We start from the raw sequence: 144,179 nt of genomic DNA, 5'->3' as shown, positions 1-144,179 counted from the left end.
TCTTCCTTAATTGACCCCCCCATAAAAGTAATGGAGCTGTGCCAGGCCTCCCATGTCTGACTCATCCAGCTGTAACTCATATAATTCACTGGCTTGTATGCAAAGCAGTAATTGTTTCAAAACATCTCCTGCCACGTCACTGCTGCGTCATGAAAAAAGAGTTGTTTGATGAAGGCATTGTCTATAGTTTTTTTGTCCTTCTCCCCCAGAATTGTCCCAGCCATATCTGCGGCAGCAGGAAGAATTAATTCCTCCACAATAGTATGGGGCTTGCCTGTCCTAGCCACTCGGTAGCTCACCATATAAGACGTTTCTAGCCCCTTCTTATTAATGGGGTCTGTTGCTTTTATACATGTCTTACTACTCAAGTCATCTGAATTCTCACTCAAAGAACTCCCGTTTGCTGATTTTTCAAATTGGCATGTTTCTAAATGTCTGCGCAAGAGTGAAGTTTTCATTGAGTTGTGAGATAGTACTTTTGCACATCTAACACACTGTGGCTGGCACTACTCCTAATATAAGTGAACGCCAAATCAATGTAGTTTTCACCATATTTGCGCCTCTTCAATGGTCCAACGTCCCTGTCTGTTGTTCGGTGCTTTCCCGGGTAAGGGGGCAGTAGCTCTTCAGCTGCATCAGATTCACAACTATCAGTGTCCATGCTAGCTGGGCTAACTACAAATGTAGAATTACTGATGCTAGCATTGGATGTGCTCGTGGAAGCAGAACAACTTGTCGTCGACAGATGCAGGTGTAGTACTGCTGGTAGTAGCAGTACTACCAGTAGAGCTGGTATGCGTCTCTATGTACACGGGCCTTCCTTTTTTTTTTTACGGACCGTTAGTGAAATTCTTACGGACGGTTAGTGGAATTCCCATGCGAGAGTAGCGGTTAATGTGATTGTATGTTAATTATTTGACTAGGCTACCTGTATTTGTGTAACGCTCTGGGCGTAGTGAGTGCGAAGTCAGGCGCAGGAAGCAGAGAGTACAGGGTAGTGCTTTTAATTGCACACACAGCGAACATAAGCCACCCCACGAAACACAGGGCTCACACAAAACAAATGCCCCAAACACAGTACGGAGAAAAGCCCACGAACGAAAACACGTCAACCTCAAACGTGCACCAGTAGCAACACAAAACAATCCTGCACAAAGAGCAGGCGGGCCTACTGGCTAACATAGCCCGACTAATCAGGCTACACACAAAACAGGGGAAACCAATAAACAGAAAGGGGAAAAGGGATCAGTGGCAGCTAGTAGGCCGGTGACGACGACCTCCGAGCTCCACCCGAGTCGTGACAATTTGACATTGTGTTGTTATTTTGCTGAACACGAGATGGTTTAATAACATTTTTGGCAGTGAAACGAGCCTACTCAGGCGAGGGGGGGAAAAAATTCTCCCTAAATGTATAGCCCCTGTTTGAAAATGTGAACAAAAATTATTAGTCTTTTTTTAATGTGAATCGCATTTGTCTTTGGCATACCCCCGACGGCATTGCGCATACCCCTGGGGTTGGGAATACCTGTTCTAATGATTAACCAATAAAAATGCACAAAATCACAGATTTGGCACATCATTGAGCACAAGTTATTTTTATTTTTTATTTAACTAGGCAAGTCAGTTAAGAACAAATTCTTAATTACAATGACGGCCAAACCCGGACGATGCTGGGCAAATTGATGGGACTCCCAATCACGGCTGGTAGTGATACAGCCTGGATAGACTAGACATCATGAAATATATAGAGACAAATTACAGACAGCAGCCTAATACAACAAAATACAACTCGATTGAACATGAAATATATTGAAATATGCCTATACGTCGCTTTTTTGTATCAATTACAAAGACATTGGCAACATTGTATTTGTATTAAACTTTGTTCGGAAGTTATTGGTGGTCACAGAGAGACAGAATCACACGGTTTATCCATGTTCTGAGCTGTTCTACAAGTGGTCTGAGGCAGGCGTTAGATTGCACTTGAAAATTTGCGTAATGTTAATAACGATGGTTTTAGGAAACCGCTCTGAGATTGAATGATGCGCCCTATGAAGGTTAGAACAATGAATAAAGTGTGAAGCGCTGAAGCCTGTCTACCTTTTGAATTGTTGAGCAATCATTGGGCATATAAAAGCACGAGTGGCGAAACCGAGTGGCGTAGACCATCACAGCCATGATACAAATGTCAAAACACACGGACTCAAGTATATTATTGCTTTTATACAACGGGTTACCAGCGTTGAAAAGCCAGATTCTTTCCTAAACAGTCAATTTTTTTCAACAAAACGTGATGCTCAAGGAGTATTTCTATCTGTTTTTAAAGCCCTTTCGTGGTGAAAAATAAGCCCCCCTAAACCCACCTGTGGTTACACCCCTGTCCAGTCATGTGAAATCCATAGATTAGGGCCTAATGTTTTTACTTCAATTGACTGATTTCCTTATTTCCTTTTTATATGGATCTGTAAGTCAGTTTGAAATTGTTGCGTTTTTCTATTTTTCAGTATACACTACTGTTCAAAAGTTTGGGGTCACTTAGAAATTCCCTTGTTTTTGAATGAGCAGCGCATTTTTTTTGTCTATTAAAATAACATCAAATTGATCAGAAATACAGTGTAGACATTGTTAATGTTGTAAATGACTATTGTAGCTGGAAACGGCAGATGTAAGAAAGAAATAAAAAATAAAAATGGAATATCTACATAGGCATACAGAGGCCCATTATCAGCAACCATCACTCCTGTGTTCCAATGGCTCATTGTGTTAGCTAATCCAAGTTCATCATTTTAAAAGGCTAATTGATCATTATAGAAAACCCTTTTGCATTTATGTTAGCACAGCTGAAAACCGTGGTCATGATTAAAGAAGCAATAAAACTGACCTTCTTTAGACTTTTTAGGTATCTGGAGCATCAGCATTTCTGGGTTCGATTACAGGCTAAAAATGTCTTGTAATAAAGAAAATGTAAAAAAAAGAACAAGGTTCCTTTTGACCCCCCTGTAGCTGTCATAGCGATGCAACTCTGGGATATTGTCTGGTGTTACATGCATTTTAGAACATCACGTTACGTGACGTTAAATATATTGAAATGTATTTATTTTTTCGTATGGGTATTGACAGGCTTAGAAAGGGTGTTCGCTATCAAGGCAGAGGGCACTTAATTTGCATCAGTATGACAAACGCCTTCAGTTGGGTGGAAATAGTTGCATTCATAGGCTATAGCGTAGCTCTAGTAATGCCACAGGTGGTTCTTCTAAGAGCCAGCCATTTAACTTTGCTGACCTAAACCGAGAGAGTGCTCCAGCACGACTCTCATAATCACAACATGTAGTCAGCCTCTGAGACCCCTCAGGATTTTGCTTCTTAAAACATTCTTTGAAAATGTAAGCAAAGGACACGTCTTAGTTTTGAAGTGACTTTGGGTTGAGTATTTTGTCATTTCGTACATTTTGAGTGCCTCTGTTGTTTACATTTGGGTACCACACCACTTTGACCAACGTGACAATTAACAGAAGTCATTTTGCATTTTGCAAGTCATTCTGTAACAAAAGAGGCCTCTTGCTTAGGTTGAAATGCAGACATTGCAGACACCGCACGAGAAAGCGTTATGCTAGCAGCAAGGGTCATGGGGTGAGGAAGGGCTGGAGGAAAGAGGGCACATTACCCAGCATTCCTCTGTTGGCCGTCCCATACGGAGTAGAGTGAAAGTTGCCCCTAGACACTGATCTTAGGGAAGTTAGGCATTTTCCCCACTAATGGTTAAGGCTAGAATTGGGCGAGGGTAAGCTGATCCTAGATCTGAACCGAGGGGAAACTTCACCCCATAGCCTCCCACACACACACACACACACACACACACACACACACACACCCGCAGTCGTGTCCCCAGAGACATCTGGTCTTCCTTAAGAGCCCTGTGCCAGTAGAAGTAGTGCCTTCAGTCAGAGGACTCCTTAACACAACATTGGAGCTATAGTCGCTGACATCTTTACTCTCTTCGAGTGAGTTTCTGTATTCTCTCGGATGTTACATGTAGCTTTATGTGTAGAAGTGCAACATTATGCTTATACTACAGTATAGTAGTAGTTGTTTTGGAAGAACTTTTAGATATTTATTTATTGCTGTACTGCATTTTGTATTGTAGAAGCGAGGGAGCATGGGAATTTAATGAACGCTTAATTCTGCATATGAAAGTGAAAGTAATTTAGGGTGATTTGGTTCCATTTGGAGAAGCGTTAGTGTAGAGTGTTGAATCTGACTGTTGTAAAGCCTTGCAAGCTCTCGAAACAAAGGCTGCATCCCAAATGGCACCTCAGTCCTTATGTAGTGAGCTACTTTTCACCGTAGTCCATAGGTCTCTGCTCAAGGGTAGTGCACTATTTTGGGAATACAGGTGTACGGTCTTAATTTGATCACCCTGTTGCAAGAGAACTTTCCCGCAATGCAGAAAATGTGAAACTTGTAGTATATTTGAGGTTTAAAAAGGCTTCTGAAGTTTGTAATTTTCACTTTGAAATTCCAGACTTGATTTTCGTGGAATATGTATCAACCCCTACAGAAATGTAAATGAATTCTAATCTACATAATTATGTACATTTCCTGTTGCTGCAGGATTATTTTTCTGCTGTAGCAATCTAGCTCAAATGTAGTTCCTAGTGTGCCATTTGTCAAACGAACAAAGTCTATTCTTAAAATTCTATTCCATTCTTAAAATTCTACAAAAATCTCAAACTGGAAACACTTATCTCCCTCACTAGCTTTAAGCACCAGCTGTCAGAGCAGCTCACAGATTACTGCACCTGTACATAGCCCATCTATAATTTAGCCCAAACAACTACCTCTCCCCCTACTGTTTTTATTTATTTATTTTGCACCCCATTATTTCTATCTCTACTTTGCACATTCTTCCACTGCAAAGCTACCATTCCAGTGTTTTACTTGCTATATTGTATTTACTTTGCCACCATGGCCTTTTTTTTGCCTTTACCTCCCTTATCTCACCTCATTTGCTCACATTGTATATAGACTTATTTTTCTACTGTATTATTGACTGTATGTTTGTTTTACTCCATGTCTAACTCTGTTGTTGTATGTGTCGAACTGCTTTGCTTTATCTTGGCCAGGTCGCAGTTGTAAATGAGAACTTGTTCTCAACTTGCCTACCTGGTTAAATAAAGGTGAAATAAAATAATTCTCTGTCCATTAGCTGTGCAGCCACGCCATTTGGTTCTGATTTAAGAGTGAAGCCAGACAAGCAGCAACCACATACAGTCTTGCAATCTGACTCCCATCTTAGAATTGAGCTGTCTAAAGTCTCCGGAGCTAATAAAGTTCAGTTTCTAGGGAATGTTACAAATGCTGCATGTGAAATAGAATATGAAGCCCAGGTTGTGTCCCAAATGGCACGCTATTCCCTGTCGGCCCTGATCAAAAGTAGTGCACATCAAGGGAATAGTGTTCCATTTGGGACGCATGACCAGTCATCAAATAACACACGTGGTATTAGGATCATCTGCAAGGTCTTTCATCGTAATGAAAAGCTAGTGGCTAACTGCTAACATAACAGTACACCAGGGAAAGAGTTAGTTCACCAACTGACTATGTTGTTACAAGGAAGCCCTACTATTAGCTATAGAGCCGGAGATGTATGTACCATAGAGGGGCTCAGCACTTTATTTCCTGGAGCCGATAGGATCTTTATTATACCACCACAAACGTCTGGTCTTTAACTCAATGGAAATACACTGAAGATATAGTGTTTGTGCTGTATGTCTGACTGCGTACAACTCATGTGGCCCCACAGTACACAAAGCATGCGTCCAAATGGCACCCTATTCACTATATAGTGCACAACTTTGAATAGTGGCCCATAAGACTGATGTCGTGTTCCTGTACATGGTTAACAGCCACCAGATCATCATTAACTCTTTGGAAACCCTCTCTCCTTCCGCTCTACTTCCCAGGCGTGCTGTACCTGCAGTACGGAGAGGAGACCAAGCAGATCCGGATGCCCAATGAGATCACCAGCGGCGACACCATCAGGGCTCTGTTTGTGAGTGCCTTCCCCCAGCAGCTCACCATGAAGATGCTGGAGTCTCCCAGTGTGGCCGTCTATGTCAAAGATGACATGAGGAACATGTACTACGAGCTTACTGACGTCAGGTAAATGTGTGTGTGTGTTATGTCTCTACTTTCCCACACTGGGTTAGCTAGAGCAGGTCATTTGGGGTTTTCTTCCCTATGTCTCAGTCTCACCCCTGTAAGGTCCCCAGGGTTACCCAGCAGCCTTCCTCTCTCCCCTCCTTATGCTCTTCCTGTCTAATGAGCTCAACACAGGAAGTGACCCTCTCTACTTCCCAGTCAACCCAATAGCTGTGTGGATAAAAGGCCTCGGGATGTGGAGCCCTACTGTAGTGGACGCTTTAGTTCCACCTACACCTAAACAAACCCAAACAACACGGTCCCAAATGACACCCTAGTCCTTATCTAGTGCACTACTTTGGGTTTGCCTATGGGCCCGGGTCAAACGTAGTGCGCTACATAGACATTAGGGTGCCATTTTGGGTCGTGAGCACAGTTTTAGAGCCTCTACTTTTTCAAATGTTGGACGTGATGGAAAGTGGAAAGTTCTTTTGTGGGCGACTTCCATGTGTTTTTACACATGTCCTTCCTGCTCAGTTAGCAGGACAAAAGGATTGGACAGGAACCCATAAAATGTCTTGTTTCTTCCAGAGCCACAGATTTAAAGTGAGTGAGAGAGCTGTATCAAAGGTGGCCACAGTCTGGCTGTCTTCTATGTGCAGAAACATGTGCTTGTGCAAAGAGACACTTAATATGCGTCCCAAATGGCACCATATTCCCTATTTGGTGCACTACTTTTGACCAGGGCACAAAGGAACTCTGATAAAAAGTAATACACTATGTAGGGAATAGGATGCCATTTGGGACACACTAAGTGTCTCTTTGCAGAGGCACATGTAGCATTAGCGTTAGCCTGCCTTTCTTTTAACACAGAGAGAAAAACAAACACCAGTGAGATTCTGTAAGACAACACTGACCCGGGTTTCATACCCTCAGTCATCCCCACACACAGTCACGTCACCAATCACCCACTTCCTGGTATTATGGGTGTGTTTATGGGAGACAACATTTCATAAAGTCCAACCATATAGACAGGGCATATTCAGGCCCCTTGAGTTTTTCCACATTTTTTTACGCTACAGCCTTATTCTAAAATGGATTCAATTACTATTTTATCTACACACATTACCCCATAACAACAAAGCGAAAACTGTTTTTTAGAAACTTTTGTGAATGTATAAGAAAAACAAAAACAGAAGTATAAGTATAATTTATAAAAGTATTCAGACCCTTCGTTACGAGACTCGAAATTGAGCTTGGGTGCATCCTGTTTCCATTGAGCATCCTTGAGATGTTTCTACAACCTGATTGGAGTCCATCTGTGGTAAATTCAATTGATTGGACATGATTTGGAAGGACGCACATTTTTCTATATAAGGTCCCACAGTTGACAGTGCATGTCAGAGCAAAAACCAAGCCATGAGGTCGAAGGAATTTTCTGAGACAGGATTGTGGAAGGGTACCAAAAAAATGTCTGCAGCATTGAAGGTCCCCAAGAACACAGAGGCCTCTTAAATGGAAGAAGTTTGGAACCACCAAGACTCTTCCTAGAGCTGGCCGCCAAACCAAACTGAACATTCGGGGGAGAAGGGCCTTGGTCAGGGAGGTGACCAAGAACCCGAAGGTCACTCTGACAGAGCTCCAGAGTTCCTCTGTGGAGACGGGATAAACTTCCAGAAGGACTTCCATCTATGCAGCACTCCACTAATCAGGCCTTTATGATAGAGTGGCCAGACAGAAGCCACTCCTCAGTAAAAGGCACATGACAGCGGCGCTTGGAGTTTGCCAAAAGGCACCTAAAGGACTCTGACCATGAGAAACAAGATTCTCTGGTATCATGAAACCAAGATTGAAAAATTTGGCCTGAATGTCATGCGTCACGTCTGTCGGAAACCTAGCACCATCTCTAAGATGAAGCATGGTGGTGGCAGCATCATGCTGTGGGGATGTTTTTCAGCTGCAGGGACTGGGAGATTAGTCAGGATTGATGGAAAGATGAATGGAGCAAAGTACAGAGATATGCTTGATGAAAACATGCTCCAGAGCGCTCAGGACCTCAGACTGGGGCAAATGTTCACCTTCTAACAGGACAAAAACCCTAAGCGCACAGCCGAGACAACGCAAGTGTGGCTTTGGGACAAGTCTCTGCATGTCCTTGAGTGGCCCAGCCAGAGCCCGAACTTGAACCCAATCGAACATCTCTGGAGAGACCTGAAAATAGCTGTGCAGCGATGCTCTCCATCCAACCTGACAGAGCTTGAGAGGATCTGCAGAGAAGAATGGGAGAAACTCCCCAAATACGGGTGTGCCAAGCTTATAGTGTCATACTCAAGGCTGTAATCACTGTCAAATGTGCTTCAACAAAGTACTGAGTAAAGGGTGTGCTTTTTCATCATGTGGTATTGAGTGTAGATTGATGGGGGGGGGGACTATTGAATCCATTTTAGAATAAGGCTGTAAAGTAACATGTGGAAAAAGTCAAGGGGTCTGAATACTTCCCGAATGCACAGTATATGGATTGCCCAGGAAATGATTTGACAATGCATACAGAAGCTGTTTAGTAACTATATTGTATATTTGAATTTCTGTAGGGTACAAGTTTTCGGCACACTGGGCTCAAATGGAAAAACAAGTGTTCTCTACCTTTAATGTTCTTGCGGTGGTGGGATGTTTACTTTATGACTAGCCGTCATCTTTTTTTATCAGGGCTGTAAAAGTTGTCACATGTTCGTTCCTCGCAGACTGGTACGGTAGAGCGCAGGAGTACTAGATGACTCACAACACATAATAGACAGAGAGAGCTTTACATAGGAGCTTTATTTATTTGAGGAAAACTATTTACCGTAACACTACTAGACAAGTTTTGGACTAATTGGACACTTTTGACACAGCACCGTGATGTCTCAGCCAGTGTATGGTCAGTACACCAGACCACGGACTGTGTATGACATAGCCTTGTCAGAGTACACACCAATGTCTCGGTATAGGAGTCTCGCAGCTAGAGGAGATAGACCGCTGTCCGATAGTGATATAATCTGGGCACCTCGTCAAACTTCGGCTGTTTCTCTCTCCAGGAATATCACGGATCACTCCTGCCTGAAGGTGTACCACAAGGACCCCGCACAAGCCTTCAGTCATGGCCCGAGACCCACCAACGGCGATGCCAGGGTGAGTACTTTACTTTCGGTTTTGTACACCAGCTTCAAATGGCTGAAAATACAATGTTTTTTGTTTGTGGAAAATACATTTCACAGCGGTGTAGATGATACAATGATTCTCTCCACTATATTTGCTTGTTTTGTCACATAAATTGAAATTAGGCCAACTATTAGAATTTTCGCAACCAGGAAATGGCGGAGCGATTTCTGCATAGTGCATCTTTAATTCCTGTCTGAGCAAAGGAATATAGTAATTCTAAGTCCATCCCTACTGTGGTGCTTTTGTAAAAAAAAAGGAAAGTACAGTATATACGATGGGTATTATTATGTGCAACATGCCAGCCATTCCCGCGGAAACAGCTCCAGTATGGAATAGGCCATTCTAGTCAGTCTAACGTATAAATAACACCGTCTATGGGGGCCCCACCTCTTCCTCCCATCTCCCCCTATCCTCCTCTACCCTCTTGTCTCCTACTTATCATCCCTCCCTCTCAGCATCTAGGTAGAGGAATGACCCCCCCCCCCCAACCTCCCCGTCTTCCTTAATCTGTTTATAGGGGTCTTCTATTCATGGGGGTCTTCTGTTCTCCGTGCCTAATTTTGGGGGGGGGGGGGGGGATCGAGGGAGCCTTGTGTGTGCTTTAGCGCAGTTCTCCTGAAATAATTGAACTACATTCATGGGGCTTGTCCTTGTCCATTCTTCTCCAAATCTCCTGCTATTCTCCCACAAGGCTGTTGCCTGCTCTGCTCATGTTGGTTTCCTGCTGATGTAACGGCAGGAAACCAACACGCAAAGACCTCATTCCTCGTGTGTTCTAACCCCAAATCCTTTCTGATCAACTGACCCCGATCCTACCTAGTCCTCTTGGATGCTTTATCTATCTAGCCAAGAGGCGTCTCCATGTGTACCTTTGCCCTGAGCCCTATTGGGTCCTGGTTAAAAGGTGGGCACCATATAGGGAATAGAGTGCCATTTGGGATGCAAAACGGGAGTATTATTGCAGTTAATTACAATCACAACGACCCTTTCAATGAGCCCAGCATCATGTATTGTGTCTTTGTAGAGAGACGGCAGTTTTGCTTTATGGGAAGTGGAGTGTGCGGTCAGATTCCGTAGTGTTTTGCTTTAGTAGTAGAGTAAAGTGTCTTTAAGTCTAAGGACTACTTTTGATTTATTCTCTCTCTTGTTTATGAAACTGTGCTTCAGTCTGCCTCTATTTCCTACTGTATAAGCATACACTGTGTAGTATAGTATTTTACTGAAATGAATCGAACGCGTAGGATACCAAGGAGAAACCACTAAAGCAACTACTGCATGCACGGCAGAACATTTAAGAAAGAACCATGGATTGCTCTACTGTTGATTTGTTTAACAGGAAGTAGACATAAGTTATGAACAGTGTTATAAAAAGTGAACACACACACCCACCCCCACACACACACACACACACACACACTGCATGAATACGCAACCCAGTTCTCATGAGCTGTCTTATCAGTTCTGTCATTGTTTAACCCTCAGGAGCAATTCACACACTCATTCTGTCTCTCTAGACTACTGGACTACTCCAGGAGATCTATGGGCATTGTCTTACACACACGCACGCACACACACACTCACGCACAGGTTGCACACACACATACGCACACCCACGCACAGGTTGCACACACAAACCCGCACAGGTTTGAGTTCATTGGTTCTGGCCGAGGCACCGGTGTGCGATTTGAGTTGAAATCGCCTGTCTCTTTAAAAGGCGGTGACCGCTTTAATGATGTTTGACTCCCACATTGTCCCTTTAACAGACCATATGAGTTAGGCTATGGATTTTGATCTCATCCAGTGATGGGCAAAAATGACCAAATACAATTATAAAATACAAATGCAAAATGCCATAAAGATCAACGTATCAAAATAAACCACAAAATACTTGTATTTGAAATACATATGTTAGTTACTTCCAAGAGTTAGATCATTTGAATTGCCCGAACAGCACCATTCTCAGTAATGGTTACAAAAAAAATACTTCTGATACAGGGGAAGAGCAGGGCCACAAAATGTCTACAACCTATAGTATTTTGAAAATGCAAAATACATTGGCGTGTAGTTCAGCCCCAGTGTAATTGAAAGAAAAAAAAATACTCAGTTATTCAAATACCTATTTCAAGTATAGTACATGTAACAGAAATATGACACTTGCAATAAGTTGTTCTGTGATTCAAACAACAGAGGTTAGATTCTTCAAAAATCAATGCCTTTATTTAATAAAAATTGCCATCCAAATTGTATTAGGTAGATGTTGTGAAATTGTTCGATTACATTTTACATATTGCTGCACTCTGGGAACTAGAAGCACAAGCATTTCGCTACACTTGCAATAGCATCTGCTAATAATGTGTATGTGACCAATAAAATTAGATTTTGATTTAAAAGTCCCAAAATGGATGTACCAATCCCAGATCACTCCTTTAAATACCTGCTCGTGAAGTGATACATCTATAATGTGTATACAGGGCATTTGGAAAGTATTCAGACCCCTTGACTATTTCCACATTTTGTTACGTTACAGCCTTCTAAAATGTATTAAATAAATGTTTTTCCTCATCAATCTACGCAGACATAATAACTAAGCAAAAACAGTTTTTTTGCATTTTTTTCCAAATGTATTAAAAATAAAAAACATACCTTATTTACATAAGTATTCAGACCCTTTGCTATAAGACTCAAAATTGAGCTCAGGTGCATCCTGTTTACATTGATCATCCTTGATGTTTCTACAACTTGATTGGAGTCCACCTGCGGTAAATTCAATTGATTGGGCATGATTTGGAAAGACACACACCTGTCTATATAAGGTCACACAGTTGACAAAAACTAAGTCATGAGGTCGAAGGAATTGTCCGTAGAGCTCTGAGACTGGATTGTGTCAAGGCACATATCTAGGGAAGGGTACCAAAAAATGTCTGGAGCATTGAAGGTCCCCAAGAATACAGTGGCCACCATCATTCTTAAATGGAAGAAGTTTGGAACCATCAATAATGTTCCTAGAGCTGGCCAAACTGAGCATCCAGGGAGAAGGGCCTTGGTCAGGGAGTTGATGATCAAGAACCTGATGGTCACTCTGACAGAGCTCCAGAGGTCCTCTGTGGAGATGGAAGAACCTTCCAGAAGGACAGCCATCTCTGCAGCACTCCACCCATCTGTCCTTTATGGTAGAATGGCCAGACAGAAGCCACTCCTCAGTAAAAGGCACATGACAGCCCACTTGGAGTTTGCCAAAAGCCACCTAAATGACTCTCAGACCATGAGAAACAAGATTCTTTGGTCTGATGAAACCAAGATTGGCCTGAATGCAAAGCGTCACATCTGGAGGAAACCTGGCACCATCCTTATGGTGAAACACGGTTGTGGCAGCATCATGCTGTGGGGGTGTTTTTTTTAGCGACAGGAACTGGGAGATTAGTCAGGATCGAGGGATAGATGAACAGAGCAACGTTCAGAGAGATCCTTGATGAAACCTGCTTCAGAGTGCTCAGGACCTCAGACTGGGGTGATGGTTCACCTTCCAACAGGACAACGACCCTAAGCACACAGCCAAGACAACATAGAAGTGGCTTCGGGACAAGTCTCTGAATGCCCTTGAGTGTCCCAGCCAGAGCCCGGACTTGAACCCGATCGAACATCTCTGGAGAGACCTGAAAATAGCTGTGCAGCGACGCTCCCCATGCAACCTGACAGAGCTTGAAAGAATCTGCAGAGAAGAATGGGAGTGTCATACCCAAGAAGACTGTAATCGATGACAAAGGTACTTCAACAAAGTACTGAGTAAAGTGTCTGAATACTTATGTAAATGTGTTAATTATGTTTTGGATATTTTATAAATTTGCATATTTCTAACAACCTGTTTTTGCTTTGTCATTATGGGGTATTGTTTGTAGGTTGATGCGGGGTGGCTGGCTGACAATACATTTTAGAATAAGGCTGTGATGTAACAAAAAGTTGAGGAGTCTGAATACTTTCCGAATGCACTGTAGTGTTCTGGATAAATGAAGTGGATATTTGTAGTGGCTGGTGTCCAAATACTTTCAGCTTGAATTTGACAAATTAATCAAATTCATTCAACATTGATCCATGCCAGTTCTGTACCATTACTGTATATACAGTATAATGACTGTACGCCTCTATGAATTAACTGTTGTTTCTATGCCATTGAGCCATTAGCTTATGGCAGGTTGCCCTTTTTAAATGCAGACTGTGCCAAGTCATGCATATTAATACTGAAGCACTCGCACTCTCTCTCTCACACACACACACACACACACACACACACACACACACACACACACACACACACACACACACACACACACACACACACACACACACAGGCAAGGTAAACAGTGGCTTTATTCCTGACAGATGTGAGGCTGAGAGTGCAGATGTTTTTCCAGGACATTTGCGAGACAAAAAAAAGAGCCTTTTCTTCTGCATCCTTGCGTTAGCAGCTTCTTTTCGCTGTGAAACCACAACCTGGCATACTAGGAAAAGGGCAAATACAGAACAATAACCAAATGAGTGGTGCACCTGTTCGAACAAAATGTTTTGATTGGAGTGGAAGAACACTGCTGTACGCCTCAGTAGGGCTAAGCAGTGTCCTGTCTTCTCTAAAGAAATGATCAGATACACACACTGCATTGATTATGTCTCTCCAAAGTAAAGTCGGTGAGAAATCATTTCTGCTATTTGTCTCCGTTTTGTTTTCCTCTAAGAGATTGCTTCCCAATGTTTTGGGGGTTAAATATAGGGTTTTGAGTCTTGTTGCAACAAACATACTGCCATGAGATCGAGTTGGAGATACTGACTAGACGCTAGATAAGTTAACATTGTTTTTTTTGTTTTTTTTACTCTGCCTGCTAACACACTGGATGATTCAGAATCCATTGAAGAGCTGGAATGATTCATTGACTCAAAGAAACATGTCGCTGGTTTCAGAGGATTAAATCACTGTTAAGGACAACCAACCCAACCCAATCAACAAAACAAAACAAATCCGAGTGGCCAATAGGTATCAACGATGGAACCAAACCATCCCCAAGCAAGAGGGCGCGTGTGGGGAGAGGTTTACTGATATGGATGTTGACTTGTTTAAATCCATCAATAAACGGCTTGCCAAACTTGATATCTTGGATATACTACGAGAGGACATCAATGCATTATGTGCCAGTCTAGAATTCAGCCAATGTCAGATTGATGATCTAAGGAAAGAGAACACTGCGCTGAAAGGTACTGTAGACTCTATTCATGGCAAGGTGGTGGTGGCGCAAAGGGAGAACAAACAACGTAAAGAAACCTTGCTTGATGCACAGTGTCGATCAATGCGGAACAATCTGTTTTCAGGGATACCGGAGAATGACAACAGGAGAGGCTGTGAGGACACTGTCCGAGACTTTATGTCAACTCAACTGGAACTGCCCACTGATGTTGTGCATATTGTCACTTTCCCCAGAGTCCATAGAATGGGTAAGGCCTCTGGGAATAGGGCATGAGTCTCCGTGGTGATGGATAAACTTTACATCAACGGGCAATTGTATCGGGACTCTAGAGTAACTCCCTGGCTATTTTAATTGAATGTTCAAATCTGAGTTTGTGTTCTAGTGTATCATGACAACTTCAACTATAACAGATACATGCTATATTGATCTCCACTTGATAAGGAAAGGGCTGCATATAGCTCAGGTGAATGTATGTAGCCTTCCTAATAAAATACATGAGGATTTTAACTTGGTCAACATAAGTAATATTCATATTTTGGCTTTGACCGAAACTCATTTAGATGCATCTGTAAATGATGGGCAAATGAACATTCATAGATATTGTCTACTTAGAATGGACAGGAATAGGAATGGGGAGGGTGTAGCACTGTACATTCAGAATCATATACCTTTTAAGAGGAGGGATGGCCTTAATTCTTGTGACTCCCAAACCCGCATGCGGGAGTGTAATCATTGCCTGAAACTAATTAGCATAACGCAACGGATATAAATATCCCTAGTAAATATTCCTATTCATGAAAATCACTAATGAAATATATTGAGACACAGCTTAGCCTTTTGTTAATCACCCTGTCATCTCAGATTTTCAAAATATGCTTTACAGCCAAAGCTAGACAAGCATTTGGGTAAGTTTATTGATAGCCTAGCATAGCATTATTCCTTGCTAGCAGTAGGCAACCTTGTCACAAATCAGAAAAGCAATCAAATTAAATCGTTTACCTTTGAACTTCGGATGTTTTCACTTATGAGACTCCCAGGTAGATAGCCAAAGTTCATTTTTTCCCAAAATATTATTTTTGTAGGCGAAATAGCTCCGTTTGTTCTTCACGTTTGGCTGAGAAATCGCCCGGAAATTGCAGTCATGAAGACGGCGAAAAATATTCCAAATTAGCTCCATAATATCGACAGAAACATGGCAAACGTTGTTTATAATCAATCCTCAAGGTGTTTTTCTAATATCTATTCGATAATATATCCGTCGGGACAATTCGTTTTTCAGTAGGACCGATTGGAGTAATGGCTACCTCTGTATTTTACGCGAGAATCTCTCTCGGCGCCACCATGTGACCACTTACGCAATGTGGCCGCCTACGGCTATTCTTCAACAGAAATGTGGAAAACTACGTCACAATGCTGTAGACACCTTGGGGAATACGTAGAAAGCGTAAGCTCGTTGATGGCACACTCACAGCTCAATAGGGACTCATTGGAACGCAGCGCTTTCAAAACCAGGGGCACTTCCGGATTGGATTTTTCTCAGGCTTTCGCCTGCAACATCAGTTCTGTTATACTCACAGACAATATCTTGACAGTTTTGGAAACGTTAGTGTTTTCTATCCAAAGCTGTCATTTATATGCATATTCTAGCATCTTGTCCTGACAAAATATCCTGTTTAAAACGGGAACGTTTTTTTTCTCCAAAAATGAAAATACTGCCCCTAGAGTCGCAACAGGTTTTAATGTATGTCAAATAGAGGCACTATGGGCTCAAGTAGATCTACCTCGCCAGGCACCCATATTGGTAGCATGTGTGTATAGACCTCCGAGCTCTAAGGTATCCTATCTGGATGACTTATGCACTGGGTTTGACCAGGCCACAGATGCAACAGACATGCATTTATCGTTATTTTAATATAAATTGGAAGGATCATAATCATTCAAATAGAACTAAATTGATTATGTGTGACTGGTTTGAAACAAATGGTTAACACATGCATTGATCTGATCTTCTGTAATATACCATTGCAATGCATAAAAGCCAGATCAATGCCAGTGGGCTGGACAGACCATAATATTGTGACCGTAACCACGAACACAAAGGTTCCAAAGAATCCCCCAAAGATTGTGTTCAAGATACATTTTACCTTTATTTAATTAGGCAAGTCAGTTAAAACCTCTTAGAGCTACCCCCTACTTTTTTCAATTTCCACCTGAAGACATACCCAAATCTAACTGCCTGTAGCTCTGGCCCAGAAGCAAGGATATGGATATTCTTGGTACCATTTGAAAGAAAACACTGAAGTTTGTGTAAATGTGAATTGAATGTAGGAGAATATAACACAATAGATCTGGTTTAGATAATACAATGAAAAAAACATATATATTTTTAATTATTGTTGTATCATCTTTAAAATGAACTAGATAAAACAAACATTCAGATAGGGACAATATGATGGGGACAATTTCAGTGAAAAATATAAGCGGGCAACTACTTGTGCAAAGTTTCAGAATGATAACTTCCAAAATGAGTGTGCTACATGACATTTATCATGAAGTCACCAGGTGTCCCACACAAGTAGCCCAAATGTACCCAAGTGGCCAAATTGGTGAAGGTATACATTTTGAAACAAATAACTTCAGTGGGGAGAACAAGTATTTGATACACTGCTGATTTTGCAGGTTTTCCTACTTACAAAGCATATAGTGGTCTGTAATTTTTATCATAGGTACACTTCAACTGTGAGAGACGGAATCTAAAACAAAAATCCAGAAAACCACATTGTATGATTTTTAAGTAATTAATTTGCATTTTGGGTTGTGGCTGGGTCTTCCAGCATGACAACAACCCGAAACACACAGCCAGGGCAACTAAGGGGTGGCTCCGTAAGAAGCATCTCAAGGTCCTGGAGAGGCTTAGCCAGTCTCCAGACCTGAACCTTTAGAGGGAGCTGAAAGTCCATATTGCCCAGCGACAGCCCCGAAACCTGAAGGATCTGGAGAAGGTCTGTATGGAGGAGTGGGCCAAAATTCAAGCTGCAGTGTGTGCAAAACCTGGTCAAGAACTACAGGAAACGTATGATCTCTGTAATTGCAAACAAAGGTATCTGTACCAAATATTAAGTTCTGCTTTTCTTATGTATCAAATACTTATGTCATGCAATAAAATGCAAATTAATTACTTATAAATCATACAGTGTGATTTTTGGATTTTTGTTTTAGATTCTGTCTCTCACAGTTGAAGTGTACCTATGATAAAAATTACAGAACTCTACATGCTTTATAAGTAGGAAAACCTGCAAAATTGGCAGTGTATCAAATTACATTTACATTACATTTAAGTCATTTAGCAGACGCTCTTATCCAGAGCGACTTACAAATTGGTGAATTCACCTTCTGACATCCAGTGGAACAGCCACTTTACAATAGTGCATCTAAATCATTAAGGGGGGGTGAGAAGGATTACTTATCCTATTCCTTGAAGAGGTGGGGTTTCAGGTGTCTCCGGAAGGTGGTGATTGACTCCGCTGTCCTGGCGTCGTGAGGGAGTTTGTTCCACCATTGGGGGGCCAGAGCAGCGAACAGTTTTGACTGGGCTGAGCGGGAACTGTACTTCCTCAATGGTAGGGAGGCGAGCAGGCCAGAGGTGGATGAACGCAGTGCCCTTACTTGTTCTCCCCACTGTATATACAAAATGGTATTCTATCACACCCCCCCACAAAAAAAATTGAGAAAAAAATATGGGGGAAAAATTATGAAGATTTTTTTTTTTATACATTTACAAAATAACATGGGTAACTATTTACACACTTTCGATATTTGGAAGACCCTCAGTCCTCTATCAAATGTATTTATATAGCCCTTCGTACATAAGCTAATATCTCAAAGTGCTGTACAGAAACCCAGCCTAAAACCACAAGCAAAAAGCAATGCAGGTGTAGAAACACGGTGGCTAGGAAAAACTCCCGAGAAAGGCCCAACCCTAGAGAGGAACCAGGCTATGAGGGGTGGCCAGTCCTCTTCTGGCTGTGCCGGGTGGCGATTATAACAGACCATGGCCGAGATTTTCAAACGTTCATAGATGACCAGCAGGGTCAAATAATAATAATCACAGTGGTTGTAGAGGGTGCAACAGGACAGCACCTCTAGAGTAAATATAAACAGTTTAGGGTTCCATCGCCGCAGGCAGAATAGTTGAAACTGGAACAGCAGCAAGGCCAGGTGGACTGGGAACAGCAAGGAGTCATCATGACAGGTAGTCCTGACGCATGGTCCTAGGGCTCAGGTCCTCCGAGAGAGAGCATACTTAAATTCACACAGGACACCGGATAAGACAGAAGAAGTAATCCAGATATAACAAACTGACCCTAGCCCCGACATATAAACTACTGCAGCGTAAATACTGGAGGCTGAGACGGGAGGGGTCAGGAGACACTGTGGCCCCGTCCGATGAGACCCCCGGACAGGGCCAAACAGGAAGGATATAACATCACCCACTTTGCCAAAGCTCTACACAATATTGTGCTGCTGAGGTATAATAAACATATATGAGTACAGGGAACATAATATTGAATATACACTGCTCAAAAAATAAAGGGAACACTTAAACAACTCAATGTAACTCCAAGTCAATCACACTTCTGTGATCAAATCAAATTGTCCACTTAGGAAGCAAAACTGAAAATAAATTCCACATGCAGTTGTGCAAATGGAATAGACAACAGGTGAAAATTATAGGCAATTAGCAAGAGTGGTTCTGCAGGTGGGGACCACAGACCACTTCTCAGTTCCTATGCTTTCTGGCTGATGTTTTGGTCACTTTTGAATGCTGGCGGTGCTTTCAGTCTAGTGGTAGCATGAGACGGAGTCTACAACCCACACAAGTGGCTCAGGTAGTGCAGCTCATCCAGGATGGAACATCAATGCGAGCTGTGGCAAGAAGGTTTGCTGTGTCGGTCAGCGTAGTGTCCAGAGTATGGAAACAAACCAGGAGACAGGCCAGTACATCAGGAGACGTGGAGGAGGCCGTAGGAGGGCAACAACCCAGCAGCAGGACCGCTACCTCCGCCTTTGTGCAAGGAGGAGCAGGAGGAGTACTGCCAGAGCCCTACAAAATGACCTCCAGCAGGCCACAAATGTGCATGTGTCTGCTCAAACGGTCAGAAACAGACTCCATGAGGGTGGTATGAGGGCCCGACGTCCACAGATGGGGGTTGTGCTTACAGCCCAACACCATGCAGGACGTTTGGCATTTGCCAGAGAACACCAAGATTGGCAAATTCGCCACTGGCGTCCTGTGCTCTTCACAGATGAAAGCAGGTTCACACTGCGCATATGTGACAGACGTGACAGTCTGGAGATGCCGTGGAGAATGTTCCGCTGCCTGCAACATCCTCCAGCATGACCGGTTTGGCGGTGGGTCAGTCAGGGTGTGGGGTGACATTTCTTTGGGGGGCCGCACATCACTCCATGTGCTCGCCAGAGGTAGCCTAAATGCCATTAGGTACCGAGATGAGATCCTCAGATGCCTTGTGAGACCATATGCTGGTGCAGTTGGACCTGGGATCCTCCTAATGCAAGACAATGCTAGACCTCATGTGGCTAGAGTGTGTCAGCAGTTCCTGCAAGAGGAAGGCATTGATGCTATGGACTGGCCCGCCCGTTCTCCAGACCTGAATCCAATTGAGCACATCTGGCACATCATGTCTCGCTCCATCCACCAACACCACGTTGCACCACAGACTGTCCAGGAGTTGGCGGATGCTTTAGTCCAGGTCTGGGAGGAGATCCCTCAGGGGACCATCCGCCACCTCATCAGGAGCATGCCCAGGCGTTGTAGGGAGGTCATACAGGCACGTGGAGGCCACACACACTACTGAGCCTCATTTTGACTTGTTTTAAGGACATTACATCAAAGTTGGATCAGCCTGTAGTGTGGTTTTCCACTTTAATTTTGACTCCAAATCCAGACCTCCATGGGTTGATAAATTTGATTTCCATTGATAATTTTTGTGTGATTTTGTTGTCAGCATATTCAACTATGTAAAGAAAAAAGTATTTAACCTCTTGCGTCGAGCAATCCCGTTTCCGGGAGCGTAATCATAGCCTCAAGTGCATTACCATAACGCAACGTTTCCTATTCATGAAAATCGCAAATGAAATAAATATATTGAAACACAAGCTTAGCCTTTTGTTAACAACACTGTCATCTCAGTCATCTTTTCAAAATATGCTTTTCAACCAAAGCTACACAAGCATTTGTGTAAGTGTAATGATAGCATAGCATTAAGCCTAGCATTCAGCAGGCAACATTTTCACAAAAACAAGAAAAGCATTCAAATAAAATCATTTACCTTTGAAGAACTTCGGATGTTTTCAATGACGAGACTCTGTTAGATAGCAAACATTCATTTTTTCCAAAAATATTATTTGTGTAGACAAAATAGCTCCATTTTTTGTTCATTACGTTTGGCTAAGAATAAAACCCGAAAATGCATTTAATGATTTGGCTGCTGTACAATGGGAGCTGATTTATCTAGAGGATGATTTATAGGGGGCGGTATTTCCCCTTTGGATGAATTGCGTGCCCATTGTGAATTGCATAAAAATCTGTCCTAAATTGCTAATATATGCATATTATTATTATTATTATTATTATTATTATATAGAAAACACTCTGAAGCTTCTAAAACCGTTTGAATTATGTCTGTGAGTATAACAGAACTCACAGGGCAGGCAATCTTCCAAACTAGTTTTGGAATCACTTCCTATGTCTTCCACTCGATATCCTCATTCAGTAGAACATTGAATGGTGCATATGCTGTGAACTTTGACCAGTTTCTTCGACCTGTAATATGTAATTTGGAAGTTTTGATGCGCAATTATTCTGGACCAGAAGTCATTTTTTGGGCATTTGAGCTGAAAGTGTTAGCAGATGCTACTACATGGTCACTAGAATTGAACATTATGAAACAAAATGATGTATTATGTAAGTATGACTCCTTCCACTACATTCTGATCGAAGACCATCAAAGGTAAGGGAATATTTATGTTGTAATTTTGTATTTCTGTTGACTCCAACATAGCGGAGAAATATTGTTACGTCTGAGCGCCGTCTCAGATTATTGCATGGTAAACTAATACCGTAACGTTAAAAAAAAATGTGACACAGCGGTTGCATTAAGAACCAGTGTATCTTTCTAACTATATGTAGAACATGTATCTTTAGTCAAAGTTTATGATGAGTATTTCTGTTATCTGGCGTAGCTTTCTATAATTTCTCCGGACATTTTGGAGAATTTTCTGAACATGGCGTCAATGTAAACCGAGATTTATGGATATAAAATGCATATTATCGAACAAAACATAAATGTACTGTGTAACATGTCATATTACTGTCATCTGATGATTTTGAAAACGTTAGTGAATGATTTTTCTTTTAATCCTGTGTTTGTGATTGTATCTTTTGTTCGACAAAATGGCTGCATATTGTCTGTGTTTTCGTGCTATGTTTTTGCCGTAAAACATTTAAAAAATCTGACACGCTGGCTAGATGAACAAGGTGTTGATCTTTCATTTGAGGTAATGGACTTGTTAATGTGTGGAGGTTAAATATTTCTAAGAATATTTTTGCTTTCCCTGCGCCACCGTTTGAGCTGAACGGGGGGGGGGTGTAGTTCCTGCTTGGGAACCTATAGGCACCACACGCTACAGAATTTTTTATTGATTTGCTCACTGAGGTAAGGGACCATCATGCCCCTATAAGAAAGAGTACAGTTGGGGCTCGTCCGTCTCCATGGATTGATGATGAACTGGGTGAGGCTTTTTCTCAAAGAAATATGACAAAAGTCTTAGCAGCCAAATCTGAACTAGAAATTGATTAACCGAACTATAGAACATTACGTAATTATGCAGTTAAATTGAATCGTAAGACAAAAACGTTATTTTACAACAACACTTTTATTGATTGTAAAAATGATTGTAAAAAGTTATGGAATACAGTTAAGGGCTCACTAACATATTGACCCGATAAATACTAAATAAATAAATAAATAATATTGATTCTTCATCTACCATAATACAGCACAACTTTCCTATGTATTATGCTTAAATGGTTTTAAAGTATTGTTTAAATATATATATATATATAGAAAGGTTTCTACTTTGCTCAGTTAAATTATTCCATTTCTCTAAATCATTTTGATTTAGAGAAATGGAATAATTTAACTGAGCAAAGTTCTTTTGCCTATTTCTCTTTTCTGTCTGAATAACAGATGGTGGACAATCTATTCCTAGTATTTACTGAATGTCTGTCTCTTACCAATGGAATACCATTGTGAATAGAGTTTGGCTGTTTTAAATGGTGTATATTATAAAATAAGCATATTGTATTCAATTGATTGATGACCAGCCAAGAGCATTTGCGCATGACTACAACAGAAGAACCACATCTCCACCTTAAAACAATCCTTGCCGCTTTGTTCTGTGCAATCTGCAGCCTCCTAATTTCACTTGCTGATGCCTTCCCCAGACCACAGAACAGTAATTCACCTGACTCTCAATTAATTAATGTGTTATTTGCTTAAGAATATATATATATATATTTTTTTTACATAGATTAGTTATTTGAGACGACCATGATAAGTTGTTGTCTAGATGCACTCCTAGTAGTTTGCTTTCTGCCACTTCCTCAATTTGTACTCCCCCCATACTTAATTGTATCCCATGCTGTGTTGGCCTTTTCCTAGTGGAACAGACTAACATAACTTCGGTTTTCTTGGTGTTTAAAACAAGTTTGTTCCCGGCAAACCCACTCCCTGATATTCTCCAAATCTCCTTGTAATGCCTGCTGTACCTGTTGAACTGAGGGTCTTGCTGTATAAATTGTAGTATCATCTGCAAATATAGTAGCTTGAGTTTCAGATAAGGCATAAGGAAAGTCGTTGGAATATATTAAATAATCCCAGTTCAAATTCCCTGTTTTAGGCCAATTAAGATTACCACATTACTTTAAGAATGTGAAATGACATAATTATAGTAGAGAATTAATTATTTCAGCTTTTATCACATTCCCAGTGGGTCAGAAGTTTGCATACACCTAATTAATATTTGGTAGCATTGCCTTTAAATTGGTTAACTTGGGTCAAACGTTTAGGGTAACCTTCCACAAGCTTCCCACAATAAATTGGGTGAATTTTGGCCCATTCCTCCTGACAGAGCTGGTGTAACTGAGTCAGGTTTGTAGGCCTCCTTGCTCGCACACGCTTTTTCAGTTCTGCCCACAAATTTTCTATAGGATTGAGGTCAGTGCTTTGTGATCTCCACTCCAATACCTTGACTGTCCTTAAGCCATTTTTCCACAACTTTGGAAGTATGCTTGGGGTCACTGTCCATTTGGAAGACTCATTTGCAACCAAGTTTTAACTTCATGACTGATGTCTTGAGATGTTGCTTCAATTATATCCACATACATTTTCCTCATTCATAATTCCATCTATTTTGTGAAGTGCACCGGTCCCTCCTGCAGCAAAGCACCCCACATGATGCTGCCACCCCCGTGCATCACTGGCCAACAGTTCTATTTTTGTTTCATCAGACCAGAGGACATTTCTCCAAAAAATACAATCTTTGTGGATATAGATACTTTTGTACCTGTTTCCTCCAGCATCTTCACAAGGTCCTTTGCTGTTGTTCTGGGATTGATTTGCACTTTTCGCACCAAAGTACATTCATCTCTAGGAGACAGAATGCATCTCCTTCCTGAGCAGTATGATGGACCAGTGTGGTCCCATGGTGTTTATACTTGCGTGCTATTGTTTGTACAGATGAACGTGGTACCTTGAAATTGCTCCCAAGGATTTACCAGTCTTGTGGAGGTCGACAATGTTTTTTTCTGAGGCCTTGGCAGACTTTTTGTGGGGTTGATCCCATGATGTCAAGCAAAGAGGTACTGAGTTTTAAGGTAGGCCTTGAAATACATCCACAGATACATCTCCAATTGACTCAAATTATGTCAATTATCCTATCAGAAGCTTCTAAAGCCATGACATCATTTTCTGCTATTTAAAGGCACTTTCAACTTAGTGTATGTAAACGTCTGACCCACTGGAATTGTGATACAGTGAGTTCTAAGTTAAATAATCTGTCTCAACAATTGTTGGAAAAATGACTTGGTGTCATATATTTATATATATATATATATTTTTTTTTTTTTTTGCATGTACAGCACTGACCTCAATCCTATAGAAAATTTGTGGGCAGAACTGAAAAAGCGTGTGGGCTCCCAATGGGCCTGGGCCCAGGGGCTTCAGCCCTGGAAAGCCCCTGCATTAACCTGGCCCTGAATGTAAAGAGTTAAATTAACACTCAGTGGTGTAAAATAACCCCAGTGTTGGTGTTAATAACCAAAGTTGAACCAAAACCACACCCATGAAAACCACACCCATATTTCCCAGCATGCTCTATTGCAGGTAGATTTTTTTTAAATAGTTTTTTTCTTCAATATCTATGTTTTTGCATGTACATTCATTGATTTAAATAATCTTATGTTTCTCAAATATAAATAATATACATTTTTTCTAAACTATTGCTGTTACTTGGACTTATTGTACTCGTTACTGAAATGGTTGTTCCACTTTTAGATGTTTAAGGTAGTCTTATATCTTCGTTTTCTCAACCCTGGCAGTCATTCTGAAAGCAGGTCGTGTGTGACAGAGAAAAGTCCAAACTCTGGATGGATTCCTGTAGGGGTTACACATTCAGGCCATTGTATTCGGGTAAAACTAGGCCCTCAAAAGCAGGCCTTGTGAAAAAAAAAACGATCTAAATCTTGAAGGGGGATTCTAAAGATTGTCAATGTAATATATACTGTATAAAATACCATGTGTTTGTGTTTCAGAAACGATTAAGTGTTTACTGAATGGTTCTTTCTAAAGGTGAACAGCAGTGGGGTGGGTGTGACAGCTGATGTGTGTAAGAGAGGTAAACAAAGACTCCGACTGGGCTGGATCCACAGCCAACAAAGACCAAACTCATTGGTTGATTAGTGAAAACACACTTTCTATAAATATGTTAAAGGAAATTCTGGCCGGGAATATTCTATCCAAAGGCCGTGGAACAACACGTAATAGAGAAAAATGGAAAGCACAAAGCTACGGAGTTCAAAAACTCACTTTCGAAGTCGACTATTTTCACACGTCTCTTATGGAAATGCTCGATGTTAAAGCTGTTTTGGTTTGATAGGATTATTACAAGGTGGACAAAGTACTACATATTATTCCTAAACAAAGGAAAAGCGCCAGGTAGTTGTACAAAGTCGAGCACACCTGTTCTATACTGTTTTGTGATGGCTTGTCAATCACAAACAGATGTTATACCTGACACTATGCACTCCTTCCGTCCTCTTGAAAGACCACATTGCATTTTCAATAGCGTGACCTTATAAGGCAGGAGGTCCAGGTTTGTCCGTAGACATATAAAACATTGCCTTTTTTTTAAATAAGTAAACCAACACATGTATGAAGATGTGAGGAGAACTAGCGGCGAAATGGGGGAACATTTGGTTTGAGTTTGGCTCATGTGGCCTTTTGGCTCCGAGACCTCTCTCTTTCCACTGCCTCCGTAAGGATCTCATTAGAAGGACAGTATGTCTAGGAGGGTCTCATAAAGTCAGCTCAATCCAGTTTCATATGAGTACTACATGAGGCTATTAGAGTTCCTGCACCAGGCTAGATACACACCCACATGAATCAGGAGTGCTGATGGAGAAGTTGTGAGACTTGTTGTATTTGTATTGGTCTCCACTGCAGTCCTTGGATGAGGTAATAGGGATTTTCATTGTTATGATGACAGTTTATGGGCAATATCTCTCTCTCTCACTCTCTCTCACTCACTCACTCACTCACTCTCTCACTCACTCACTCTCTCACTCACTCACTCACTCACTCACTCACTCACTCACTCACTCACTCACTCACAATGACTACCACCTTGGCAGGAGCACATTTGAACTGTCTTGACTCTTTATGGCCATAGGGAATCAAACAGTCACCATATGAAATCATTTAAATAGCGGGATTCATAATAAATTAAAGACGATAGGGGGACGAAAGTGGATTATTCAATTACGAACAACAAAACACGGCGAGTGAGATCACAATAGTAGTCAAGTCGAAGAAAACACTGTATACAAAACGGCTCCAATAGCCACCATTTCGGCCATGTGTACAAAACAGGACTTCGGGGAGCGTAATATTGGGATTGCTGGTATTGACACACTAAACAGGTAGTTGTGAACACTTTGATGCTTGTATACAAATAGCAGGGTCGCAACAGATGCGATATTTACATTGACGTTAGACCATACGTTTGCTTCCACCGAAGCAGGTGGCTGGCCACAAAAACCACTGAACCGCAGTAGAAGTAGTGCATTGGGAAGAAATGAACTCACTCTCACAACCTGGCAGTGAGTTAACCATGCATTCCTGTGTGTAAAGATCTCTGCATACTCTCTGCCCTCCACGTTTTGACTTTTAACTCCCGAAATCTGCTCCAGTCATGCCTCTCCTTTAACCCAGCTGTAGCTGAATGAAGTGATTTCATGGTTTGTCCGCAGGTACTCTGGGGTCCTTTGTGTGGTTCAGTGCAGTCACAGCTGCCTGTTTAAAAAGGCTGTGCCAGACGACGGAACCTGTTGCTAATTTACCAGATACTTCTTTCCTGCCTGTGGGCACATAGTTGATATCATTCTCTCTCTGTGTTTTCACACGTTGGTTGTTTTAAAAGGCACACTGTTATCAGCCACCAGTGGCAATTGAGCTCACAAGCTAGCACGAGCCTTAAAGAAACCCTCAAGGTAATCACTGAGCTTTAAAGTTCATGTGAATATCCTGCTTATGAGGAGAATTGTATCCCAAAAAAACTTGTTTTCATGTCAAATCATATTTTGTAAGCCTGAGGGTATAGGCAATTTGGGGTGTCTGTGAAATGTTAGTCAAATATTGATAGGGGGGAAAGTATCCCTGTGGCCTTAGCAGGATTGAAGATGTTTTCTCACTCTGAGAATGTGCTGATGCGACATTCTTTTTCTCTAGACCATGAAAACCAACTGTCCTGGCTGGCTTAGAGCGTAATAGGCTGCATCCCAAATGCCACCATATCCCTATTTATTCAACTACCTTTACCGGAGCCCTAGTGAATGACATAGGGAATAGGGTGCCATTTGGGATGCAGGCATGGTGTGTTTGGTGACCTCTCTCCAGAGATGCAGGGTTGACAACAGACCAGAGCTATAGACGCTCAGACGGAGGTGTCATGGCCCACTACCTGAGGGCTGTGACACTCGACAACGCTTGGTAAACATGGTCAACTAACGTAAGTGTAACATAGTAATAACGTGATTTGGTGTTTTTGGTTCCACTCTTCCTCCAGATGCACAGAGAGGTGATGTATGGCAGCAGAGATGGCCAGCACCCCCCAATGCGACAGCTCTCCATGGGCCCCCCTCAACACCACCCCATGCAGGGCTCCCTGTCCCCACCCACGGCCCACTCCCTGCCCCCCTCGCCCTCCCGGATCCCCTTCGGCCCGCGCCCGGGGGCCATGCCCGGCACTGCCACCATGCCACGGGAGCGCATTTCCAACGCCACCCCTCCCGCACGATCCGTGTCCCCCTGCCCCAGCGCCATCCTGGAGAGGCGGGACGTCAAGCCCGACGAGGACCTGAGTGCTATGAGTCCCAGCCTATTGAGGGGTGGAGAGGGGCTGTACGCTGACCCATACTTGCTCCTCAACGAGGGGAGGATGGGTCACGGCCTTGCCCATGGAGGGCACCCTCCTGCTGGGGACATTGTGGACCATGGCAGCCTGGCTGGATACCACCGTGTCTCCATCCGCTCCACAGGCTCCTACAGCGGGCCCAGCCCCACCGAGGCCATGGAACAACCGTCACTCTACCGCCAGAAGTCCAGGAAGTATGGAGACAGCCAGCTGCCTACACTGGGCTCCAAGACCCCACCCCCCTCACCCCACAGGATGGCAGAGGTGAGGATGATTGACATCCACGGGGCGCCACCCCCTCCCAGCGGCATTCCCCAAGAGCGCTCCTCGCCCGTTCGCCAGTCCTTCAGGAAGGAGGAAGTGGTGAAAAGCAGAAGCAACATGGCGTCTCCAGTTGTCCCGGACCTCCAGGGTGGTCACGGCCCTATCCCGCCAGCCAACGACCCACAGACACGGTAAGCCAACCCAGGGGACCTGAGGTGGGGCGGGGGCTCAGTGAAAGGGTCTGATACTGCATGGGGGCATAGATGAACTAACATTGCATCCTTGTACCACCCTAACAGTAACCGTGGGCTGCACTGTTTTAATCTTAGCTCAGAATGTCTCATCATCACCACTGCAGGGCAGAGACATCTCAGTTGTCTGCCCTGTCCCACAGATACACACACACACACACACTGCGTGTCTGGTCCGCCCTGTCAAGGTCATCACATTTAGCACAGTGGGCTATAACACTGTATTATGGTTATGAATATACGTATAGACTTTTATCTAGATCAATTTGGGCTGTGTGTGTGACCAGCTCTTTTGATATGAATAGCTTATCCCTAGTCCTAAAACCTTGGAGTGAAGAGTTGAAGAGGGCTGGTTTACTCAGTTGACTTAGTTGACTCTGTAAACCAGGCCAGCGCAGTAATGGAATAGCGCTTCAAGCCCCCTATCCAGACTATATATCAATAACTCTCTGTCTGTTAGCCCTGCATTCCGGCAGTCATCCCTGTGGCTATTTCAACCTGGCTCGTTCTGTTTCACTGAAGGACACAAGCACGAGAGGGCATGAGGGACATACTCCAGCCATACAATTATTTGTGGTTTCATTGGAATGCATTAGACCGGATGGCTATGGGGGTGAGGGGGCTATGTGTGTACTGCTTAGCTTAGGAAAACCAAAGCAAATATTGGCCAGGTTGGATAAGACCCGGGCTTCCTGAAAGCCGAATCAGGGGGAACAGATCACTCGGACCACCTGCATGAAACAAACACCACGGTTGTGTCCCAAATGGCACCCTACTATTCCCTTTAAAGTGCACAATCCTTTGACCAGGGCCCGCATAGGCAGATAGCCTGGTGGTTAGGAGCGTTGGGCCAGTATCCAAAAGGTCACTGGTTTGAATACCCAAGCCGACGAGGTGAAAAATCTGTCAATGGTCCCTTGAGCAAGGCACTTAACCCCAAGTCACTCTGGATAAGACTGTTTGCTAAATGACTCAAATGTAAGATGTATTTGGGACATTCCCATCTTAAATGGGTCTGGGGGTAAAGAAGTAAAGGAATTTCTGTGGAAAGGTACTTAATGTACAACAAACAGGGTAGCTTTGTTCACTTACTTTATACTCTATAACTACGGAGTGGCCTTCAAGCATGAGTTGTACTTACACGCACAAAGACTATTCCGTATAGGCACGGTGCTCTATAATGGCTATATAGGCACAAGAATCTTTTCTCTTTGGCTTTGCATTTCAGTGCCCCGGGGGAGACATCGCTAAGTGTCTGTTTCTCTACAGTACATTGCCTGGGCGCAATATACAGCACTATCAGGATCACAGTCATTTCTCTTGTCCTCATCTAGCCCCATCCAGCGCTCTCACCTCCCCTCCCCTCCCGTGCCATTTAGATATGTGATGACATGTGAAAAGACAGTGCTCCTCTATGTCTGAGCCTCACTGGTCAACGAGCAATCACCAAGCATAAGGATCCCTATTCAACCCTGTGCTTGGTTTTCTTCACATTGCCGATCCTGCCAGAGTAATATGAGAATTGATGAGTTTGTCTTCTCTTTCTCGTCCGGGCGCCCGACAACCAGTGACGCAGTCTATTGTTTTATCCACAATATGCCCACTAAGGTCCAACTCATCTCAACCTCTGGGCTAAATCTACTAGACAGCCCTGTCTTGTATTCAGAAATTCAGACTAGCCCACTCTTGTTTTTCTAGACTATTCCAGGCAAACTCCAGGAGGGCAAAACGGGCATTCTAAAGTGGTTGTATTTATTACACTGTGTAAGCTGGGATATAAAGTTTATTTTTGCCTGAATGGAGCCGTCACTACCTTTAGCACTGTATTTTGACAGCTTGGAACACTTACTTTTGGCCAGATATTGCTTTAAAAGTGCATTTAACTGTTGTTTATATAGCAGAAGCCCATATATTTGACAAATCAATTAACTTCTATTCTCACTATCCAGTACATGACTTACTCCTTGTGTTTTTCATTTTATATCGCTAATTTGATTTCTAAGCTACCACGTCTGGCATGGAAACGATGCAGGTAGTAGTTAGGAAGTAACTCCGAACTTAAAAAGTACTTATAACTTAAATGTCAAAAATACCACCACCTAGTATGCCCCATTTTTAAAAGCTTGATATTCTGATGTTTCCTGCAGAGAGCGAATGAAGGCTATGGAGCAACAGATTGCCAGCTTGACTGGTCTTGTTCAGCATGCACTTTTAACGTCCCCAAACACTAGTGGCACCAACGAGGCTCTCAGGTAAGCAAGAGGATGAAGTGAGGCAGCTTGGGACATTGACTTCTCCGAGATAAGCCCAGGCTGCCCCAGCCAAAGTGGAAAAAGATAATCGCAAATAAACTAGCTCTCACTTTTAGCCATCTGAGCCAGCCTAGCTAAACAGAACATTGTCAGGGGGAAATAGGGTGCACAAGGGGTCTGATATTATCTCCCTTTATTCTCCAAAATGGCTGCCTCTATAGGTTGATATGGCTGCAGTTGACCTTTGCATTTCAACCTACTCTGTGGAGATCTTGTGCTAACTGTGTTTGCTTGGGTTTACAATGAACCATCTCAATGAATGCACGATGAGTGGAATGAACATGGGATGATTTACTATGGGAAGAGACTGCTCCTAACAGCCATCATGTTAACATGTCCCTCTGTCAGTCTGCCCAACCATACGTATGGCTGTCTATACGGCTTTTACTAATATGTATCAACCCTAACTGAAGGACAGTGCCCAGGGTTTTTTATTGAATCTCTTATATCGTGATTCAACAGAATTCATAGGTCTCTTTCTCTCACTCTGTCTCCGTGTGTGTGTGTGTGTGCGTGTGTGTGTGCGTGTGTGTGCGTGTGTGTGCGTGTGTGTGCGTGTGTGTGCGTGTGTGTGTGTGTGCGTGTGTGTGCGTGTGTGTGCGTGTGTGCGCGTGTGTGCGTGTGTGTGCGTGCGTGCGTGTGTGTGTGTGTGCCTATAGCGAACGACCCATGAAGACATCAAGACAAGCGTCTCCGGTTCAGAGTGCACACAGTGCAGGTCAGGACCACTATTACCCTTCTGCATGTATCACATCATGAACTGTGTCCCTACATTGTGCCCTATTCCCTATATAGTGCCCTACTTTTCACTTGAGCCCTATGAGCTTTCCTATGGGGCCAGGTAAAAAATTGGTGCACTATATAGGGAATAGGTTGGCATTTGAGATGCAGCCCATGATCTACTTCACAATACAGTTTTCTGTTGCATATCCACGTTTTCCCCATGATGCATTGCACAGACAAGTCTCATGTTAATGTCACTCAACAGTCTGCCGTATTCTCTCCCCTACCACTCCACTAAAACTGTCAGTGAGTCAGTCACAGACCAGCTTACTTTACTCTTCGCCAAGTCCCCCATATTCCCCCTCAAATCTACTCTTCTCATACAAAAACAGCGAACCTAATATGTGCTGCTGAAAAACAAGAGCAGTGTATTATTTCTTCATCCCCGCCAAGATGATTCAATCTCGTCTGGCTAACAGTCTGCGCAGATGTGGGTTCGATAAAAGAAATGCAATCTGGAGGGCGGCGGAAGGAAAACAGAGCGGTATTTATCTGTCTGCTGCCGAAGCAGTTCCTTACATCTTAGCGATACACTTCTTCTTCTTCTTCTTACACCACGCTGAATCAATCTGCTATGTCACGTTGTGTGTGTGTGTGAGTGAATTTCAATCTCTTCAACACCAAAAAGACTGTTCATGTCTCACAGGATTTCCCTTCGTTTATCGTTCCCCCGCATCAAATGCATGAACAATTTACATATTTCTCTTGATTCCTCAGACTCTCTTGTTGTTACTTCATAATCTCCATCACAAAAACACCCTCTCAGTCTCCAAACAGTGGATTGTATCCTAAATGGCACCATATTCCCTAAAAAGTGCACTACTTTTAACCAGAGCCCAATGGGCCATTTGGTACGCAGACAGTAAAACACAGGAACTGCTTTCTTCCGAACCTGCACTTCAGGTCTGTGCTGCTGTCATCCACTATGAGAGGACTGTGGTGAATGTTGGAGGGGGATTACACAGTGACAATAGCAGTGTGTTCCTTAGCCCCACAGCAGGGCTGTACTATTCTGTATCCCAAATGGCACCCTATTCCCTTTATAGTGCACTAACTATATAGGGAATAGGGTGCCATTTGGGATGTAGATCTACTCTGTTTGGAGGGAGCTTAGAGTGCTCTTTCTCTCTCTCTCTCTCTCTCTCTCTCATTTCCTCGAAACATTCCACTCTTTTCATTGTTCCAACACTGGACAGGGACTTTTTCACTTCCGCTAAGGGACTTCAGTGGCTTACAACACCGCATTGGAACTTAAAGTGCCACTCCCACAACAAGCGCCCGAGAGACACTCTTCGACCTCTGTCGGTGTTCAAAGGTCATACTACCTCACTCTGAATGTGAGGAACAGCGTCATTTTATTCAACTTGAGTTACTGTCAGCGCAGGCTGCAGAGGGTATAGCATGTAAAGAGTCATTATCTTGTCAGTCTGACCTCCTCCGAGGCCAGAGGACATGACTGGCGGTTGTTTTCGACGGCGGGCGAACCCGTCTCCTGTCTCCCATTACTCACAGTGATTTGAAATGGTCTGCGTACCAAATGCCTCTTTACTCCCAATACAGTGGACTGTTTTTGACCAGAGCCCTAAAGTCCCTGGTCAAAAGTAATGCACTACATAGGGAATAAGGTGCCAATTTGGGATGTAGATATGGTGAGTTTGGCGGTCAGCCGTGTGCTTCTGTGGACAGGCGCAACAGGAAGCACAGAGATGTGTGAGGCGAGGGCTAGCCAGGCCAATGACTCACAGAGGTTACGTTTCAAATGACACCCTATTCCCTATATAGTGCACGACCTTTGACCAGGGCCCCTATGTATGACCTGCTTCCCTATGGGCCCTGGTCAAAAGGAGAGCACTACATAGGGAATAGGATGGTATTTGGGACGTAGACAAAGAGAAGGCAGAATGTGAAAAGGAGGAGCGAGAATCTTACTCCCTCCTTTCAATCGCAGAGGAGGAGAGGAATTACATTTTAACGTGCCTGTGCACTTTTGACTGTGTGATATTTCCTTTTCTGTTAATGAGGGAGTAATGTATTGCCTATTTCCTCAAGTCTGCAGTGTTGCTCAAGTTTCCGTCACATTGCGAAAGAGATTCCTGTGGATGCATACAGCATAGCCTACGTTATGAATAATTCAATGGTATGGGTTTAGATGCATTTTCACACACCGGTTATTGTTTTGATTCCATTGTTTTATATCAGTTTTCATAAAGCTGGATAGAGGGCTTATCTTTATGGAAAGTGAGCTGTCTATCCAACTCTGTTTTCTTGTGCAGTTTTGTTATCAACTTTGTAGAACTGACTAGCTTGTAGGGGTTTTAAATGTGGCTATTTGATTTGATGTCATTCAGGAGGTTCCCCTATCCTAGCACCCAAAAGTGCCGCACTCCCCTCTGAGAGTGGCTCCACCCCTGCACTACCAGGCTCTGCCCCCTTTCAGGCCAACCTGTTCCAGTTCAAGAAGAACGTCTCGGACCTTCGGGTGCAGCTCCATCAGATGAGACAACTGCAGGTAACACCCGTGATGCTCTCGGAGTGGGATTAAGTTTCTCCTAGACTCTGATCTTGGGTCCATTTTGCATTTTCCCCCACTAATGGTTAAGGTTAGGATTGGGATAGGGGAAGCTAATCCTAGATCTGTACCTAGGGGAAACTTCATTCCGGAGCCCCTATCTACTTTTATTGGCTATCAATTTGATCAGCTGTCAATCCACCCCCTCTATCTGGATTGGTTAAGAAACCAAACTCTTTCTTTCTCATTAATCAATGGAAGGGAATTATGCCACCAGATACAATCAAAGAATGGTGTTCGCTCCTTTTGTGTTCGCTTGATTTGTGTGTGTGTGTGTGTATACTTGTGTGTGTATACGTGTGTGTGTGTTACTTAGCTCCAGAACCAGGAGGCTCTATGTGTGCAGCTGAAGCGGGCTGAGCAGGAGATCAGCATAAAGTTGGTGGAGGCCATGAAACATCTGGACGACCCGGTCCAGAGACAGAGAGCCCTGGTGGAGGAGGACAGACGCGAGTACCTGGGCTTGGAGGAGAGAGTACTCAACCAGCTAGAGTAAGAGGGAGAGAGCGGGTCAACAACAAACACATCAACAACCATTGCGACCACTAGAATCTCATTTCATGACTACCACACAACAGCTTTCGAATGTCTTTTACTGGGTTATATTAAGTAGTGCAGATGATACTCTAAAACTAACAAAAAAGTGCTTGTTAGTACAAAAATGTTTCATGTTGTCCCTGTAGAACCCAAAGGGGTTTGAATTGGTGTTTTTGCCCTAGCACTACACAGCTGATTCCAAGTATCAGCTCATCATCAAGCTTTGATGATTTGAATCAGGTGTGTACTGCGAAGGCAAAAACAAAAATGTGCACCCCTTTGGGTCGCCAGGACCAGAATTGAGAAGCACTGCTGCAGGAGAACCCTTTTCTTTGGCTGTGGAGAACCTTTTTATATTGGTTATTTGAATAACCCTTTGTATAGCCATTTGTCTGTTTCTTCATTACACTGTGAAAAAAAGTCCCGGCTACTGGTTGCAGTGAAAATACGGTAAATATACAAAAAGTTACTTTATTTTTGGAGCCGGAATAAGGTATTATTGATGTAAGGGACAGTATGATGCTGTATTCTGATTACTTAGGAGTCAACCTCACTTGGGATTTGGACTCTTCTTTACAGTAATGTAACGTTAAAGCAAAATTCATTTGAAATTTACGGTAAAATACTGTACTTTTTTTTTTACAGCAGCTTACAGGTAAGGCTGCCGGTAAGATGCCATAAAAACAAGTTACGGGTTTTATAGTCTAGTGAATACAACCCAGGTGTTATTGGCAACTGCAAGTACACACCCTCCAAATTGCCCACAGGTTTGAACAGGCAGACCATGTCTGTCTCTCATTGGAGCCCAGCAGTCACTGAACAATAAGACCAGGCAGCCTGGGCAGGCAATTATTCACAGCATTCTCTTAATTTAATTCACTCATCGCAGCTTGCCAATTGGGAACATTAATTTAATCCTTTTAATTCTGTTGTTTAACACGCAAGGTCAGAGTACTGCCTGGGTAGACAGTGGTAAACATATTCCCTGATCTCCATCACGATAGGAGCATTGCCTGAACATTGGTCTTCTGGGGAATCAGACATGCGCAGGGCGTTGAGCGCTGGATTCAGCTCAGTGTTTTCCTTGGTGCTTTGCCAAGTCTTACTCAGCAAAGGCCTGCAGTAGTGTTTTAAATAAGGCTAGCTAATGAGCTCTGTTTGGCTGTGGGGGGACTGTGGTGTGAAAAGATGCAGCCTTCTTCTCCGGAGAGAAAACCCAATTTAATATGACCTGGGAGAGTGAGTCTGGGTCTCCTTAAAAAAAATACTTTGGGAAGAAATGAGGCGACAAATGACCAAGGTTGAAATAGGACTGTTTATCATTGTTAGCACTACTGTAACTAGGCCCTTTAAATCTAAGGAGCTGTAACATAAGTATGCTGCTAACATGGAGGATTTCAAACAAAGGACAGTGAAGGTGTTGTGTTTTGCGTTACTTTTCACAAATGTCAGCAGACCTATAGGGTTTTCCGTAGTTCTGAACACATGGTTTTCCTGCATTCCCATTCCTTGGCTCGAAACCAACTGGCCATAGGGCCATAAGCCAGATGGGTTGGTCCATCTTTAGCCCACTAAGGGGGCGGCGGGGGGGGGGGGGGGGGGTGTCAGTCTGTCCCTGGTCATTCCTATTTATTTCCAGTCCGTTCCGTTCACCAGTCATCATGAGCCTGCCAAGGAGTCTAGATCTGAACCAGCTGTCAGCACTCAGCCGGTGATTCTACTACCCTTGAGCAATGGAGAAAGATGAGAGCGAGTTGAGTGCCCATTAAGCTTCCTCAGATAGATGATCCCTGGGATATCTTGCATGTTTGTCAAGCCATCTTTAGAAGTGTATTCTAATGCTGCACCATTTCATCGACTCACCTTATAGACATTTACTTTCTAAAGTCCTGTATAAGTAATTTTAAGAAGAAAGAGATGCTCCCCCCCCACCGGCTCTTCAGTTGAATTTTTCCATAGTCATCATCAAGAGGCTCTTCGCATAAGAGGAACTCTCTTTTGACAGCAGCTGTACAAAGAAAAAAAAAACATACTCCTTCCAAGGGAATCCGGTCACAAAGAATCTAAATGTTTTATTCTCCTGCAGTTCAGAGCGCCACACAATGCTATCATCTACCCAACACATGTCCTCTTGGAGTTGACTGCTCAGAATACAGAGTACAGTGTTATCAAAACAATAGGGACTCTTACGTAGGAAAGTTGTTGCACAAATAAACCCAGATTCCATGTGGACACAGTTGAGGTTTTGGGAAGTAACCTAATCCAGTCGGAGCGGACTCCCACAGAGGAAGTGCAGTGTGGTCTGACTGAGAAAGTCCGCTTTTGGTCATTAAGGTGAAAGGGCCGACGTCCCTACGGCCCAGATGGTTTTTAGAATATGAACATTGTTGGATTTGATCTGTTTGCCCTCTCACTTTTCAGTTGTCATTCAGCTCAAACTGGAGCTCGCTGTGTACCAATAAGGTTCAAATGAGCATTGTCTGCCCTCTAGTGTTGGTGTGCAGTCAGTGTTTTCTGGTGACAATCTCAAGTCTGTTATGGTGATATGTCGGCATCACCAGTATGCCAGGGATTTGATGGTGCCGTCTCATCTCATTTGGTAGCTGCTTACATAGTAAGAGGGTGACAACCAATGGGTGGCAACCACTTGGGTGATGCATGGCAACCATTTGTGCCACAAACCTCACCACACATCAGCTCGTATAGTGGAGAGTTGAGGAGTGATATACCAATTAGGAGTGGTGTTTTGAATGTTTCCTGTGTGTGTGTGTGTGTGTGTGTGTGTGTGTGTGTGTGTGTGTGTGTGTGTGTGTGTGTGTGTGTGTGTGTGTGTGTGTGTGTGTAGGGAACTGGAGCATTACGTGGACACTCTGAAGAGGGAGACCAGCTCGGCGGGGGCTCACAGAGCTGTGACATTGAAGCATGTGGAAGAGGGGGCTGTTAGCCTCAGGAGAGTGGGAGAATCTCTGGCAGGACTCAGAGGTAAGACTGCCCGTACAGTTTAGTCTACTTTAAACAGACACAATATCTTAGATGATGTGCATTGCCATGGTTTCCATGTGCTATGGTTTTCAGTTACAGGTAAAGTAATAAGTAAGATAATATCATTTCTAACTGAGTAACACAATACTACAACTAGAAAAAGGTGCATTTTCTTTGTTGAATAGCAGTCGCATTCCACTAAAGCAGCTCATTAATACATTTGTCCTCCAATGAAGGGTGGTGGTAAAATTAAAATTTTACCACCAAAATATATATTTTTCTAGTATATATATATATATTTTGACATGTTTTCTCAGGAGAGTTCCCGCCACTGCAGACCAGGATGCGTTCTGTCCTGAGGGTGGAGGTGGAGGCAGTTAAGTTCCTCAAAGAGGAGCCCCACAAACTGGACAGCATGCTGAAGAGAGTCAAGTGCCTCACGGAGACACTCAGCAGCCTGAGGAGGTACAGGAACCCGGGTGGGACTGAGGGAGGGAGGGCTGGGGGGGGATGCTTGTGCATTTAAAAGCATTGTACTGGTGAAAGCTTTCCTCACACCAGTTCAGTCTTTTTAAATCCATGAGGAAGAGTGTACACTTTGAAAAAGAAGGGTGGAGAAATGGAATGTTGCCAGAACAAGACAAAAATAACAATTAAATAAAGGTCAGATCAAAGTAAATGAAGTGAATTAAAGTGAAAAGAAATGTAAAAAAAACTCGGTGGCCCGACGTCGTGGAGTGATGGGGAGCGGTTAAGAGAGAGTTGATGGAAAACAGAAGATTCCAGAGAAGTCAGACAATCGGGCATATGATAATAGTGTATGAGACGCTAACCGTTGAATACGCTGGCGTGAGGTTGGCTCCGCAACGCGACTCCCTGCAGCACCCCATTTCAATATAAATATAAACGTCATCAATTTTACACAGGGTGCACCATGCGGCCAAACTCATCTATATTACCTCGTCCTCTTAGTGAGCTTCTCTCCCCGCATGTCAGAGATGATTACACCCACTTTGGTGTTGGATTTGGGCCAAATCCACTTTGTGAGATTTATAGTATTTTCAGGCTAGACAAGCCAGGGCGGTAAAGTACTTCTATCAAACTCCAAAGTTCTGTATGCACTGTTCTGTGTTATGAGGTTAGGAGTTTTGAAGCATTCGTTCATGGCTCCATGGCATATGTCATCATAGGTATGTTTTACCTTAGTGAGATACCAATTGTTGCAGTTTGGATTTACTAGTGTTCGTGCTCAGTATACCTCCCCAAACTTTCTCCAAATTCTGGTGGGGGGGGGAATGTTCCAGGAGTGAACACATATTCCAGAATCCTGCTACCAGGATTTTGGGAAAGTAACCTTAATATTGTCTATCTGGCCCTCTCTGCCCTACAGATGTGCTACAACCCCAATAGAGAGCAGCCCGGCCACCAGCACCATGGTGGACCCAGACCGCCCAGCGGAGCCTCCAGCCTCCCCCTCGGCCCTGCCCGAGCCCCAGATCTCCTCCATCAGGTCTGAGGTGGTCATGCCCTCCTGCCCTATGGTCATCCACCACGTCCAGAGCTCTCCGGTCCACATTCAGCAGTCCCAGCAGTCTGCAGCCCTGCTGGTCCAGCCCAGTCCCCCAATAACCCCCACCCACAGCCAGGGCCGGGACTCCCCCAGCTCAGCCAAGGGCTCCACAGGCACCGCCTCGTCCTCCAACTCCAACCCCTCCAGCCAGGGGGGAAGCCCTGCCCAGCAGAAGAAGACCCCTGCTGCCACTGCTGCAGCCAACCAAGAGCTGCACACCCAGGCTCTGGTCAATAACGGCAGCAATGGGACAGGGAACTTCTTCATCGAGGAGATTCACACCAAGAGCAGCAAGAGCAAAAACAGGGCCATGTCTATAAAGGTAAGCCCTATGGAAGTTATAGTGCGTTTCAGTCTTCAATCTATCATCTGTGACATCTCATATCAGATTTCCCCTAAGGGGAAATGTCTGTTTCTCTTCCCTCCACTGCTCTCTCTCTCTCTCAATCTTCCCTCCTCTCTCTTGCCCTCCACAGGCAGCAGAGAAGGAGTGGGAGGAGCGGAGGCAGAACATGGGTCACTATGATGGAAGGGTGTTTGAGAGGATCCTGGATGAGGCCCAGGCCAACATGATGAAGGGCATCCCCTGTCGGGAGGTGCCGAGCGAGGGGGAGGCCTCTGCAGTGACCCCTGCTGCCCTGGAGGACCAAGTGGATGCCCCAAAGCCTGTGGCACCAACCACGGGTAGGGAGAGTTATTTTACGAAACTACCTGATACACTCAACATATTCCACTACTATAAAAAAAAATACTTTTGGAAATCTTTTTTTTGTTCTTCAGGAAAATAACCCTTTTTGTAATTTTCATGTAGGCCTTATTGTTGACCTTGTGTGTGTTTGTCTATTACAGAAGAGACTCCGCCTGAGGAGCCCAGCTCAGAGAAACCAGCCATAGCCAAGCCTGCTGGTCCTGGGAAACTCCCCAAGCCGGTACTAGAGAAGCCCACAGACAAAGTGGGCAATGTCAGCTTAGAAGTCAGCAAGTCTCCTCCCCCTCCTCCGCCCAGAAAGACCTTCTCCAGCTCTGGAATGACCACCACTCGGTCTGGAGAGGTGGTCTACACCAGCAGGAATGAGTCTGCCTCGGGACAGGTCAGTCCGTCATGTAGTCTAGCTGCAGGCTAGACTGCGGTCAACTAGCACTGGTCCAGGGCATCACGTGTGGCTTGCAAACACAGACTTCTGCATCAGCAAGCTGCACGTAACGTTCTGGACCAGAGCGAGTGGTAAACCACAGACATGGCTTCTACGTGACATGGGGAGAGGGGACAGTTTAAGGACAGTTTTACCAAGCAATTTAAAAGCAATATCATTTATATACCTTGGAATGGGCTATGTTGATCTGACTCTTGTGGTAAATAACAGTGATGCTAGTATTTGAGTCATTAAATGTCGCTATTAACCTGCTTCCCCCATTCCCATCTAAACCAGGAGGAAGAGGAGGCTGAGGTCCCTGCTGCCCAGCGCAAACCCACCAAGATCCCCCCAGAGACCACGCCTTGCACCCCTGCCCCCGTTGCTGCCTCAGCCATCCACGAGGAGGAGGAGGACGACGAAGAGGGGGAAAAAATCATGGCAGAGCTCCAGGTAAGACCCATACATCCAACAGCTGCTGCACATTTACTCCCACACACACATACTTCATACTATACTATACAGTACTATATTGATCAAATAGGACCACTGGGAAATACATCCACATCCACACTAATGACTGTTCTATTTCTCCTTCACTATGGGAGTGGGTCCTCTATCCCTTCCTTTCCTGGTGGTTGGGTTATCTTCACTTGGCAGAGGATGGATGCAGTCCTTTACAAAATCAGAATTAGCCATGGTCTTACCCCTAGAAAGTTTAACCATTCGGCCACCACAGCACTAGGTTAATAGTATACAAGCTGTATCAAACCAGCACCAGGCTCAGTGACTTTAGGAGAAGCATTTTCTCCACTTAACTGCCGGGTACTCTACAGTCGTGGCCAAAAGTTTTGAGAATTACACAAATATTAATTTTCACAAAGTCTGCTGCCTCAGTTTGTATGATGGCAATTTGCATATACTCCAGAATGTTATGAAGAGTGATCAGATGAATTGAAATTAATTGCAAAGTCCCTTTTTGCCATGCAAATGAACTGAATCCACAAAAAAAGCATTTCCACTACATTTCAGACCTGCTACAAAAGGACCAGCTGACATCATGTCAGTGATTCTCTTGTTAACACAGGTGTGAGTGTTAAGGCTGGAGATCACTCTGTCCTGCTGATTGAGTTCGAATAACAGACTGGAAGCTTCAAAAGGAGGGTGGTGCTTGGAATCATTGTTCTTCCTCTTTCAACCAAGGTTACCTGGAAGGAAACACGTGCCATCATTATTGCTTTGCACAAAAAGGGCTTCACAGGCAAGGATATTGCTGCCAGTAAGATTGCACCTAAATCAACCATTTATCGGCTCATCAAGAACTTCAAGGAGAGCGGTTCAATTGTTGTGAAGAAGGCTTCAGGGCGCCCAAGAAAATCCAGCAACCGCTAGGACCGTCTACTAAAGTTGATTCAGCTGCGGGATCGTGGCACCAACAGTATAGATCTTACTCAGGAATGACAGCAGGCAGGTGAGGCGAAGACATTTGGAGGATTGCCTGGTGTCAAGAAAGGCAGCAAAGAAGCCACTTCTCTCCAGGAAAAACTGCTGAGGACTGGGGTAAAGTAATTTTCTCTGAATCCCCTTTCCAATTGTTTGGGGCATCCGGAAAAAAGCTTGTCCGGAGAAGACCAGGTGAGCGCTACAATCAGTCCTGAGACCATTCATGTGTGGGGTTGCTTCTCAGCCAAGAGAGTGGGCTCACTCACAATTTTGCCTAAGAACATAGTCCTGAATAAAGAATGGTACCAACACATCTTCCGAGAGCAACTTCTCCCAACCATCCAGGAACAGTTTGGTGACGAACAATGCCTTTTCCAGCATGATGGAGCACCTTGCCATAAGGCAAAAGTGATAAGTGGCTCGGGGAACAAAACAATGATATTTTGGGTCCATGGCCAGGAAACTCCCTAGACCTTAATCCCATTGAGAACTTGTGGTCAATCCTCAAGAGGTGGGTGGACAAACAAAAACCCACAAATTCTGACAAACTCCAAGCATTGATTATGCAAGAATTGGCTGCCATCAGTCAGGATGTGACCCAGAAGTTAATTAACAGCATGCCAGGGCGGATTGCAGAGGTCTTGAAAATCAACTTCATGTAATTGTCAATAAAAGCCTTTGACACTTATGAAATGCTTGTAATTATACCTCAGTATTTCATAGTAACATCTGACAAAAATATCTAAAGACACTGAAGCAGCAAACTTTGTGGCAATTAATATTTGTGTCATTCTCAAAACTTTTGGCCACGACTGTAGGTGTTTCTAATAGACTATCACCTCACAAATGGCAGCTATAGTTACGCTCTGGCCCTCAGGGCCCTAAACCCTAATCACCTAAAATATCTTCACTCCCCAGGTCTTCCAGAAGTGCACAGTTAAGGATGTAGGGGTGAAAAGTAGTGTGCTAGAGACACACCCAACTCGAGTTGAGCCCCAGATCAGAGAGCTAAGACCCGGGGCCTTATTGCCCCTCAAAGAGAAAAAGGTAAAGGACGTGGTGCCGTTTAGCCGTCCTCCTAACTGCCTGCTTCTGCCCACTGTGTGACGTCAGCTAACGATTGATGGCTGTACCTTAACCACCTCTGTGCCTTTCACACCTCCCTGCTTCTGCCTCCATCAAGAGATCTGTACTGTAACAACTCCACTACCCAAAATCCCTTCTGATTCTGACTTGTTCTCTTTTCCCTTTTTGATTTCAATGGAACTCATGGCTTGGACTTGTTTTTCTCTGACTAAGTCTGCAGAAAATGTCTGGAAAAGTGTATTGTGTGTATCCAACAAATGAATGGTGTCTTGTTGCTATGGATTTCTGATTGCGTTATGTTTGTCTTGCTTGATCCAATCAATAAACTAATCCTTTATCTTGCATCCAGACCTAATCGAATGGTCTTGTCTGTTTCTTGGGAATAACTGCCCTTTATTTATTTGCTTATGGCTATTGAGGGGAACAAGGTTTTATTATTTGTTGCCTAGGTTACAGACTTGTTTTTGCAGACTTGGTTTACTTTAGGTCACTGGGACCAATTTCTTTACTTTACTTATTTCTTGGGAATGACACCTTACTATAGCTCTGAATCTCTATATGACTTTAACTCTTATCTTCTAATTAATGTTAATACCCAAACAGATGGCTAATGTGGTTGTTGTCCACAGGAGAACAGGGACCTATGGTGCATACGTTCCATATGGCACCCTATTCGCCTACTTTTGACCAGAGCCATATTGGTCCTGTTTGAAAAGTACACTCTTAGAAAATAAGGTTCTTTCTAGAACCTAAAAGGGTTCTTCGGCTGTCCCCATAGGAGCACCATTTAAATAACTATGTTTGGTTCCAGGTAGAACCCTATTTGTTTCCATGCACTGTAGAACCCTTTTCACAGAGGGTTCTACCTGGAACCAAAAGGGGTTCTACCTGGGACAGCTGGAGAACTATTTTAGAACCTTTTTTTTCTAAGAGTGCATGTAGTGCACTACAAAGGGAACGGGGTGCCATTTGTATGCACTCTTTATCTCATGCTCCTCTCTAACTCGCTCAGAAACCATGTCACAAGATATTGTACGTGGACTGTATGAGAGATAAAGTTATTCTGAGGGTCAGATATGATCTTTTCCTGGTAAACACAATGTTCAGCTCAAACACCAGCAATGCATTGGTCATGTTATTACTGCGTACACATTTTCAGACATACAACGTTGCATTCCACTCACCAAATGGGAATGATTGATTAAATGTTCTTTTAAACCAACAACAACAAAGTTGAGAATATATAGAAACATGCAACACTGAACGTATTATGTTAGCTAGTCTGTTGGTAGAATGGGTGTCAGTCTATACCTCAGATTAGAGTAACTAACAATTTGGAAACTAACAATTTGGGATTGGTAGATCTTTTTTTTTTGGACTTTTAAATCAATGATATATAGACTGCTTTGTTGTTGTTTAAATCCGAGATTGTCCCTTTAAAGGTTTTTACATAATAGCCATAACATACCATAACTATTCACTTGTGCCTGCATGTATGATCCTATAAGGTATCTAATATGTTATAAGCACGTATCTTGAAACTCAATCAAAGTAGGACTACTATGCTGTGTTGCATAGTAGAGAGAATCCAAGTTAGAATTCACCCATATAGTGCAATTGCACAATAATGCTGTCCCTTCACGAACTTTCCTAGCAGAGCTCTGAGAACACTCGTGAGGACAAAGATCCCAACGCGGATGAAAACGGGAACACCACCCCTCTTCGTCAGAGCCCTGGGGTACGAATACCATATTTTCACCGCTAAAACTTCATAGTCAAAATCTCAGGGCATTTACTATGCTAACATTCATCTTGACATGCAAAGTTCCATACGTGCCTTGGAATGTTTACAAATGTCATGTTGTATGGTTATATGGGCCTTATGAAGTCATGTTATATGGTTATATGGGCCTATGAAGTCCTGTTGTATGGTTATGTGGGCCTTATGAAGTCCTGTTGTATGGTTATGTGGGCCTTATGAAGTCCTGTTGTATGGTTATGTGGGCCTTATGAAGGCATGTTGTATGGTTTTATGGGCCTTATGAAGTCATGTTGTATGGTTTTATGGGCCTTATGAAGGCATGTTGTATGGTTATGTGGGCCTTATGAAGTCCTGTTGTATGGTTATGTGGGCCTTATGAAGGCATGTTGTATGGTTTTATGGGCCTTATGAAGTCATGTTGTATGGTTTTATGGGCCTTATGAAGGCATGTTGTATGGTTTTATGGGCCTTATGAAGTCGTGTTGTATGGTTTTATGGGCCTTATGAAGGCATGTTGTATGGTTTTATGGACCTTATGAAGTCATGTATGGTTTTATGGGCCTATGAAGTCATGGTGTATGGTTATATGGGCCTTTATGAAGGCATGTTGTATGGTTATATGGGCCTTATGAAGTCGTGTTGTATGGTTATATGGGCCATATGAAGGCATGTTGTATGGTTATATGGGCCTTATGAAGTCATGTTGTATGGTTATATGGGCCATATGAAGTCATGTTTTATGGTTATGTGGGCCTTATGAAGTCATGTTGTATGGTTATGTGGGCCTTTTATGAAGGCATGTTGTATGGTTATATGGGCCTTATGAAGTCATGTTGTATGGTTATATGGGCCATATGAAGTCATGTTGTATGGTTTTGTGGGCCATATGAAGTCATGTTGTATGGTTATGTGGGCCTTATGAAGGCATGTTGTATGGTTTTATGGGCCTTATAAAGGCATGTTGTATGGTTATATGGGCCTTTATGAAGGCATGTTGTATGGTTATATGGGCCTTATGAAGTCATGTTGTATGGTTATGTGGGCCTTATGAAGGCATGTTGTATGGGCCGTATGAAGCCCAAATGCATGCCTTTACATGTCATGATATATTTTTTCTTATTGATAGGCCTGTCATGTGTTGTAGTTTTTAACATGTACTCTCTCATCCTTCCTTTGCTATTTGCAGGTGATATACTATGTAACTGGGCAGATCTCCAAAGAGCAGCCACCACCCCTGGCCCCAGTGGAGGAGGCTCCTGAATGCAGAGACAACCCAACACTGTCCCCCTCACAGGTGTCAAATGTGAATGCTAATGACAATTCTCCAAGACAGCAGCCACAGCAGCCGAAACCGAAACCCCAGCAGTTAGGGCCACCTATATCTCCCAAGCCTCTGTTCTTGAATTGCCCCAGCCCTCTGTCTCAGAAACAGGTGGTGAGCTCAGAGTCGTTGAAGACCAGCCCAGGAGTGGTAGATGGGGTTCTGGAAAGCCCAACGGCCAACACTGTAGATAAGCCTCAGATAAGCACAGTCAAGAGACTTGAGTCTCCAGTCTCCTCAGTCATCCAGGAGTCCAGCATTTCACTTAGAAAGAGTGTTGTGTTGCCCGCTGCATTGCCTAAAGTTTCTCCACCAATCACCATAACAGAGGCTCCTAAGGCAGTGGCGTCGCCCACAGAGAAGGCCCTTAGTGAGGCCACCAATCAACCCAGAGATCAGCCCAGACCCAAGTATGAGGAAGTGGAAGAGGAGGCCTTCCTGAGCCCTGACCTCCCTGGTGAGGAAGGCCCTCCGCCCCCAGACAACATCGCCTTCATGATCACCAACACCAAGGTCCAGGCCCTGTCCTGTGGGGAATACCAGGATCTGGTCAATGCCAAACGGGGAATCCAGACTGTGACTGTGGGTGGGGGGCCTGGGAACCGGGACATGACCCACACTACCCCGGGTGGCGACGGAGGCAGCTCGGTGGGGTCACAGGACGACAGCTTCAACAACAAGAAGCCGGTCATCATCATCTTTGACGAGCCCATGGACATCCGCTCGGCCTACAAGCGCCTGTCTACGGTGTTTGAGTGTGAGGAAGAGCTGGAGAGCATGCTGGCCGCGGAGCGCATAGACGAGGAGGATGAGGAGTTGGAGGAGACATGGGGGAGCAGCGGTGGACTGCAGGTAAAGGTCGGGCCCGAGGGGGGAGAGAGGGTGGCTGGTCCCACGGCCATCAAGGTCCCCAGCGACGCTCTTTGCTCTTCCAGTACTGACTTGTCGCACTCTTCCTCCTCGTCTGCGGAGCTCGCCGAGTCGTCCAGCGACGGCAAGCCAGACGGGAAGAAGAAGTTCAAGTTCAAGTTTCCCAAGAAGCAGCTGGCCGCTCTGTCGCAAGCCATCCGCACAGGCACCAAGACAGGCAAGAAGACGCTGCAAGTGGTGGTGTACGAGGACGAGGAGGAGTCGGACGGCACGGTCCGACAGCACAAGGAGGCCAAGAGGTTTGAGATCCAAAGCCGCTCCAAACAATCTGTTCTTCCAGCAGACATGACACCCAAGGCCCAGGCTCCAACTGTAGTAAGGCGGGAGCATTCAGATTCCCAAGGCAGGACGGACGAGATCCGGAAGAGCACCTACAAGACCCTGGACAGCCTGGAGCAGACCATCAAGCAGCTAGAGACCACCATCAGTGAGATGGGCCCCGCAAGGCCCCACCAGGAGGAACCAGTGAGGAGTGCAGCCAGCGTGGAGCCCCTGGCTGGGTGTGTCTCGAGTGGGGAGAGTGAAGGCCTGAAGAGGTCCTTATCACTCCCTTCTAAGAGTTCACTCCCAAAGGTCCCCCAGCCCAATAAGGCCTCCTCTCTGAGGAAGAAGACCAAACCTCAGCTCCTCCCCAGGCCAGCCACCCTACCCACCACCACCATCACCCCCAGCCAACAGGTCTCTTTCTAAGCTCTTGTCCGTCTGGAGGCTTTGGGTCCCCTTTTTACTCCTCCCTTCACTCCATCCTAACCACTTGGTTTACAAACCAACCACTCATGAATCACTTCCCAGGTGTTTTGGAAATGACAGAGCCCTTCTCTGTTGCTTTCTCCCTCCATGGTCCAATGTTATTGGGGAGTGGCATTTTCAGTGGGTCCGGTCCCCCTGTCTCTCATATCTCTACTTCGATTGGCTGCTCAAACTCTAACCGGGGTCTCAGCGAGTGGCAGACTTTTAATCAGACAATGACACTCAATGTTGATGACACTTTTGGTTTCTTGAATCTGTTGTCCTTGGACTGCATTAACTGTAGGGTTGTACGTTTTGGTATAGGCTACTACGGTACAGGCGGTGCATGTGCTCTTACTGGTGTTAAGCTTTTAACGGTTAGTGGTAATCTTGAACGAACAGGTTTGTGACCTGTCATTGCCTTGCTTCTATCAGTTTGTCATACCTCCAATATGGTGTTCTGTTTTTTTCTTTCTTTTATTTTCTTTCTTGTTTTGTTTCGTTTGGATCCTCTTGCAGAACGCAACCAGTGTCGCTTCCCCATCTAGTCGGATGCCAGTGCCCATGTCTGCGAAGTCCAGGCAGTCGCCAGGGACTACTACTGACAAAGCAGGAAAACAGCAAAAGCTACAGGACAGCGCTCAGAGGCAGTTCCGACAGGTAGTTTTACTATAGGACCTTACCAGGGACCATAGGGACTAGAGGGAACAAACTTGTATAGTGAACAGGGTGTAGAAAACGAGAGACCTGTGTTAAGGGACAAAATATAAAAACAACCAAAGCTGCGAGAGTTGAAGTGTTTTGTTTAAATGGGGTTGAGGTGGCCATTTTGGCTTCTGTTTATGTTCTCTCAATCTGCTCTGACTGAAAGGCATGTTTGACTCTTGACTGTTACCCTTATAACATCACCGTATGCTTCTGCATGGTCCACACTGCTCATGGCGGCTTTTAATGTGTTGGTTACGAGAAAGAGAAAAAAAGAAAAGAGAAAGAAAAATATTCCAGATGCATCCTGTCATCGACTGAGTTCTCCATCACCTCCCCAGTTTCCATCACAGCTGAGTTCCTAAACAGTGTTGCCAACCAACCTCAGGATGCTTTACTAAACCAATATTTCTCATTAGCCACACTCCCTACTTGCCCACAATGCACCTCTATTAAACCCACACAGTCTACCTGATACGCTCCTTTATTTTCACAACGCAACAGCTACTAAACCACACTTTATTACCCCTCCCTTCTAGCCTGCTGGAACTAGCCTGATCGCTGCGTTCGCCATTATATTCCAGTTAAACAGAATGGTGTGAATGCAGCAATCAGGCTGGTTCCACCAGGCTGCCTTTGGCCCTCCTCTGAAGGATGCTCTTCTACCACCCACCTCTCCCTATTGCATTTGCAGTACCACTCAGTGGAATATTTACCCTTACTTCTCCAGATATGCACTTTTATCTTTCTTACCCTCAAAAATATCCCCTCTTTTATCTAACCTACTCCTCTTTCCTCCCCAACCAAGATGTATCTCTGGTTTTTCCCTCGGTTTTTGTCTCCACCTCTCAGACAGCTTGACAATCACTCTTAACACACAGGCATCACCAAGCAGTGCCCCCTCCCCCATCTCAATCTTCCTTCATCCCTCCTTCCATCCTTTCAATCTTTTCTTTCTCCTTTTTAATTAACAGTGTGTTTCTCAGTTACCTCAAGTAACCCAGTAAAAATACATTCTGTAGCTAGTTTGAGCCTTTTTGTGTGTCTTTTAGTTCTCTTAGTAGCAATGTTTGTTTTTGTGATTGTCTCTTGTCTATAACTTCAAGTCAATGTTGTCTTGCCTTTTTTTATATTTACATTTGTTACTTTAATAACCAGTTCCCATTTTGACAACCAGTCTTTGTTCTGGCATCTCTGTTTGCAGGCTAACGGAAGCACTAAAAGAGCAGGGGAGGGTCATAAAACTACTTCCCCTACTATACCTGCCTCTAAAATTCCTGCTTTTTATCCTAGCTCTGCTAAAGGCAGCTCCTCCCAGTCTGCTCCAAACTCAGATGCTACTAACCCTATTACCCTTTTCCCCTCTTCCAACTCCTCCTCTTCCTCCCCCCACACCACCAAGTCCTCCATCCCGTCCCCTCACGCCCCCCGCCACCCTGGCTCAGCCCTCCCCACCTCTTCCCACATCCCCTCTCTCTCTAACGGTTCCTCCCTCAAACTCCCCAAGCCCTCTCACACAGGTAAAGCTCTCTCGTTCTCCTCGCAGACTCAAAACGGCCGAGCACCCTCCTCTTCCTTCTCCTCCTCCTCCTCCTCCCCCTCCCCTCTGTCGCCCACCCCGTTGGGCCCCGGTGTGAAGAGCATCCGTACCATACACACCCCCAGCTTCACCAGCTACAGGCCCCAGAATGGCAGCAGCGGCAAATCCTGCATCCCAACCGCCACAGCAGCCAAGGACTCCACTTAATACAGTAGCCCTGTTTGGGTTACTACTCTCTCTCTCTCTCTCTCTCCCCCCCACCTCTCTCTCTCTCCCCCCCTCTTAGGAGCTAGATTTATTCTGTTGTTTATTGGTTTGTATTTTGTTGTAAAAAGGGTAATGGATGCACTTCCCCAACCATTCATATTTCAATTTGATTTGTCACTGACATTCTCACACTGATGTTTTAAGTTGCATTTTCCTTTGGCTGATGCTTTGAACTTGAATCCTGGATTTTAAAAAGGTGTATTAGAGTACTGAGAAAATTATTTTAAAGATAAAAAAATAAAAGATTTTTCTGACTATCTAAGAAAATACAGTTGATGTACAATCACTATTACCGTGTAAAAAAAAAAAAAAAAAGTTTTATTTTTGAAAACCAGAGACTGGATAACCATAGTATATCTTCATCTTACACTATTTCTTGTGTTCTCATTCAGTATAGCCCTTGTAAATGCCTTTTATGAATGTATACTGTAAGTATACAGACGTTTAAAGTGGAATTGCGTTGACTTGACTTCTATTTTGCTAAGACTATTTTCTCATATAGTTATCCATGCACTGCCAATGTATTTTTTTAGGAGATTTATGAGATTTATCAGTTATTTCTGTAGTTATTGTGCCTACTTGCCAAAGTTATGTCATTTCCTGACTGTTTTACTGTAATCATGACATACCAAGTGGAAACTCTACACATACACTCAAGGTGTGATGGCTGACGTCTTTACCTTCAATAGCTTGACTGGAGGTCTATGTTTCCTACGTTGATGTTTATCGATGTCTAAATGTATACAGTACTAAAAACAAAAGAAATTCACAAAATGCTCTCGCAAGTGTACATAAATGCTTCTAATAAGAACCTTTAGTAGTTTTGTTAACATACCAAAGTTTATTTGTATGCATGCCTTTTAAGATACTTTAGGAGAGTGATTCATGTTAAAGAATTATGTTTGCACAGATAGATTTTGTAAATATTTGGTTTGCTCTCATTTTTGTAAAGCTTTAAACCATACTACATAAAAGGTAAAGAATTGTGTTGGACTAAAAACAATAAAGGTCTGCATGCTTGTAATGCATTTAAGTTCTAGTCACGTTGAGTTCCTCTCCTGTTCTGCTCTCAACTCAGTTTCAACCATGTACCAAGCAGAATTGAACTCTGTATTAACAGATTCATTACATTTACTTGACCAGGAGGTGTCAGTGAGTGTCCGGGCCACATAATGGCTGCCTTCCAGGCTGACTAAGTTGCAGATGCAAGCCAGATCTCAAAACCCTTGCAAAGGTGTTTATCGTATCAGTTAACCACATCATAAGATACAGCAATCGGATGCTTGACTACGCAGTCAATGAAGTGGCATGTAACAATTGGTTGATGCAATGCCGCGTCTGCATTGTGGTCAGTCTGGAAAGTGACCCGTGCTTTGAGGGTGTGAAAACTGTGTAAGAGGAAGTTAAACTATGAGAATACATCTCTAAAGAGTAGAAACAACATAACTACTCTTATCCCAGTCTGCAACAACCAACACCACTTGAATGTGTCTGTATTCCATTGAAAAGAGAGATCCAGCATTACCCCTTGAAGGAAAAGGGCCTACTGGTAAGTTATGTATTAAAGTTGTTATTTACTATTCTTTACTGTTACTCATATATGATCAACTTTCATTTAAGGTAAGTATTTATGTTAATTTGATTTAAATTTCAAGTTTAAAGGGGCAGTTTGCAGTTGATGCATACATTTTTTTTTACTTTTAAATTAATGGTATATACCCACTTGAAGAATGTAACTCATGAGCTTAGTTCAACTGTCTTAACCAATCAAGAACCCACTATATACATTTTGTAAACAATGTAATTGTAAACCAACACCGTATGGCCTCAAAACATTGTTAAAACTATACTTTTGATCTCATGGTTGCTCAGTCCTTACATCCATAGCTTCTGTCTAGGAATATGAGAGTGGTTACATTTTACCAGCCCTCAGCTGTTTACCAAATCAGTGACAGGGTTGACACTTTGAACTGCAGATTGCCCGTTAAATTGATTTAAATGAACTGGGAAAAGTGAAAGAGTACACAGTACATTATCCAATGTAGCATTCTAGTGTTGATTCGGGGAATTAAATTAACACTAAAGGTTTAAACTACCATTCAGTGGTGTAAAATATCCCCAGTGTTGGTGTAAATAACCAGAGTTGAACCAAAACCACCCCCAGCATTATCATATTTCCCAGCATTCTCTCTTGCAGGTTTAGAATTGTTTTGTTTCAATATCTATGTTTTTGCATGTACATTGGTTGATTCATCAATCAATCTTATGCTACTCAACTATAAGTAACATACCTTTTTCTAAACTATTCCAATCTTTTATTGAGGACTTATTGTACCCTTACTTGTTCCAGTTTACATGTTGAAGGTATTCCCATGTCTTAGACTTCCCTAACCTGGCAGTCATTCTGAATGCAGGTTGCAGTTGAATAAAAATGTAAAATGTCAGATCGCCCCACTCTGGCTGGATTCCAATAGGCATTACACATCACTTTGCAAGCCAGCATAATGTGATTTGCAGCCTGATAACTATGGGTTTGAGGTCAATGAATTATATATTGTCTTAAAGAATTTAATTTGAATGGCAACATTTTCACTTGGTGAAATCCGCACGACTAATAATATATGAATGCAACAACCATGTCACTGTCACTAGCAAACAAAGTCATGGGTGGTACTGGTAACTCAAAGATTCACTCAAATGGCACCCTGGTAAATATGCAAATAAGCCTGAAAACCCTACAGCAGGGCCATTCAACTCCGGTCCTGGGTGGCCAAAACATTCTAGGTTATGATTTGTTGTACGGTTCTTCAAAGAACCAAACCATGTATAGTTCATCAGACTCCCTAAGATAGTTCCTCTATGGCATTGCGCTCAATAACCTTTTGGTATTTAATATGGTAGAAATGACTGTTCATTTTCATGTATGGATTATTTTTACTGACAATGGCCATCATTTGGATCAGTTCCTTCTCATAGTTCTCACTTAGTTCTTTGCTGATAACCACCCTGATCTGTGTTGGCTACTGGAAGACTATATTTGGCATTTCCTTGTTCCTAAGAAACACCATATCTACCTCCTACAGTAAACTTGTTGATGCTATAGAAATCACGCGGTGTAGTTCCCAAATGGCACCCTATCCCACTCTGGTCAGAAGTAGTACACTACATAGGCAATAGGGTGCCATTTGAGAAACAGCCATGGGTTATTCTGTTAAAATCCTCTAGACCATAGGTGTGTGCTGAAACGGTGTAGACCCCACAAATGAAACCACAGTGATGTGCAACAACAGTCCTTCACAACTCACTAGTAGCAACTGCAGAGATCTCAATCTCACACCTCTGTAGACTCGTGTCTTGACTTTGTGTCTTTGTTATGTCCTATAGGCTAAGAGCCCACTGCAAAATTATGAACTACACTGAGGAGGAGAGACGTGGCTTACACGCCAAAGCCTCCCACTGCGAGAACATCATTTTTGCTAGCTTTTTACATCGTGGTATTCGTGGCCGCCGTGCCTGGCAACACCTTGGCATTGTGGGTGTTCTGTCGCCAGGCCGTCACCTCGCCCTCCAAGCTCTTCCTGAGGCACCTGGCCATAGCGGATGTCTCCTACGTGCTGATCCTGCCCATGCGGATGGTCTACCACTTGTCCGACAGCCACTGGCCCTTTGGAGAGGTCCCCTGTTGCCTGGTGGGGTTTCTATTCTACCTCAACATGTACTGCAGTCTCTACTTCATGACCTGCATTGGCCTGGACTGTCTCTTGGTCCTGGTCCTGGTCCTACCGCTTAAGTCACGGGCAATGAGGAAGACCGCGTGGTAAGCCTGTGGGTCACAGTGACCACGTCTATGACTCTCTTGCTATTCTCCAACGACCAAACGATGACTGTTCAGGTCGACAACAAGACCGTGGTCATGTGTAACCAGCTGTACTTGGAAAATACTTCTCCCAAGGCATTGGTGTCAACCATGGTGACATTTACTATTCCTCTGGTCACCATAGTGATTTCTTATGTTCTAATCCTATTGAAACTGAGGGGTGTCAAGCAACAGGAGGGACCAGTTGGAGACAAGGCTATCAGGATGATCATACTCATCATGGTGAACTTCCTGGTTGCTTTTGTGCCCTATCACGTGAACCGTTCCATCTACATTGAGAGACTCACTCATAGCGACATAGAAACTGCGTCCATTAAGGCTCTGGCACTAGCCAATTGAGTCACTTCCGCACTAACCTGTGTGAGTGGAGTGTTGGATCCTATTATGTATTTCTTTCTGGCAAGGAGTTATCAAAGTATACTGCTTCAGCTGTACTGTATAGACAGGGGTGATCTAGTGTCAGGTCCCCCCTGTCCATAATCTTATTCATTATGATTTAAAACAAAAAGGCAAAACTGATCCTAGGTCAGCACTCCTCCTGCTCTTGGACTTGAAAAAGTGTTTGCTTGAAGTGATTCAATGACTATATTACAGTGATAATGTTCAGTGCTGAATTCTACAGTATGATAGCATTGTGGTGTTGAGCAATAGACTTACAGTACATAAGAATGGTTGGCAGGCCTATGGCCCTGTATGAAAATAGAGCTTATTTCTGGGTTGTTTTATCATCCGTTATTGTATGCATAGTATTCTTGTAAATGGTGTGCATTCGGAAAGTATTCAGACCCCTTGACTTTTTCCACATTTTGTTACGTTACTACCTTGTTCAAAAATGGAATAAATATTTTTTTCCCCTCATCGATCGACACACAATACCCTATAATGACAAAGCAAAAACAGGTTTTTAGACATTTTTGCAAATGTATAAAAAAATAAAAAGCTGAAAAATAACATTAACATAAATATTCAGAACCTTTACTAGGTACATTGTTGAAGCACCTTTGGCGCGATTACAGCTTTGATTCTTCTTGGGTATGACGCTATAAGCTTGGCACATGCATTTGGGGAGATTCTCCCATTCTCGTCTGCAGATCCTCTCAATCTCTGTCAGGTTGGATGGGGAGCGTCGCTGTACAGCTATTTTCAGGTTCCTCCAGAGATGTTCGATCGGGTTCAAGTCTGGGCTCTGGCTGGGACATTCAGAGACTTCTCACGAACCCACTCCTGCATTGTCTTGGCTGTGTGCTTAGGGTCGTTGCCCTGTTGGAAGGTGAACCTTCGCTCCAGTCTGAGGTCCTGAGCGCTCTGGAGCAGGTTTTCATCAAGGATCTCTCTATACTTTGCTTTGTTCAACTTTCCCTCGATTCTGACTAGTCTCCTCGTCCCTGCCACTGAAAAACATCCCCACAGCGTGATGCTGCCACCACCATGCTTCACCGTAGGGATGGTGCCAGGTCTCCTCCTGGGGGCAGTCGTGCTTTTTACTGAGGAGTGGCTTCCGTCTGGCCACTCTACCATGAAGGCCTGATTGGTGGAATGCTGTAGAGATGGCTGAAGCTCTGTCATAGTGACCATCGGGTTCTTGGTCACCTTCCATGACCAAGGCCCTTCTCCCCGAGTGCTCAGTTTGGCCGGACGGCCAGCTCTGGGGTAGAGACTTGGTAGGTTCCAAACTTCTTCCATTTAATTATGATGGAGGCAATTCCTTCGACCTCATGGCTTAGATTTTGCTTTGACATGCACTGTCAACTGTGGGACCTTATATTTACAGGTGTGTTTGTGTGCCTTTCCAAATCATGTTTAATCAATTGAATCTACCACAGGTTGACCTCAAGTTGTACCAACATCTCAAGGATGGTCAATGGAAACTGGATGCACCTGACCCCAATTTCGAGTCTCATAGCAAATAGTGTGAATAATTTTCTGGTTTTATTTTTAATATATTTGCAAAATGTCTAAACCTGTTTTCACTTTGTCATTATGGAGAATTGTGTGTCGATTGATGAGGAGAAAATGTATTGAATCAACTTTAGAATAAGGCTGTAACAACAAAATGTGGAAAAAAGTGAATGCAATGGTCATATTATTACTTCTTTTGTTTATCCAAAATAAATGAAAAACTCATGGCATTGCTTTCTCCCAAATAGTTCAAGTGGGTTTAATAAGTATCCCTTAAAAAGATGCCAGAAAACAAACTGTATTTCTTCCAAACGAAAAGCCTCCTTATGTCTTCATCCAGTGAGCACTTCTCTCCTTTAGTTTAAAGGAATGCTCTCAAACAACACAGAACAGAAGAGGCCTAAAAAGAAGATTGACAAAGGAAAATGTATTTATCAGGTCATATACATGTATTTATCAGGTCATATAAAGCCCAATTCCTGATAACATATCAAGCCACTTCTCTTAAGGTCATTTTAATAGCAGAGCCTGGGCCACTTAGCAGGAGCTATGTTGTTCAAATAAAATGTCTGTTTATAAGTGTTGACAAATGTAATATTTTCTATTGTCTTAACGTCATACGTTCATTTGGTACTTTATTCCATATGCAAAGGAGGTCAAAATAATCTCCAATGAAGACTGCAAGAAATTAATCCCCATCATCAGAGCTGAATAAAGAAACAAGAACGGCATGATTACTTCCCCTTTCTCTAGGTAGGCTAGTTTGTGTATCTTTTTGTTTGTCAGCGTCGTGTGTGTATAGGTGGCAGGGAAGTCAGGCGCAGGAGAGTCAAAATGGAGTGTAAATGGAGTCTTTTAATGAATGTCAACAGAACATGCTCCATAACACTAAAAGTACAGACATGAAAAAACATGGGTACGAGGACCCGTCACGCACCAACACAACAAAATAACAACACTGACAATAAAACAATCTCTGACAAAGACATGAGGGGAAACAGAGGGTTAAATACACAACAGGTAATGAATGGGATTGAAAACAGGTGTGTGGGAAGACAAGACAAAACCAATGGAAAAGGAAAAATGGATCAATGATGGCTAGAAGACCGGTGACGTCGAACTCTGAGCACCGCCCGAACAAGGAGAGGCAACGATTTCGGCATAAGTCGTGACATTGTTGTAGATTGCTAACATGAACTGAGCATTGACAACATTAAAGTACGTGCAAGAGACAGCAGTCTGGCTGGTCACCTGGTCCTTCCATTGCTCCGTCGGTCAAACCCAGCCTCCAGTATTCCTGGCCTCCAACATCCACATCCCGGTTGTGTGTCCCAGAGTCATAGCCCTCCGAGCCCAGCTCATATTTGAAGAAGTAAATCCCAGGCACATCAGACTCCAAATATAATGGGTGGGCATTGTTGGAGTCTGGAACCACAGGAGCTGAGGGAAAATATCAGAGGGTATGCTGAGTTAGAACCTTTGATTGTAATAGAGTAATTCTAGCCGGAGTGGTATACTACGGAGCAAGCTAGAGCTACTCAGGCTTTTATAAAGCTAGCCAGCTTCAGTTAGCTTCACATTCCAGCTCAGGCTTCATCCACACTACAACGGTGGATATTGCTCTTCCGACCTGCCTCAAACTCTAGCAGGCTTGTAACTGCGCATGCATGTCTCACCAGGCTCGTCGTACGCTGAATTTTTAATTGAGACGATGCTAAAACATCAATCCATGGGCGAGTAAGTGCCACATTTTCCAAAATCGAAATGAAAGTTATCTTGCAAATTCAGCAGGCTATTGTGTGAAAAAAGCTTTAAGAAGTGCCATCTTTATTTTATTACCTATCGTTAATACCGTCTTTGGTGTACTTATTCATTCACAAGCACCTTTTCCCCCACTCTATCGCTCCTTCTTTATGCAGAACAGCTGCATTGTGGTGGCCATAGACATATTACCCATGGAGGGGTTTTTGGAACCTGTAAACCTGCCAATTTGGCTGTTAAACTCATGGGTACACTAGCAATGGCTGCCAGTCCTGACTTGAATGGGAACTGCCATCTACAGTATGGATGATCTGTCTATGGTTGGTTTGCCTTGGGCAAATTTCAAAATGCAATAGTAGTTTGGACACTTCCCACTGGGCAAAAACTGTCTGAATCAACATTGTTTCCACTTCATTTCAACCCAAAAAGATCTACGTGATGACGTTGAATCAACATGGAAAACAAATTGAAATTAGCCTGCCCCGGAGCAGGTTAGTTCTGAAGGTTTCGTTTCCATAGAAAATTACCTCGCTAAAAGGTGAGCCACTTTCATATGACCAGGTATCCCGAGTTGATCTCAGAGATCTCTATCGCCTCAACCCCGTTATTTAGTATACCCCACTGGTCTCAGATCTGTTTGTGTGGTCTCGCCAACTCCTATGGCCATTGTCACGTATGAAAACGACTGTAGGAGTAAGCAAGACAGCAAACAGATATAACAAGCAACAGTTCTATTTTTTGATTAAATGCAGAGTAAGATTATATATTGATACTGTAGGTTGCATTCTCCTTCATTTTCCCCCACAGAAGAAGAGCTGGTTGACGAGGCCAACCAGCTCTTCTTTTCACGTCTGCTAAACGCAAACTTGGACATTGTGAAAATTCTGTGCAATGTCCAGTCCCCGTTTACTGTGAGCACTGAGGTTGTACCCGCTTTAAATTACAGTTTTAACTGACCATGTAGGTTACTGTGGCTATTTGATCATAATGTAGGCCTACCAGAGTCACCTACCATCAAAAACAATGGAGAAAATGCATCCCATAAAACGATTTGGGGTGTACTTTTAACCCTTTTTTTCCCCCAATTGGTAGTTAAAGTCTTGTCCCATTGCTGCAACTCCTGTACGGACTCAGGAGAGGCGAAGATCGAAAGCCATGCGTCCTCCAGGACACGTGGCAACAAAAGCCACACTGAACACTTAACCCTGAAGCCAGCCGCACCAATGTGCCGCACCAATGTGTCGGAGAAAACACCTTACAGAACATCCCAGCCGGCCAAACTCTCCCCTTTACCCGGACGACGCTGGGCCAATGTGCTGCCTCATGGGTCGCCCAGTCATGGCCTGCTGCGACACAGCCTGGGATCAAACCCTGATCTGTAGTGATGCCTCTAGCACTGCGATTGCAGTGCCTTAGACCGCTGTATCACTCCAGAGGCCTATCCCATAACATTTTAACATGGATATAGCTGTTCTGTCATTTAACCTACATTAGTAGCCAGTGTGTGGTGTTCAATATAGGCCTACATTCCATGAGACCTTTGAAAAAAAAACATGCAGGGCTCGACATTAATCTTTAAATCTCAAGTCTATTAAGACTTATCTTTATGAAACTGTAACAATCTCTAAATGTCCACTTATTCTACTTTATCCTACTTCCCCGCACATGTTTAAGTAAGTACTGTACTTACAGTACTGTGTATACTCATATAAAACATTTTCATATATACAGTACTTTTTACCTGCATGCTTTCTATGCTCTTTGTAGTTGGATTGTGTTTTTCTTTCTAAATTCTTCTGGAATACTTTCGATAGCTGTTGCGCTGTTACATGCTGACCAGACCGCTCACGTGTGCCATTGCACACATGTTGATTTTGTCCAGCCATACCAGGCGCAGTCAGGACACGCAGTTTGAAATATCAAAATAAACTCTGAATCAACTAAATTAATTTGGGGACAGGTCGAAAAGCATTGGGCGGCAGGGTAGCCTTGTGGTTAGAGCGTTGGACTAGTAACCAGAAGGTTGCAAGTTCAAACCCCCGAGCTGACAAGGTACAAATCTGTCGTTCTGCCCCTGAACAGGCAGTTAACACACTGTTCCCAGGCCGTCATTGAAAATAAGAATGTGCTCTTAACTGACTTGCCTGGTTAAATAAAGGTATAAAAATAAAAAATTTGACATTTATGGCAATTTAGCTAGCTAGCTTGCTGTTGATAGCTACTTTGTCCTGGGATACAAACATTGGGTTGTTATTTTACCTGAATTGCACAGGGTCATCTACTCCAACAATTAATCCACAGATAAAAGGGTAAACCAAGTTTGTTTTTAGTAATCTCTCCTCCTTCAGGCTTCTTCTTTGGCATTTATATGGCAGTTGGCAACCAACTTCAAGGTCCAACTTCAACTTCACTGCTTCATTGCCTGCATCTGTAATGGGTCAGCGGTCAAACGACCTCCACTCATCACTGTCAAACACTCCTTGAAACACTTCAGCGAGCAGGCCTTTCTAATTGACCTGGCCAGGGTATCCTGTAAGGATATTGACCTCATCCCGTCAGTAGAGGATGCCTGGTTATTTAAAAAAATGCCTTCCTCACCATCTTAAATAAGCATGCCCCATTCAAGAAATTTAGAACCAGGAACAGATATAGCCCTTGGTTCTCTCCAGACCTGACTGCCCTTAACCAACACAAAAACATCCTATGGCGTTCTGCATTAGCATCGAACAGCCCCCGTGATATGATTTTCAGGGAAGCTAGAAACAAATATACACAGGCAGTTAGAAAAGCCAAGCCGCGGCCGCGCCCGGGAGGTCCGTGGGGTGACGCACAATTGGCCTAGTGTCGTCCGTGATTGGGAAGGCTTGGTCGGTAGGGATGTCCTTGTCTCATCGCGCACCAGCGACTCCTGTGGCGGGCCGGGCGCAGTGTGTGCTAACCAAGGTTGCCAGGTACAAAGTGTTTCCTCCGACACATTGGTGCGGCTGACTTCCAGGTTGGATGCGCGCTATGTTAAGAAGGAGTGCGGCTTGGTTGGGTTGTGTATCGGAGGACGCATGACTTTCAACCTTCGTCTCTCCCGAGCCCATACGGGGGTTGTAGCGATGAGACAAGATAGTAGCTACTACAACAATTGGATACCACGAAATTGGGGAGAAAGGGGGCTAAAATAAAAAATAAAAAGGAAACACTGTCACCACCGATAAATCCACTATAATTGAGAATTTCAATAAGCATTTTTCTACGGCTGGCCATGCTTTCCACCTGGCTACCCCTACCCCGGTCAACAGCTCTTTACCCCCCACGGCAACTGGCCCAAGCCTTCCCCATTTCTCCTTCTCCCATATCCAGTCAGCTGATGTTCTGAAAGAGCTGCAAAATCTGGACCCCGACAAATCAGCCGGGCTAGATAATCTGGAAATGATCTGCCGAAAATTTTGAATTAGCCTGTTCAACCTCTCTTTCGTGTCGTCTGAAATTCCCAAAGATTGGAAAGCAGTTGCGGTCATCCCCCTCTTCAAAGGAGGGGACACTCTTGACCCAAACTGCTACAGACCTATATCTATTCTACCCTGCCTTTCTAAGGTCTTCGAAAGCCAAGTCAACAAACAGATTATCGACCATTTAGAATCCCACCATACCTTCTCTGCTATGCAATCTGGTTTCAGAGCTGGTCATGGGTGCACCTCAGCCATGCTCAAGATCCTAAACGATATCTTAACCAACATCGATAAGAAACAATACTGTGCAGCCGTATTCATTGATCTGGTCAAGGCTTTCGACTCTGTCAATCACCGCATTCTCATTGGCAGACTCGATAGCCTTAGTTTCTCAAATGATTCACTCGCCCGGTTCACCAAGTACTTCTCTGATAGAGTTCAGTGTGTCAAATCGGAGGGCCTGTTGTCCGGGCCTCTGGCAGTCTCTATGGGGGTCTCCACACCTGCAGAGCCACATAGGAATGAGTGTAGCAATTCCCTTATCCAGTATTTCAATGCAGTTAAATTGGGAAACTAATATTGCAATTCAAGTTATAAAAAATCCTGAATGGACAGAAATAACCCCAATTGCTGAACAGTTTACTTAATCTTGGAACTACCCATCCCGGATCCGGGAGAATTGTCATCAACTACACTAATTAGCATAGCGCAACGGCCAAATAATCTTACTAAAAAATATTAATATTCATGAAATCACAAGTGAAATATAGCGAAACACAGCTTAGCCTTTTGTTAATCACCCTGTCGTCTCAGATTTTGAAATTATGCTTTGTAGCCAAAGCAAGACAAGCGTTTGTGTAAGTTTATCGATAGCCTAGCATAGCTTTATGTCCAGCTAGCAGCAGGAAGCTTGGTCACGAAAATCAGAAAAGCAATCAAATTAACCGTTTACCTTTGATCTTCGGATGTTTTAGACAGCAAATGTTCCTTTTGTTCCATAAAGATTATTTTTATACCCACAATACCTCTGTTTGTTTGTCACGTTATGTTGAGAAATCCACCCGAAATAGCGGTCATGACAATGGTGTAAAAAATTCCATATTATATCCATAATATAGACAAACATGGTAAAGGTTTTTTATAATCAATCCTCAAGGTGTTTTTCAAATATCTATTCGATAATATATCAACCGGGATAATTGGCTTTTTCAAAATAAGAGCTTTGCTAACATAATTGCGAAAACATAATTGGAAAAATTGGGTTTTCTAATGATCAATTAGCCTTTTAAATGTATTAACTTGGATTAGCTAACACAACTTGCCATTGGAACACAGGAGTGATGGTTGCTGATAATGGCCTCTGTAAGCCTATGTAGATATTCCAAAAAACATCAGCCGTTTTCAGCTACAATAGTCATTTACAACATTAACAATGTCTACACTGTATTTCTGATCAATTTGATGTTATTTTAAAGGCCAGAAAATGTGCTTTTCTTTCAAAAACAAGGACATTTCTAAGTGACCCCAAAATTTTGAACGGTAGTGTATATTTTCAAAGAAGCTTGGATTGTCATTATTTGGGCCGTACAGGTTAATAAGCCGTATCTGTTTATTGTCCAACAACATATTTAAAATAATCCATCTACCTTGATGATCTGTTTGGACAATTTGCATATCTGGATCAAAATTACTGTTAAGTTCAGTGTTTAAAAAAGGCCAAATCACTTTGAATAACGTACATACACCCCCCCCCCCATTTTTTCAAGATGAGTGATGAGAAGAGAATCATCCAGCCCATTGGGTATATCACTACACCCCCATATGCCATGTCTTCAAATATGCAGACAAACGGATTAAAAGTATGTTTACTTAGTAATGCTGCTGACAGACAACTTTCTAGGTCCACCCATAACTTTTGGACTTGATAGCATTCCCAGAAAGCATTGATTATTGAGTCATTGCTAGTTTGACACTTAAGACATGCCGTTGTGCTGTAGAATTTGTGAATTTTGTCTCTTGTATACTACATTCTATATATTAGTTTATAGTGGATTAAGCGTACATTTTCTTTAACTGTAATTTCATTAGTTGTGCTCCAACATTCCCTCCATCTTGTGCTAACATCAGTTATTTTTAAGTCTTCGTTCCAATACGCTCTCTGCAAGGTTTTGTATATCTTTGCTATCAAATGAACATCCTTTTCTGACTCGAATAAGATTACCTCAAGGTTGCACTGATGTCCAAAATATTTCAAATCAAAATGTTGTGATGTGTAACTTTTAAGTTTGCATGTATTGAAAATATCAGTCCAAAATTGCTTTTTAATTCTGTCATGGAAATAAATGTATTTCCTGTTACCAAATAATTTACGGGTTCTATGCCTTTAGTTTTCCATGTGGGCCAATTTTTAGGTGCTTTGTTCCATCGCATTGTGTTTTTAGGGCCTGATATTGGTTCTTGTAGAATACATTTAATTTTCCATTATTTCCCAAATACAGGTGTGCCAAGCTTGTAGCTTCATACCCAAGAAGATTCAAGGCTGTAATCACAGCCAAATGTGTTTCAACAAAGTACTGAGTAAAGGGTCTGAATACTTATGTACATACGGTATTTCTTAAATTAAAATGTAAAAAAACACATTTTCAAAAAAATCTAAACCTGTTTTTGCTTTGTCATTATGGGTTATTTTGTGTAGATTGATGAGGGAAAACGTGTATTTAATAAATTTTAGAACAAGAATGTAACGTAACGAAATGTGGAAAAAGGGAAGCGGTCTGTATACTTTCCGAATGCACTGTAAATGTATGTTATAGCATTAGTTACATGTCTTCGATGACACATTGAGAGTTGGTGTGTATTTAACGTGTGTATGTGTGTTCAGGTTGACGGGGCATCCATATGCATTGGGTGCATAACCCATTAGGCCATCCATCCACGCAGCTCAGTTCCGTCAATAAACGAGGGATATTGGTCAAATAAGGCACATTTACGTGTCCTTAAAACACGGCTAGAAGTAATTACAAAAACACTATTCCCTGTGTTTCGTTATGGAGCATATGCTCAACTTTATAGCCTTTATTGGTTTTTACTTTCCCGAAAACAATAAATGTCCACCTCACGGTTCAGCTGTCAGAGATTTGAGCACTAAATGCGCCAGGGCATTGCATAGGCCTTTAGGCTTAGGTGTCCACTGTATGATATTAATATTTTGAAAAGATATGGCTCTTGTGTCTGCTATACAGATAGGCTATAGGCATACAGAAGAATGCTAATTCGTACATTTTCTAGTAGGATATATATATTTTAAGATAAGCATTATATTGTTATAGTATAGGAGTAACTCTGGTAGGCTTAAAGCATTCTTCCTCCCCTCAAGTTCAACTGTCAGAGTCAGTTGGAGCACGTTGGTGTGCACTGCTTTCATATCATAAGGCCTGCAGTGTAATAGGCTAATAGCCACACCACACCTTCACAAAAGTTTCTAAACTTTATTAGGGTAATATAAAAAGTATGTCAAGACACTGTTTATAGGGAAAAAACAAGCAGAATATTATATTGCAGAAAACACAACATTACAGCTGGAACTTAATTTGGCCAAAGAACATGGCTCAACAGAATGAAAGAAAACACTTGCAAACTGGTTTAAACCTTCACAAAACCTGTTTTGCATATTTAAAGAACTGGTTTAGATTAATAAATAGGTCTATAATAACAACAGTTACATGTACAATAATAATATTGATGAAACAAATGTTTATAAATGCAATAAATCAATTAAGTTCCAATAAATTGAGTTCTAAAAGTGCATCCTACCTTGAAAAGCAAGTTGCACAGTAGCCTGCATTTGGCCTTGCCAATATTCTTCTCATCTTTGTCCAGTACAATATTAAAAGTTGTCGATATGGAGGACATTTCCATTGTAGCAGGGCTCCAGGTGAACATTTCCCCCTCGTGGCGCTGGTGCCACTACGTTTTTCAGTTGGTGGCACCAGCCCCTGATTAGGTCGCCCTGATTTAATTCACAGTGCTTTATTAAAAAGTGTAATAGACTACAGACATGGTATTGAAGAAATACGTTGTTTCATACATTATGTAGTGATTAAAAATATTTTTGTGTGCAAAATGGGCACCGCAGTCCAGTGATTGTCATGCATTTTGGGTGGATAATTATGCTATTGTTGTTATATTTTACGGTTAAACTAGGGCTCCTGAATTTTCCGATTTTTGTTGTTCAATGGAGATGAACGTGCCTACCTCTTTATGTGCACTAATATCATCGGCACAATTATTTGGGGCTAATTCACCACATGAGGAAGTGAACTCAAAACACATTAGCTAGATCACTAACTCTAAAGATAGTACGCACTCATAGTAGCCATGTATTAATCTAATAGTACATTTAATATATATATATATATTTTAATGATCTAATGATAATATATTTTTTGATTAGGCCTACAGTATGCACTCAAATCAATATTAAATATCTTGTTTGTAAAATAGTTTCTATTGAGCTCAAAATGGGGGTTGAACAATACAAAGTAGAACTACAGAAACCTGAGAACATCCTCTCTCCATGTATCTAACAGGATAGCTGTGTTTTCCCAGCAATTAGATATTCAAATATTATACAGTCAGAACACTTTTCTTTCCCCAGGGGCATTTTTTCCGCCGGGAAAGGAAAGAGAGAGTGGCTCACTTGACACAGCAGCAGGCCCCAGCGAAACAGGGGCTGGCAGGCAGACACTTTTATTACAGGGACCATGAGGATAGTGTACTTTACTGTTTGACCAAATCATGGTTTTAGTGTAAGGTGTAAGGTGTAAGGAATGTGCAGCACCGAGGCAACCAGTACATTTTTTAACTCTTACAGCCAAATCACTTATAGACATACTCTCTAACTTTCGTTTTATTAAAATGTGAAAGTAGCCGAGGCCAAGGCTCCTCTCTCGCTTTCTACTTCCCATCAGCAGCAGGGCATCCCTGGACAATTTGGCCAACTACACATTTTATTTATTGGCTTTTCAAATGTTTTTTGGGGGCAAAATCTGACAATAACTGGCAAATAGAAACCCTGGTGTGTGGGTTGGTTTCAAGTGAATTTGTCATCTCTGCATGCTGTATAGTCAATCACAAAGCATTATTTCTTACAAGTCATCTGTTAACAGGTATGAGCAAGCCAACAAACTGAGGAGAGGTCTGTGAGGATTCGCCAAAAGACTGCCCGCCAGAAAGGCCATATGGTGAGGACACATGAGAGCCCTGTGCCGCTCTCTTTCTGCAGTATGGCTTTAGTGTGTGTGGGTGGGTAATGTGTATGGGAAATTCCTGGAACGGACCATTTTTTCAATTTTCTCCTAAAATGACATACCCAAATCAAACTGCCTGTAGCTCAGGACCTAAAGCATGTGCATATCCTTGCTACCATTTGAAAGGAAACACTTTGAAGTTTGTGGGAATGTGAAATTAATGTATGAGAATATAACATATTAGATCTGGTAAAAGATAATACAAACCAAAAAACATGCATTTTCTATTATTTCTTTTTTTCCCATCATCTTTAAACGGAAGAGAAATGCCATACATAGGATACTAGGTGTAGTTTAGATTTTGGCCACAAGATGGCAGCAGTGTGTATGTAAAGTTTCAGACTGATCCAGTGAAGAATTGGATAACAATATTTTGCATTAAGTATGCCAGGAGTTTGCCCAAATGTGCCAAATTGGTCAATTTATACATGTTAAAGTACATAACTATAGAGAACATACAAAAATGCTATGGTAATAAAACATTTAAGTTTACACACTCCCCAGAATGTCATACGTGATGGATCATTAGCTTCCCTACAGAAAATACACCAACTTTCACACATGTACATGGCCAAGGGTTGGGGGTGTGGAGCCAGAGACAGCGGTGGGATCAAACTGTAGAACCCAGTTCCTACATTTTAATATAATTTTTTTTTTTATCAAACAAAATGTTACATTTTATCTCTGGGACCCTCAGGATGACAAATCAGAGCAAGATTACTGAATGTAAATCCATCATTTACCTTCAGAGGTGAATGTATCAAACCAGTTGCTGTGATAAAAGTGTTTTGTTGTTGTGCACTATCCTCAAAGCATGTTATTTTTTTTCCTGTAATAGCTACTGTAAATTAAACAGTGCAATTAGATTAACAAGAATATAATTTAAGCGCATATCAGATATTTCTATGTTCGGGAAAGTTGTTCAGCAAGTTGGCACCGACAGAGATGGTCGACTTGCTTTGAGTCCTTTTTATTTATTTTATTATTTCTTTCATTGTTAGCCCAAAAATCTTAAGTGTTATTACAGCAAAAGGTGGCGCTACAAAGTATTAACTTAAGGGGGCTGAATAATTTTGCACGCCCAATTTTTCAGTTTTTGATTTGTTAAAAAAGTTTGAAATATCCAATAAATGTCGTTCCACTTCATGATTGTGTCCCACTTCTTGTTGATTCTTCACAAAAAAATACAGTTTTATATCTTTATGTTTGAAGCCTGAAATGTGGCAAAAGGTTGCCAAATACTTTTGCAAGGCACTGCAAGGCACTGTACCTGCACTCCAGGACACCTACAGCACCCGATGTCACAGGAAGGCCAAAAAGATCATCAAGTACAACAACGACCAGAGCCACTGCATGTTCACCCCGCTACCACCCAGAAGGCGAGGTCAGTACAGGTGCATCAAAGCTGGGACCGAGAGACTGAAAAACATCTCAAGGTCATCACTAACACAGAGAGGCTGTCGCCTACATACAAACTCAAATCATTGGCCACTTTAATATATGGATCACTATTCACTTTAAATAATGCCACTTGAATAATGCCACATATCTTACATTATTATATACTGTATCTTATACCATTTATTGCATCTTGCCTATGCCACTCTGGTCGTCGCTCATCCATATATTTATGTACATATTCTTATTCCATCCCTTTAGATTTGTGTGTATTAGGTAGTTGTTGTGGATTTGTTAGATTACTTAGATATGTTAGATATTACTGCACTGTCGGAACTAGAAGCATAAGCTTTTTGCTACACTCGCATTAACATCTGCTAACCATGTGTATGTGACCAATAACATTTGATTTGATTTGAAAGTTGGTTGTTATATACAATATTTTCTTGTCCCGGTTTAGGGACACCGATCCCGTACAGAGTAATACTGAGACTCAGTATTCTTCACTTAAAATGTAGTGGAAATTGTTCAAAGTAGTCGTTGTGGATTCAGTTGTATGGTTTAACTTTGCAATCATAGTTTTTTTTGTTTGACATACATTTTAAAGTGAAAATCTGAGTCTCAGCATCACTCTGTCACAGTGGAATTGCCATATACATGAATAGTGTATTAACTGTGTCTTTCTCTGCAGTATGGCTTCGGTGTGTGTGTGTGTGTGTGTGTGGGGGGGGTTGGTTGTGTAATGTATATGTCTTAATAATGAATTGACTGTGTGTGTGTCTCTTTCTGTGCAGTATGGCTTTACTCTGATCCGTAGGCGGGCCCTCCAGCTAGAGCAGCTGATTCTAGGTAAAGACCCAGCAGACTATAGCCTTCAATCCGTCCTCCACTACCTCCTAAACAACCTGGAGTGAGTCTCACACACACACACACATTTGGTGACAACTTTCTTGAACCCTCAAAATTACTTATGGGTCGTACTAAGTGGAAGAAAATGGATTGAAACGGGGAGGAACTATCTCGTCCAATAAGAAACAATTATTTTGATATGTTTTTCGATGGTGTGCACTAATCAATACAACCCTGTTGTTACATTTTCCACTGGGCACAGTCGTCAATTCAACGTCTATTCCACGTTGTTTCAACATAATTTAATTGAAATTACTTGGAAACAACGTTGATTCAACCAATGTGTGCCCAGTGGGTTGATTGTCACATCCCAGCTAGCACATTTGGTTCCTTGGAAGTTGAGGGAATGTGCGTTTTTGGTTTCCTATTGGTTCTGGGAATGAAGCCATATGTTTCCTGACCAGTTAAATTGTATGTTTTTTTATATGTTCTGAGAACAGAAGTGAAAATTACGCCTATTCTTGGAACAAAAATGATTTGGTTGCGAGGAGGTTCTGAGAACATTTTACTATGGTTCCCTGGAAGTTTTCCTAGGAGGTTTTATTAACCTTCGGAGAACAGGAATCATAGGATATTTGAAGGTAATTCAATAACGTTCTGAGAACATGTTTCAATAAGACTGTTAGCTTAGATTGGGTGAACCGTTTTGAACTCCAAGCACAAACAGGACACATGGGATGCGTTTACACAGGCAGACATTTTTTTCATTGTGATCTGACCAATCAGATCATCTCTGAAAAAGATCTGGGGTGAAAAGATCAATGAGTGAAAAAAAATATATCAGAATTGGTCTGCCTGTGTAACATGGAAATTAATTTGCTGAGGAATTAATCATGCAAACACATTTCTGTTTTATTGTGTCATGACATCAGTGAGATTCAAAATGATGATCTTATATTCTCTATCCATGGAATTAGTCCACTGTGCCACCAGGATGGAGCGAGCATGTCATGTATTTTTTTTTTACATCTACAAAGGTGTTAATTTGTGACTCGTTTCAGGAAATTAAGTGTATGTCACGGGTCACTACTTCACAGGAGAATCATGTGAATGTAAACATTTTTTTTCAATCTAAATGTGTTTTGATGCAGAAATGGCTTCTCAAACATGTGAACTTTCATGTGCCTTAATAACAAATGTGTATGCCATCTGTAATTACAAATAAAATTGTTAAAATACAAGCCTTGTTGGTCAAGCCACAGACAAAGTTAGCAACCTTCCCGCCAGCCATGATTGGCTGAGATAATGAATGGGCTGGACATGCCGAGAGATGAGTACAGCGTCTGTCCATTTGAGCTGGCCAATATGTCTAGGTAATCCTGTCTAACGCTGCTTAAAAAAATGTATTGTATAGTAAAACTGCATAAGTGTTGCTCTCCACTTTCTGGAATTTGAGTATGAGAGCTAAGGAGATGGAAAAATACCTGCCTCCGGCGAACATCTTCAAACTAAGGGCAAAACTGGCATCCGACAGGAGACGTGTCCGTCCATGAATAATGTATTGAATTTACGAACGGATAATCTGACAGCACAGTTGCAGTCAAAAAACACTCTGGATAACATAACAGCCTAACCAGCTCTGCTAGGGCCAGTAATGTTCAGTGAGCTGTTCTCTCATTTGTGTCTGGAAGCAGCTAGCAAGTTAGCTTGGGTGCTTGACTGCTGTTGTTAGTACAGAACACTCGGATCAACCCATAAAGAGACGGGTGGAGCACAAGCTTAAGAGGGTGTGGAAGATGCTGAATGGGTGAAGACAAAGAAGGGCTCTCCAGTAATAGTGCCAAAACATTGAAAGGCCATTTTCTCAAAGTGAGTTTACAAGTTTATCAACTTTCAAAGCAGAATTACTTTCCCATTGTTCCTCAACTGTAGTGTATGATATACCATTTTGTAGCCCTGAGTCTCTACTGTTATCCAATGTAAAAAAAACGTAATTTCAAATGTTACTACATAAGACCGATTTGAGCCAGTCGGTCACATTTTAGTCCATTCAAACATGCACTCATTAAAATTAAGACTTAACAAGATATAAGATAGAGGGAGTTTTGTTGATGCTGAGAACGGAACATATATGTTTTTAAGTAACATACTTATGAATGTTTTCTTGTGGTTTTTACAGAAATGTTTCTTAATGTTCTAAGAAAATTATTTAGGAAACCTACATAAAAAGTTCTCACAGAAGGACGTTGTTTCTTTACCTTCTCAGACTAATTTGAGAATATTACTATAAGTAGATCCATGAGAAAACCTTTAGGAAATGTTATACTAAAATTCCCACCTAAGAAACACATCGTTCTCAGAATGTTATTTGCTCGCTGTGTATCCAGCACCATTCCCAGAACACTGTGGGAAGGTTGTATGCAAAATAATCATAGGACAACCACATTCTCACCAAGCTAAGAAACATATGGTTCTCATAAACGTTATGTGCTAGCTGGGATAGGACACACAGAAGCTCCATGGAAAGTGTCACCAATGTTTTTTCCCACATAATTATGATCTGTTTTGCACTTTGCTACATCCAATGGTTTTGATCATGTTATGGTACCTGTTAGAGATCGGGCTACTTTTTTCAACATTCTGTTAAAAATCGTGCAACATTTCAACGTCCTGCTACTCATGCCAGGAATATAGTATATGCATATGATTAGTATGTGTGCATAGAAAACACTCTGAAGTTTCTAAAACTGGTTCAATGATGTCTGTGACTATAACAGAACGTGTCCCGTGGTCAAAATCGCAAGGAAACCTGATCACAATATCGATGGAGAAAAAATCAATCCGCCAGTCTCTGTATTGTCTATTGGAAGGAATAATAGTTAAGGATGGGATTACAGTTCCTACAGCTTCCACACGATGTCGCCAGTGTTGTGATTTCGATGCAACTAAATCCTTGGTCAGATGAGTAATAGGCACATCCGGTCTTCAGGTACACAGCTGGAAAAAAATGGAAGCGGAAAAGTGCAATACGTTTTCCAAACTTGTTGCTATTGAATACAGATCGCTCCGTGATCAATTTGATTGTTTATTAACGTTTACTAATACCTAAAGTTGGATTACAGAAGTAGTTTGAAGTCTTTTGTCAAAGTTTATAGGCAACTTTTTTAATTAAAAAAAATAATGTTGCATTTAAAAACTGTGTTTTTCCTGGATCTGACGGTCTTCATAAATGGACATTTTGGGTATACAAGGACCGATTTAATCGAAAAAAAAATACCCAATTGTGATGTTTATGGGACATATAGGAGTGCCAACAAAGAAGCTCGTCAAAGGTAATGAATGTTTTATATTTTATTTCTGCGTTTTGTGTAGCACCGGCTACGCTAATTCTTTTGTTTACGTCCCCTTCTGGTATTTCGGGGTGTTGCATGCTATCAGATAATATCTTCTCATCCTTTCGCCGAAAAGCATTTTAAAAATCTGACTTGTTGGCTAGATTCACAACGAGTGTAGCTTGAATTGAGTACCCTGCATGTGAGTTTTAATGAACGTTCGAGTTTTAACGGGTGCTATTAGCATTTGGCATATCGCATTTGCATTTATTGTTGGCAAGGTGGGACGCTTGCGTGTCGGGTTGCCCAGAGAGGTTAACTGAAGCTGCTATAGAGCACCAAATGCTAACAGTATCTGGATAATGTGTGAAATGCTTGATAATGTATGTTATCTCAATAGAGAGGTATATTTTCTGGACGATTTAAATATTGACAGGCTTTCATCAGGCTGCCCACTCAAACTGTACCTGGTTCAGGTTATCAATGAACCTGCCAGGGCAGTTACAAACAGCACAGGGATGAAATCATCAACATGTATTGATTAATGAGTCAAGCGCACCAAGCACCTGCTAGGTTGGATAGTGTTGATGTGATCCGGTGAGGGTGCGCACTTGGTTTTTTATCTCCGGTAATGAATATACTATTCTCCATTTTAAATTGTATCATTTATTTACATATTAGGGTACCTGAGGATTGATTAGTAACATTGTTTGACTTGTTTGGACTAAGTTTATTGGTAACATTTGGGATTCATTTTGTATGCATTCTGAATGAGGGGAAACAGATGGATTATTAAATGAAACACGGCAACAAAACTTATTTTTTGGGATATAAAGAAGGACTTTATCGAACAAAACGACCATTTGTAATGTAGCTGGGACCCTTTGGATTGCAAACAGAGGAAGATCTTCAAAGGTAAGTGATTTATTTTATTGTTATTTCTGACTTTCGTGATGCATCTGCATGGTTGGAAAATGTTTTTAATGCTTTTGTATGCGGGGCTCTGTCCTCAGATAATCGCATGGCATGCTTTCGCAGTAAAGCCTTTTTGAAATCTGACAAAGCAGCTGGATTAGCAAGAGGTTAAGATTTTACCCGATATAAAACACTTGTATTTTCATGAATGTTTAATATTACGAATTTTGAATTTTTGTATTTCGAAATTGACATTTTTGGCAAAAAGGCTAATTCCGCTCCATCATTCATTGAATCAGATGGCTCATTCCTCACAAAACCCACTGAATTTGGCAACAAGTTAAATTATTTTTTTTCATTGGCAGGATAAGCAAATCTATGCATGACATGCCAGCAGCAAACACTGACACTACACATCCAAGGAATCAGTTGAAGTCGGAGGTTTATACAATTCCTGACATTTGATCCTTGTAAGAATTCCCTGTCTTAGGTCAGTTAGGATCACCACTATTTTAAGAATGTGAAATGTCAGAATAATAGAGAGAGAGAGAGAGTAACGAGAATTATTTATTTTTAGATTGTATTTATTTCATCACATTCCCAGTGAGACAGAAGTTTGCATACACTCAATTAGTATTTGGTAGCATTGCCTTTAAATTGTTTAACTTGGATCAAATGTTTCGGGTAGCCTTCCACAAGCTTCCCACAATAAGTTGGGTGCATTTTGGCCCATTCCTCCTGACAGGGATGGGTCAGGTTTGTAGGCCTTCTTGCTCGCACATGCTTTTTCAGTTCGACGAACAACATTTCTTTAGGATTTGAGATCAGGGCTTTGTGAATGCCACCCCAATACCTTGACTTTGTTGTCATTAAGCCATTTTCCACGACTTTGGAAGTATGCTTGGGGTCATTGTCCATTTGGAAGACCCATTTGCGATGAAGCTTTAACGTCCTGACTTATGTCTTGAGATGTTGCTTCAATATATCTACACAATTTTCCTTCCTCATGATGCCATCTGTTTTGTGAAGAGCAACAGTCCCTCCTGCAGCAAAGCACCCCCACAACATGATGCTGCTACCCCCGTGCTCCACGGTTGGGATGGTGTTCTTCAGCTTGCAAGCCTCCCCCTTTTTCCTCCAAACATAACGATGGTCATTATGGCCAAACAGTTCTATTTTTGTTTCATCAGACCAGAGGACATTTCTCCAAAAAGTACAATCTTTGTCCCCATGTGCAGTTGCAGACCGTAGTCTGGCTTTTTTATGGCGGTTTTCAAGCGGCGGCTTCTTCCTTGCTGAGCGGCCTTTCAGGTTATGTTGATATAGGACTCGTTTTACTGTGGATATAGATAATTTTGTACCTGTTTCCTCCAGCATCTTCACAAGGTCCTTTGCTGTTGTTCTGGGATTGATTTGCACTTCTCGCACCAAAGTATGTTCATCTCTAGGAGATAGAATGCGTCTCCTTCCTGAGCGGTATGACGGCTGCGTGGTCCCATGGTGTTATACTTGCGAACTATTGTTTGTACAGATGAACCTGGTACCTTCAGGCATTTGGAAATTGCTCCCAAGGATGAACCAGACTTGTGGAGGTCTACAATTTTTTATTCTTGAGGTCTTGGCTGATTTCTTTTGATTTCCCCATGATGTCAAGCAAAGAGGCACTGAGTTTGAAGGTCGGCCTTGAAAGTATGTCACTTAGCCTATCAGAAGCTTCTAAAGCCATGACATCATTTTCTGGAATTTTCCAAGCTGTTCAAAGGCACAGTCAACTTAGTGTATTTAAACTTCTGACCCACTGGAATTGTGATACAGTGAATTATAAGTGAAATACTCTGTCTGTAAACAATTGTTGGAAAAATTACTAGTCATGCACAAAATAGATGTCCTAACCGACTTGCCAAAACTATAGTTTTGTGGAGAAGAAATTTGTGGAGTGGTTGAAAAAAAAGTTTTAATGACTCCAACCTAAGTATGTAAAATTCTGACTTCAACTGTATCTGACCAAATTATGAAAGACGAGCATTGTAATTTTGAATTCCATGAAGTAAGTGTGGAAAAAATTATTGTTGTCTATCAACAATGACAAGCCACCAGGGTCTGACAACTTGGATGGAAAATTACTCAGGATAATAGTGGATGATATTGCCACTCCTATTTGCCACTCCTTATTCAATTTAAGACTACTAGAAAATGTGTGCCCTCAGGCCTGGAGGGAAGCAAAAGTTATTCCCCTACCTAAAGATAGTAAAGCCCCTTTACTGGCTCAAATAGCAGACCAATCAGACTGTTACCAACCCTTTGGAAACTTTTGGAAAAAATGGTGTTGACCAGATACAATGTTATTTTACTGTAAACAAATTGACAACAGACTTTCAGCACACTTATAGGGAGGGTCATTCAAAAAACATAGCACTTACGCAAATGGCTGAGTGAAATTGATGATAAAAAGATTGTGGGGACTGTTTTTGCTCGACTTCAGTGCGGCTTTTAACATTATCGATCATAGTCTGTTGCTGGAAAAACGTATGTGCTATATTGTGGATAAAGAGTTATCTGTCTAACAGAACACAGAGCCTCTCCAACAAAATCCAGGTAGGATCCCCTAGGCCCCTTGCTTTTTTCAATCTTTTTTTTTTATTATTATTTTTTTTACCCCTTTTTCTCTCCGATTTCGTGGTATCCAATTGTTGTAGTAGCTACTATCTTGTCTCATCGCTACAACTCCCGTACCGCCTCGGGAGAGACGAAGGTTGAAAGTCATGCGTCCTCCGATACACAACCCAACCAGCCGGCACTGCTTCTTAACACAGCGTACATCCAACCCGGAAGCCAGCCGCACCAATGTGCCGGAGGAAACACCGTGTACCTGGCAACCTTGGTTAGCGCGCACTGCGCCCGTCCAGCCACAGGAGTTGCTGGTGCGCAATGAGACAAGGACATCCCTACCGACCAAGCCCTCCCTAACCCGGACGACGCTAGGCCAATTGTGCGTCGCCCCACGGACCTTCCGGTCGCGGCCGGTTACGACAGAGCCTGGGCGCGAACCCATTGAGCAAGTTGAGGAGACTAAACTGCCCTGTATTGAAAACTGTCATGGTCAAAACATATTGGTACAGCAGTTGCTAGGATGGGGAGAAGTCTGTCCGTAATAAAGCACTGCTCTGCATTCTTAACAGCACTATCAACAAGGCAGGTACTACAGGCCCTAGATTTGTTGCACCTGGACTACTGGCTAACAAAATATTTTATTGAAACAAAGTGTGTACAGAGAGTCAGTAGGTACAGTTTCACAAAGAGGGACTTAGGAAAATTGCAATTGGCTCAGAAAAGGGTAGCACTGCTGGCCCTTGGATGTACACAGAGAGCTAACATTAATATGTATGTCAATCTCTCCAGGCTCAAAGTGGAGAAGAGATTGACTTCATCACTATTTGTATTTGTGCGAGGTATTGACATGTTGAATGCACGAGCTGTCTGTTTGAACTACTGGCACAAGGCTCAGACACCCATGCATACCCCACAAGACCAGAGGTCTCTCCACAGTCCCCAAATCCAGAACAGACTATGGGAGGCACACAGTAATACATAAAGCCGTCACTACATGGAACTCTATTCCACATCAAGTAACTCGTGCAAGCAGTAAAATTAGATTTTAAAAACAGATAAGACACCTTATGGAACAGCGGGACTGTGAAGCAACACAAACATAGGCACAGACACATGCATACAAACACACAATAACATATGCAGTATAGACACACGTACACATGGATTTTGTTGTTGATATGTGGTAGTACAGTAGGGGTTTGAGGGCACTTAATATGTTGTGAATGTATTGTAATGTTTTAAAAATTGTACTACTGCCTTAATGTTGCTGGACCCCAGGAAGAGTAGCTGCTGCCTTGGCAAATACAAAGTTGTGCCCCTCCCTACTGTGTTTTCCAGGGCAGCCAAAATGTTCCTGACTCGTTCGCTGGAGATGCGTCAACATCTGTTGGCCGGATCACCCTGAATGTGCCCAGTCCCTCCAGAACCTGCTTGTACAAAGCCTTCTCCAAGTTCCTGTGGACAACATAATCATCTCTGTCAGGATTATATCATACTAATTATGCTAATAGAATTGACACTGGGTGTACAACGCATGAAGAACACCATCCTAATATTGAGATGTCCCCCCCCCCGCCATTTTGCCCTCAGAACGGCCTCAATTCATCGGGGCATGGACTCTACAAGGTGTCGAAAGCATCCAGCATGCTGGCCCACGTCTCCAATGCTTCCCACAGTTGTGTCCAGTTGGCTGGATGTGCTTTGGGTGGTGGACAATTCTTGATAAACACGGGAAGCGGTTGTTAAAAACCTAGCAGAGTTTCAGTTCTTGACACAGTTCTTGCACCTACTACCATACCCCGATCAAAGGCACTTACATATTTTGTCTTGCCCATTCACACTCTGAATGGCACACATCATTGTGTAAGAAAATGAAGGGAGTACCATAAACTATAATCAACTGGCAAATAAATACTTTATTGAAACAAAGTGTGGAAACAGAGAGTTAGTCGGTACAGTTTCAGCAGAGAAAGCTTCAGTTTCAGCAATATCAGTTTAAACAGCTGAGGGTAGCACTGGTCCATTTTATTTTTTGTTGTTGTTTTACATTTAACTAGGCAAGTCAGTTAAGAACAAATTCTTATTTTCAATGACGGCCTAGGAACAGTTGGTCAACTGCCTTGTTCAGGGGCAGAACGACAGATTTGTACCTTGTCAGCTCGGGGATTTAAACTTGCAACCTTTCGGTTACTAGTCCAATGCTCTAACCACTAGGCTACTCTGCCGCCCCATAGCGCCACAACATGTAGCAGAGGCCACTCGTTATCGCACTACGGACCAGAGCTAGACATGGAACAGATACATTTAAGGCAGGTTTGTCATGCAGAGAAACATTAGGCCTCATTCGGCCATCATTCAACATGTTTTAGAAGAAGAAAGGATGTAATGCATTAACAATTTAATTAATTAGCATTCCATACAGTAGTAATAGTTGGTCTGAAACTATCCATAACAGCAATTACTTATTCAACGCTGAGTGTTACAACAGTATTTCCTCTCGGCCAACAAGCATAATGAATTACATAGCTTACATCTGTACGTACCTGGTCCATTCCATCAAGCAAAAGTTCATTTAAGACAATTACATACATTTCTGCGTCCAGTTTGTGCTCTCCGATGCTCCGACAGTTATATGCTTCCATATTGAACAGGCTTACACTAGTAAATTTACAGCCTTGGGGAATATGAAAATCATAAACAGCAGCACTTGAGTTCATTAACCATGCATTGCATTCCCTTTCATGTCAAAGGAGCAGAAGTACATGCATTAAGTCGTATTGATATTGTAGTACGTATAATGGGTATGAAAAATCGTGCTTGATTTATAAACGTGGAGATGCAAAGCTCCATTGCGGGGGGTATACTGTACGGTGTCAATGCTCCGTTATTAAAAAAGGGTGGTAGGTTCACTGCAATGTTGCGGAGATACGCGGATGCACGACGATGATGATGGTGGTCGTCTGATAGTTGAGGTGTCTTCCTGGTCCCGGTTACATCTTTCTCATCTGGGCCATCAGCTCTTCCAGACTCTGTTCTGTTTCCTCCACCGTCTCCCCTCCTGACGCCCCGGTCTCCTGAAAAAGGAGGACACAGGTCATTATTAGTTCAAACTGGCTTGAGATGCCTCCTTGAGGTTGTACTACCGGTTACTTCCACTGGCCCAGAAATAGTGACTTAGCTTGTTTGTACTTGTACCATACAGAGTAGCATATATAACAAACTTTGCCTCCTTAGTCATCACAGGAGGCTCATAATAATGGCCGGAAAACATAGAACGGCATGAAACACATGGAAATCATGCGTTTCATACCATTCCACCTAATCTGCTCCAGTCATTACCGCGAGCCAGTGCTCCCCAATTAAGGTGCCACCAATCTCCTGTGGTAGGCGTTATGATCCTCAAGGGGCTATGCATTGTCTGCGTTCATCAAAAAAACAAAAAGAATATCATAGTATTTTTTTGATGAGGTTTGTATGGTACTGACCTTCTCAGGGATGGTGTAGGCCACAGTGATGCCTTCTGGGAGATCGGGGATGGGGCCTGAAGCCGCATGGAGCTCCTCTTCTGTCTGCTCCGACACCAGCTCAATACCTGACAGAGCAACATAGGTCAGTAATGGTACCTAGACAGGATCACTTGCTATGGACAATACATTGAGGCAATATCAACGCTCCAGCTACACTCACCCCAGTCGTTCTCCTCGTGAACCACTTCCTCCTCCACCACCTCCTCTACAACCTTTTTTGGTCGCTCGGCCTCTTTCTTCTGTGGACCACAAAGCACGCACACCACTGAATTACAACTGTACCCGGTCCTGTACACACCCCAGGTCATGATGGGTGAAGTAGAGAGACAGAAAAAGGAGGAAAGGGCCTCCTTGGTCAGTCACCTTATAGTCGTCCTGCTGTTTCCTGCAGTAGCGGTCATCACATGTGGGGTTGGCCTTCATGGCCATAGTGGGGAAGAAGTCCTGCATGGCGTTGTAGCCCAGGTAATGGCTGACTGTGCCAAACTTCAACAGGTACCTGAGGACCATGAACCACTGTTAGGATATCTTCATAGGCAACCCCGTTATAGGTCGTTGTGTTGGGCTATGATCAGGGTCGTATTTATTAGGCCACATCGTCGCAAAATGCTTCTCGACAGAAAACAAAGTGTTGCCTATTGGACAAGTTCCGATAGTGCCTCTGTTTCAGTCTGTTTTCTTCCATGTGGGTCCTAATGAATATGACCCAGGTCCCATTTACAAACAAATGTAACCCAGATCTTACTTGAGGACGTTTTGGACCAGGATCCCTGCCACCACACCCATGGTGGTGGGTAGGCTGGCAGCACACACCCCCTCCCTCTTCAGGGTCTTCTCATCAATGTTGGCCGCCACCACCAGGGGAGGAGCACACTGTCACAAGGGCAATCAAAGCTTGTGTTTGCAACGTGCCATCTGTTTCAATTAAAGGGACTGTCTGGTACTTTTGTATACTTTTCGGTAGTTCTGAAAGTCGTGCCCACGAGCCAAAAGTGGTCCCCGAAAATTGAGTTCTGCATCACATATGTGCAGATGTGTGCGCCACGTCATTGCTCTCGCTCTGCTGGGTGTGATACTTGCTAGCTGTCACTCAAATGGCGAGGGGCTGAATCTCATTGGCTGGAACTCGAATGGGGGGGGGGGGAAATGGCAAAGCTTTGAAAAAACAGTCGCTTTCAAACTGGGGTTGCGTGGCTAATTGAGGTAAAACATGAACTAGACATCGACACATCCAGCCCAAAGCAGAAGGTTTAAGAGGCTTAGTAGTCGCCAAAGTACCAGAGCATGTCTTTAAGTAGAACAGTGATATTGCAAATGGTACCCTTTTTCCTATATAGTGCCCTACTTTTAACAAGAGCCATATTGGCCCTGGTCAAAATAATTGTTTTGCCCTGGACATAAATAGGGAAAAGGGTGCCATTTGGGACCCATCCTAAGTGTGTGCTGTGACGTACTGCGAAGCAGGCCGTCTCCCCCGGGATGATGAGCTGGATGTGTCCAGACACAGCGTTCTCACTCACACCCGACTCCATCCAGATCTGACCCAGCTCGTTACATGCCTAGGAACGAGAAAATGACCAACATACATCATCTGATCTTCACCAACTCAATAGTGTATGTTTTATTGTCAGGGAATGAGGGATATATATATTTTAGTACTGACTGCGTTGATGGCCATCCGGGCCTCAAAGTTGTCCACACAACTCAGAATCAGGTCTACGGCCCTTCCTTCCTGAAGCGCCCCATAACTGAAACAACACAGAGTACTTACATACAGAATGACCATGTGGCGATCACGTGGACATTTCAGAAGTTATGTGTTATGGTAGATCTTGAAAGTTGAACAAAAACAACCCTGCCTTCTAGATTTATTGGTGTGATCTGTATGGTGTTTACTTCAGAGTTGTCCTCATCACGTAAAGTAAAGCATCCAATGTCATACTGTAATGTAATTAGTTTTGTTTTTTTAAATCAACTTGAAAGTCAGAGAACTGAGAGGCAACACTGTCATGCTGTATGGGACAGCACAGTGGAGCAATTCAATACTGAAAATGCTCTGCAGAAATGACCACAAAAGCAGGATTATACGGCACTTATGAGATAGGAGAGGACACAAGTTCTCACCTTATGCGATCCATGAAATGTGCGAAATGTTCCATGGTGGTGATGTTGTAGTTGTGGGTCTCAAACTGCACATCTGGGTTGATATTCCTGTTGACAGAACGGAAAAACATGTAAGCACCGTATCGTGACGTTACATAACATAAATCAGACCAGTGGTACGTTTAGCAGGACACAATGTTGTGGAATGTTCAGATGTAAATATATGACGCAGGACCAACATCTCTGACATGTAGAATGAGGATTTATGTTAATGACATTTTTATGCTGACAACGTTTGCCTACTGAACGTGGCCCCTCAGGTCACTACTGTACCTGAGTGTGTGTTCAGCTGCCTCTACTTTGCTGAGGCCGGCCTGGTGAGGCTGGAAGAACAGCCTGTTCATATTGGCCAGCTCCACTTTGTCATAGTCAAACAGGATGAGCTGTGCAAAGAGATGATATGGCAACAAGGCAGAATGACTCGGTGTATGTTGCATTGATGGACATTGTCCATCGGAAACACAAGGTTGAAAACGAATGACATAAAGATATGTTGATTTAGTAACGTGAAGTTTGTATTACCTTACCAATGCCACATCTTGTGAGCATTTCTGCCGTCACACTTCCAACTCCTCCAACACCCACCACAGCTACAGTGAACGTCCTGATTTTCTGTTTAACAGTAGAATATAAATAAACGCATGCCCATTTTGTCATATTAGATCGGTGTAGGGTTTTAAAATTAAATTCCATCATTTCAGGACTCCTCCTATAGGGATTTATAGAAAGCCTCGGAATATTAGGGACATTGTGCAACCTTCGATGTGTGTCGGATAACAATATAACACGATTGTTTCTTACCTCGTAATCTTCAACAATGCCCATTCGCTTCAAAGCCATCAGACGACTGCAAGGTAAGAACGCGAGGTAAGCAGTTTACACCATATGCCGGTATGTGGCCCTTATTTCTGGGGTTTCAAACATATCATGTACTCTCTTATGTATTCATGATCACAAATGACTCAATGTGCGGCAGTTCGATTTCGACAGCTACATATACCTGTAAGGGTTTGAATCCACTACTTCTGCACTCATTTTGTCGATCCTTGGTCTGTGATGAGGTTGGTTGTTGTCGGCAGTTTCCTCGGCACACATCGCCGTACATCGCTTTTGCTTACACTTGATCAACTCATTCTCAAGCTCCCTCACTCGCAGCTTCAGCTCTTCGATTGAGGTCATGTTTCTATAAAAGGAATACGCCACACTACTCCGTTGTTCAAATGTAAAATGCCTGGATTAAAAAGCCTTGACAATCACATAAAGACTACAAGCGACGGGCTAGTACACGTCTACACAGCTCGAATCAGCTGGCAACCCGAGTTTCTGTAAATACAGTCCGGGCAGAAACAAGCTGCGTTGAATAATAAAAAAAAAAGTCCTATAAATACATGATCTCTACAGCATCTAAAAATTCGACCATCGGTCAGTGCGTGCCATCAGCAAATCTGTGCATTTACCGATCTGTGAGATGAGCTCAGTCACTCTTTTGTAGCGACGTTTTACAGAAACCGCCGATTGCGCAAAGTTTGATCTGCAAAACACTGACTCTCACCTCCGTTGACCAAAACGAAACCATTCGACTTTCCATATTGTACGAGATTAGCTAATTCGTTCAATTTTACGACTTTGACAAATAATTAATCCACACTGAAATATGGAAGACCAAACAGCAACTCCTGTTCGGGAGCAGCACAGGTTCAACACGGTCAATCTTCAGCGATATCTGGCTGGAAAGACACGAGGGGTGTCCAACAACGACAGGTTCACTGTCAGACAATACAGGTATGCCCATCTTTTATCTGAAGTGTCCCAGTTCCATAGAAATGAGCATACTTCGTAAAATGGAGTGAATCACTGTCCATGCCTTCCGTATCTGATCATTCCAGTGCTGGACAATCCAACCCCACCTTCCTTATCCAGACCCCTTCTGACAGCTATGTCCTGAGAAAGAAACCGCCGGGTATGCTTCTGCCAGGGGCTCACAAGGTAGTTATGATGCAAAATCTTCTCAATAATTAGATAAATAATGAGCAAGAACAGTAGTAAAAGGCACTGTGCTCTTTGACACAGTTTTAGTTGTTTTAGCTGTATTATTTCTCTCCAGTAGAGGGAGACAAAGTTTAACGTTACAAGTACAGTGAAGGTAGAACAAAACACACGAGAAATAAAAACAAGTGAAACACGAGAAAGTAATTAGCTATATACAGGGACCATATTTCCAATGTACAGGGATAGGCTACTTGAGTGGTAGAGGTAGATCTGGATAGGAGTAAGGTGACTAGGCATCAGTGGTGGAGAAAATAACCAATTGTCATAATTTTGTAAAAGTAAAGATACCTTAAAAGAAAATGACTCAAGTAAAAGTGAAAATCATCCAGTAAAATTCTAAAAATATTTGGTTTTAAATATACTTAAGTATCAAAAGTAAATATATTTGCTAAAATATACTTAAGTATTAAAAGTAAAAGTATAAATCATTTCAAATTCCATATATAAAGCAAACCAGATGGCACTATTTTCTTTTTTTTTTTTTTTTAAATGTATAGCCAGGGGCACACTTAAAACACTGAGACATAATTTACAAATTAAGCAGACCAGAGGCAGTAGAGATGACCAGTGATGTTCTCATGATAAGTGTGTGAATTGGACCATTTTAAGCATTCAAAATGTAACAAGTACTTTTGGGTGTCAGGGAAAATGTATGGAGTAAAATGTTTATTATTTTATTTAGCAATGTAGTGAAGTAGAAGTAAAGGTTGTAAAAAATATATATAAATAGTAAAGTACAGATACTCCAAAAAAACGACTTATTAATACTTGAAAGTATTTTTATTTAAGTACTTTACACCACTGCTAGGCATCAGGATAAATATGTGTGTTAGTGTTCGTATGTAAAGTCCTGTGAGTGTGCATGGAGACAGTGCAAAAATAAATATGTAAATACAAGGGTTAACGCAGATCGTCCGTGTAGCAATTTTGTTAGCTATTTTAGCAGTCTTATGGCTTGGGGATAGAATCTGTTCAGGAGCCTGTTGGTGTCAGACTTGATGCACGGACTGCTTGCCATTTGGGGCGGCAGGGTAGCCTAGTGGTTAGAGCGTTGGACTAGTAACCAGAAGGTTGTGAGTTCAAACCCCAAGCTGACAAGGTACAAATCTGTCGTTCTGCCCCTGAACAGGCAGTTAACCCACTGTTCATTGAAAATAACTGACTTGCCTGGTTAACTGACTTGCCTGGTTAAATAAAGGTACAAAAAAAAGAGAGAACAGTCTATAGCTCGGGTCCCTGGAGTGTTTAACATTAAAAAAAATATATATAATAATATGAACCCCTCCACCACCCCCCTTCTTCGGAGGACAAATGTCTTAGTTTTTACAGCTTTTTTGCTTTTTTTTACGGTTTTGTCAATGCTTGGGATAGAATGTAGTAATAATACCCCAACAAATTGCTTTTGATTGTGTACATTATGTAATGTATGCATTACTTTTATTTATTTGGAAGCATTGACATTTGTGACAGCCCGTCCCAACCGAGGCTTATGTCGAAAAATCCCAAGTTTTTTTTTATTACAAACATTTAGTTTCAGAGCGCCAAAATGGCATATCATACACTGTGTGCATGTGAAAGTATGCTGCTTTAAAAGTTGATACATTTGTTATCCCACTTAGGAGACAAGTAAGAGAAAAAAAATGTCCTTGAAAGATTGCTAGAGAGCTCTACTTTGTTTACGCCCCCATTCAGCATCTCATATAAACGCATGGTATATCCCTCCCCTTATCTCAGCCAATCATGGCTAGCCAGGAAGGATCCTGCCTTTCTCCCTATATAGACATGGCAGCACTGCTTCTAGCACCTAAGCAACTTTGCAGTGTTTTTTTGTTGTTGTGTGTTATTGTTTCTTACATTATTAGCCCAAAATATTTAGTGTTATTACATTTAAAAAAATACAATAATAATCATAATTTTTTAAATAAAAACAATGCATTTCGCTACACTTAAAATATAATCTGCTAAATGTGTCTGTGACCAATAACATTTGATTTATAGCTCAGTGCGTTCTCCTTGGCTAAACTAGGCTCGTCATTTAACATTTGTATTGATATTTACGGATCCCATACAAGTTTGCAATTAAGGCACATGAAAGTTCACATGTTCAAGAAAGCATTTCTGCAAAACGGCCCTACTATGAAGTAGAAACTAGCGTCACCCCCCCCCCGTTGGGCTGTCGGATTACATTTTCTGTTTTCTGTGTGCGAGGTGGACAGGGAGTATCGAGTGCAGAAGGCCCTGTTCTCTGCTGGGTTCCCAGTACCCCAGCCACTGCTACACTGCACTGACGCAGAGGTGATCGGAACCGAGTTCTACCTGATGGAGCATGTACAGGTAGGTCAATGCTGCTCAGCGCACAAACTTGTGTGAGCCTTTAAAATGCACCGTTGAGCTGTAGTAGGAGTTACACACAAACTCTCCCTCTGTTATGTTTGGTTGATGAGCGCGGTATTACGTTTTGTATATCGTTTGTTCAGATATCATTGTGTTCCCCTCTCTGTGCTGTAGGGCCGTATATTCCAGGACCTGAGGCTCCCAGGGGTAAGTGCAGCAGAGAGGGCAGCCTTGTATGTGTCTGCAGTGGAGGTTCTGGCCCGTCTTCACTCCCTGGACCTAGCCACCATGGACCTAGAGGGGTACGGGAGAGGGCCTGGCTACTGCAAGAGACAGGTAGAAGATAGATATCCTCTACTTATTCCCGTTCCATTTTTATTCCACCCCCTTTCTATTCCCATTTGCATCCCACTTTGGTCTTAATATATAATTTTCACTTTGACCGTTTATTACCCAAAAGGTGTCTACCTGGACAAAGCAATACAGAGCAGCTGCCCACAAAGAAATTCCCGTTATGGATAAGCTCTCTGATTGGCTGTTGAGCAACCTGCCCACCAATGACAATGAAGTGGCCCTTGTCCATGGGGACTTTCGAGTGGACAACCTGATTTTCCATCCTACTGAGGTTGAAACATGGCTTGAAGCTTACATTAAACAGTAATAATATTGTAAAACATATTAGCATTTTTATAGCACTTTTCCTAAAGTGTTTTTCATTGTATATGAGACTAATGTTGTAGAGGAAGTGGATGACTGAAGTGTGCATATCTAATAGACAAATCTTATCTTTCTCTCTAGGCTCGTGTGGTGGCTGTGTTGGACTGGGAGCTCTCCACCACGGGCCAGCCAATGGCAGACCTGGCCTACTTCCTGATGCCCAACTATTTTCCCAGCGGCCTCAGCCTCCTCAGCTGCATGGGCAGCCTGAGGGGTGTGGAAGGTATGACCTCTGAGCTCTTCTATCTGACACAGATCTAGGATCAGCTTATGAGCTCTAAACCCTAACTTAAACCATTAAGCAAGAACGCCACGTAATCCTACTCTGTTCTCTTCAGCTTGGATTTTATGTGGCCTGATTTGATTTTCATCTGTGTAATGTTATTGATGAACGTTCTCTATTTATTTCCAAATGGCCAGGTATACCTTCTCCTGAGGACCTGATCTCCATCTACTGCCGGTGCCGAGAGATCCCATCTTCTCTGCATCAGCTCAACTTCTACCTGGCCCTCTCGGTCTTTAAAATGGCAGGGATTGCTCAGGTTTGGCTCACACTCTCTCTTTCGCTTTCTCTTTCACACACACACACACACACACACACACACACACACACACACACACACACACACACACACACACACACACACACACACACACACACACACACACACACACACACACACACACACACACACACACACACACACACACATAATATGATAATATAAGATCAGTGGTGATAAAAGTAAAGATACCTAAATATAAAATAACTCAAGTGAAAGTCAGCCAGTAAAATACTACTTGAGTAAAAGTCTAGAAGTATTTGGTTTTAAATATACTTAAAACCTCTTAAAGATTAGCCCCTTTTTTTTTCAATTTTCGCCTAAAATGACATACCCAAATCTAACTACCTGTAGCTCAGGCCCTGAAGCAAGGATATGCATATTCTTCGTACCATTTGAAAGGAAACACTTTGAAGTTTATGGAAATGTGAAAGGAATGTAGTAGAATATAATACAATAGATTTGGTAAAAGATAATACAAAGAAGAAGAAAAAACGTTCTTTTGTATTTTTTTTGTATTATCATCTTTGAAATGCAAGAGAAAGGCCATAATGTATTATTCCATCCCAGGCACAATTTAGATTTTGGCCAGTAGATGGCATCAATGTATGTATAAAGTTTTAGACTGATCCAATGAACTAATGCATTTCTGTTAAAAGTTTTGAATCAAGACTGCCCAAATGTGCCTAATTTTGTTTATTCAAAATGGTGCACTCTCCACAAATAATAGCATGGTATGTTTTCACTGTAATAGCTACTGTAAATTGGACAGTGCAGTTCGATTAACAGGAATTTAAGCTTTCTGCTAATATCAGATATGTCTATGTCTTGGGAAATTCTCTTGTTACTTAAAACTTCTTCGGGATCGGTGTCCCCTTCCACGGGGCGGTTTAGCTAACGTAGACTGATGCGATTAGGGTGAGGTTGTAAGTATCAAAAGTAAATGTAATTGCTAAAATATACTTAAATATCAAAGTAAAAATATAAATAATTTAAAAATTCCTTATATTAAGAAAACCACACAGCACTATTTTATTTATTTTATTTATAGATAGCCATGTGCACACTCCAACAATCAGACATCTCTACAAATGAAGCATTTGTGTTTAGTGAGTCCGCCAGATCCGAGGCAGTAGGGATGACCAGGGATGTTCGCTGGATAAGTGGGTGAATTTGACAATTTTCCTGTCCTGCTAAGCATTCAACATGTAATGAGTACTTTTGGGTGTCAGGGAAATGTATGGAGTAAAAAGTACATTATTTTCTTTAGGAATCTGGTGAAGTAAAAGTAAAAATTGTCAAAAATATAAATAGTAAAGTACAGATACCCCCCAAAAATGACTTATTAGTACTTGAAAGTATTTTTACTTAAGTACTTTACAACTTTACACCACTGGATAGGATGCACCTTTTCACTGATGGCACATGCTCCTGAATGCACATGACGGCCATTGAAATGCCAGATGGACTGGTGTAAATGAAGGAACACACACACACACACACACACACACACACACACACACACACACACACACACACACACACACACACACACACACACACACACACACACACACACACACACACACAGAGTGTTGCCATATTTTGATGCTCTCTCTCTCTCTCTCTCTCTCTCTCTCTCTCTCTGTATCTCTTTATCTCTCAACTTGTCATCTCTTTGGCACTGTTCGGCTGAAGAGGCAGCTAATGAGCTCAAACTATTCCCAAGTCCACATTCTCATCTATCTCATCAAGACACACACACACACACTTTGTCTTATCTGCTTTCATTATCTTTATTCTGTACCTGAACACGGCAAACCAAAGCAGACTCCTGTGTTATGATCTATACAAATCATTCTTTTTCATCAACCAGCTTTCATCTGTCTTTGACACCATTTTGCCTCTTTCTTGCTGATAATACTATCTTACTGATAGAGGACTTCCTCGGACTGAGATATTTCTCTAGACTGTCTCTGCTCACAGAAGATCTTGTCTCGGTGTGTCTGTGTGTATGTCAGTAACCCCTTCCCCCTCCCTCTCTCTCTTTCTCTGTTATAGGGGATCTATGCGCGACACCTCCTGGGCAATGCCAGTTCTCCCAATGCTGCCCAGTTTGGCCAGAGTGTGGAGCCGTTGGCCCAGGTTGGGCTGCAGATTGCAGAGAAGTATGTTGGTTGACATGATACTAAAACTACAGTCTATCATCTCATAATAGTGCCTGTATGTATTATGGTGTGAAATGGTGTGTTTGTGCGTGTCTGGCTGTTTGTAGCCCCTCCAGGTCGGGCCCTGCTGATGCCAGACTGTTCCTCCAGACTGCTAAAGGCCAGGCTGTCCACCAGCAGGTCACAGAGTTCATGAAACAACATGTGCTTCCTTCTCAGCAGGTCAGTTGAAAGGTCAGGGGTCAAGAGCAGAGAAGACAGTAGGAGGAATCACAGGGCACTGTAAGAGTCAGTGGCGGTCAGGGTAAGAGAGTGCTGGAGGGAGCAAGCTAAGTGCACTCACAGTTACATCCGTCAACAAAGAGACAGAATTGTTCATTCTGTCACATGCCTCATAAAGAGCATCTGGGACGTATTAAATGGAAACAACAACGGATACAAGACAAGAGCTTGTAGAAGAGCTGAGGATTCCATACCCTCATTGAGTCGGTCTCTTCTGTGGGCATTATACATTTCTGTCTGAAATGTACTGTATTGTGAAGTTGCAACCTCCTGAATTAGTCCACGCTTTGTATATTCACCAGTGGATGACTGACTGTTTTCCCCCCAGGAAGTATCAGAGTACTACTCTAAACACGCCCACTCGCCCCAGAGATGGCACCCCCCCCAGGTGATAGAGGATTTGAAGGTAAGAAAGGACATGGTGGGGAGGGGGGGGGGGTGATGTTGGTGTTTTTTGATGGTCAGCTCTTGTAGAGTGTTTGAGGAAAAAGGTGAAGTTGCCCCTTTACATTGATCCTGGGTCAGTTTAGCATTTACCCCCATTAATGCTTAAGGTTAAGATTGGGGGAGGGCAAGCTGATCCTAATCTGTACCAACGGGGAAACTCCACCCTAGAGCGGTGTTTGAGTTCAGAGGTCATTTAAGATGCCCCCCCCCCCCCCCCCCTAGGTGAAGGCCAGAGAGGCGGGGCTTTGGAACCTCTTCCTGCCGGCAGTAAGCGGTCTCAGTCAGCTAGACTACGCCCACATCGCAGAGGAAACGGGACGATGCCTCTACGCCCCCGACCTCTTCAACTGCCAGGCCCCTGGTAAGGCATGGTCACCACTGATTAAGCCTGTTGGAGTTACTGTCTGATAATGTGCTAAGTTTAGGACAAAGTTTTTTGCTGATGCACGACCAGGTAGATGATTTTCATGTTTGGAGCCATTCATGATTAATAGATGTATCTTATCTAATGATGTGAATCATGCTTGTATTCACGTAATTATTATGAGTTATAACATTATCAGACTGTAAAATCACCAGGAATTGAGAAAAGAAAACGTGTTTAAGTTAGGAAATCTGTTCCCAAGTATTCCTATGAATAAAAAAAAGAGGCATACAGTGTGTGATCGTGTCTCAATGTAATCAAGGTATGAAATGAGTGTTCTTTAAATAAGCAGTTTATTTTGGGGCTTAGTTGTGGTCAAGTTGCAGTGTACAAATGATTATAAATTAGGTTGCATTGATGTGATGGTGTCATTGGATAATTCCTAGATCTATGGTTGTGTTTGCCCCTACAGACACGGGGAACATGGAGGTCCTCCACATGTTTGGTACTGAGGAGCAGAAGAGAGAGTGGCTCCAGCCCCTGCTCAGTGGACAGATCCGCTCCTGCTTCTGTATGACAGGTACGCCCTCAGGCCCAGGGCCATGCTTTAATATATGGCTACACTATAATCCCTGCTGTGTATTCATGTATCTCTATATACGGCTCCACTTCATCCTAGTCGTGTCAGTTCACGTAGCACAAGACAATATGACGTGATGGATCGCATTAATAAAGTTAGTAAAGGTCGCCAAACATTGTATGGTGATAACTCAGCCCTTGTGCCACAAATATGCACTCTTAAATTAATTCGCTCCACCTTCTTTTTGATTAAGTTTTGATTTATAATTTCGACAGGAGGCTAGGAAAGCTCTCTTACTCAAAAATAGACTAGTGACATGCTTAAATGGCAGCCATTTTATGCCAGTACGTTCACCACACATGACCCTTTGGAAAGTGCACTATTGGAAGAAGAAAAAAGGTGCTGAGTAGAACTGTACAGGGTTCTTCAGTTTGTCCCCACAGGGGAACCCTTTTTGGTGCTGGGGTGGAACCCTCTATGTAGGGTTCTTCAAAGAACTCCCTGTATATGGTTCTACCTAGAACCCTCTATGAAGGGTTCTGCCTAAAACCATCTATAAATGGTTCTACCAAGAACCATTTTATCATCTAAATGTTCTTCCTAGAACCGCCTATGAAGGGTTTTACCGAGAACCATTTTATCTTTGGATGGTTCTTCCTAGAACCCTCTATTATGAGCAGTTCCACCAGCCTTATTAGGCTTTAACATTTTGTTATTTCAGACAGTACATTACATATATCATAAGACCTTTCTTTGAGGGTCTAGTTATACCTCAACACGGTGGTGTTACAGGCTGAATACAGCCTGTAAAATACATTTAGAAATCCATATTATTCAATTATTGCACCCACACTACTCACGCCCGCCAACGAGTGTTGCGTTGCTAACACAGAACCCAAACCGGCTGCGCGCGTGCATACATTTATTTTGTTCCCCACACCAAACGTGATCACGACACACAGGTTAAAATATCAAAACAAACTCTGAACCAATTATATTAATTTGGGGACAAGTCAAATAGAATTAAACATGTATAGCAATTTAGCTAGCTAGCTTGCACTTTTGCTAGCTAATTTGTCCTATTTAGCTAGCTTGCTGTTGCTAGCTAATTTGTCCCGGGATATAAACATTGAGTTGTTATTTTGCCTGAAATGCACAAGGTCTTTCATAGTATTACCACGATGACCGGCAACAAAGTTTGTCTTTCAAATCACCCACGAGGGGTATAACCAATGTGGAGATGGCACGTGGGTACCTGCTTCTATAAACCAACGAGGAGATGGGAGAGGCAGGACTTGCATCTCGATCTGCGTCAGAAATGGGAATGACGGCCTCCTGGCTGGCACAGTGGTCTAGGGCACTGCATCACAGTGCTAGTTGTGCCACCAGAGATTCTGGGTTCGAGTCCAGGCTCTGTCACAGACGGCCGCGACCGGGAGGCCCATGGTGCGGTGCACAATTGGCCCAGCGTCGTCCGGGTTAGGGAGGGTTTGGCCCGCAGGGATATCCTTGTCTCATCGCGCTCTAGCGACTCCTGTGGCAGGCCGGGTGCAGTGCATGCTGACTAGGTAGCCAGGTGTACGGTGTTTCTTCTGACGCATTCGTGCGGCTGTCTTCCGGGTTGGATCGGCATTGTGGCAAGAAGCAAGACTGTAGACAAGACTGTAATTACAACCAATTAGATACCATGAAATTGGGGAGAAAAACTGGGTAAAAAAAAGAAATCGGAATGACTTCTCGTTGACGTGCGCGAGCAGTGTGGGTGCAATATTTGAATAACATAGATTCCTTAATTTATTTTGCAACGCTCGCACACGACGCGAGCGGTGTAGTCTGGCTATAAGTGCTAAAATAGAATTCAGTTATATTTCTGACGCAGATCGCGCTGCAAGTCCTGCCTCTCCCATCTCCTCATTGGTTTATAGAAGCAGGTACCCACGTGCCATCTCCTCATTTGTTATATCCACGGGGGTGACTGAAGACGAACGAGGTCAGTGGCGGTAATGCACCTAATTTAGGAAAGTTGACAAATCGCAATATAAAGTCAAGAGAATAAATAGCCTGGAAGGATGAGAGATGAATAGAAACGACTCGGTTGACCGTTTTGCATGTGGATTAATTGGTGGAATAGAGGACCTTGTGCATTTCAGGTAAATAGGACAAATTAGCTAGCAAGTTCAAGCTAGCTAGCTAAATTGCCATAAATGTTTAATGCTTTTCGACCTGTCCCCAAATTAATATAATTGGTTTGTTTTGATATTTTAACCTGCGTGTCGTGATCACGTTTGGTGTGGGGGGGGACAAAATAAATGTATGCACGATGGCGCACGCAGCCGGTTTTTGGTTCCGTGTTAGGAATATCCTGGTTCACAGGCCACATCAGGTCTGCAAGTGGCATTATGCTGGCTGGCAAAGCATGTGTAGTTCCTATTGGAATCCAGACAGAGTTAGGTTATCCAATAAGTGAAATTGTTAATCACCCATAACCTGCATTCAGAATGACTGCCATGGTAGGGAAGATTGAATACTGAGAATACCTCAATCATCTAAACTGGAACAACCATCTCAGTAACGGGTGCAATAAATCCAACAGATTGGATTAGTTTAGAAAACAGTATGCTCTTTATCTTTCTGTAGCATAAAATGTATTAAACAATCAATGTACATGCAAAAACACATATTACACTAAAACAAACAATTCTGAACATCTCACTGCAATAAAGCATGCTGGGAAATATTATTTATGGCTCTATGTAGAAACCTTCTTGCCTTCCAAAGAATCATCAAAGAACCCTTTCTTACAAAAATGGTTCTTAGGATGTTAAAGGTTCTAGGTAGAACCCTTTGCCTTACAAAGAACCCTTGTCTTCCAAAAAGGGTTATTCTGATCGAAATGGTTCTTGGTAGAACCCTATCTCTTCTACGAGTGTAATAACCCTGTTAGCATGCTTGTGGGGGTGCTGCCTCCACTCAGACGACCCCACCTGAGGGGAGAGGAGGTTGTATATTCATCCCAGCAGGTACAGACTCTGAGTAGAGCTATCTCCATAAAAACACTGAACACTCTGAGCGGGGCCTGTGGGACCACACCATGAGTCAGAATGTTGAGAAGGAGCCATCCCCCTCTGTTTGTTACCCATTACAGAGAAATTGTATGCATCGCAAATGGCACCCTATTTTCTATATTGTGCACTACTTTTGACCAGGGTCCCTAGGGCTATGTTAGAGCTCTGGTCAAAAATAGTGCACTAAGTGGGGAATAGTGTGCCATTTGGAACACATAAATAGTAATGTAATGATGTCAGAAGAGACGATAGTGGGCGTTAGGTTCCCTTGTGTTCCTGCACACACAGATGTTGTTTCCGAGGTGTTTGTGTGCGTCATCGGTCTGGTTGATTTCAGATGAGCCTCCCACTCCTGTGTACACTCTTTGTACACGTTCCTGGGAATTTACTGTGCATAGAGAAACCTTCACTCTAGAGTGGATCAGTGTTTGGAATAATTAAAGAGCAGTTCACACACACGCTTACACAGAGAGGTAGTGTGTCCTGCTGTTTTAAACACTACCCAGTGATCTCTGTCTGGGTAGGTGCGTTTCCTGTCCACAAGACTTAAGAAAAGGCTTAACCCGCACATTGCCGTGCTTTTGCGGTGCAGCTACAGCCCCAAAGTTGACATAGTCGGTAAAAAAACCATGTACTGTACCAATAACTCCCACACAATTTTAGCTCTGCTGTTTTACCGTCAACAGAGCCTGATGTGGCCTCCAGTGACGCCACCAACATGGAGTGTACCCTTCAGAGGGACCAAGACCATTACGTCGTCCACGGGAGGAAGTGGTGGAGCAGTGGTGCGTAAAACCTACTTGTTGTCTCACTTTTTGAATTCCGGTTTGATTTATAATTCCAGCTGGAGACTGGGTAAGCAGGGAAGCCTATTCATTGTTCAATTACTCCAAAATAGACCGTTGACACTCTTAAATGAGTCGCGAATGACTAAATATTGAAGGTCTCTCTCTCTGTCTCTCTCTGTCTCTCTCTGTCTCTCTCTGTCTCTCTCTGTCTCTCTCTGTCTCTCTCTGTCTCTCTCTGTCTCTCTCTGTCTCTCTCTGTCTCTCTCTCTCTCTCTCTCTGTCTCTCTCTCTGTCTGCATGCCACCGAAGCAGAAAGGCCTAAAGTGTTTAAGTTTAATTGTGACTCCTCCCGTGCTATTTGAACAATGCTCTAACTGCCTGAGAGCAGTTACTACCCAAAAGCAGCGCTTCTTTTCATCTCTCTACCCAAACACACTAATGAGGTAAACATTTTATCCTCTCAGCCACAAATGGCTTACAGAACTTATTCATGGAACCAAGACAAACAAACACTGAAAGGACCATGTTAAACATTGTGACGTGTGAGTCTGTGCTTTTAAAGGCCATTTTAAGGATAGTGTGACTGTTTATTTCTTATATTGACTCAGTTTTTATATAGTGAATGAAAAGGTTTATTTGTGGGATCTTTGACAAAGATGCAGATACCAGTTACTCACCGGCCAAACAGTATCTCCACCCTATAAGCCAGGAATCATCAACTAGATTCAGCCGGGGACGATTTTTCGCTTGAGCAGATTTCCAAAGTTATAATCAATTGGAGCTAATTTCCTGGTGCTTTTGCAGTCTTTTATGTCCAACAATGATACAAACAAAAAATTGTACCAGTCAAAAGTTGACACACCTACACATTCAAGGGTTTTTCTTTTATCTTTACTATTTTCTACATTGATATTGAACACATCAAAACTATGAAATAACACACGTGGAATTATGTAGTAACCAAAAAAAGTATGAAACAAATCAAAATATACTTTATATTTGAGATTCTTCAAAGTAGCAACCCTTGCCTTGACGACAGCTTTGCACACTCTTGGCATTCTCTCAACCATCTTCATGAGGTAGTCACCTGGAATGCATTTCAATTAACAGGTGTGCCTTGTTAAATGCCTTCGGAAAGTATTTAGACACTTAGACTTTTCCACATTTTGATGTTACAGCCTTATTTAAAAGTTGATATAAATAAATGTTTTTCCTCAGCAATCTACACAATACCCCATAATGACAAAGCGAAAACAGGTTTTTAGAAATGTTTGCAGATGTATTAAAAAATTAAAAACATAAATCCCTTATTTACATAAGTATTCAGACCCTTTGCTATGAAACTCGAAATTGAGCTCAGGTGCATCCTGTTTCCATTGATCACCCTTGAGATCTTTCTACAACTTGAGATCTTTCTACCCACCTGTGGTAAATTCAATTGATTGGACATGATTTGGAAAGGCACACATACAGTGCCTTGCGAAAGTATTCGGCCCCCTTGAACTTTGCGAACTTTTGCCACATTTCAGGCTTCAAACATAAAGATATAAAACTGTATTTTTTTGTGAAGAATCAACAACAAGTGGGACACAATCATGAAGTGGAACGACATTTATTGGATATTTCAAACTTTTTCAACAAATCAAAAACTGAAAAATTGGGCGTGCAAAATTATTCAGCCACTTTACTTTCAGTCCAGCAAACTCTCCAGAAGTTCAGTGAGGATCTCTGAATGATCCAATGTTGACCTAAATGACTAATGATGATAAATACAATTCACCTGTGTGTAATCAAGTCTCCGTATAAATGCACCGTGATAGTCTCAGAGGTCCGTTAAAAGCGCAGAGAGCATCATGAAGAACAAGGAACACACCAGGCAGGTTCGAGATACTGTTGTGAAGAAGTTTAAAGCCGGATTTGGATACAAAAAGATTTCCCAAGCTTTAAACATCCAAAGGAGCACTGTGCAAGTGATAATATTGAAATGGAAGGAGTATCAGACCACTGCAAATCTAACAAGACCTGGCCGTCCCTCTAAACTTTCAGCTCATACAAGGAGAAGACTGATCAGAGATGCAGCCAAGAGGCCCATGATCACTCTGGATGAACTGCAGAGATCTACAGCTGAGGTGGGAGACTCTGTCCATAGGACAACAATCAGTCGTATATTGCACAAATCTGGCCTTTATGGAAGAGTGGCAAGAAAGCCATTTCTTAAAGATATCCATAAAAAGTGTCGTGTTAAAGTTTGCCACAAGCCACCTGGAGACACACCAAACATGTGGAAGAAGGTGCTCTGGTCAGATGAAACCAAAATTGAACTTTTTGGCAACAATGCAAAACGTTATGTTTGGCGTAAAAGCAACACAGCTCATCACCCTGAACACACCATCCCCACTGTCAAACATGGTGGTGGCAGCATCATGGTTTGGGCCTGCTTTTCTTCAGCAGGGACAGGGAAGATGGTTAAAATTGATGGAAGATGGATGGAGCCAAATACAGGACCATTCTGGAAGAAAACCTGATGGAGTCTGCAAAAGACCTGAGACTGGGACGGAGATTTGTCTTCCAACAAGACAATGATCCAAAACATAAAGCAAAATCTACAATGGAATGGTTCAAAAATAAACATATCCAGGTGTTAGAATGGCCAAGTCAAAGTCCAGACCTGAATCCAATCGAGAATCTGTGGAAAGAACTGAAAACTGCTGTTCACAAATGCTCTCCATCCAACCTCACTGAGCTCGAGCTGTTTTGCAAGGAGGAATGGGAAAAAATTTCAGTCTCTCGATGTGCAAAACTGATAGAGACACACCCCAAGCGACTTACAGCTGTAATCGCAGCAAAAGGTAGCGCTACAAAGTATTAACTTAAGGGGGCTGAAGAATTTTGCACGCCCAATTTTTCAGTTTTTGATTTGTTAAAAAAGTTTGAAATATCCAATAAATGTCGTTCCACTTCATGATTGTGTCCTACTTGTTGTTGATTCTTCACAAAAAAATACAGTTTTATATCTTTATGTTTGAAGCCTGAAATGTGGCAAAAGGTCGCAAAGTTCAAGGGGGCCGAATACTTTCGCAAGGCACTGTATGTCTATATCAGGTCCCACAGTTGACAGTGCATGTCAGAGCAAAAACCAAGCCATGAGGTCAAAGGAATTGTCTGTAGATTTCCGAGACAGGCATGTATCAAAACACAGATCTGGTGAAGAGTACCAAAAAATGTCAGCAGCATTGAAGGTCCCCAAGAACACAATGGCCTCCATCATTCTCAAATGGAAGACGTTTGGAACCACCAAGACTCTTCCTAGATCTGGGAGGTGACCAAGAACCCGATGGTCACTGACAGAGCTTCATCCCCACTGTGGAGATGGGAGAACCTTCCAGAAGGACAACCATCTCTGCAGCACTCTACCAATCAGGTATTTATGGTAGAGTGGCCAGAAGGAAGCCACTCCTCAGTAAAAGGCACATGACAGCCCACTTGGACTTTGCCAAAGGCACCTAAAGACTCTCAGACCATGAGAAACAAGATTCTCTGCTCTGATGAAACCACGACTGAACTCTTTGGCCTGAATGCCAAGTGTTACGTTTGGAGGAAACCTGGCACCATCCCTACGGTGAAGCATGGTGGTGGCAGCATCATGCTGTGGGGATGTATTTCAGTGGCAGGGACTGGGAGACTAGTCAGGATCGAGGCAAAGATGAATGGAGAAAAGTTCAGAGAGATCCTTGATGAAAACCTGCTTGAGTGGCCCAGACAGAACCCAGACTTGAACCACATCGAACATCTCTGGAGAGACCTGAAAATAGCTGTGCTGCAAAACTCCACATCCAACCTGACAGAGCTTGAGAGGATCTGCAGAGAAGATTGGGAGAAACTCCCCAAAAACAGGTGTGCCAAGCTTGTAGCGTCATACCCAAGAAGACTCAAGGCTGTAATCACTGCCAAAGGTGCTTCAACCAAGTACTGAGTGAAGTACTGAATACTTATGTAAATACGATATTGCCGTTATATTTTATTTAATGAATTACACACAAAAAATCAAAAATCCTGTTTTTGCTTCATCATTATGGGGCATTGTGTGTAGATTGATGAGGAGGAAAAAACATTTGTATCTATTTTAGAATAAGGCTGTAATGTAACAAAATGTGGAAAATGTCAAGTGGTCTGAATACTTTCCGAAGTCACTGTATGCCTGTAGATGTTGCTAACTGACCCCCTCAATCACTGTCCGCTGTAGGACATATTACAGATGTTCCCCCACTCACAAACTGTGGTTTGAGGCCCTCCTCATTTAAACATTCTCTTGGAACACTGGCCTGTTGTTTTCAGTATCGGCACGGAACATATCCTTAACCTTTTCAAGACTGTCTTGTAAGGGGCCTCCCGGGTGGCGCAGTGGTTAAGTTGTATCGATGAGACAAGATAGTAGCTACTAAAAAAACAATTGGAGACCACGAAATTGGGGAGAAAAAAAGGGTAAAATAAAAAAAAAAGAGTAAAAAAATATTTTAAAAAGACTGTCTTGTAATAATTCAATCTGAGAGAAGTTGAGAATGTATGGTCCTGTCTGGTTCCGTTAGTAGAGCAATGACTGGATCGTGGGTTCAATTCCCGTTTGGGACCACCCATATGAAAATGTATGTGCGCCCTACTGTACGTCGCTTTGGAAAAGTCTTCTAAAAGGCATATATTATTATGTTGCCCATTTACCTGTGATTCATCTGATAACACTTGGTATGACGGTGTTGACACTGTATTGAACACACAATGTTCTTTGGCATTGGATAACATATTTTGGATATCAATACATCCTGTGCCCGCATTGTTTTCCCTATAAACCTCATTCATGTTTCACTTTTTGCGGAAACTACTGTCTCTAATGCCAGTGACGTTTTCTATCAAGTTTGACAACGTCTAATTGGCTAAACCCATGAACAAACAGAGTAGTGGTCTGAATGAATAACCGAGACATCATTATCCTGGAAACTAGTGGTTTTCCTGGTTTTCCAGCAATCGGGTTCAATCGGAGGAGGAACATTATGCATTTAGTCATTGATGATATAGAGACATGCCAATCACTTACCGAGACGGTAATTGCTCTATTATAATATCAATGCGTATACTTTACACACACAACATGTAGCTTAGAGATGGCCTTGCATTTGGTAGATATTCAAATATTTTTTTACAGCTGTTTATTTCTTGGTGTTATACAGTAATGACAGCAGAGCAAATGTATTTCACCAACTAAACCAAGTGTGAAGTGACATCTGATACTTGTGAGTCGTATCATGTGACAGTTGGCACAGAAGTGACAGTTGGCACGTGATGCAATCAGCTGTAAAAGTTCTTAAGAATCTGAGGGGCCATGACAAATTGTTTCAGCCTCCTGAGGGAGAAGAGGCACTGCTGTGCCTTGTTCACAACGGAGCTGGTGTTGAGTCCTCAGTGATGATATTAAGTCCTCAGTGATGTGGACACTGATCTTGAAGCTCTTGACCCAGTCGATGTGGGTGTGCACCCGCCCCTGTTTCCAGTAGTCCATGATCAGCTCCTTGGTCTTACTGCCAGCTCTCTGACCTCTTCTCTATAGGCTGTCTCATCGCCGTTGGTGATCAGGACTTACGACCGCCATGTCATCAGCAAACTTGATGGAGTTGGAGTCGCGTGTGGGTGAACAGGGAGTACAGGAGGGGGCTAAGTACACACCCCTGGGGGCCCCCATGTTGAGGGTCAGGGTGGCGGAGGTGTTGTTGCCTACTCTTACCACCCGGGGGTCGAGAAGTCCAGGATTCAGTTGCAGAGGGAGGTGTTCAGTCCCAGGGTCCCAAGCTTGGTGACCAGCTTGGAAGGGACTATGGGGTTGAATGCCGATCTGTAGTCAATGAACAACATCCTCACATGAGGTATTCCTCTTTTCTAGGTGGGAGAGGGCAGTGTGGAGTGCAATTGAGAATGTGTCATCTGTTGGTGCAGATCTGTTGGGGCAGAATGCAAATTGGAGTGGATCCAGGGTGTCTGGGAGGATGGAGTTCATGTGTGCCATGTCCAGCCTTTCAAAGCACAGATGTGAGTGCTACAAAGCGGTAGTCATTGTGGTAGGATGCCAAAGAGTTTTTGGGAACAGGAATGATGGTAGTCAGCTTGAAACATGTGGGGGATTACAGACTGGGACAATGAGAGGTTGAACGTGTCTGTGAAGACGCCTGCCAGCTGGTCTGCACATTTATTTTGAAAAAATGACCTTCGTTTTGAAGTCATACTGAGACAAGGGTCTCTTTAACAAATGAGCCCTGCATAAATACATCAAACGCGTACAATTTACACAACATATGAAGAAAAACGGACATATTTATCAACATAGAGGTCTCTGATCATAACTCTGAACTGACCAAGGGGGGCCAGAACTGGAAGTTGTTCCACATGAAGGGCACCAAAAAAAACTAAAATCAACTTTACTCAACTGTGGAGGCTGAAGGGGCCTCCAGTATTCTCCAAGCCTGAGACCGGCTTTGGTCATTTGTCAGTCTAAATTGAATTAATGATGAAAGACACATAGAAAGTTTCTGCATGAGTGCTTTGTAGATAAACACAATAAAATGCTGCTCTCTCCTTACATACAAAGAGGCCCAACCCACTTTTTTGATACAAAACACAATGGTGAGTTCTATAACCATCACCAGTAATCAACCTAAGGACACAATGGAAAACAGTATCTCGTGGTTTAAGTGTAGATAATGTAGCATGCATATAGATAATATCCCCATAATCTATAATAGACATAAGTGGCCTGGACAATTTCCTTCCTATTAACAAAAGTCAGACATGCTTTGGTTCTGTAAAAGATACCAACCTTGAACTTCAACTTCTTCACCAGCTCAGTGACATGTTTTTTAAAAGACAGTTTGTCATCAAGCCAGATACAAAGATATTTGTAGGAAGGAACTCTCTCCATTTGTGTACTGTTCTAGGTAGTCATTAGAAATGTAATGTAAATCTGGGTAAATGGACCTGGAAAAAAAGCGTGCGTTTTGTTTTGTTTGCACTTAACACTAACTTTAGATCTAATAACATTACATTGTTAACGTTGTTATTTATATCAATTGTAAACAGTAGTGGGCTGAGTATCGTATCTTGGGGCACCACTTTATGTATTTCAAGGAACTCAGATTTGAACCCATCTATCTTGATGGCCTGAGTTCCGTCATTGAGATAATTATGAAACCATCAGTCTACAAATATGGCAGCACAATTATTTATATCATTCAAGGCAGGTATTCCCAAACTGGGGTATGCGCAATGCCGTCGGTGGTATGCCAAATAAAAATGTGATTCACATTTTTTTAAACAATTTATTATATATTATATATATATACACCCCTCCCCATCTGGATTTCCCTGAATCCAATGTCCTGTCCACTCGGTGAATGGAGAATCAATCGAGTTGGATAGCCATGTTGAGTATCTTGTCCGAAAGCCATGTTTCAGAAAAACAAGGAATTTTGAACTTATGAGAGCCCTGTTGATAGCAAATCCAGAATATGAGGTCATCCATCTTATTATTAAGTGACTTTCCTATTGGCCAATAGAATGATGGGAAGTAGTGGCTGGTTTTCCCTTCGCTTTAGTCTCACCAGGAAGCTCGCTCTCACGTGTAACAACTGCACTGGGAGTCGGGAAGTAAGTACAGGGAGTGAGCGTTTTTTAATAAATAAACAAGACAAACACAAAACATGCACCAACATGAAACAGAGTCAATAACACATGAGGAAAGAACCAAGGGGAGTGACAGATGTAGGGAAGATAATCAAGGAGGTGATGAAGTCCAGGTGAGTGTCATGAGGTGCTGGTGCGCTTGACGATGGTGACAGGTGTGCGGGCTAATCAGCAGCCTGATGACCTAGAGGCCGGAGAGGGAGTATAAGTGACATCCTGCCTCTTTCTTGCTGGTGTTTCCAACTGATGTTAAGGATGCATCGCAGACACTTGTTTATGAAGGTCTGAGTTGTTGTTATTATGGTTTTTGTTGTCCTCCATATTTCTGGGCCACACAGCAGCACTGAGTTAACATCAGTGTTGAAAATATATTTTGGGGTGTTTTTTTATTTTCTCGTAGCTCCGGATGTTTCTAACACGGAACCCAAACCGGCTGCGCGCATGCGCCATCGTGCGCAATTGTGCATAAATGTATTTTGACCCCCCACACCAAACACGATCATGACACGCAGGTTAAAATATCAAAACAAACTCTGAACCAATGACATTAACTTGGGGACAGGTCGAAAAGCATTAAACATATGGCAATTTAGCTAGTTAGCTTGCACTTGCTAGCTAACGTTAATTTGTCCTATTTAGCTAGCTTGCTGTTGCTAGCTAATTTGTCCTGGGATATAAACATTGAGTTATTTAAAAAAATATATTTTTAAGCTTGAGACAATTGAGACATGGATTGTGTATGTGTGACATTCAGAGGATCAATGGACAAGACAAAATATTTAAGGGCCTTTTAAAATGAGTATTTTAGCATTTTTTTAAATTTCAAATTTAACCTTTATGTAACTAAACAGGTCAGTTAAGAACAAATTCTTATTTACAATGATGGCCTACCACCACACAAAGGACATCCACACAACTGTGGGCAGCATTGGAGTCAACATGGGCCAGCATCCCTGTGGAACGCAATGACACTTTGTAGAATCCATGCCCTGACAAATTGAGGTTGTTCTAAGAGCAAATGGGTGTGCAACTCAATTAGGAAGGTGTTCCTAATGTTTTGTACATTCAGTGTCTATTGAGTTTGTCACCTCTTCTTCTTATAGGATTCAAAATTCTATTAGCATCATAATACTGTCCAGATATAGGCCTACAACTTATATGTAGATAACATAAATGCTGGAGTTTTCTTCCACTTATATCCATAGGAGATGTTTAACGAGAAAAACAGCTCGTTTCCATGCTGCTTTTTGATTTGAGTAATCGGCACTGTTCCCAAATGGGATAGTTGTGGTTTGTCTTCTCTCTTGTCAATCATGACTGCAACAGTGCCACTAGAAATGACCTGATTTGACCCTGGACTCATGTAAAACTACCTTCTCTTTACAGAGGAATCTGGACTCATATACTGTATATATATTTATTTTTTTGCGGCACTTTTTTCCCCTTATATTCTGCCCTTGATCTTCTTTTTCCTTCTCTTTAAAATTAGTCGCTTTGGGGTACATTTCAGAGCTGTGTGACCGTGACGACTACAGCCCTTTACTGTGTGTGTGCGTGTGTGTGTGGTGATGTAGTTTTAGCTGTAACACACTTTCAGGAGTGTGGTAATTTACTCCAATGACTCCCAGACCCATGGTGAGCCTCTTATCTGGAGGCCATAGTGACCCCGGCATTACAAGCAGACCCAGATGTCAACCATCTGGACTCCTCGACTCCATGCAAGACTAGTTGATATCTGCTCATACCTAGGCTGACTCTCTGTTCATTGAAACACGGGTCCTATGATGGGATATTATGAATGATGACTGTGTGGTGTACAGTAGAATGGCTGTTTGGTCGTTTTCCTCTGGCTCACTATCAGAGGATGTGGAATTGGTTAAGCTCTTTGGTTAAATCTCGTGGGAAATGACAATTTAGCTCAGCTTAGAAAAGGATACTTTAATGCCACTGAAGAGCATGATTGGTTTTGCTTGTTATCCTGGCTTGTATTGTACTTGTAGGCCTTTTCATGAGATGGATAGAGTAGAGACGTGACGGTAGGGAGCAAAGTAGAAAGCAATGACAGCCGATTTAACGAGAGAGCGTAGAATAACGAAAGATAAAGTGATGGATGAAGAAAGACAGGTTGGTCTGAAAAGGAGAGGTTGATCTTAGTGAATAATGTACAGTGTAAATATGAATAGGTAGATACAGTATAGATATATGTATAGATAGATACAGTATGGATAGATACAGTATATGTATGTATAGCTAGATACAGTATAGATGGATAGATAACGTCTGCTTGTTTACCTACACACTAACCACACTTGACGGTTTAGGGCAGAGGTGTCAAACTGAATCAGCGTTCTGGCAATATTGTACACTTTCCCTCCGCTGCTGTACTTCCCTTTGTAGTCTAAGCCCTGCCACATAAAACGAGCATCGGAGCCGGTGTAGTATGATTCAATCTTAGCCCTGTATTGACGCTTTGCCTGTTTGATGCTTCATCGATGGGTATGCAGGATTTCTTGTAAGTTTCCAGGTTAGAGTTCCTCACCTTGAACACGGCAGCTCTAGACTTTAGCTCAGTGCGAATGTTGCCTGTAATCCATGGCTTCTGGTTGGGGTATGTACAGTGGGGCAAAAAAGTATTTAGTCAGTGCAAGTTCTCCCTCTTAAAAATATGAGTTTATTATTTACCTATGATATTTAATTTATCATAGGTACACTTCAACTATGACAGACAAAATGAGAAAAAAAAATCCAGAAAATCACATTGTAGGATTTTTTATGAATTTATTTGCAAATTATGGTGGAAAATAAGTACAGTGCCTTGCGAAAGTATTCGGCCCCCTTGAACTTTGCGACCTTTTGCCACATTTCAGGCTTCAAACATAAAGATATAAAACTGTATTTTTTTGTGAAGAATCAACAACAAGTGGGTCACAATCATGAAGGGGAACGACATTTATTGGATATTTCAAACTTTTTTAACAAATCAAAAACTGAAAAATGGGGCGTGCAAAATTATTCAAAAAATTATTTCAAAAATGTTTGAAATATCCAATAAATGACGTTCCACTTCATGATTGTGTCCCACTTGTTGTTGATTCTTCACAAAAAAATACAGTTTTATATCTTTATGTTTGAAGCCTGAAATGTGGCAAAAGGTCGCAAAGTTCAAGGGGGCCAAATACTTTCGCAAGGCACTGTATTTGGTCACCTACAAACAAGCAAGATTTCTGGCTCTCACAGACCTGTAAGTTTTTTTTAAAGAGGCTCCTCTGTCCTCCACTCGTTACCTGTATTAATGACACCTGTTTGAACTTGTTATCAGTATAAAAGACACCTGTCCACAACCTCAAACAGTCACACTCCAAACTCCACTATGGCCAAGACCAAAGTGCTGTCAAAGGACACCAGAAACAAAATTGTAGACCTGCACCATGCTGGGAAGACTGAATCTGCAATAGGTAAGCAGCTTGGTTTGAAGAAATCAACTGTGGGAGCAATTATTAGGAAATGGAAGACATACAAGACCACTGATAATCTCCCTCGATCTGGGGCTCCATGCAAGATCTCACCCCGTGTGGTCAAAATTATCACAAGAACGGTGAGCAAAAATCCCAGAACCACACGGGGGGGCATAGTGAATGACCTGCAGAGAACTGGGACCAAAGTAACAAAGCATACCATCAGTAACACACTACGTCGCCAGGGACTCAAATTCTGCAGTGCCAGACGTGTCCCCCTGCTTAAGCCAGTACATGTCCAGGCCCATCTGAAGTTTTCTAGAGAGCATTTGTATGATCCAGAAGAAGATTGGGAGAATGTCATATGGTCAGATGAAACCAAAATATAACTTTTTGGTAAAAACTCAACTCGTCGTGTTTGGAGGACAAAGAATGCTGAGTTGCATCCAAAGAACACCATACCTACTGTGAAGCATGGGGGTGGAAACATCATGCTTTTGGGCTGTTTTTCTGCAAAGGGACCAGGACGACTGATCCGTGTAAAGGAAAGAATGAATGGGGGACATGTATCGTGAGATTTGAGTGAAAACCTCCTTCCATCAGCAAGGGCATTGAAGAGGAAACGTGGCTGGGTCTTTCAGCATGACAATGATCCCAAACACACCGCCTGGTCAACGAAGTGGCTTCGTAAGAAGCATTTCAAGGTCCTGGAGTGGCCTAGCCAGTCTCCAGATCTCAACCCCATAGAAAATCTTTGGAGGGAGTTGAAAGTCCGTGTTGCCCAGCAACAGCCCCAAAACATCACTGCTCTAGAGGAGATCTGCATGGAGCAATGGGCCAAAATACCAGCAACCGTGTGTGAAAACCTTGTGAAGACTTACAGAAAATGTTTGACCTCTGTCATTGCCAACAAAGGGTATATAACAAAGTATTGAGAAACTTTTGTTATTGACCAAATACTTATTTTCCACCATAATTTGCAAATAAATTCATTAAAAATTCTACATTGTGATTTTTCTGGATTTTTTTCTCTCATTTTGTCTGTCATAGTTGAAGTGTACCTTTGATGAAAATGACAGGCCTCTCATCTTTTTAAGTGGGAGATCTTGCACAATTGGTGGCTGACTAAATACTTTTTTTGCCTCACTGTACGTACAGTCCCTGTGGGGACGACGTCCTCAATGCACTTATTGATAAAGACAGTGACTGATGTGGTGTACTCCTCAATGCCATCGGAATAACAAGCTCTTGACAGTCTCACTGCTGAGCTGCAGAGGTGTTTTTCAAAGAAGAATTGTGAGATAATGCAAGGGGTACAGTCTCTCAACCCGAAGAGTACAACATTCTTGAATGAGGAGCCTCTGTCTGCCTTTGCTCAGGCCTTTGAGTCAGATTTGGAGGACCTCAAACATGAGGCTTCTTGATAGGAGAGAGAGAAGTGGAAAGGACAGACCGTCAACTCTCCTTGACTTTGTTGTGTTTTGAGAACCTTAAAGAGGTCTTCCATGAGCTATTTTGACTTTGTAAGATTTCTGCTGTTACACCAGTCAGCAGTGCTTCTTGCGAGAGAAGTTTCTCATCATTAAAACTGATTAAAACCCACCTTAGGACAACAATGGTTGATGACCGGTTAAGTCACTACGGAATTCTCAGTGTTGAGTCGAGGGGGGCACGCTCCCTCAACAAGGATGAGTTTGTGAAACATTGAACCACAGAATTATGCTGTTTTTAAATCTACCAGGGATAATTTGGCACTCAGATGGTCCCTCTGGTCATGATTTAAAACCTGCACTGTGTACTAACTAGTACACTGACATTCTAAAATGATCAATCCAAAGAATTGTCACACAGATTTAATTTGGTCTTGATTAGGCCAATTCCAAAACCTTTATTTGCTATTAGTTAACGTAATATATATGAACAGAGATATGATACTGTAAGTTTAATATTGATGGGCACCAAATTTATTTGACATTTTCATGTCCATTTCTACTTGATACCTGGTATGTCAAATTGCAGTGTTTTTTTGTAAATGTACTTTTTTTGTAAATAACCTAAGCATTTATGTGTTACATAAATTGCAATCTTATCACCTTGGTGCTTGAGCTTTATTTTCTGATATTTTGGATGTTCAACACTTAAAGAACCAGACTATTTTTATATATGTATATGAAATCCGAGTGACCCAAGTCTCTCCAGTGTGTGTGGTGGGGTGGGTGAGAAAGAAATTGAGCTATAGTATGTTAAATAATTCAATTGAAGTAACCCTTTTGGACCAAACTATCTGCCACATTGAAGAACACCGGGTTAAGTATCACTTCTACCTCTAATCAGCAATCATAGGATTCATTCATGCTCCTTAGATGCCAGGTTAGGGTTACACACTAATATCTAAGATGGTGGCCACTTGCTCAAACCACACTTCTTAAATTGTAAATAAATCACTTAATCGTGCAATTTTATCAATAACTTTAATCCAATTTCCTTTCCCCTTACTGTAAACTGTATAACACCAGTGACACATCTTATGTCCTCGCATTAAATTACCAAGTTAATCATCAAATTAACATATGAAGAGAGAGTGCACACTCACCATGTGCTTTTCAAAACAGTCCCATCTCCAATAAACCTTTGACCCAGGAAGAATTTGGTAAGGATTTTGCATTTTTTCAAAGTGGTGGTTTTTATACATTTTAACACCAGTGACATGAAATTGAGGGACAGCTATTACTTGTAAATTATTTGTAATATTTACTTGATAGTCCACTAAATAACTATATTACTTTGTATAAATGACATTTAAAGAGGGAGAAAGATATACATTTTGAAACTCAAAATATGTCATTAAACCATGACGAAGGACCTGAGGGACAAGCTAATTTCATGGTGCTGACCGTGCTCTACAAGAGAAAGAATAGTAAAATACAACCGGTGCAATTTCGACATTTGTTTGCCCATCAGCAGTTCTTCTCTTGCTATGACAGTCACCGATAGTCACTCAATTAGCCATGTCAGCTAACAATTTTTATATTGGTAGTCTAGCCAGCTATCTAAGCTTGTATCCATCATGGCCGAATACCAACACAGGGCCTGTGCCATGGGCCCTGACTTCCAGGGGGCCCCCCAATTTAGATTTTGGCAGTCATTCTCACTCAGATATGATATTAACATGGCATAAGTTATTACAAAAAAACCCAGCACCAAATCTGTCATTGTCAGTGTTTTGGGAGATAGTTGAAGAGATTGCTGTGTGAGTATGAGTTTATCCCTCTAAAACCAACCACACACCTCACTTATGAACACCCCTGAGTGTGTCCCAAACGGCACCCTATTCCCTATATAGGGAGTAGGGTGCCATTTGGGACACAGTCCCAGTCTTTACAAGGGAGAGGATATCAACAGGTGTAGACTTTACCATTTTAAATGCTTACTTACAAGCCCTTAAGCAACAATCCAGTTTAAGAAATGTAGTTAAGAAAAATATTTAGTAAATAAACTAAAGTGAAAGTGTAAATAGTCTGGGTAGCCATTTGATTAATTGTTCAGCGGTCTTATGGCTTGGGGGTAGAAGCTGTTAAGGAACCGTTTGGACCTAGACTTGGTGCTCCGGTACCGCTTGCCGTGCAGTAGCAGAGAGAACGGTCTGACTAACAGATCCTGTAAGAGAATAGGAGGTTAACACTGAGGATATTACTGTAGCTCTATCTCTGGTGGCTCCGGGTTCTGAGGAGTTTGTCCGCTTTTAGAAGATCCTCTGAATCATTCCTGTGGTGGTGTAAAGGTTTTCAATAAGCCACTGTTTAACTCTCCACACCGTACAATGCATCTGACTATGCTTTGGGGGGCCGACTTTGTTATTCATGGGATACATTTGCTTTAAAAAAAAAAATGTAATCCACCATTTTGTCAAAGGAGTTTTGAACCCGCTGGAGTTAAATGTGATATGATGTGCCTTATCGATTTCAAAGGGGTTTAATATAAAAGTCCTCTTTGAAGAGGAGTTTTAAGAAAGAGGATAAATGGCCATACTGAAATGGTTCACCCCTGTTCGATGCATTGCACTCAACAACAACTTCTATTGCACTTCTAAGCCCAGATTATTTAAATGGGGGGAAACATGAGAGGACAGGCAGGGTAATTTAAATGCTGGAATCTTCTTCATGGGTAATGTATCCCAAATGGCACCTTTCCACTATATAGTGCACTACTTTTGGGTGCCTTTGGAGACTGAACCCTTAAAGAAGAAGCCTGCTGTTTGTGTACGGTCTTCCTGCCTGTGTGATGGCCGGATGGAAGCCCTCTCTCCCTCACCCTCACTCTCTCTTGATCTCTCTCTACCTCTCTACCTCGCCCTCTCTCACACACACACACACACACACACACACACACACACACACACACACACACACACACACACACACACACACACACACACACACACACACACACACACACACACACTCCCTGTCAACTTGTCTGTCTTTATTTGGCGGATCTCTCCAGCCTTTTCTCACTGACAACCCGCTGTGCAATCAGACTGCCTGCTTTCTTCTCTCCCAAAGCCACATAATACATTGAAATCATATGCTTCCTATCTGCAGGCACCATGGCTGTGTGAGGTTGAATGGAGGATGAGTAATAACACAAGAGATTTAGCTTGAGGGAGCCGTTCCTTCTCATTTTTAGATTTATTTGATGTTTTCATATATGAGAAATAGTGGGGGGATCACATAATAACAACTTATTTTATTTACACAAGATTCTGCTATACTAAAGATTGACTAGATGTAGTATATTATGTACTAAGAAAAATTCAGATTTATCTTGATGTCTAAGTTACTTAACAGTTATATATGTATAGCAAAGGCTTTTCGAAATGCTGGTATAGAGCAACTGCTTTAAAAAAAAGGGGGACATCTGTGATTGGTACATTCATTTTTGGACCTTTTGAATGAATGATATAGCCATTTATTTGTGAATAATGTAACTTATAAATGCCTCATGAGCTTTACCCTAACAGAACCCCAAATATAAGCTTGTTTGACTGCTGTGTTGTTTTTTTGAATCCCATATTGCCCCTTTAAGTATTTTCAGAAAAGTCAATAGAAGTGTTGTGCATTTGCCCTCTCAGTCACCACGATCCGTAGTGAGCCACTCTCACCATAATGAGAGTTCAGAGTTTTTAGACATGTTAGATGGTGAAGGTGCTGGTGTCCTCGTCCTCCGAGACAGAGTGTGAGTGTGTTTGCCTGGCGGGGGTGTGTGTATTTAGCGAGATCTCCAACGCCCGCTCCTCATTGCCGTAGTGACCACCGCACCACCTTCCCCCGAGGCGCTGTCCGAGGCACTTGACGACCCTGAGGACATGTCCTCTGAAAGAGGAGCCTATGAAGGCGTAGAGCATTGGGTTGAAGCAGCAGTGTGTGACCGCCAGGCTCTCCGTCACCTGGAGAGCCCGGTCCAGACCCTTACTGAGGTCACAGTCGGTCACCAGGCCATAGATGACGTCCAGTGTCCGCCACAGCTTCACCAGGTTGTAGGGCAGCTGGGTAAGCAGGAACACCGCCGCCACGGCCAGCAGCACCCGCAGGGCCCGCCGCCTCCTGTCCCTGCACACATTGGCTCCGACCCTAACCAGCGCCAGGCCCACCCGACAGTAAGACACCCCCATGACCAGGAACGGCAGGAGGAAGCTCAGCAGCACCTCCAGCAGCTCCAGGACAGCCTTGGTCGGCCGAGCCATGCTAAGGGGGTAGACGGCCGCGCAGGCTAGACGATGAGACGAGTGCTTCACCGTGGAGAACAGCATGTCAGGCAGGCCCAGGCAAACCGCCGTGGCCCACACCACGACACACACTAATATCCACTGTCTCCTGGCCCGCGGGCCACTCGCGGCCCGGCCTCCAGCGTTGTGGACCAGTGCACGGTAGCGGTCCACGCTAACGCAGGTTAGCAGCAGCATGCCGCAGCTGAAGTTGGTGGCATAAAGGAAGGAGGTGAACTTGCAGGCAGCCACTCCGATCCGCCAGCCGTGCACGGCGTCGGCCGCCCAGAAGGGCAGCGTGAGGAGAAGGAGTAAATCGGCCACGGCAAGATTCAGGATACACATGTCTGTCAGCGTCCTCAGTCGCCGTGGCGACGTATACACCACCACAACCAGAGCGTTGCCTGCCACGCCCACCACCAGAGCCAAGGCGTAGACTACGGGCAGGAAGAGCCGGCCGAAGGAACGCACCTCCGCTTTGTCGCACACCGAGTGGTAGTCGTCGTAGTAGTCACTGTCGTTGGAGCTGGAGTTGTCGTAGTCGTAGTCCTCTTCCTCCATCCTCTCTGTTTTCTGGGAAATAAGGGACTAAAGGAACATGACATGTTAGGAATAACGTCAAGTCAGTTTAGTCTATACTGCTGCATTGTATTAACTTAAAAGAGACCCGTTGACAAGATCGCTATTTTCTGTTATAGACAAGGCTTGCTGGTTAAAATGATTATCATTCACATACTTTAGACAGAATGTATCACATAATATGAAATGTGTATTTTATCTGAAAACATATATTAGTAGAGAACTAGAGAATGGCCATCCATCTGAAAGTTTGTAATGCACTTACAGCCAATAACAGCATGACGATCCAAGTTGTCAACAACTATAGATTTTTTTGTTATCCTTCCTCCCCCTCACTACCTTTTGTCCCTCTTTCTGACCCGTAGGGGTTTTATATTGGGTAGAATTTGTGGCCAATGCTTGACAGGGTGAGGGGAGTGTGTGTGCGTGCGTCACAGGAGGTTGGTGGCACCTTAATTGGGGAGGACAGGCTCGTGGTTATGGGTGGAGCGGAATGAGTGGAATGGTATCAAATATCATGGAAGCCAGGTGTTTGATGCCATTTGATTTGCTCCGTTCCAGCCATTTTTATGAGCCGTCCTCCCCTCAGCAGCCTCCACTGGTGTGCGCGTGTGTGTGTGTGCATACCTGCGTGCGCGTAAACAATAAGCTCCTTCTTGTCAAGTACGCCCAACACAACAAAATTCCTTACCCCTTGACATGGTGCCTATTCATACCATTTGACAGCCCGAATTCAAAATGGAATATCTCATTTGCATGAAGTATTCACACCCTTGAGTCAATACATGTTTAGGATCACCTTTTGCAGCATTTCCATTTCCAGTCTTTCTGGGTAAGGCTCTAACAGCTTTGCACACCTGGTTTGTAAAATATTTTCACATTTATTATTTTAAAAAGTTCTCCCAGCTCTGTCTAGTTGGTTGTCGATCATTGCTAGATGGCCATTTTAAAGTCTTGCCATAGACTTTTAAGACAATTTTTAAGTCAAAGCTGTAACTTGGCCAGGAGCATTCAATGTCGTCTTGATAAGTAACTCCAGTGTATATTTGGCCTTGTGTTTTAGATGATTGTCCTGCTGAAAGGTATATTTGTTTCCGAGTGTCTGTTGGAAAAGAGACTGAACCAGGTTTTCCTGTAGGATTTTGCCTGTGCTTAGCTCTATTCCGTTAATCTATATCCTAAAAAAAAACTCCCTGTGCGCTTGTGTGCGCGCAAATACCTGCTTGAGTGCAAACATTAAGCTCCCTCTTGTTTGGAATCTCTCTAGCTTGATTTCCCTCACAAAACCTGTCAGTTGGAGTCACTTGCACACTAGTACACCCAACACAACAACACAATTCCTTACCCTGTAAAATTCCTTTCCCCTGGACAAGGTGAAAAAAAAAATCAGACTAATCTTTAAACACTCCTTGTGGTTTCCCAGATTAAGCCTAGTCCTGGACTAAATAGCACTTTTAATGGAGGTTATCCAATAATCTTACTGTTTAGTCCAGAACAAGGCTTAATCTGTGTCTGGGAAATTTCCCCACAAATTTGGTAGAAGCCAGAGGGGGGGGGGGGCTTATCAAAGGGTTTGCAATAATAATAGGGCCTACTCACAGGCAGTGAATAGATGTAGATCTGTAGATAGCTTAACAGCAGAGCTCTGAGGATTAGATCCATACACCGTGCCTGCATTTGTGTCAGGCGGGAAGCGTGTGTTGTGTTTTTACAGATCACAGTGTGTGAGGATGTGCCCAGACAGACAACTCCATCAGGACTGCTGCTGTTCCTCATTCATACTGACTCTAATTGTGTTTACTCTGCCTGGAAATGGACCACATCATACCAGAATCTCTGTTTGGGTTCATTGTGAGTGAATATCTGACTTCAGATTGTTCTCACGTATTATTGTTAACAAAGGAACACTTGTGTGGATGAAACTACGCTGGCCGAGAGTAGGGCTGTGGCGGTCATGACATTTTGTCAGTCGGCGATTGTCAAGCAAATAACTGCCGGTCTCACGGTAATTTACCGTTAATTAACATAAACACGTTTAGCCTCTCCTGGCTTTCACGCATTGCCTTCAAGCCACTGATGCAGACCTTTGGAACATCTACATTTAAAAAATTATAACGAATATAGCCTACACCATCAAAATAAACCCATTATTTATTTTAAACAGGTCTAAGGAACCATGATATGAAGAACAGAATAGCCTACTTTGAGATTGTCCTTATGTTTGGCCCTGATCTGGCTATGCCATGTAGCTGTGGGCTATTGTACACTAATTCATTTAGCAGACATGATTGGCTTAGAATTCCGTGGCATTATTTTATAGCATGAAGAATACAATTGAATATAGGTGAATAAAATAGAAAGGGTATTTCTCCAAACAATTTCAGAGGGAGTGCGAATGTGGATATTCTGTGTCGAGTGGTTAACGAAGAAAAAGGTCCTCCTATATGCTTAATTTAGGAGTTATTTTTGCAACTTTAGTTGTGATACAAACGTTGGGCTATACGTTTACATGTTTAATACATTCTAGGCTACGTGATGTGACTCTAATGATGGTTTGAAATAAAGTTCCTTGGAAGGCATGAGCTCTGCCTTGTTTCTTGCGCAGGCTGCACACACTTCATCAGTCTCTCATACACAATTTGACAAGACCTGATAATATTCTCAACGGGCCTCAAATTTCACAGCGGCATCCCCCTTGTGTGGCCGTAATGGCCCCTTCAAATAGCCATTGCTTTTGCGGCCAAAGTGCCCGTTATGCACTTGGGCTGAATATAATAACTAGAATTCCCTTCTTCCGGCTGTGTTCCGAAGCACCGCTCACTCACATGGCTCTCTCAGAGATCTCAATTCTTATCAGCCAATGCCTGTCACCTAATTGGGTCCTTTTCACATGCATCTCAGCTCCGAAGTAGGCTACAGGTGAAACGGACCCATCGGGGACGCAAGAGTGTGCATCCTTCTTATCGAATTATGAGGTGCATATTAATGATGTTAGAAGAACTGTCTTCATTTACTTTTCGTCAGCCAACAAGATGAGTAGTAGGCCTAACGAACAGCAGACGCACTAGCCAATGTCAATCTACTATCCCCCATAGTACAAAAGTTGACCTATTCCATTGGTCAACTTGTCCTTCTGTGCGAGAAATAAATATTCCAAACATACTCTGGGACAGTTGTGGGATGTGATAAATCGCAAATGAATACAACCACCCGCAATGAGGCTGATGCAACAGATCAGAACGTTTAGTCTAACATGTTAATCAACTATGATGTTGTTTCTTTGTATTATAAGCACAGCAGTGTGCACACTGCTATAAGCGTGAATGTTCCAAAATGCAATCAATTAGCGGGAAGACACTGTTCTCATGTGACCACGAATGCTATTATGCATGTTATGTTTTATTATAAAGGTGTTTTTTTATGGTAAAAATGATCATCCCCAAAACTTGAAACTCACGCGCAGCCTACTGTATGTATGCCAGTTAGGTTCTACAGCGGATTGATGTGCTTCATTTTAAGAAGGTATTTGGCCGCTTTAAGTTGTGATTACAAACCTTATCAAAATGTATAGGCCTACGGGCTATGCTACATGAGGTGTGCGACTATGATTTGAAAAAGTCAACAACAACAAATAGGCAGGCGCTGTTTCTTGTCTTACTGCACACGCTGAACATCATTCACAAGTGATAGGCTAATATCACCCATCAGACTATTCTTGATTTAATATTGTCTTTATATATGCTAAATAATATACACTGTATGTGTGAAATTAGTTTTGATTTAGAATGGACCATTATTGTGCACCTGTCTCGGAACAGGGGCAGGCGAAAGAAATGCATGTCATCTATGCACTTAAAGATCAAATGGAGGACACTTTTCCCATGGTTCATTTTCATGCTAGCCAGGCAGGCTGTACTCCTGCTGTAAAGCAAAACAATATGCTTAATATTAGGAAAGCTGAGAAATTAATACAGTAGGTCGAGCCTATAGAAAGCTAATGGGATCCTCCTCTTTTTAATAGAGGCCATCAAAACTATGTTTTCTGACGCAATTGCCTAGCCTATAGAAATGGTGTGCAACACGAGCTCATGGGCTCTCGGGAAGTGTTTGATTGGATTTTCGATTACATTTGCATTGATGTCAGAGTGTATTTGCGGGACAATAGAGTGCTGAGTACCGGGCAGTCAGCAGGCTACTAGCAGGTTGCTAGTAGGCTACTAATGACCATCAGCAGCATCAGAGCTTGGTGAAGCCTAGTTACCGTGACTAAACTGTCAAGTGGAATTTGACTATGGTCATGAATCGTTACTAATGGTGTGGTGGTAATAGGGTCACCGTAACAGCCCTAGTGGAGAGTTTTTTTCTGCGAGTAGGTGTGTGTGTGTACGTGTTTGACTGCACTGGGCAGTATTTAGCTAGATACAGTATTACATGTGTTTTAATATTCATGTGCTCTCTAACAGATCATCAAAACAGGTGAGGCATCGTCTCCTTTGCCACCTGTGTTTAATAACATAGGTATTTAGGATGGCTTCCAGGTCTATTACATTATCCATCAACGTGTTGCTGCTAGCGGGAGAGAGAAATGAGCCGTAGAGCTGCCAGTGTTTGTACAGAACGTCTGTTCTCATGTCGAAATATCTCAAATATTCAGCTGTCGCAGCTGTTCTTTCCTACTGGTTGAGATCTCTGTCTGAGATGTATGGCCAAAAACACATTAATATTCCATCTCTGATTAACTACGAGATATTAAACCTCAAGGAGAATTTTGTGTCAAAAGGTGTTTTAAAAATATAAACAAATTATAAGAAAACCAGCTGAAACTAATTTGTTGGCTTAGATGTTCTGTCTGACTGAATATGCCATCATTTCAGAGAATTATCAGGTTAGGTTCAATCATAAACACACTACAGAACTTTGTACTTTAATAGTCCTAACCATCACTGTTCAGACAATTGAACTTCGGAACTTGAGTCATAGCTAGGGTTGCAAAGGGAGGGTACTGGAAAATTTACTGGAAATTTTCAAAGTGATAACTTTCAAGGAATATATAGAATTTTATCAGATGACATCTAGTGGCCTTTTTGGGTATTGTTATTATCACTGGCCCTGTCACATGTAATATACAGTATATACAAAACATCAAATTCAACTATTTAAAAATGTAAAATAGAATGACAACACTGTAAAACATTATCCTAAATATAAACCATCAACTTAGTGAATACCATTGGTGATATATATTTTTGTTGCCACTTTTATTTGATTTTTTATGTCCTTGAGGTCTTTGTTGTAAATGTTTTGGGGGAAAAACTGGTGGCAGTTGTGAAAAAATACAATAGTTGGAAGAGTTGTAGAGTTGCAGATGCCTTATTAATTAATTAGGCTATTTTCTTTTGAACCATATGGTCTATCCACTATAAACGTTTGGACAATATGGACACATACACTGAGTACACCATACACTGAGAACACCTACCTACCTAATATTAAGTTGTTTTTTTCCCCTCAGAACTGCCTCATTTCGTCAGGGCATGGACCCTACAAGGTGTCAAAAGCATTATACAGGGATGCTGGCCCATATTGACTCCAGTTGTGTCAAGTTGGCTGGGTGTCCTTTGGGGGGTGGGCCATTCTTGATACACACGGGAAACTGTTGAGCGTGAAAAACCCAGCAGTGTTGCAATTCTTGAACCACACCGGTGCACCTGGCACCTACTACCTTACCCCGTTTAATGTCACTTTAAATATTTTGTCTTGCCCATTCACTTTCTGAATGGCACACATACACAATCCATATCTCAAGGCTTAAAATCCTCCCCTTTAACTACACTGACTTGAAGTTGATTTAACAAGTGACATCAATAAGGGATCATAGCTTTCACCTGGATTCACTTTGTCAGTCTTAATCCTTTGAACACTCAGTGTATTTTAAAAAAAGTATTCTATATATGAATATATATATATATTTTTAAGTTATTTGAATATAAATGACCAAAGTTAACATAAATTGCCATTTCAGAAGATTCCGGTAACTTTGGTAAACTACCGGTAGCTTTGCAACCCTAGTCATAGTCTTTCTATAAATGTTACTGCCCTCACTAGAATCATATACAGTAGGTAAGTGAGGAATACTTGTAACTATTTTCAAATAATACATTTTTAACTTAGTGTATAAAGTAAATAAACGTAAAGTAAATAAAGGAGGTGATTGAGTCTTACCCTTAGTGCTGAGGCAGTGGTAATTAATCCAGAAGAGACATCCAGTGGTATGGTACTGCGCTCCTCATAGTTTTTGTCAGCCCATTTGTAAATCCAATGCTCCACCTCCCCTCCCTACAATGACCTGCAGTCTGGGAGCACCTTTCACTGCTGTGTGTGTGTGTGTGTGTGTGAGAGAGAGAGAGCTAAAGGCTCACACACACACACACACACAGCCGGCCGGGGCTCCCATGCTGAAGTATATTTTTGTAGGTAATTGCAGATTAAATATATGCCATTTATTAATTGTTTGATTATGCGTTTAAAAATATTTTTTTATTGGCTATTATTTAGTTAAGCTTTGTGAATGACCTGTTGCTCTCTCCTCTCTTCACAGGATGTATATAAAATATGAGATGAAAAAAACAACAATAAACTTCATGAAATGGCCACATCTTGGTCTTATTAACTTTTGGTCATGTAGCGTATGTTAGTCTGTCAGACACATACATACACGTCACATGACAAAACAAAACCCCAGTCTTCGCCTGGGCAAACAACAGGCTTACCTAGACACAAGGAGAACCTCAGGATTGGGCCGAGACCAGGTGTGTTCATAGTGACAATTTAGTGTGGGCATTAAAGTGTGAAACATATTTTCTTAGTATCTTTCCAGCACAAGGGAATTTTTGTTATTGTGTGCAGCACACCTCTCTGTGTGTGTGATACTCTCCACACAACACAGTTCACACTATAGAATCACATCATGCTTGCTCCGGGCCTACTTTTGTCCACAGGACTTAATTAATTTGAGTTTTTTTGGTCTGCAGTTGTGTGATCCTGTAATAATCTGGTGTCCATATGTCTGTGACTCCACGTCTGTCCCCGGGGGACAGGGTACGGTCACTAGAGCAGGACAGTAAACAGGAAGCCAAGCTTTTGGTCACCTCCTCACCTCGCCCCAGGGACTCTGCTGGATCTCTGCGTTCCAGAGTGTACCCACAACCCACCCCACTCCAGCTTCACCCTACTCCGAATTCATTTCAAAGCAGCTTTTCAAGATGGCGTCAAGCATGTCTTTTTTTTCTCTCTGATCAGTGTTTTTAGCTGACAAGGTTTTCGTGGATTGTTTTGGCTCCATTTAGCTTTGTTTCGTCTGGCTATGAACACATTGGACAGTTTTTTTTTTAAGGAGACATACAAGACTTTGATATACCTGGGCACCCTACTTATCCGAGCAGACACCTGCCTACTGCTGTTTTCATCCTTCCACTTGACATTGTGCCTTTGGATGTTTTTTGGGCTACTGCCAAACTTGATCTCCACTTGGTTATAGCCTACTTGGATAGTTATTTCTTTTATCTCCCGCGGCTCAGTGTAGCGCTTGCCTCCCTCCCGGCTTCCGCAGGCCTATACAGGAAACTGCATCCCCTCCAAGGTGCTTCTCTCCTGGCTATCATACTGGTAAAACAGCCTCTATCACATTGCTGTTTTGATGGGCCCCAGCATTTAAACGCATTGAGTAAGTCGCTCCTTGCTGTTGTTATGCTGGCTAGTTTTGTGCCTTTGTTGTGTCTTGTGGGTCCTAGTGCTGGCTGATTTCTAGGTTTCTAGTCTATGGTTGGGTTCTGGCATTCTGCCTGTAACTGTTGTGATCTGATAAACTGTGTGATTCAATCAAACTAACTATCACACTGTGTGGATTGATTGACCTTTAGATGATTCCTCGCCAACCTATTTTATGTGTGTGGATTATTAACTGACTTTTCGCCATATGGGGAAAATGACTTTTTCCAGATAGGTGGCTACCACCTTCAGAGACCTCTGATTGTTTCATCCCACCTATTTTGCGGCCTCAGGCCCTACGGTGCTAACCTTTGAAAAGTAATTTCAACTTCTACTCCTTCCTCCATTACAAATAGGGATAGACCAAATGGCGCAGTTCTATGCAATCGTATAGCCATACCAACTATATCAATATCAACCATCAGACAAGACCTGCAACCGCCAACTGAACGTAGCTTGTTTGAGTTGGAGACTCCATGTGACTTTAAAAATTGTGAAAGGGCCTCCCAGGGGCACTGCATCACAGCGCTAGCTGTGCCACCAGAGACTCTGGGTTCGCGCCCAGGCTCTGTCGCAGCCGGCCGCGACTGGGAGGTCCGTGGGGCGACGCATAATTGGCCTAGCGTCGTCCGGGTTAGGGAGGGTTTGGCTGGTAGGGATATTCTTGGCTCATCGCACACCAGCGACTCCTGTGGCGGCCCGGGCGCAGTGCACGCTAACCACGGTGGCTCGGTGTTTCCTCCGACACATTGGTGCAGCTGGCTTCCGGGTTGGATGCACGCTGTGTTAAGCAGTGCGGCTTGGTTGGGTTGTGTTTCGGAAGACGCACGACTTTTGACCTTCGTCTCTCCCGAGCCCGTATGGGGTAAAATTAAAAATATATATATATATATATATATTTAAAAAATACAATTGTGAAAGACTTACTTCCCAAACTGGATTACATTAAGATCTGGGCTATGCCGATGAATCCGGACATTCTGGTATCTAGGGACATTTTGGAAATGTTGAATATTAATAGTGAGGGTTATATTGTGTTTAGAGCTGACAGACAGGGTAGAAGTGTGGTGGAGTGGCCATTCTACTTTCCCTTTCTCTCTTTACCGAAATCCATTTCCCATGCCCAAAATGTTTAGCTACTATGTTTAAGCCTTTGTCTGGGGAAAAATGTATCCATAACTGTAAAAGGGGTCTACTGTGTTCTCTCAGCTAACCATTGTGCAATCGGGAAGTTAACTAGTTTGTTGTCTTCTTTTATTGAATCAGAAGTTATTATCCTGGGTGACCTCAATTATGATTGGGAAATGCAGGCTTCAGACAATTTAAGACATATGTAATGATCTAAACCTAACCTAGCTGGTGACTAAGCCTATACACTAAAGTCAACTCTTCAAAGTCAACTCTAATTTATCTTATTTTCACGAATACACCAGAGAAATATGTTTCTACCGGTGTCTTCACCCAAGACATTAGTGACAATTGCCCAGTTGTTTGTGCTAGAGATGTGAGAGTACACAAATCTAAGCCTTGTGTCATCACAAATAGGAACTTTTAAAAACTTCAGTGAACAGACTTTTTTTTACGTGATCTTTATGTTGGTGACCTGGATTGTATTTCAGCTATCCCTTGACCTGATTGAGCTTTGAGCTTTTTTGCAGATGTCTTCAATACTATTGTGGATGACAACAAATCAAAATATATTACCTATGTTGGTTACTACTTGATTCCATATGTGTCATTTCATAGTTTATATGTCTTCACTATTATTCTACAATGTAGAAAATAGTCCAAAATAATCCTTGAATGAGTAGGTTTTGACTGGTACTGTATGTATGTATATGTGTATATATCTATCTATCTATCTATCTATCTATCTATCTATCTATCTCTATATCTATAGCTATATATCAATATATATATCAATATCAATATATATATCAATATATATCTATATATATATCTATATATATCTATCTATCGATATATATATATATATATAGATATATATATATATATCAATATCTATATATATATATTGATATATATATATCTATATATATATATTGATATATATATATCTATATATCAATATATATATATCTATATATAGATATATAGATATATAGATATATATATATAGAGATTATATATATATATATAGATATATATATATATATATATATATCTATATATATCTATATATATCTATATATCAATATATATCTATATATATATATATCTTTATAGATATAGATATATATATATATATAGATATATATATATATATATCTATATATATATATCAATGGAGGCTGCTGAGGGGAACAGCTCATAATAATGCCTGGAATGGAGTAAATAAATTGGTATCAAAAACATGGTTTACAATATTATGAGCCATTCTCCGTTCAGCAGCCTCCACTGATATATATGTGTATATGTGTATATGTGTTGTATAATGTGTATATTTCTGTTGTATTATACAGGGCGCATTTCAAAAAGAGTCTTGGGTCTCAATATATCTTTCCTGTTAAAATAAAGGTAAAAAAAAATAAAAGAAATGGGTAGTAAGAGGAAGGATAGATATCGCCCTCTAGTGGCTGTTCCCCATCTCATCAGTGTTTCCATTGACTTTACTGTAATAATATTACAGTGTAGCCATATTATCAGGATCACTTACTCTGCCATAGTAAAAATCTCTTCACAATCAATAACACGCTCACACCAGCTAAACCAGAAAGAGTTCAGTGGTGATAGAGAAGCTTGTGGAGTTTTTTTAAAACAAGTTAAAGCATCAGAAGGGAAACCAGAAACGTGTCAAATAGAAATGTACTGTGTAGATCAAATGGATGTGGTTCCAGTTGGGGATACTTATAGGCTTCTATCCCAAATGGCACCCTTTTCCCTATATATTGCACTATGGGCCCTAGTTAAAAGTAGTGCACTAAATAGGGGCGGCAGGTAGCCTAGTGGTTAGAGCCAGTAACCGAAAGGTTGCTAGATCGAATCCCTGATCAGACACTATAAAAATCTGTAATTCTGCCCCTGAACAAGGCAGGGGCAGAACCCACTGTTCCTAGGCCGTCATTGTAAATAGGAGTTTGTTCTTAACTGACTTGCCTAGTTAAATTTTAAAAAACAGGGCTGCGTCCCTGTTTTGGACGCAACCACCTGTCTGTTTGTAGCTCCGCCCACGCTCGTCAGAAGGAACACTGAGTCTACTGAGTCCACCATACGGAAAATAATCATGGATTGTATATTCTGGGAGTGTGAAAATGTTTGCTTACTGGTTTTATGTCCAGACATCCCAAGCTGAGAATAAATCATCTATTTTGGTTTAGGGGCCTATAAGTTTATTGTTTTCATGTTGTTTTAACGTTGATTTAACATGTCTGACTGTTCCTCCAGGTGCTGGTAACCCAAAGTGCAAGGTGGCTATCGTGATGTGCAAGAGCAAGTCGAATAACACTCGAAACAGGTACGTTACACTACACAACCATGTCACAAACAGTGTCCGGGGTCCATTGAAATGTCGGGTACACAGCCCTTAGGGATCATTCCAGATATCGTGGGGTGCATTTAGGTATATTGTTTGCATTCAGTAACAATGCTGGTGAAATTTATGTGGTTAAGTTTTGGATTGCTTTTATTCCATACAGTGTTTCTGTCTTGTCGGGCACTCTTCTCAGACAGCCTCCTGGCGGGATATTAGTGTAAAGAAGAAGCTGATAGGATAGAAAAAATAATTTGTTTAGTTTTGTATTCTGGGTCCAAACCCCTGGCTCCTGTGTAGTCGGAAGGAAATCAATCGTCTGATTGTGGTAAAAGTTGCATTCAAGTCCTGTTGTGAGAAGGCTTTATACAGAACTGTGTGTGTGTGTTTAGTTCCAACTAACACCTCCAAATGATGTATCTACCTTGGCAGCCATCTCTAAAAACCACCCACTATGTGCTATTCAAACAGCCATTTATGACTTTCCAAATTCAATACACACTGCTCTCCTCCTGCCAACCAGCCTCTGCTGGAATCCGCTCTCCATTTATATCCAGTCCCAGATGTAGTCTTGAATGAAAAAGGTGTTTCTGGCACCTGTGGAACAATAACATATAGTTGACCTTGGCCAAGGACACGGTTCTGTGGCCCAGAGCCCTCGGTGTGGCCTTGAGGTTTATATCATTTCAGCAGAGCCGTTGACGTGAGGTTCTCTTCTCGGGCCGTTGAGGATGATGACATTCACAATGCTGTGGAGAATGCTTCCTGTGTTTCTATTGCAGTGGTGCACAGTTGACCCCAAAGCTCGGATGTGGCGGGGATTGAGACATGAAAAAGCGAGAAAATTAGAGGGAAAGAGAGAGAAGGACAGCAAGCTAGAGGGAGATAAATTCTAACCTACCCCCAGTTCCCATTTATTCCGGTCTCTCCTTAAGTCTGTGTTCATGTGCCGAATGGCACCCTATTACCTATATAGTGCACTACTTTTGACCGGAGCCCTATGGACCCTGGTCAAATGTAGTGCACTAGCCTATTTAGGGAATAGGGTGTCATTTGAGACTCAGCCTGTGTTGTCCCCTACCAGGATTCAGACCTCTAATTAGCGTCGGTAATCAGAACTGTGTGTTCTCTTCCACGTCATCTGTTTCTCCTTAAACGCCTTCTCCTTATCTCTCTCTCTGGAAAAGTAGAGACAAGTTCCTCTCTCTTTCTTTCTCTGTCTGTTTACCTCACCATCTCTCCCTTGGTTTCTCCCTTTCTCTCTCTCTCACACACGCCACCCAGTTACTGGAAAAGGCTCATCCCCTCTACCTCAGTGAGGTGTGTTGGCCAATAAACGGTGCACCGTCAAATCCAGCGCCACCGCCTAGTAACTTCGGTGATGCACTCATCTTCCAATACATTTAAAAAAAACATTTATCATAGATGTTCTTGATAGATCGTCTGTAATTTTCACTTCAGTGCTTACGTTAAGCCAGATGGGTGAAGTTTATAACCTTACAGTGAGGATCAACCCTCATCCTTGTTTTAAGCTTTGTTACTGGACGGGAGGTCTCTCAGATCTCCGTTGCTATAGCAGCACAGCAGACTCATCCACGCCGAGCTCCTGTTGGCAACCGCAGGGCTGATGAGAAAGAGAGAGAGCCAGAAAGGGAAGGAAACATGCTTTTCCCCATCCTGCTCAGTTAGTCCTGGGACAGAGTGTAGACGGTTTGTTTGTCTGACTCACTTCATCCACTACCCATCTGTACTGCCCACCTGGGTGATGCCATGGTGGCCATTTTGTGCCTGAAAGCTCATCGTGAATCAGCTCGAACTTCACCTCATTTATATTTGAGACGTTTCGCCTCTCTCTTCTTCGTGGAAGTTTCTGGCTTATTAAGATTCAGAGCTTGCCTGCTACCTCTGCTGCTGCCCTCTCTATTCTCCTCTCTGCTCCTCTGTCAGCAACGACCTTGGCATCAGAGAAAAGAGAATAGGAATGAAATAGAATAGTTAGCCAGATCATAAGTTTTCTATCGCTCTCTCTCTTTCCTCCAATTGTAGCTGACTGGGAAACTTGTGTTAGTTTTAGAGGCTTGGTCATGGTCTTTATGTCTCTGTGTTACTGACAAGGGTTATCCATCTGTGGTATGAATGTGGTCAGCTCAGATCTATGCAGCTCTGGTTGTGAAGTGGTTTTTGTGTTCCAGACACGGTCAGCACAGTATGATCCTGGTCCCACTGGACACCCCAGGTGTGAACGTGATCAGACCGTTGACCGTATTTGGACAGGACGGTAGGATATTTTCCCCTCATATATATATATATATATACTTTATGGGGGAGAGGGTGTCATTCGGGACGCAGCCTTGATTTGATTAGATCAGGCTTTCTATGCACATAAAACATGCTGTTATGTACAGTAACCTCAGTCGTTCATCTCTCTCTGTGATTCCCTATGATCTGTTGTATCAGATGCCATTCACGGCGGACATTTTGAGATCCACTTTGACAACGTGCGTGTGCCTACTTCCAACATTCTTTTGGGTAAGATACCAAAACCTAACGTTATTGACACAGGGTATACATGCTCTATCACTGGGGTTCCCCAACTGGGTTTTTTTATTTTGCCTCCTCCCCCCCAATTTTTTGGGAGCAAAGAAAATAAGATGTGCGTTGAGAATTTTTCATTGTTGGACATAAAACCCTCTAAAAACACCAGGAAATCAGTCCTTAGTGATTGTAGTCTGTTCCCAAGTACAGTATTTGCACACATAATATGATTGTAATTGAATGCAAATGTAAGCCAAGTTTGAAATTGTCATAGTTATGTCAAAGATTACATCAGTTTGGGTTTCTTGCTGTCAATTTGCAGTCTACAGATTGACAATCCGCTCAAGAAAATAATCAGCCCCGCAGCTTATTCTAGTATGATCCACTGTATACACACTGTGCATGACCCTTAAAGGGGAAGTTCGGTATTTTACAACTTAATGTTAGATGGTTCCTCACCCTGAAAATGGTCTGTAGGCCAGGAGAAACTGTAATGCATGGTTCCGTTTTCTGCCAAACCACGCCACTACAACTTCACTTTAGCCAACGACTGCTAATCTATGGAACTAATGGGGAGACGCGGAATCTGTAAAAGACAGTCGACAGTTAATGTCATTTTTGTGTCTGTCTGTAATACTGTCTGTGTGTCTGTCCCCGTGCAGGTGAGGGCCGAGGCTTCGAGATAGCCCAGGGTCGTCTTGGTCCTGGCAGACTGCACCACTGTATGAGGGCTGTAGGTTCTGCTGAATGGGCACTGGAGCTGCTGTGCCAACGTGCTACGCATAGACAAACCTTCGGCAAGAAACTCTACCAGCATGTGAGTGTGTTGGTGGGGGGTGTATGTGTATGTTGTCCCACAGTCACTTGACAGACATTAACATACCATTTATGTCACGTAGTCTGTCCACGGGGGTATCGTGGAGCGACATTCCTAATGGTTATGGGCTTTCGTCGCTGCACAAAGTCAGAATAATAGTACCAAGTTCAACTTTGGCTCCGCATCGGTCTAGCCATGTGTGTAACGACGTTCTTCGTTTGTCGAAAGAGAGTCGGACCGAAATGCAGCGTGTTGGTTACTCATGTTTTTTAATGAAACAAATGACGAATACATGAAAATAACTGAGACAAATACAAAACAACAAAACGGAACGTGAAACCTAATTACAGCCTATCTGGTGAAACTACACAGAGACAGGAACAATCACCCATGAAATACACAGTGAAACCCAGGCTACCTAAATACAGTTCCCCATCAGAGACAACAAGAATCACCTGACTCTGATTGAGAACCGCCTCAGGCAGCCAAACCTAAACTAAACACACCCCTAATCATCCACAATCCCAATGCCTACAAAAAACCCAATACGACAACACAATAACATAAACCAATGTCACACCCTGGCCTGACCAACTAATTAACTAAAACACAAAATACTAAGACCAAGGCGTGACAATGTGTCTAAGATCTATTGTTCAACAGAAGTGCTGCTCCCTGACTTCTCTGTGCCAGCAGCTTATTCTGAGATACCAGATTGATCTCGCCTGTCCCGGAATATTCTCTTCTTAATAAATCAGTGTCTCTATGGGCCCTGCTTAAAAGTAGTGCACTACATAGGAAATAAGGTGCCATTTGGGACTCCCTGCCCAGAGTGGGGCATCAGAACAGGCATCAGGTCATACTCAGCACTATTTCCTGTCTTAATGTGCTCCCATGACAGAGTCTGGGCCAATAGTAGTGACTCAGCAAGCATCCATCATTTTAGTGACAGCCAATGGGATTAATCTCCTCAGAGATGCCACCGCTGAGTCCCAAATGGCACTCTATTCCTTACACAGTGCACTACTCTTGACCAGGGACTAGCATTAGTGCGCTGGTCAAAAGTAGTGCACTACGTAGGGAATAGGGTGCCATTGAGGACGCCGCCACTGTCAGATTTGTCTACGTTGGAGCTGAGAAACGTAGCGGTGCTCAAGGCTCTGCCGTGTCAAGTTTATCTTAAGCATTTAGAAATCTAGCTAGTGCTAAACTGACAAAGGGGTAGTGATGGGAATTTCTTAGTGCTCGATACCCTGGCATAGGGAGTTGATCTGACAGTGCCAAATGAAAACTTTACAGTGTGAGGATTAGAAATAGTGAGTGTATAAAATTAGGATTTATGCCATGCTAAGGCTTTTAGCGCTGTTGTTGCCAAGTGAAATATGCTAATTTTTGTTGCATTTGGAATCACTGGATGTGTGTTGCTTAGCCAGTGCAGATGCCCACAGCACAGCAACCTGGACAGAAACCCTAATAACTCATTATTGGAACATGTATTTTATCTTATCAAGTTTTTATTCAATTGACGTAATCACATTGCTCGATAAACCGCTTAGTTGCTGAGACCTAGAGGTCCAATTGAGTTACTGTCAAAACGTTTCATGAGCTGTACATTGTGATTGAGTGAGTCTGTCTGTCTGTCTGTCTGTCTGTCTGTATCTGGTCTATTTGCTCTCTCTCTCTCTGTTTCTCTGTCTGTCTGTATCTGGTCTATTTGCTTTCTCTCTCTCTGTTTCTCTGTCTGTCTGTATCTCATCTATTTGCTCTCTCTCTCTCTCTGTTACTCTGTCTGTCTGTATCTCATCTATTTGCTCCCTCTCTCTGTTTCTCTATTCGGTGTGTGTGTGTGTGTGTGTGTGTGTGTGTGTGTGTGTGTGTGTGTGTGTGTGTGTGTGTCTGCTTAAATGTCTGATTATCTGTCTGCCTCTGTGAATGCCTGACTTACTGGCTGTGCTGTATGTCTGTGTCCAGGAGGTTGTGGCCCACTGGATAGCAGAGTGTCGCCTGGCAATAGACCAGACTCGCCTACTGACCCTGCATGCTGCTCACGCTCTGGACACACTGGGCAGCAGGAGCGCCCGGAAACAGGTAACACATGCACACCTCATTAGCAGAACAAACCACCTAATTGTCTCCCTAACTGTTATGTGACCATTCTGGATGTAATATGGCGTAAAGACTGTGCCTGCTTGAAACAGACCACCTGGTTATGTAAACGTGTGTCTGAAAACGTCAGAATGTCAATGGGTTGTAAATATGAATTACAGCCGTCTGCTTCCTGCTTAGAAAGGTCGGCCTGATATGGCTCTCATGTCACATCTGTATTATCAGTCACTGTGCATACACAGAGGCTTTCAGATCTGTCATACAAAAACACACACACACACACACACACACACACACACACTAGGTTGTATTCCGAGCTGGCTTGTCCCTATCCAAACTCGAAAACCAACCAAGGGACACACAGAGGTGAAGAGTCACCCGAAGTATCTCACATATTAGGACTCTATAATATGATTGACATGATATCAGCCTAACGTGAGAGCTGAACTGAGGTGCACTGACAGGAGAGGTGAGGATAAGGTGAATGGAGGATAGTGGAGATGGAGGGATGAGAGACCCGAGGGTAGATTAGTACATATTTGCATCCCAAATGGCCCCCTACTGTATTCCCTATATAGTGCACTGCTTTTGACCAGAGCCTTGTGGGCCCCCCCCGATGAAAAGAAGTGCACTATATAGGGAATAGGGTTCCATGTGGGATGCACTCCATGAGGTGAGTGGAGGAGCGAGGGTAGGGAAGGGCCCGAGCCAGCGCCCCCACGTTTAATCTGATAAGGGGGACGCGGGAGACGACAGAGGGGAAGACGCGGCCAACTCATTGTGACGGCATGACCCGTGTCTGAGGTCAGAACAGAACAGAGATGGACTAAGGAGTGACTACAGGAATACAGAGCCGTCACTCACATCTCCTATCATGTCACGTCCCCTCACAGACACGATACTGTAGGGTTGGACAAATAGTAGCTCTGATCCAGGGCGATACGCACGGATTGCTGACACTGACAAGGCTCAGCATCAGCAACCCGCACGTAACAGCCTGGGTCAGAGCTAAGCAGATAATGTAGTACTTATTCTACTCATGTAACCAAGGGAATGGAATGCTACGAGATACATTGGCCTTTTCTGTTGATAATGTTTCAGTACCATGTACAGTGAGTCATCGGTAGTTGAAATAGCTTGGAACAGCTGTGCAAATGGAACAGGAGAACCTGAGGCCTATTCAATTAGTGGCTATACAGCACTATGTTAACAACCTTTCGCCATTATCCTAGAGTTCCACTGGTGTGTGTGTGTGTGGTGTGTGTGCGTGCGTGTGTGCGTGCGTGTGTGTCAATCCCGCCACACCCCTGCCTGTGTTCCATCAGTTTCACGGTGTGGAGATTTACCCACAATGCCGAATCCTGCAGGGCTTTGAGTAGCACTCAGCTTACGCTCGGGCTCCACACCGCCCGATGTCCAGCTTGTAGCTGTCACAGCAGCACACACACACACACACACACACCCCATCACCATCAGTGTAAGGAGTTATGACAAGGAGTGGTATCCTGGAGTACCTTGTTTCTTGAATAACACGCTGTGATTCTCCCGCAAGCTCACATTAATACAGGGGATTCTCATCTAAAGGCCAGGTGCTGTTTCTGAGAAATATGAGATATCTCTTCCAGGCACAAAGATGTCCCAGGGGTTGGATGATCAAAGCCCTCGGCAACGCTGAACACTCCACCAGCCAGGTTCTTTCTGGGACGCGTGGCTCGCCCAGCCTTACCCCGAATGGCGCCCCTATTCCCTATGTAGTATTACAGTTCATGAACCTCAAGTGTTCCTGGTCCCCCTGTTCATTTCTTAATAATGGTCTCTTGTAGATTGCCATGATCAAGGTGGTTGCTGGCAGGATGGTGTGTAAGGTTGTGGACACTGCCATCCAGGTGTATGGGGGTGCGGGTGTATCCGGAGACTTCCCCCTCGCTCAGATGTAAGTAGCTTTCATTTAGCTAGTTTAGTCTTTTAACTGATGTGACAGCATTGTTGCTTTTTTTTGATAGATCAGTATTGATTTTTTTTAGCTTCGTTAGAATCATTCAAAGGAAACTTGATCAATTTTCATTTAGCATACAGCTGGTGACATTTCCTTATGACCCTTTTTTTTGATCCAGACACTGCCAGGCGGTGCTACAGTGCTGCACATTAACAATGTCACAATTTACCTGTCCTCTCGGCCCCCGGCTTCCTCAGAAAATGTCTACGGTTGTAGCTAGGACTGTGGCGAAATGAGATTTTGGCAGCCTGTTATTGTCCTGCAAAAGACTGCTGGTCTCACGGTCATTGGCCGTTAATTTAACATAAAGACGTTTAGCATCTCCAGGCCTCCACGCATACAAGACACATGCCAGCCACTGATTGCGTGCCATTGGAACATCTACATTAATAAAAGTCTAAGAAATCAATTTAATATACACCATCACAATATAAGGTTATTATTTATTTTAGGCAGGTCTAAAGAAACATTATGATATGAAGAAAACGTATTTCAGAAGAACACATTTTGAGTTGGTCTACTGTATGTTATCTGGCTTTGTACCAGGCCATAGGCTGTAGGCTTGCTCATTTTAGTAGACAAGATATGCCTTTATTTTATGTTAAATGATTTTATATTAAGAAGAATATAATTGAACTTAGCTGAATATAATAGACAGGATATATTCCAATTCTGGAGCGAGTGCGCATATGAAGTGACAATGTTGAGCGTAAAAGTGGTCATTTGAAACAGGCCCTATATGCTAGATTTAGAATTATTTGGCAACTTTAATTGTGAATGATACAAACCTTATAATGTCTTAGAAATCCAAAAATATATGGGCTTCATGATGCGACTTTAGGCTATTGATGATTTGAGAAATTCGCTTAAAAAAAAGCTTGCGCTCAGTTCCTTGCCTCAGCCTGCACACGCAGTTCTCTCAAAAGGTGATCATATTTTCACCTATCAGGCTATTCTCAATGTAATCCTGTCTTCACTAATATGGGACATTTTTTTCGATTTAGAATGGCTTATTATCAAATGGGCAGGAACAGGGGCAGGAGAAAAAAGACACGTCCTCCGTATGCACTCCAATAGCGAATGGTTACCGCTTTTCTCCGGTTAGTTTTTCACTGATGTGGGGTAGACTACTTTGGTTTTTATAGCGGATAATGTATTTAATATGAACAGCTGATAAATACATGTAGTAGCAGCTGTGATCCTCCACTTTCTTGTGGCAACCATCAAAAATCTGCTTTCACACGAGATTGCATATAGAAATGTAGTATAAATTAAGAGCGTCTGCCAAATGACTTAAATGTAATGTAAATGTAGGGTAACTATGTAAGCCGCCCATGCACAATAAATGAACCAACAGCATCGCCTAGGCCTACACGTCTCTCCCAGACTCGTGGATAGAAAGTTGTACTAAAGACATCTTAAATCAGTTTTGTTTCATGTTTTTCTGCTGTGCGTAATATGCTGTAGGCTATGTATTGTATGACTGCACAATCATTATTTGTTGCATAAACTGTAATATGCGTTTGGGTGTTTTGAATTAAAGCAGCAATATGTCACTTTTTGGGCTACCCGAACAAATTCAGATAGAATTTAGAGTTATAGATCTGTCATTCTCATTGAAATCAAGTCTAAGAAGCAGTAGATCTGTTCTATGTGTGCTATTTCTATTTTGCGTCTTTTACTTTCGGTTTTATACACCAGCTGAAAATACGATATTTTTTTATAAAATATATTTCACAGCAGTTCAGATGGTGCAATGATTCTCTACACCATACTTGCTTGTTTTGTCCAGAAATTAGGCAAACTATTCGAATTTTAACAACCAGGAAATGGCAGAGCATTTAGAAAGCGCTGTCCATTTCTTGTTAGGCTTCGAAACAACCACAACATTCCACTCAGTTTCAACCTGGTGTTGAAATTCTTTCTTCAAATGAATCATCACAGGTGAGTTTTAAAAGCAGGATATTGTTTCGATGAAAAGTAGTTTGATTAGATTTTTGATTGCATTTGCATTGATGTCAGAGTGATTAGAGGGACAACGGAGCGCTGATTACCAGGACATTAACGATGGCCAGTTGGGTACTGCCAACTCATGTCCAGAGTGCATAAGAGGAGATTACCGTGACTCAGCGGTCACGTGGCTTTTTACTATAGTCATGACTCATGACTGCCGGTGTGGCGGTAATATGGTCACTGCCACAGCTCTAGTCACAGCAGACAAACACTGAGATGGAAAAATGCTTTCTCATGAGGTCGGCAGGCAGGCTGCCACTGAGCATCAGCCATGCAGGCATTGATGGGTGGCAGCTCTACGTTTACAATGGAAGATACACAGGCAATGGGGAAGAAGAGGGGAAAACGGCTTTGAATATCAATGATCAATTACCATTTGTGTGTCTCAAATGCAAACTACAGTACTAATAGTGTAACGGTTTTTGTCATCGGATGAGGAAGAGTAGTCGGACCAAAGCGCAGCGTGGTAAGTGTTCATGTTTGTTTATTGAACTGAACACTATAATACAAAATAACCAGAGAATAAATGAAACCGAAACAGTCCCGTAAAGGTGCAAACACTAAACAGAAAATAACTACCCACGAAACCCATGGGGGAAAAAGCTACCTAAGTATGGTTCCCAATCAGAGACAACGATAGACAGCTGTCCCTGATTGAGAACCACACCCGGCCAAAAACAAAGAAATACAAAAACATAGAATGCCCACCCCAAATCACACCCTGACCAAACCAAAATAGAGACATAAAAAAGCTCTCTACGGTCAGGGCGTGACAAGTAGAGTCTATTGTCAGAAAGACAAATGACACGTTCATCTGATAATAGGCTAATTACTCCTTTCCATCCTAACACACAGTATTAGCCTAATCTTCCAGTCTGGAGCCGATGTACTGTACATATTGCACAGAAGTTGACATTGACCCCCTGCTAACATTGTGTGGGATCTTTTTTTACAAGGTGTATCAATGGCCACACAATGTGGTCAGGTTCTCTCTCTCTCTCTCTCTCTCTCTCTCTCTCTCTCTCTCTCTCTCTCTCTCTCTCTCTCTCTCTCTCTCAAGGCTACAGGGTATTTAACTGTCTCTGAGGTCTTAAGCCATACACAGTTCTATTGCATGTTAGGATGCTGCTGTATCACCAGAATAATAATTGTTGTTGTTTAGATGGAGTATGACAAGGGTTCATTCATCAGTGCACACTCCAGCAAAACGTTTTGAAACAAAAACAAGCGCTTCTTAACTGGACATGTTCCGGGAGTGTCTCCCTGCTTTAGTCCCTTTTCTTCCGTTTGGTGCCTAATATATACGACCCATTTTGTCCCTCCACAGGTATGCGTACGCCAGGACTCTGCGCATAGCAGACGGGCCAGACGAGGTGCACATGTCATCCATCGCCCATCTGGAGCTCAGGGACCAGATGAGAAAAGCCCAGGCCAAGCTGTGAGGTCTTGCAAAGGGGTTAACAGGATGGGTTAACACACAGGCAGCCCTCAGACAGACCGCAGGGTAGCGGAAGGGTTAATAGAGGTTTTAACACAGATTAAGAGTGCCGTGAAGGAGCTTCATCTGTCATGGGAGCTACAGCGATTGATTGACAGGCCAATCTCACCTACTAATCACTGTGGATGCCAATCGTAGATCTCCACATACAGAGATTCTGAGATTTGCTTATCTGAAACATGATCATGATCAACTCTTGTTCTGCCTTAATGTGATCGTGGGGGAATAGCAGTCTACTGTATTATGGTATGAAGATCTGGTAGAGAAAGTGTTGTGTCTGCTGGACTACAGATGGCGCTAACAAAATGGGGTATCGTGTTTATTGATTCAATAGAATTGAGTAATTTATAACTAAAATTACATACACTGCCTTAATATGTAAATAAAGATTTGGATATGTGGTAAATCGCATCATTTTTTGAATTCACTATGATTATCGCAAGGACTCCTTCAGAGGCATGTTTCACAACACAAATGTTTACGTATTTACAATTACATTGTGGCTATAATGCCAGGGATTGACTGAAACACCTGCTGAGCCTGAAGTTGTCCTAATATGGACACCTTAGACTTGGACCTCACCTTGGATCCTTGCCCTGGAGTCACCAAGCCCTTGTTCTGACAGTATGTTCACACAGTAGATTTGCCGGGCTTTCAAGACTTAACTTGTGTGCAAAAACACTCAAACCATCTCCATTAGTTGTCATGAGCTTCCTAGTGCTGGAGAAATAAATAAAAAAAATGTTTTTTTTTTCTTTCTACCAAATTAAGTTGGACTTCTAGAACAGATGGCTTACACAGTCTTACATCTTGAGGATTTTTTCCCCCCGCTAGCAACTGATCCAATGCCCATAAATGTTACAGAATAGTCGTCCTCTCAGCACAAATGTTTGCCTGCAAGTTTAGACTGCCCCTGATCCTCCTTGCCTTGGGCATTCACTTTCTGCAGCCCAAACGGCCCCCTCTTCCTTTACATACCGCACTACTTTTGACCAGGGCCCATAGTGCTCTGGTCTAAGGTAGTTCCCTATGTAGGGATAAAGGTGCCATTTGGGGATCTGACATCTTAACTTGAATCTCAGTGACACCCCCCCCCCCCCCCTCTATTTTCTGAATAACTTCTGGCAGTTTCTCAGATCCTGTTGTGTGGGAATTCAAGGTGTTGCACTGGGCAACAGGGAGGGAGAATTGGGAAGATTTATTGGACTAAAGGAACAGCCTGTTTTTTGGGAATAGTGAAATGTACTAGTCCATTTGTCAAGGTGAAGCCCAACTCTGTCATAGACTAAACTGAAAATAACAACCCTCTGTAGACTTATCAATCAAATGTATTTATAAAGCCCTTTTTACATCAGCCAATGTCACAAAGCGCTGTACAAACAGCAAGCAATGCAGATGTAGAAGCTGGGGCAAGCTCTCATGACGTATCCTCCTACATTTTGACTAAATTTGAATCTGATATATGCACAGAATTACCAAAGAATCACCTTTTCAAAAATATAATTCTGTAAAAACAAAAAGTGTAAATCAGCAGATCATAAAATACAATATTAAAGGGGCTCTCAAAGATACCGTATACTTGTCCTCAGCAATGTGTTTCCATTATACATATATATTATAATATAACATTTTAAAATACAAGTAAAAACCAATATGTTTACAAAGATAATATATAAAGTACAGTTCATTAAAGTAGTAGCGCTTCAGCAAATCACTTGTTTAATTCAATGCTTTTTGGAACAAACAATATTGTTTCTTCTTCCGTGCGCTCCTCTTGCGTCTCTATCCCTGGGGAAAGAGTCAAGATATTTATTTGTTCACGTCAAACATTTACTTTCGATAGAGAGTCACAAATAAATGTAACAGATTGGTGAACAGTTTTGAACTATTTTGTGTAATTGTTTTTAAATGTTTTGGATGAACTCTGCATGCTTAACATGTTTACCCTGCTTGCAAACAGAATTTAGCTCTGGGGACAAAAAAAGTTTGATTGATTGACTCAAATGGGAGGGGGGGGATTGTGTGGGGTGGGGCGAGTCGTCCCATAATGGAATACGCTCCGGCTCGTCCTTTTGGCTTCGCCTTCTTCCTCTCATTCTGCACCTGCCTCCGTACTCTGGTTACCTGGAAGATTGATTGACTCACATGGGAGGGGGGTGATTGTGTGGAATGGGGCGGCGACTCGTCCCATAATGGAATACGCTCCAGCTCGTCCTCTTGGCTTCACCTTCTTCCTCTCATTCTGCACCTGCCTCCGTACCCTGGTTACCTGGAAGAGCAATGACATGACATAAGACTTCAAAGACACAAGGTTGAATGCAGGTCGACCGAGCATTGCTAAGGTAGCCTCTCAGAGACTTGGGCAACTCTTGCTTAGATGGAGGCTGTCCTAATATGGACACCGTACATGTACCGTGTCATGTCATCAGTATGTTTGAGGATCTCACAAAACAAACAGTTCTGATATTAACATATGGACCCGTATCATATGATGGTCTGATCCTGTGTTGTCGTGGCAATGTTGTGTACCTGTAGGGAGGCACTGGGGTTGTTGCTGAGGAGAGAGAAGGATCCCACTCTGGATTTATACTTGTTCTTCTTGGTCCCCAACTGGCCTAGGTGTCTCCTGGCCCGCTCTGTCTGGAGGAACAACATTCCCGTGGGATCATTTAGAAACTAGAAGGGGATACTCTATGTTACACAGGAGGCTGGTGAAGGGAGGACAGCTCATAATAATGACTGGAATGGATAAATGTAACGGTATCAAAAAAACATGGAAACAGTGTTTGATGCGGTTCCATTTATTCCATCCCAGGCATTACAATGAGCCCCTCCTATTTACAATGACACCAGCCATCACTGGTGTGTGAGCACACCAAGTGCTTCAAGAAAGCAACTCAGAATTTTAAAAAAACTCCAGTGCACCTTCGCATTCTTGCTTACACCACTGTTTCTAAGGGATCGCAACAAATGACAACACAACAGCCCCATTGGATCATTTGAGACCTCTCCCTCCTGTCTTCATCTATCTCCCCTCCCTCCTTCCCTTTCTCCAGTCTTACCTGAACTTTGATGAGTGTGTTGGGGAAGCCCTTGGCTGAGAAGGACCCAGGACTCTTCTGTCTGTCCAATAGCACATCCGATGGCAAGTCGTCACCTAGCCACATCTTTTAAGACATAAATGAGGCATTCATTACATTCGTAATGAACGTGGAGCAATTTTAGAGGGCTGAAAATCATAATATGCATGCATCGAATTTCACGTGATAATGTAATCGCATGAGAAGCTAATGTGATACCGTGACATGTAAAAACAAAACATATAACACGTGATAACTACACGTGACAACATGAGTTTTTCACGTCTTTATTTCACGTCAAAATGCAATTCCACATGAGAGTTTCATTTTTTACATGTGAACATTTCTGCTCAACTTGTGAAATCGGCTAAATGCAATTTTTGCATGTGTCACTGCAAATTATACATGTTTTTTTTATGTAAGGGCTCCCGACTGGCGCAGCAGTCTAAGGCACTGCATCTCAGTGCGAGAGGCATCACTACAGACCCTGGATACCGGGCTGTATCACAACCGGCCGTGATCGGGAGTCCCATAGGGCGGCGCATAATTAGTGTTTGGCCGGGATTGACCGTCTTTGTAAAATAGGAATTTGTTCTAAACTGACTTGCCTAGTTAAATAATACAAGTAAATGTGGCTTTTAAGGTGAGTGGTACACTGTTCAGCTAAAATAGTGTAACAAATCTTTAATTAATGACAATATGATTACATTTGACATGATCACTTAGTACTGACCTTTCAATATGACCCCACCTGGGACTTGAACTCACAACCTCTGGAGTTGGGGTAAGCTGAGCTCTCTGCTGTGCCAGTCTAGCATTCCTCTACACGCGCATTACCTACAATACATCTCTGCACTAAGCAAAAGAGTGCCATCTACACTTCTATTTCAGTTATCAATTAATGAAACCATTCTGCCATTGATTTAATTGACTTATTTCAGCTATTTAAAAGTTTTCTGAATAGTTGTCTGCTGTTTGTGCACAATATTATTCTGTTTTAATGTTACTCCTGAATTACTATGATAACTATAATAGTTTTTCTTGAGTGTATTTGAAACAAAGCTGAGGTTTTGCTTAAGTAAGTCCAAAGTGCAGGAATACCGGTGAAATCAGTCATTGACACAGATATGGCGGCGTAGCAGGAAGATCGGAATGCCACGAAACTAGAGGTTGTGGTTCATGTATGTCAACGTGTGTTTAAATATATCAATTGCAAACCCTACGTTAAAAGCACTGTTTTGTGTGTGTGTATCCTAATTACACTTGTTTTGTTTGCAGGGCATCATCTGTGAAATATCATGTGAAAAATATTCCCACGTGAAACTTCATGTGCAAAACGTGGAAATTTCACAGGTGAAATTGTGGTTTTTCCTTAAGGGTGTGACTTCTGCAATAGAGTAGTGTTGTATAACTATGGACAGTTACAGTAGACCAATTGGTTGTAGTGTATTACAGTGCCCCAAGTTGTCCTCCCTGTTGGGCACAAGAAAACTATTCCATTAAAATCATTCATGCAATTTGGGAAAAATGAAACGCCTTCTGCAAATGTACTTGTATTAAGTGCAGCCAAAGACATCTGCCTAGAGTCAGAGCATCAGACAGAGGTCTTATCTATTGAATCCACATGCATCATGTGTGTGTGTGTCATGAATTTGTTGAATTGATATTTAATATTAATAGTCAATATCTTAGGACAACAAGCATTTGAGTTGCATTGATCTTAGTGTCTCATTGGAATCAAATGCCTCCTGGGAGGTTATCATTACACAGCCATATGTTATGCATAGGACCAACCCAGAGTGGGAAGTAATCCAGTACAAGGTGGGATCCCTCTGTGATAGAGAACAGGCTGTGGTAGGATGTCTTTGTGGGGGGAGAGGCTCACATACCTGTGGCTGTTTCTGGTTATGGGTCTTTCTTGCAGCAGAGGGCTTCAGGCGCACAAGCCCTTCATTCTGTGAGAAGAATGTTTTAGCACATGAAAAAAAAGTATTTATTCTTTATTCCGTGTATGTAATAACACCCCAACCCCACTCATATGCAATTCCAACATTTTTATGTTACCACATGTTTGTACGTCGTTACGTTGTTATTACATAGGTTATAACAGTAACTTCAAATTTAAATTAAAAAAAAAAAAAAAGTTTAACCATTAGGTTAACTAAGGCAATTTATAAACCATATCCTGTCAGGATGAGTGAGGTAAAACAGTGACCACATTGTTGGAGTTAAGAGTAGGTTTCACTCGAAGAAAGTTTTGTATTTCCTCTTTTCACAGTGTACATCCCCTCCATAGACATATCTCTCCCTGAGGTCACTTCTGCTGAGACAGAAACAACTCCTGCTGAGACGGATAAGGCTGTCCTATATGGACATCATACAATGTACCAAGGTCAGTACATGAGCCGTGTACACCCCACAATCCAGTGCAGGTGGAGTGCTCTTCAGGGTCACATATCCCTCAATACACCGACTCGCCCTGTTTTTTTTTTTTTCGTTATTATGAAAACTTTCCGTGTAGTTTGTTTTATCCTGTGCTAGTTGTTGGCGAGCACCGTCAATTACCCATTGTAAAATATTCTGTTCCGTTATCCACATTCACTGTGACCTTGGTGGAAAAGGGCACAGGCAAATATATTCAACGTTGAATTCAAAAGAGATTTCTTCAGTAATGCTGCCCAAGGCAAAAGAGAGCCCAACCACATCTGAAGTTTATAATTGCACACACTGGAATAGTGTAATTACACTCAAAACACATAAAAACCTTCCGCATGGAAAATAAATCTAGACTCAAAAGTCTTTCATGTTGTGGGTGACAATCCACAGCAATTGAAATACTGCGTCTGCTGGATCTATTGGCCAGATGAGGATGATTCCGTTGGACAGAGCATGGCAAATGTCCACAAAGAATGTCAACCGCAAAAATGGCAGCTCAAACAGCTCTGTGGCCACACGAAAGGTCTGCCGAGAGTTTGTTCCATCGAGGTTATTCTTGGGTGCATTTGGTAATAGTACGACTGGAGACTAGGTTACTATGATACTTTGTTTTCAGGTTACTGGAATGTGTAACTCTGTTTAACTCCATGCAAGTGTTCCACTCAAAATATCACATCCTCGACCACTATACATGCACACACTCCATGGAAACAGAAACCTTCCATAGCAGTTACTGGCTTCCTTTGGCTTCTGAGCTAATGTTGTTACTGCAGTGTCTGGGGAAGTGTCTCGAATAGCTCGTAAAAAGCCATTTCATCGTGTTTCATCATGAAAATAATGAAATACATAATAAAAAACCTCAACCCGGATCTCTCCTTCCGGCACCAACACTTTTCAACTCCATCTACCTGATCAAAGGAGCTCACCCCCAAAACAGAACAGCCTGGAGTCCCGATCCCTTACCTTTCCTCCGGTGGTCTGCCCGCTGACACAGTTCTTTTCCTGTGATGTCCCAGTACAGTCTGCACCATGTGTGAGCTGGGGTAAGCTGCCCTGCAGGCAGAGAAAACTTACGCACACCCAAAGAGCAACCTCCATGATGGTCCAGGCACTGGGGCCCAGCCCCGTCATCACCCTGCTTTATACCCTCCCCTACTCATGTAATGACGACCAGATGCAGAGGAGTAGCCATGCCAGCTTCACACAGACAAACAGCGTTGCACAACATCGCAACCCAGCGCTCTCTACGCCAGCCAGCTTTTCTGCGGGTTCTCCAAAAACACATCAGTCATCTGAAGGTCCTCCCTCAGTAACCGCTCCCACCAGCCCGGGACTGCGAATGAAATCCATTTTCCCTAAGGCTTGTACCTTAACTGCTGAGAGAGAGAGAGAGAGAGAGAGAGAGAGAGAGAGAGAGAGAGAGACACGCTGTTGACAACACTTGAAATATTGGTGGCTCTCTTTTCAGAATATCCTGGAAGAGAGCAGTAGTTTTGAGTTTGTTCCTTGGTTCGCTGAAGAGGCGTCGATCTTTTAAATGGGTACACAATGCTCAACCTCGCCCGAATTAAATAAATGTCTTTAAATATTTATCCTAGACTGCCCCTTTAAACCCTTTCTGTTGACTTGGAGCTTCTGGTTGTGCCGAGGGCATGTTTAGTCCACCCATATAGTATTTAATTTCCAGAAGTACATCAATCAATGTAAGGGTTCGTCTACAGTAAGTCACAATGGACAGTTGTAAGGAAACTGCAGTGCTTGTAATGCTGACGTGTTTTTGTACAATTTAATTTTGTCAGACATTTTGTTTGTTTTAAACAAATCGGCAAGCATATAGAGTGAATGATGTAAGGGGGGGGTGTCTAGTAGTCTTATTTTGCCATAAAAACAAAACATGCCATTATGGATGAATGTCTTGATCCAGGAATGGCAGGAGAACACAGCAAGCACCCCGTGTGAAGGACGATGTATGAAAGGATGGAAAGAGTGAGTGAGGAGGGAGGGAGGAGAGTAAAGGCCAAATGTATTCACACTTCTATCGCTGTTCCTCTTGGCTAGAAGGGAATATTACATTGTCCTCAGCTGTGATTGGAAACGTGCTGCTGGGAAATACTGAACACAGTGTGAGTTTATTAATTCTAACTACCGCCTCATGAGACCCTCATCATAGATAAAATGGCGGTGAAAAAAATGTAATTGGATAATATGTAATATATATATATATGCCTAAAAGGTGGTTTGCGACCAAGATGGCATAGCAGTTCAGACGTCTTTTGTCCTCGTCTTGTCGTGTCCCGTATATATATATATATATATCACCAATTTATATTTATAAAAAAGTATTATTTACCTCAAATCTGTAATCCTCCAAGAAGCTAGCCAGGAGCTAGCCAGAAGCTAATCCAGAAGCTAGGTCAGAAGCTAGTTAGCTTCTTTACTGGCAAATCGTTAGTATTCAGCTAACCACGGTTTGTGGTCATCAGCTATCCTTTAGCTCGAAAATCTATCGGCAGTTTTGTACGGCGCAGCGCGGCTCAGAACGGAACATACCGGACCAATTTTTCTCTCCATGTCCCTGGATTTCTACCGCTAACTCTGGATATTCATACCTGGATCTCACAGCTAGCTAGCTGCTATCCGTGTGACTATCGGCCTTCGTACATTATACCTTGATGCTATTTTATCACCCCCAGAAACCTCCTTTTACTCTCTGTTCCAGATGTTCTAGACGACCAATTCTTATTGCTTTTAGCCACACCCTTATTCTACTCCTCCTCTGTTCCTCTGGCGATGTAGAGGTGAATCCAGGCCCTGCAGTGCCTAGCTCCACGCCTATTCCCCAGGCGCTCTCTTTTGACGACTTCTGTAACCGTAATAGCCTTGGTTTCATGCATGTTAACATTAGAAGTCTCCTCCCTAAGTTTGTTCTATTCACTGCTTTAGCACACTCAGCCAACCCGGATGTTCAAGCTCTGTCTGAATCCTGGCTTAGGAAGACTACCAAAAATTCTGAAATTTTAATTCCAAACTACAACATTTTCAGACAAGATAGAACTGCCAAAGGGGGCGGTGTTGCAATCTACTGCAAAGATAGCCTGCAGAGTTCTGTCCTACTATCCAGGCCTGTACCCAAACAATTTGAACTTCTACTTTTAAAAATCCACCTCTCTAAAAACAAGTCTCTCACCGTTGCCGCCTGCTATAGACCACCCTCTGCCCCCAGCGGTGCTCTGGACACCATATGTGAACTGATTGCCCCCCATCTATCTTCAGAGCTCATGCTGCTAGGCGACCTAAACTGGAACATGCTTAACCTCTTACATCTATGGGGGCGCTATTTCATTTTTGGATGAAAAACGTTCCCGTTTTAAACAAGATATTTTGTCACAAAAAGATGCTCGACTATGCATATAATTGATAGCATTCGAAAGAAAAAACTCTGACGTGTCCAGAACTACCAAGATATTCTCTGTGCGTGCCCTAGAACGTGAGCTTCAGGCAAAACCAAGATGAGATGGCATCCAGGAAATGAGCAGGATTTTTGAGGCTCTGTTTTCCATTGTCTCCTTATATGGCTGTGAATGCGAGAGGAATGAGCCTGCTCTTTCTATCTGGTTTTTGTGAAAATGTTGCGTGCTAAATGCTACTCAAAATGCTATGCTAGCTTTGCATACTCTTATACAAATTAGTCAATTTCTATGGTTCAAAAGCATATTTTGAAAATCTGAGATGACAGTGTTGTTAAGAAAAGGCTAAGCTTGAGAGCAGACGCATTATTTTCATTTTATTTGCGATTTTCAGAAATCGTTAACGTTGCGTTATGCTAATGAGCCTGAGGCTTTAGTCACAAACCCGGATCCGGGATGGGGAGTTTCAAGAAGTTAACACCCCAGCCATCCTACAATCTAAACTTGATGCCCTCAATCTCACACAAATTATCAATGAACCTACCAGGTA

The 144,179-nt window shown here is 42.5% G+C and overlaps 5 protein-coding genes and 1 pseudogene across 19 annotated transcripts in view; 3 read left to right on the top strand and 3 right to left on the bottom strand.

Annotated features, from left to right (window-relative positions):
• LOC135522589 (sickle tail protein homolog) overlaps positions 1-51,560 on the top strand; it is a 171,771-nt gene extending 120,211 nt beyond the window's left edge. For 6 of the 13 annotated variants that reach the window (XM_064948996.1, XM_064948994.1, XM_064949002.1 and 3 more), the window contains 18 exons: positions 5,964-6,162; positions 9,216-9,309; positions 27,996-28,798; positions 31,006-31,110; positions 31,830-31,888; positions 34,302-34,462; positions 34,839-35,014; positions 37,905-38,041; positions 38,359-38,506; positions 39,432-39,933; positions 40,088-40,295; positions 40,461-40,702; positions 41,042-41,197; positions 43,106-43,234; positions 44,928-45,011; positions 46,222-47,964; positions 48,535-48,675; positions 49,925-51,560. In XM_064948996.1, the coding sequence (XP_064805068.1) occupies positions 5,964-6,162; positions 9,216-9,309; positions 27,996-28,798; positions 31,006-31,110; positions 31,830-31,888; positions 34,302-34,462; positions 34,839-35,014; positions 37,905-38,041; positions 38,359-38,506; positions 39,432-39,933; positions 40,088-40,295; positions 40,461-40,702; positions 41,042-41,197; positions 43,106-43,234; positions 44,928-45,011; positions 46,222-47,964; positions 48,535-48,675; positions 49,925-50,467 (5,630 nt within the window). In that variant the 3' untranslated portion in view covers positions 50,468-51,560. The remainder of the gene's footprint in view (positions 1-5,963; positions 6,163-9,215; positions 9,310-27,995; positions 28,799-31,005; positions 31,111-31,829; positions 31,889-34,301; positions 34,463-34,838; positions 35,015-37,904; positions 38,042-38,358; positions 38,507-39,431; positions 39,934-40,087; positions 40,296-40,460; positions 40,703-41,041; positions 41,198-43,105; positions 43,235-44,927; positions 45,012-46,221; positions 47,965-48,534; positions 48,676-49,924) is intronic. The other 7 variants (XM_064949005.1, XM_064948995.1, XM_064949007.1 and 4 more) reach the window with 7 other exon arrangements.
• A 55-nt stretch (positions 51,561-51,615) lies between these two features.
• Positions 51,616-54,884, top strand: LOC135521645 (uracil nucleotide/cysteinyl leukotriene receptor-like; annotated as a pseudogene).
• A 22,929-nt stretch (positions 54,885-77,813) lies between these two features.
• LOC135522586 (ubiquitin-like modifier-activating enzyme 5) lies at positions 77,814-82,924 on the bottom strand. Of its 2 annotated transcripts, XM_064948988.1 has the most exons (12): positions 82,608-82,924; positions 82,409-82,454; positions 82,130-82,219; positions 81,881-81,990; positions 81,569-81,655; positions 81,108-81,192; positions 80,899-81,003; positions 80,190-80,317; positions 79,808-79,943; positions 79,605-79,683; positions 79,403-79,509; positions 77,814-78,991 (listed from the first exon to the last, which is right to left on the bottom strand). In XM_064948988.1, exons 1-12 carry the CDS (start codon positions 82,784-82,786, stop codon positions 78,908-78,910), a joined length of 1,236 nt encoding a protein of 411 aa, XP_064805060.1. In that variant the 5' UTR covers positions 82,787-82,924; the 3' UTR covers positions 77,814-78,907. The 2 variants fall into 2 exon arrangements, with proteins under 2 accessions (XP_064805060.1, XP_064805061.1); XM_064948989.1 differs by lacking the exons at positions 82,409-82,454; positions 82,608-82,924 and having other exon boundaries at positions 82,135-82,221.
• Positions 82,925-83,130: 206 nt separating this feature from the next.
• On the top strand, positions 83,131-136,189 carry LOC135522585 (acyl-CoA dehydrogenase family member 11-like). Its single transcript, XM_064948987.1, has 20 exons — positions 83,131-83,389; positions 83,494-83,593; positions 85,865-85,990; positions 86,165-86,326; positions 86,451-86,615; positions 86,789-86,930; positions 87,128-87,249; positions 89,332-89,438; positions 89,546-89,660; positions 90,049-90,126; positions 90,390-90,528; positions 91,004-91,111; positions 94,863-94,961; positions 123,657-123,726; positions 125,934-126,019; positions 126,199-126,270; positions 126,939-127,093; positions 129,065-129,181; positions 131,023-131,132; positions 134,536-136,189. The coding sequence occupies exons 1-20, from the start codon at positions 83,262-83,264 to the stop codon at positions 134,648-134,650; spliced, it is 2,316 nt and encodes a 771-aa protein (XP_064805059.1). The 5' UTR covers positions 83,131-83,261; the 3' UTR covers positions 134,651-136,189.
• LOC135522587 (atypical chemokine receptor 4-like) lies at positions 110,978-118,797 on the bottom strand. The gene is made up of 2 exons (XM_064948990.1): positions 118,707-118,797; positions 110,978-112,493 (listed from the first exon to the last, which is right to left on the bottom strand). The coding sequence occupies exon 2, from the start codon at positions 112,464-112,466 to the stop codon at positions 111,333-111,335; it is 1,134 nt and encodes a 377-aa protein (XP_064805062.1). The 5' UTR covers positions 112,467-112,493; positions 118,707-118,797; the 3' UTR covers positions 110,978-111,332.
• LOC135522588 (uncharacterized) lies at positions 136,017-141,438 on the bottom strand. Of its 2 annotated transcripts, XM_064948991.1 has the most exons (6): positions 141,186-141,390; positions 139,676-139,741; positions 137,769-137,873; positions 137,236-137,346; positions 136,852-136,975; positions 136,017-136,494 (listed from the first exon to the last, which is right to left on the bottom strand). In XM_064948991.1, exons 1-6 carry the CDS (start codon positions 141,351-141,353, stop codon positions 136,418-136,420), a joined length of 651 nt encoding a protein of 216 aa, XP_064805063.1. In that variant the 5' UTR covers positions 141,354-141,390; the 3' UTR covers positions 136,017-136,417. The 2 variants fall into 2 exon arrangements, with proteins under 2 accessions (XP_064805063.1, XP_064805064.1); XM_064948992.1 differs by lacking the exons at positions 136,017-136,494; positions 136,852-136,975 and adding an exon at positions 136,563-136,830 and having other exon boundaries at positions 141,186-141,438.
• Positions 141,439-144,179: the final 2,741 nt, after the last annotated feature.

This window comes from Oncorhynchus masou, chromosome 30, assembly GCF_036934945.1.
Source record: "Oncorhynchus masou masou isolate Uvic2021 chromosome 30, UVic_Omas_1.1, whole genome shotgun sequence".
In the NCBI taxonomy this organism is placed as follows: Eukaryota; Metazoa; Chordata; class Actinopteri; order Salmoniformes; family Salmonidae; genus Oncorhynchus; species Oncorhynchus masou.
This window is presented reverse-complemented; position numbering and strand designations above follow the sequence as displayed.

Bases quoted from the DNA above. Each gene is read 5' to 3' on its own strand.
- LOC135522586 (XM_064948988.1), bottom strand. From the start codon at position 82,786: ATGACCTCAATCGAAGAGCTGAAGCTGCGAGTGAGGGAGCTTGAGAAT. The intron at 81,656-81,880 runs GTACAGTAGTGA...TTCTGTCAACAG, and splicing joins GCAGCTGAACACACACTCAG to GAATATCAACCCAGATGTGC. The intron at 80,318-80,898 runs GTACGTCACAGC...CCCTTGTGACAG, and splicing joins GGGAGACGGCCTGCTTCGCA to TGTGCTCCTCCCCTGGTGGT.
- LOC135522585 (XM_064948987.1), top strand. From the start codon at position 83,262: ATGGAAGACCAAACAGCAACTCCTGTTCGGGAGCAGCACAGGTTCAAC. The intron at 89,439-89,545 runs GTATGTTGGTTG...GGCTGTTTGTAG, and splicing joins GGGCTGCAGATTGCAGAGAA to CCCCTCCAGGTCGGGCCCTG. The intron at 90,127-90,389 runs GTAAGAAAGGAC...CCCCCCCCCTAG, and splicing joins AGGTGATAGAGGATTTGAAG to GTGAAGGCCAGAGAGGCGGG.
- LOC135522587 (XM_064948990.1), bottom strand. From the start codon at position 112,466: ATGGAGGAAGAGGACTACGACTACGACAACTCCAGCTCCAACGACAGT.
- LOC135522588 (XM_064948991.1), bottom strand. From the start codon at position 141,353: ATGACGGGGCTGGGCCCCAGTGCCTGGACCATCATGGAGGTTGCTCTT. The intron at 139,742-141,185 runs GTAAGGGATCGG...TTCTTCTCACAG, and splicing joins GGCAGACCACCGGAGGAAAG to AATGAAGGGCTTGTGCGCCT. The intron at 137,347-137,768 runs GTAAGACTGGAG...TTGTTCCTCCAG, and splicing joins ACACACTCATCAAAGTTCAG to ACAGAGCGGGCCAGGAGACA.